This window comes from Amphiprion ocellaris, chromosome 4 (assembly GCF_022539595.1).
Source record: "Amphiprion ocellaris isolate individual 3 ecotype Okinawa chromosome 4, ASM2253959v1, whole genome shotgun sequence".
Taxonomy (NCBI): Eukaryota; Metazoa; Chordata; class Actinopteri; family Pomacentridae; genus Amphiprion; species Amphiprion ocellaris.
This window is the reverse complement of record NC_072769.1, coordinates 4,911,201-5,055,379: the sequence shown is the minus strand read 5'-3', so window position 1 is coordinate 5,055,379 and position 144,179 is coordinate 4,911,201. Positions and strand designations below refer to the sequence as shown.

General features: G+C 39.8%; 3 protein-coding genes across 9 annotated transcripts; all 3 read right to left on the bottom strand.

The window, feature by feature from the left end:
• Positions 1-15,637: 15,637 nt before the first annotated feature.
• On the bottom strand, positions 15,638-33,469 carry pex6 (peroxisomal biogenesis factor 6). Of its 3 annotated transcripts, none has more exons than XM_023287923.3 (18): positions 32,916-33,469; positions 30,991-31,617; positions 29,216-29,379; positions 28,962-29,045; positions 28,237-28,360; positions 26,955-27,088; positions 26,768-26,873; positions 26,355-26,557; positions 25,030-25,216; positions 23,885-23,961; positions 23,097-23,214; positions 22,249-22,454; positions 20,556-20,617; positions 19,144-19,252; positions 18,362-18,478; positions 17,353-17,430; positions 16,807-16,946; positions 15,638-16,023 (listed from the first exon to the last, which is right to left on the bottom strand). In XM_023287923.3, the coding sequence occupies exons 1-18, from the start codon at positions 33,441-33,443 to the stop codon at positions 15,887-15,889; spliced, it is 3,201 nt and encodes a 1,066-aa protein (XP_023143691.3). In that variant the 5' UTR covers positions 33,444-33,469; the 3' UTR covers positions 15,638-15,886. The 3 variants fall into 3 exon arrangements, with proteins under 3 accessions (XP_023143691.3, XP_023143692.3, XP_035812040.2); XM_023287924.3 differs by having other exon boundaries at positions 26,768-26,870; XM_035956147.2 differs by having other exon boundaries at positions 31,075-31,617.
• An 8,245-nt stretch (positions 33,470-41,714) lies between these two features.
• On the bottom strand, positions 41,715-108,339 carry ttbk1a (tau tubulin kinase 1a). 4 transcript variants are annotated; one of them, XM_055009763.1, is made up of 17 exons: positions 98,333-98,838; positions 94,259-94,339; positions 90,767-90,925; positions 87,272-87,419; positions 82,969-83,042; positions 80,760-80,900; positions 77,531-77,635; positions 69,262-69,327; positions 68,556-68,648; positions 67,591-67,716; positions 66,892-67,046; positions 66,483-66,693; positions 64,506-64,678; positions 63,681-64,021; positions 61,569-61,750; positions 43,279-44,738; positions 41,715-43,166 (listed from the first exon to the last, which is right to left on the bottom strand). In XM_055009763.1, exons 2-17 carry the CDS (start codon positions 94,259-94,261, stop codon positions 42,755-42,757), a joined length of 3,849 nt encoding a protein of 1,282 aa, XP_054865738.1. In that variant the 5' UTR covers positions 94,262-94,339; positions 98,333-98,838; the 3' UTR covers positions 41,715-42,754. The 4 variants fall into 4 exon arrangements, with proteins under 4 accessions (XP_054865738.1, XP_054865740.1, XP_054865739.1 ...); XM_055009765.1 differs by lacking the exons at positions 94,259-94,339; positions 98,333-98,838 and adding an exon at positions 108,240-108,339; XM_055009764.1 differs by lacking the exon at positions 94,259-94,339.
• A 3,025-nt stretch (positions 108,340-111,364) lies between these two features.
• Positions 111,365-141,166, bottom strand: tpcn3 (two pore segment channel 3). 2 transcript variants are annotated; one of them, XM_055010342.1, is made up of 20 exons: positions 140,765-141,165; positions 138,035-138,172; positions 136,729-136,811; positions 136,086-136,200; positions 135,557-135,685; positions 132,998-133,114; positions 131,891-132,009; positions 130,301-130,402; positions 126,904-127,030; positions 125,983-126,190; positions 121,227-121,371; positions 120,902-121,087; positions 117,044-117,108; positions 116,002-116,089; positions 115,588-115,657; positions 114,808-115,024; positions 114,402-114,492; positions 113,142-113,255; positions 111,859-111,974; positions 111,365-111,735 (listed from the first exon to the last, which is right to left on the bottom strand). In XM_055010342.1, exons 5-20 carry the CDS (start codon positions 135,677-135,679, stop codon positions 111,602-111,604), a joined length of 2,022 nt encoding a protein of 673 aa, XP_054866317.1. In that variant the 5' UTR covers positions 135,680-135,685; positions 136,086-136,200; positions 136,729-136,811; positions 138,035-138,172; positions 140,765-141,165; the 3' UTR covers positions 111,365-111,601. The 2 variants fall into 2 exon arrangements, with proteins under 2 accessions (XP_054866317.1, XP_054866316.1); XM_055010341.1 differs by lacking the exon at positions 138,035-138,172 and having other exon boundaries at positions 140,765-141,166.
• Between the last annotated feature and the right edge of the window lie 3,013 nt (positions 141,167-144,179).

Here is a 144,179-nt window from a genome sequence, read left to right as displayed (position 1 = left end):
ACAGGAAAACTGACATCTCAAGTTCATTATCTCAGTGGAGGGAAGTGACTGGAAACCAGTGGAAGAAACAGCTTCCAGACAGACTGCAGAATGTAGCAGAGATGTAGTGTATGTTTAGTGAAAGTTTCAAACAGGATGTTCGTGTGTTAAACATGTGCGTTGGGTGCACGAGGTGATAGAGTTTTGTCTGCAGGCTCTTCCTTCACTCTCCAACCCCCCCCCCCCCCCCCCCCACCACCACCCCAAGACTTTTTATACTGATCAGTGCCAGGCGTCATGGCAACAGGTTAAGCCAGCTCTCTGATTGGCTGTTTGTCCTGGGATCACCCGTTGCCGTTTGCAGACAGAAGTGCTGAGTGGACCCTCCTTTTTTAAAGGCCCTGGCCCCGCCTTCCCCCCCCCCACCCCACCCGGCCGGTTCATGGCCTCCTATTATTTAGCAGATTTGTTTTTGCATCCTGGCTGAACCTTCTAGTGTGCGAGGAAAAAACTGCAGTGGGGATCATATATGTACCACTGCAGGGACGCTGGGGGCATAACCTAACAAATGTGTGGGGTCAATTGGTAAGGACTGCTTTCTGTTGTGTTCCTTGTGCAGAGGTAGGGAGTACTGCTAAGTTGTGTGCTGAAGTGAGGAGTGGAGGTGATGGAGAGCATGGATGTGGATAACATCGACAAGGACTCCATGTTCCATTATGAAACTGCTAACTTTTACACTCGATGCATTTCAGAGCCTCACAGTGAGGACTTGGACTCCTGATGAATTTGAGGCAAGTGTTTGGTTTGTCGGTGCCGTAAAGTTGTAGATCTGCTTTTAACAGTTTTATCAACTTAGTAGTACCTCTATTCTCTGATATGTGTGAGTGTTTGTGAAAATAAACTTCTCACTTGGATTACTAAGTTTTGGGGTGAATGGTTCTTTTCATGCTGGAACAGACAGAAGGGAGTGTTTGTGACGTTGCTCGTGATGATCTGCCAGCTTGTTTGTTAGGTGACTCAGATATTAAGAGTGAGCTCCTCTTGCTAGCTGCTACAGGCTGGACGGACGAGGAGAATGTCAAAGTTACCTGGTTCTTCTGACTCTAAGGACGTCGGCAACCGGTCAGTAACAGATAACAACTGCTATGGAGGAGGAGGAAGAGGTGGTAGGCTTGGTAGGGAAAAAAACTTGGATACCTTAACAAACGACAGGGGGGAAGAATACTGCTGCAAAAGCAGGATGTGTAATTCAGAGCAGGGAGTCTTGAACTGAAGAGCTGCAAGAAGGTAAGGATCCGAACCTGCTTTAATTAGATGGACTGGCAGAGGACCTACCAAGGAAAAAGAAATCAACAAAAATCCAGGACCAGGACAAGGCAAGAATCTACAAGGAAACACAGAACAAAAGAAGAAAACGGGACAAGAGAAGAGAAGACTGAAATGTGTGACAGGTGAAGACAAGGTCAGCTAGAGATCAAAGACACAATCTTGGATTCTGAACTTCAATCGAAGGATTTGAAGATGGCATCTGATCCTGACATTGGAGGAGAAGAAAACAACTCAGTTAAAAGTAAAGACACAGCTTCCTTCTGCCTTTGAAACCTTCAGGAGCTCTTGAAGAGAGCAAGAAGCTAAACCGAAGCTAATCACACGAGGATAATGAAAGAGATGAAGGCTAAAGAGAGGGGGGAGGCGGGAGCAGGGTCAGCTACACAAACAATGTTTCACTCGGTACATTTAACATCGAGCCCCGCAGGCAACAACAATGGGATCAGCAAGGCCCTTCCACGTCTGAACGTTGCTAGATTTCTCTCTGGCTGGTTTCAGTGTGCTCGAACAGCACAAAGTCCAAACAATTGAGAGGTTTTTATGTTTTCCATTGAGCTCAGCAGGTCACAACTCGTATAAAGACACAAAGGTGGCAGCTGCCGTGGCGTTGAACACTGCTGCCATTAAAAAGCTGCTGCATGTTTGTCAAGAATGTGAGGCTGGCGTCTAAAGGAGGCTAAAACGTTTGCTATGATGGTGCTTCGGTGAGGAGTGTTACTGGTTGAGGTACTGTCCTGCTTTCTAATCCAGGCTTTATTAAGCTGGTGTACCAGCAGTTGAGAGGAGTGGAGAGATTTCCACATGAGGTTCTCATTCGCGTTTGAAGTTAAAGGGACAAGAATGTGATTGGTCGATAGGTGATCATTTAGGTTATTTTTCAATGTATAAAAATTTATGTAAGATTAGCAAACCGTATAGTTTACCAGAGAAAGCTTGAGTATGTTCCTATATGAGAGGGTTACAATCAGAGTGGTCTAAGCCACAAAATTCCAAACTGAGTTTTATAATATTTCTGTATTATTTTATGGTCTAGATTTTAGTGGCAAACCTAAATATAGCGTTACAGTCACGCTTTGAATGTTAGACTTTACTTGAAAACACAAAACTTTGAAACCATTTTTCTCAAAATCTACAGAAAGAGTGTTTGACCACTCTGCTTCCAAACCCTTCATATATAGTGCGTCAAATGCAGTATGTCAAAAATACCAGGATATGCTACTACGTCGGATCTCATTTTGCAGAATGTAAGCCAGCTTTTCTGGCCCGTCTGACCCACAATCCTCTGCACAGCAAAGGTATGTGGCATACATATGTCATGGCATCTCCCTTGAGGTACAAGCCTGACCAGCTGATAGGGTGCAGACTATGATAGATATACAAGCAAGACAATCAAAGCCTAAGGTGCAATGTTATGATGAAGTGATCTGTTTCCATTGTGTACATACTGCATACAACAGTATGTACTTTGTAAGGCAAGTTGTAGCATAAACACCAGCTTAGACACACTTTTAAACCCGTGTATATCATTGTAGTCTTGAGTTTCCATTGATTCCTTTTACTGTGAATTTTATTTGATGGAATCACTGCAACAAATGAGTATTTTCACACACAAAAAAATACAGGCATGCATTTTGATTCTTTCATAGTTTTATTATAGGTCTTCAGGAAATATGACAAACTCTGCTTGGGTTTAAGTCAGGACTTTGGGGAGGCCAGTCTAATACGTTAATTCTAGCCTGGTTTAGTCTTTTCTTTACAACATTAGATGTGCATTTTGGGTCATTGTCTTGGTGCAACACCCAACTACCTCAGAGATACAACCTATTGGATCCCTTCTAGATCTTAGGATTGACTGAATAATGTGGAGGTAATCTTCCTTCTTCATTATTCCATTTACTTTGTGTAAAGCACCACTTCTGCTGGCAACAAAACAGCCCCAGAACATAATACTACCACCCCCATGTTTGACAGTAGGTTTGATGTTCTTAGGGTTAAAGATTTCACCTTCCAAAACAGCTCAAGTTTTGTTTCATCTGACCTCAGAACTTTTCTTCAGGAGGTCTTTGTTCATGTCATCAGCAGCAAACCTCAGTCGAACCTTAAGGAGCTGTTAGAGGAAGAACTTCCTTTTGGCAAGGCAGCTTCTCAGCTCATGATGTAAAACACTGTGGACACTGACACCTGTGTTCCACCAGCTTCTAATTCTTTGCAGACCTGCTTTTTGGTGATTTTTGGTTGACTCTTGACCATCTTGACCAATTGTCTCTCAGCATCTGGTGACAGTTTGTGTTTTTTTTCCTGACTGTGGCAGTAACACAACTGTACTATTCACTTTATACTTAAAATAATTAGCTTGCATGAATGATTTTGGGACTTTCTGACTTGTCGAAGTCAAAGATTTGCTTTTTCAGATCTTTGCTAAACCCCTCAGACTTACCCACTGTTCCGTTTGTGGTTGTGTCTGAAGACACAATTTAAATCTCTGTAGTTAATTGTAATCATTCACGAGAAAATTAAGAGGCCAGATGTGACTTTGGACAGCTTTCTGCATCACCACAACTGATGTTTTGATGATTATGTATATTTTTGACCCAGCAGATTTTGTCATGTTTCCAGAAAACCTAAAATGCATGATTGTGGGTTTTGTGTGTGTGTATTTGTGACAAAGCATGGGTTTTGATGATTCCATCACAGAAAATTCTGAGTTATAGGAGACGTGAAACTCAAAGCTTCCATGGTATACATGGTATTAGGTGTATGTAAACTTTTGTTTGCAACTCTACTTAAAGGGAACAGAAAAACTATTTAATTTAGAAAGCAGTAAACATATGGTGGCTTTAGCGGGTGCTGTGCTGACGGTAAATGACTCTTCCGAATTCTTGGCTAATCCAAAAATAAGCAAAGAGGTGTATAATGAGCAGAGCTGAGATGGGCCGTTTGGCTGTTTCTGGGCCATGAACTCACAGGAAACCGCTGCATTTGACGGCTTGTTTAGAAACGAATGGAGTGATATCTGTTTAAATAACCAACAGCGGGAAAAAAACGAGTAGTCTGGACACCAATTTTCTCATCCAGGTTGCCTCTGAAAAGGTCTGCCTACACAGAGATAGCACGACTGCAAGGGACGCTAAATGGAAGCTTCAGTTGAATTTAAATTCTTGCGTTCTAATAAAATTACCTCTCTATCCAGTTGTCATGAGGACATAAGCTATTGAGACCCACGCTGGTTTGTTGTTTTGTTAATTTCTGCTGTATACTTGCACATTTTAACATGGACGTCTGCTGGGATTAACTCACTTTATTCATTCAAGGAACTTTCTGACTCTTAAAGGTTGGCTTTATTTTTCAGACCCAGAGGTTGCAGCTTGGGTCTGTGTTTGTGAAGTCCTTGTGATTAAATGATAATTCAGGTTTATTACCACTTGGGCCTTCTGTTTGGAGGTGTTGTCATGGTTGTTTACACCATAATTTTACTGCTCACCTTCATTTGCTCTTTATCCAAGCTGAAAGTCTGGTTCCAACCTGTTCAAGCGTTTCTGCTTCTTGCACAGAAAGAGCTGATGTCAATGAACAAATTTATGAATATAAAACACAGCATCGTATGTGTGATAGGAATCTGTTTCTATGGTTATGTCCATGACCCAGTCAACTGTATAAACAATGATTTATTTCTTGTATTGTTCACAATATGCTGACTACTTTTTTCTTTTTGTCCTTTTCTCCACTGGCATTTCAGCTTTTCCCACGCATTATCAAGAACTGTGTTGTCAAAAAGAACCTCCAATTAATACGATAGTGTTTTTATATTATCTGCATGGATGTAAAGTGTCTGGACTAAAGTTTAAATATTACCATGTCCACTATCTCTATTTTGTTTAGTTTGTTTTACATTTTCGCATTCTTTGTACTAGACTGGGAGGTCTAGGAAAGCGTTTTACCATCTTGGTAGTTTTACACACTATTATGAAGCAGTAAATGAGTATAAGCACACAGTGTTAAAATTAGCAGCTTCGTGAATGTCATCATGGCTGTAACTGACTGCTGTTCCTGCAGGTTTCCCAAGGGGACGCTACTGAGAAGCTGGCTCACCAAGTCGCGGCCCAGGTTGCTGCTGCTGATCGCAGGGTTGAAGAGGCCTCAGGTGACCCTCATGAGGAGGAAAAGGATGAAGCGCACAAAAGTAGCAAAGGCCACGTAAGCGGTAAATATGGCTTATGTTGCATGGAGGAATGCTGAACCCCACATTAGAGAAAATACAAGAACTGGTTAGACAAGAGGGTTAGAGCTGTGAGTCAGGTGACAACATTCTTATTTTAAATCACAAAATGTCCCTTTGAACCAAAAACAGCACAAAAGATACTGGAGGAGAAATTCAAGCAGTCATCCCAGGCTGATGTAGTTCAGAGTCTTCAGGCGACGACACTAAGCATCAACACCTGGGGTCCGTTTCACGAAGCAGGTTTAGTGAAAACTCTGAGTTTGTTAACCCTGAAATGAGGGAAACTCAGAGTTTTCCGTTTCACAAAGGGAGGTAACTCAAACCAGAGACAGAGGGGTAACTCTAGCCTGTTTCACAAAGAGGGGTAACTTAAACTCTCGGTCAGTTACCATAGTAACAGACTCTCTGACTCTAACCTGGTCGGGACCAGGTTTTTCTCAGTAAACCTCGAGTTTCTCTCAGTCTCCGCCCTCTTTCAGCCACACGTTATTAGATTTCCTCATTCATTCAGTCAACTGGCGAGTTTTGGCGAAGTCTAGTTCTGCCGTCTGTAAATGTCATGTCTTTTTATGAACGATCCAGTGGATGAAGGAGCAGCATTACTGCGCAGAGAATTAAATATTCGTCAGGAGATTGTTATCAGACCACGCATAGATTCTCTCGCACTTCTGGACAGTTACCTTTTTGAGCGGTACCGTTTCACATCACAGTCCATAATGTACATCCACAACTTCATCCGTCCTTACATTTACAACATTACCAACCACAGTCATGCTCTCACATCCCAGCAGATATTGTGTGTTGCGGTGCGGTTCTTTGCAAATGGAAGTTTTTTATATAATGTAGGAGATGCAGAGCACTTCAGTAAGACAACTGTATGCAGGAAGGTCAGAAAAGTGTGTCTGGATCTGAAACGACTTTTACCATCTTTGTCGTTTTCCCTGGACATAAACCTGTCAGAGCCATCAAGGCTCTGTGTGTGTGTGTGTGTGTGTGTGTGTGTGTGTGTGTGTGTGTGTGTGTGTGTGTGTGTGTGTGTGTGTGTGTGTGTGTGTGTGTGTGTGTGTGTGTGTGTGTGTGTGTGTATACATATATAGTTGGCTGAGTAGAAGTCTGTCAGTTTAAATAGGCTTAATTATTTAACAGAACATGATATGGATGCAGACATTTAGGCTGTGTGTGGGATAAAACCACTGCACAGTCAAACAGCCACCTAATATTTAGGCTACTTTACAATGTAAAACATGATCAAAATGAGGTAGCTCCATGAGATTATGCCGACTTCTTACCTGTTTTAAAAATGTTTTTATATTTCATCTTAAACTCCTGCCACATGCGCTTCTCCCCCGCAGGATTGCACCTAAATGAAATAACTTAATAGGCTACTATTCAAACAGTTTTCCTGTAATATTATTGTGATTTAAACTTACGCATTGACCCGGGCAGCAATGTTCTACCACACCGTCTCCCTCTCTTTTGCAGCTGCAGGTGTTGCACTTCTTTCTAAAAACGTGCTCAAACTCGCTATATAAGCGCATTAAGATTTCCAATTCAAACGGTGTAGTCCTCCGCTTCCCCGTTGCCATGGTGACTCGTCGAATCGGCGCTCCATTGATACTGGCTTTTCAGAGTTGTGGTGCACGCGCTTAACTGCGGGTGAAACTACTCCGAGTTGATTAAACCAACTCAAATCAGCCGTTGTGAAACCAGAAACTCAGAGTTTTCTATCTCAGAGTAGATCAACTCAGAGTTCAGGGTTAAACTCAGAGTTTGTTGAACCTGCTTCGTGAAACGGACCCCAGGATTAGTAATCTGCCAGGGTAACACTGCAAACCGGTTGTGTTGTTTTGTTGTGGCCAGACTACGGCAATATTGTAGTTTTTATTTCTCATTAATCACACTGATTCCATGGTCAAAATGAATGTGATGTTTTCCTTTTGTGAATGATGTTCATTGAGATTGGATTTAACTCCTGTCTGCAGCAGTTATTTTGGACCTATTGCTCCCTTATTTTCCAAATTTCTGTTTTATTCTTAATAGGTCATCATGTAAATATCACGTCATTTTGGTTCAATGGCAAATTGATAAAGGCATTTGCATCACTGAATTTGTAGTGTATATATATATATATATATATATATATATATATATATATGCTGGAAGAGCTTTCTAGAGTTAATCTGTAGAGCTGTAGAGGAATGCAAACTGCATTTGAGGGATACAGACTATAGGTTTGGTTAAAGAAGCACCTTGTCCACATGTAAACAAAGTGTAGACACCAGCATCCACACACCGGGTGACTGTGCGGAAATAACCACCACAATATAAGATACAGAAAGATATAAAAAAATCCCAATAAACATTGTATATATCTCATTATTACCTCCTTTAATATCCATTTCTATCAACATTAGTAGTGTAGCGGTGTTCAATGGGATCATGGTTCAATGGGGATAATTCACTCATTTTTCATTAAAAAAATGCATGATAACTTTTTATTAATGTGCATTGGAAAGACCTACATATAAACTAAAATAATTTTACATGACATTAGATTTTTTAAAATTTTATTTTGTATTTTGAAATTTTTTCTTTTCATGGAGTTGATAAATTCACACAAGACACCTCTTCTGTTCAGAGTGGGTTTGCAAATATGTAAAACGAACCTTTTTCATTTCATATGTTTATTACACTTGTTAAGCCAACCAGGAGAAGTTCCATCCTGAAAAAGTACTTTTAACTATTTTTGGGGGGATTTTTTTTTTTTTAACTTTAAAATGGGTCAACTTGCCCTGCAGCATAACAGGAGGGTTAAGGCAAAATATCACAGCAAAAACATGTATTTTTTGCATGCACTGGTGATTTTGTGCTGTTTCCCAACATGTCTTCTTTCAGACAGGTAAAAAGAAAATATCAAAAAACACATTTTGATGTTTTCTTATTTCCACTTTGCCTATTGGACATTTATTAAAATGACTGCATGTTTAATTAGATAATATTGAATTTGCATAATTAAACATAAAATCTAAAAGTCTGAAAAACACAAAAAATTCTTTCCTTAATATAAAAAATCAATTGGGGAATTATTATAGTGATATCTATTACTTTACATTTTTACCCCATAAATAGTGATTTTAAATAAAAATGGACAATACATATCTATAAAGGCCATTTTCTCCAAACAATTTTTTGCCCACACGCTGAACCAGAAATCTGTCCTTCTGTAAGTAGTTTTACTCCTGTTCAAGTTTGTTCATACTCCTGTCACAGCCTGATTTATAGAATCATTTATTCATAAAAACATGCTGAGAATGCATTTTTTCTGGCTATTGACGGCATTTTGTGGAAAAAAAAAATGGCTCTAAAATATCAACCAAAAACAAAAATAAATAATAAAGTATAAAAGTTGCATATAATTGCAATAAACTGATTATATTATATATGTACTAAAAAAGACATGAAATGAAAGTAGTTATGAGGTAACAGCTTTATATAAGAAAGGGGAAAACATAAAACAGGTGTCTGGAGTTAAATGGTCATGTTCCAGTCTGTCCTTGCACAGCTGTTGTTGTCCAGTAAGATCCCTCCCTCTTTTCACTGTTGACTCTCATCACTTATTACAATTTGTCTTTTACTTTTGCCAGCCTGGGTGTCGTTACATTCTCTCTTAGATGTTATTAACTGTGATGTTATTTGCACATATTGTTCACAGGAGAGGTACAGTGTCACCTAAATATCAACCGATTCAAAATGTAATTACCTTTCAACAGTAGCATCACTTTAAAGTAGAACAGTAAAGGCTCTGCTCTTGAGTAAAATTATAAACTAACAGTTTAGATTAGCAAAGTTTCAGGCAAGAATGTTTTTCTTTGACTCCATCCACGGAGTTTGATGTTGTGGTCGCCTAACTTCATAGCTTAAAAACTAATTCCTACATTAAGAGTCATGGTTCCATTTTTACGATGCACCTTTGTTCTTTCATTGGTGTTAATGGGGTTTTGTGTTCAGTGTGTGGTTTTTCTATTAGAAAAATGTCCAGTTCTGTAACATTTCCCAGAGGAATACGTCTGTTTCTGTTTGACCTTCTTTGTCAGTCTGGTTGGATTTTCTTGATGCTTTTCTCTAACCAGTTAAAATGAACCCACAAAACTGTCCAAATGAAAAGACCAACTTTGATGTGGTCCATCAAATGTTCCATCTCTTCTTCCAGAACCTGCAGCCGAATGCCCCACTTCACCTGAGTTCTTCACGGACAGGATCTGCTTGTTAGATATGGAACACAGAGAGAAGGAAGACCTATGTGTTGGATCTTTGCCCCAGCAACGAACTAAAATCCAAGAACCACAAAACAGAATGAAGTCAGAGGATGAACCACAGATATTGAGACCTCCAGATTAATCCGGATCACAACCAGACCTGGACTACCAGCTTCACCCTTTCTTTAAATACCCATCTGTTTTGGCTCATTAGACTGTAACGACTGTGGCTTGTAGATTATTACTATCCAAAGACAAACTGTTGATAGAACAATCCCTGCTGTCCTCGTGTTTATAGTTCCGACTCTTTCAGGTTTGAGTCTCAGAGGAGTTCAAACCAGCTGCTGATTAAACTCTCTGACGGGATGAAAACTCCTGCCTCTCACGTTCTTCTGTCCCACCAAAACCTTTAAAGCAGCTCACTTTCACACATGACATACATCAAGAAAATGTGATCTTTAGCGCATTGAAGCCTAGATGATAGGGCCATTTGTAATGTCAAGGTTCAGACACGTGAACTAAAATTAAAGGTTGCTCGTCACGGCAATGTTTGCAACTGAATGGAGTTTGATTGTCTGTGCTTTCATTGCAGGTTATGTATTTAAAGGACTACATTAGTCATGTTTGCAGAATGGATATTATGGGTTTTAGTTTTTTGAAACTTTTTGAACAGAAACACTTTTCCATTGTGTTTGTACATAATCGTAGTCTCTCCAACGGCTCAAGCGACAACGTATGAGAGAAACTTGCTTCTTGTCGGATGACTGCACCTCGCTCAGTCACAAAATTAAGTTTCCAGTGTTTGTTACAACAGCAGCTACACTACACAGCACAATTTAAGCAAATTAAAATAGCATCTATTGAAAAATGTCCTTTTATTAGTAACTAATTTAGAGTTTTGTTGTTTGAGGCGGTCCCAGAAATATTACATCAAATAGTGGAAAGTCAGAGATTAGAGTAATAACTCACGGAACTGTAAAGCACCGATGTGCTGACAGGCTAGTTTGATTTATTTGAAGCATTATATGACGGAAAGAAATTGTTAAATAAAATGAAAGCATTTTTTTCTTGTAATAAAATGGAGTTCCATTTTTTTCTTTTTTTTTTCATGTATGCAACATTCAACACTGCAGATTGACTGGCAATTTTATTTGAAAGCCCATATAAGAATCACTGTTGTTTTGCAAGTTTTCAACCTGTAACAGCTTTTTTGTCGTTCATAGAGCCAGAGAAGACCAATTTTCTTGCAAACTACTGACATTTTCTCTTAGTTTGAGGTGAAAGTGTGGTTATGTCTACAATAGTTTAGTCATAGTATGGCAGTCACATTTTGCTGTGATGGATTAACTTCAATACAAATAAAAAAAACAAAACAGATCCCACTTGTTGACATTTGAATCTAACATAATACCACTTTATATTAAGTTAATTTCATTTATTATATGTTTAAAAAAAGGAATGGATATAGAGATACCGGGTCTATTTCGGGACATTTCGTACATTTTTATAGTGACGTCTATCAAAGAAACGTACAGTATGTCAAAGAAGAAAGAAAATCACTGTGCATTATTACTTCAATCCCAAAAAAGATATAAAATCGTATTACCTGGCACTAATTGCATAACTTCCAAGTTGAACAGTAAGGTATTTGCAAAATATTCTACTGTAAACATAAAAACTAACAGTTCAGATTTACAATATTTGCTGGAGTTGTGTTCCTCTACCTTTTTCTTTGAAATATCCCAAAGATGTTCCATTGGATTTAAGCCAGGAAACATGATTTGCCAGGTCAAACTTTTCACTTTGGAAACTGTTGTGTGATTTTGTCAGTGTGCGATGGATCACTATCGTGCTGAAATATTGCTTTTTTTCTAGCTTCTACAGCCTGGGAGTCATCTTGTCACTCAGGTTTGGCTGACAGGTATTCATGGTGCTATCAGTAATTGTCTTCTCAGCCCACATCATCACACTCCCACCTCTGTGCTTCACTGTTAGGACTGTGCATTCACTGTGGTAGTCCTGGCTGGGTTCAGAAGAAACCTGTCAGACCCCATCTAAACCAAACGAACAAAAAAACAAAAAAAAAAACAATTTTACATCCTTTGCAAGGGGCTGCACAGTGGCGTAGTGGTTAGCACTTTCGCCTTGCAGCAAGAAGGTCCCTGGTTCGCGTCCGGCTTTCCCGGGATCTTTCTGCATGGAGTTTGCATGTTCTCCCTGTGCATGCGTGGGTTTTCTCCGGGTACTCCGGCTTCCTCCCACAGTCCAAAAATATGCTGAGGTTGATTGATTATTCTAAATTGCCCGTAGGTGTGAATGTGTGAGTGCTTGTTTGTCTTTGTATGTAGCCCTGTGACAGACTGGCGACCTGTCTAGGGTGTCCCCTGCCTTCACCTGAGTCAGCTGGGATAGGCTCCAGCTCCCCCCCATGACCCTAGTGAGGATTAAGCGGTGTATAGATAATGGATGGATGGACATCCTTTGCAATAACTGAAATGCAGTCTGAAGTTTTTCTATCACCTGACATAGACGATTGTATCATCCGCATGTGTCTTTACCTAAATCCTTCTTAAAAATAGAAAATAAGATAAGAGCCAGAATGAAACCTTGGGACACAACTTTACTTAACTCAAGAAAGTCTCATTTGTAGCCCTCTGTTTGGACACACTGAGTTCTACCTGTTGTTTTTTTTTAAAAACCATTGAAGAGCCTTGGAACCAAAGCCAGCTTCTTTGAGTTTGTCTAGAAGTAGTTCATGATCCACTGAATCAAACGTTTTTGAAAGAACTACAAATAAGGCGGCACAATGCTGTTTCCTGTCCAGGGCACCAGTGAGATCATTTGCCACAGGCATGGCAGCAGATGTACATGCATGGACAAAATTGTTGGTACCCCTCAGTTAATGAAAGAAAAACCCACAATGGTCACAGAAATAATTTGAATCTGACAAAAGTAATAATAAATAAAAAATATATGAAAATTAAACATTGAAAATCAGACATTGATTTTGAACCATGGTTCAACAGAATTATTTTAAAAAATAAACTCATGAAACAGGCCTGAACGAAAATGATGGTACCCCTAGAAAAGACTGAAAATAAAGTGACCATAGGGACATGTTCAATCAAGGTGTGTCCTCTAATTAGCATCACAGGTGTCTACAAACTTGTAATCAGTCAGTCGGCCTATTTATAGGGTTACAGTAGTCACTGTGCTGTTTGGTGACATGGTGTGTACCACACTAAACATGGACCAGAGGAAGCCAAGGAGAGAGTTGTCTCAGGAGATTAGAAAGAAAATTATAGACCAGCATGTTAAAGGTAAAGGCTATAAGAGCATCTCCAAGCAGCTTGATGTTCCTGTGACTACAGTTACACATATTATTCAGAAATTTAAGATCCATGGGACTGTAGCCAACCTCCCTGGATGTGGCCACAGGAGGAAAACTGATGACAAATGGAAGAGATGGATAATACAAGTGGTAACAAAAGAGCCCAGAACAAGCTCTAAAGACATTAAAGGTGAACTCCAAGGTCAAGGTACATCAGTGTCAGATCACACCATCCGTCATTGTTTGAGCCAAAGTGAACTTCATGGGAGACGACCAAGGAGGACACCATTGTTGAAAACAAATCATAAAAAAGCCAGACTGGAATTTGCCAAACTGCATGTTGACAAGCCACAAAGCTTCTGTCCTTTGGACAGACGAGACAAAACTGGAACTTTTTGGCACATCAGCTCTATGTTCACAGACTCAAAAATGAAGCATATGAAGAAAAGAACACTGTCCCTACTGTGGAACATGGAGGAGGTTCTGTTATGTTCTGGGGCTGCTTTGCTGCATCTGGTACAGGGTGTCTGGAATCTGTGCAGGTACAATGAAATCTCATGACTATCAAGGTATTTTAGAGAGAAATGTGCTGCCCAGTGTCAGAAAGCTTGGTCTCAGTCGCAGGTCATGGGTCTTGCAACAGGATAATGAGCCAAAACACACAGCTAAAAACATCCAAGAATGGCTAAGAGGAAAACATTGGACTATTCTGAAGTGTCCTTCTATGAGCCCTGATCTAAATCCTATTGAACATCTGTGGAAGCAGCTGAAACATGGCGTCTGGAGAAGGAACCCTTCAAACCTGAGACAACTGGAGCAGTCTGCTGATGAGGAGTGGACCAGAATACCTGCTGAGAGGTGCAGAAGTCTCACTGACAGTTACACAAATGGTTTGATTGCAGTGATTGCCTCTAAAGGTTGTGCAACAAAATATTAAGTTAAGAGTACTATCATTTTTGTCCAGGCCTGTTTCATGAGTTAATTTTTTAAAATAATTCTGTTGAACCACGGTTCAAAAGCAATGTCTGATTTTCATTGGTCAATTTTTATATAATTTTTATTTATTATTACTTTTGTCAGATTCAAGTTATTTCTGTGACCATTGTGGGTTTTTCTTTCATTAACCGAGGGGTACCAACAATTTTGTCCACGTGTGTAGTACTGTGACCACTACTGTGACATTAATACACAGGGCTTAAAGTGAAAAATAATCCTGAGCCTGAACTTTCTTCTTTTTGGGTGGGGGTAAGGGTACAATCTAGCTAACTAATAAGAAATTAAGATGTCTGCCTTCACAAACTCAGACTACAGATTATAATAATACAGTAAAGGTCAGTAGGTCGTGGTAGGCACCCCATCTAACTACATGGTGCAAATATATTGTTTAACAACCAATCAGTAAATGACATGGAAAAGGACATTGATGCACCTTTTAACAATATGTGCACCATTTGCACTGTTTATTCTGAAATACGTATGTATTGAATGTACATACGGAATATGTAAACAATTACAGTGCAAAAAAAAACAACTAACTAAATAAAAATAACAGCAAACTATAGTTCAATTCAAATAACAAAAAAACCATTAAAGTGGTCTAAGAACTGGTAACTTAAATAATCAGAAATAAATAAGAAAATTGAAAATTAAAAAATACAGTTTACTACAGACAAATACAGTTCAATTAAAAACACATTTATGGTGCTACAAGAACTGGTAAGCTAAATCCCTTCTTCTTTCTTTCTGACATCTTTAACTTGTTTCATAGTGTTGAGGCAATGTTCACTTTTGTGTTTGCCAGATGTTGAACAGTTACTCTGGCCGCATCATCACTTTGAACTTTGTCCATGCTCTGGCTAGTGGCTTCATATTGAATGAAAACATATTTTGAGCTTTTCAGAAAGACTTTTCTTAAATGCTGGTGCTATGTCATGTATTCATGGAACCAGGATGCTGATTTGACACGGACAGTTTTGACAAGGCATTTTTATCTTCAGCCAACTTTTTACACAGATTAATCAGTGGCTGAAGCCGCGTGTCCACTAGATGCAATTTTCCCGCATGCCAACCAGCGCGTTGCTGTGCGGGAAACTCGCATCTAATGGACACACACCTTTAGTGTTGGTGTTGGTTGCGAGCAAAAGCTGCGAACTCGACTAGCAACGTAGTTCTATTTTTTTTTTCAAGCCAAATGCCGGCATGGTGCCGGAATACTTTAAGCTATGAATACATCATGTGCATTTAAGTATATTTAAATCTGAGTAATGTAACCAAAGTTATTGTATAAATGTATTTAAGTAGAAAGTACAATATTTCTCTCTTTCTCTACAGTGACAGACATGGGAAGCACTCCAGAATACATTTGATCAGTTCCATTCCACCACTAAATGCATCCTCTTTAAAATGACCTGTCATTGTGTGTAATTGTGTTGTTGTGTTTTAAGGCAGAGGATCTGGGCAGTTATATAACAGTAATCCAGCTGTTGGTGGTCTGCTGTTGTGAAAAAAGACTGAAATCCCACATTGACTTTCATTATTCTACTCATTTTTGTTTTTATTAATTACATTTACAATTTTATAAATTAACATCTTTACATCATTTACATTTTATTGCTTTGTGGTAGATTACAGCAGATATTTTGTGTAGATGGTTAGAACTGAATTATTTTTAAACTCCATAGATGTTCAAGGGAGGCCTCTTAAAACATCTGGTTAGTTGTTGGGGGGTGAACAGATGCTACTTCCTGGTGACGAACAGCTGATTCTGTGTTACTACTTTGCAGTGAGCGCCTGTTGAATGTTTCTGTATCGCTGGAGTTCCTGGTCAGACACAGACGGATGGAAGTTGTCCAACGCGGAACAGAAATCGTCGACAGTGAGGAGGACAGGAGAGTCCTCTGAATCCAGACCTTTAGAGGACAGAGGGAGATAAAATGTCAAAGGAGAAGCTGCTCATCAGAACTTGCTTCTCAGAGCTTTGTTTAGATTTTCTTTTTTATCGTCACTGTGAAAAACAGTAGCTATTTAAATCCTCTGATCCCGAACGCTGTTTAAAGGGTGATTTCACCACCTTTGCTTTGAAGCTCTTATTATGGCCATTATAAAAATGATCTTGTTATTTTCAGAACAGTCTGAGCTATCCAGGTCTTCCATAAATTGATGTTATAGGTGAATATTTATATCAAATTAAAAACAATCACATTTGCAAAATATAAAATGTGAGACTGTATTTACCAACGCACCAAAATCCATTCCTACACTATAATTTTCCTGTTCCACAAGTGTTAGATACTAAAAATCACATATCATCATCATTGTTCACAAAATAAAGGCCGACGGAACACAACTGACAGAAGAAAAACCGAACACAATCAGACCAGAACTGCTATGATCAATATGATTTGTGGAAACTGTTATTTAAAAAAAAAACTAAAAAATTTAAACACCAATGTTGTTTCTCCATTTCACATACAGAAGCTACATTCATTTGTCAAAATATGAATATATTGCAATATTTGACAGCAGAAATCATGGCTAGAAGATGAACTAGGAATCAAATGGAGGTAAAACAGGGACCTTTACAGGGACTATAATATATCCCAAAACACTGATGCTCAAACTTGGTTTGAAAAAAAAGTGCTAAACAAAAACAAGATTTTTGCTTTAGTCATTTTTATGTATTTGTTTCTTACCGCTGTTGATGTGAGAGATCTTCCTCTTGATGGCAGCTGTCATGGCGTCTGAACACAGAGCGTACAGATCAGCACCAGTCATGTTGGCAGGGCAGCGATCCACCACCTCCTGCAGGTTCACAGCAGGGTCCAACCTGAACCTGGAGTCAAAGGTCCATTCATATTTTACAGTTCATCTCAGACAAAGACACACTAAGTTGTCTGTTCACACGCATACAGGAGTACGGGGTAATTAAGGTCTTCTGGAGTGACCTGGTTTCTGCCCCGTCACTTTCACACTGCCTAAAAAAGCAAAGTTGCTAATTAGGACTCATTATTTCCATTTTTCTTTTCAATTTTATGCAACAAATGATGTGTCTCAATATTACTTCAATCACAGTTTCACTACAGGAAGCCGACGTTTCTGTTCATGCATGTGATTGTACGATAAATCAGAAGTCTGAACCAACACTGTCCAAAGGTTTATGGATCCGACTTTCACTGCAGAGGCTCCAGCGTAGACTAACTGTAAACGTAGCATGATCCAGTAGCGGAGGCTGTTCTTACTTTCTGAGAATGGCCTGGAGAACCTGCAGCTGGGAGACTCGATCCTCATTGATTCCAACGTAAACCAGCTTGTCAAACCTGAGGAAAGACAGTCCAGGAGAGAGATCAGGACACAGTTGAACATTTTACCGTCACAGATCAGAGAGAAGTCTGTCAAAAAGCATCCACTAAACTTTACTTTTTCATCATATTACATATTTTCACTGTGGTTCTTACATAAATGAGGGGGTAAAGTGTGTGTTAACCTGCAACAGTAGGCATTTTGGCCCCTTGGAAGCAGTAAAACAAAGATTAAACTCCATACTGACACTTAAGGCAAGTTTATTTGTATCGCACAATTCATACACAAGGCAATCCAAGGTGCTTTACAATGGCAAAGAAATACATTCCTAAAAATTAAACTTAAGCCCTTATTATACTCCCTTGTGGACACAGACTCCACGGATGTGTAGTTGTTGTTATTATGCTATTTTCTAGTCCACTTGGACTCTAGCAGATAAGGGCAGGAACACTGGCCTCAAAATGACTTTGCCTGTTGATGAAAACAGATTCTGTCGAAAATGGTGACGCTGAATCAGACAAATATCTGTTGTTAAAACCAAAACTAGGAGCAAAATGGGCTAAAAAGCTCCAAATACAGTAGATAGTTGATAATGATTCTGTATATGCTCATCATTGCGCTACCTTTCACACTTCACACAGTCAGGGTATTTTTAAGTAAAAATGTTGGCTGAAGCTGCTTTAAAAACCCTATTTTCTCTTCTGAAGTAAAAATAAGAGTCTGTGTGCTCTGCATGGAATCACAATGTGATTGTAGGATGTGTGTGCGTGAAACTGTGTCTGACTTTCCTCTTTGGACAAAAAGGAAATCCATAGGAGGAAAGTCATTATAGACTTCGTATAGGCTAAGTTGTAGTTAGGGTATGTCTCTAAGAACTAATGTCAGTCAGCGTGATGTCCTCTCAAGTGGTGGAATCATGACTATGCGTGCATGTTTGAGATGTCTGACCTGCCAGGCCTCAGCAGAGATTGGTCCAGCAGGTCTGGGCGGTTTGTGGCTCCGATCACAAAAACTCCAACAGACGAGTGCAGAGCATCGAGCTCGGCCAGCAGCTGAGACACTACTCTGTAGAGAGATTCAATCAAACTTTACTGATGCTGCTGCAGATGCACACTGTACCATGTGTCTAGAACAGGTGTTACTGAGTGTTTCAAAATAAAAGCTCAGAGAAAGAGATATACACTACCGTTCAAAAGTTTGTGGTCATCTAGACAATTCCATGTTTTCCATGAAAACTCCCACTTTTCTCCATGTGCTAACATTACTGCACAAGGGTTTTCTAATCATCAATGAGCCTTTCAACACCATTAGCTAACACAATGTAGCATTAGAACACAGGAGTGATGGTTGCTGGAAATGTTCCTCTGTACCCCTATGGAGATATTCCATTAAAAATCAGCCATTTACCACATTAACAATGTCTACACTGGATTTATCATTCATTTATTGTTAAAAAATCAAAACAAAAAAAACAGTTTTTCTTTCAAAAATAAGGACATTTCTAAGTGACCCCAAACTTTTTGATGGTAGTGTACCTATAATACTACTATATAATAGTAAAGACAAAGAAGAGGTTATATGCAATACAAGAAAATAACATGAAACTAGAAGTGTAACAGATTGACGTTACCATAGTTCACACAACTGACAGCAGCTCAGCATCCAGACAGTTCCTGTTCAATCCACAGTCCCTAACAACTGACAGGTAATTGGTGCAGGTAAACACTCACCTATCCATCACTCCTCCTGAGTCTCCGCTGCGCCCCCTGCTGGGAGCCAGAGAGTCCAGCTCATCAAAGAAGACGACACAGGGAGCTGCTGAACGTGCTCTGCAGAATACTGAACACAACATCCAGATCAGTCTACACATGCAGAGGTAGAATCTTCTTTTTATTGGAATTACAGTGTAACTGATTTCAGCTGATGTAGCTCCTGATACGACGCTGCATCAGTAAGAGGTGAATTAAGTTTGAGCAGCACGTGGCTCCATGTAGAGTGAAGCAACTTCAGAAGCACAAAAAGCTGACTTTTGACAAAATATGAAAACTACGTGTTGCTTTATGTTTTTAGTGAATGAAACTCGCAAGACTCTCCTTTCGAGCTGATATTCATCTGTTGACCTTGATTAAGTTTTTTTTTTAGTGACATTTATCAAACTGTTTCTCCACTGAGGCACAAGAGAAACTGTAAGTTGAGCATTTGTAGCCACGACTCCACATAAATATCAAGCAAATCTGAAATAAACTTTGAAATAATTTAAAAAGAAAGTCTGAGTTAGGCTTGACTGCATTAACAACTCTGGAGGAAATAAACTGGGCAGTGTAGCATCGTCAGGAGTTGGTGGTATCAGCTACGTTACACATGACAATGAAAAAAATAGAGAGCAGTCTTCAGGAACTGTTTTCAGTCAGGAAAGTTGTAATTATTCCTTTATGTCCTTTGGTATTAGACATGGTTCATGCAAACACGAAACCGAAGACAACAAAAAACAACAAGTCATCTGAATTGAATGTACACTACAGCAGAACTATTTAAAAAAGAAAGTGCTTCTGTAACTGAATATGCACATTAAGTCTTTTAAAAAAAAAACCAAAACATTATGGAACCACTGCCAGGGCATCATTGTAAATGAGAAACTGTTCTCAACTGAGCTTACCTGGTAAAATAGAGAATATAAAAAACAAACAAAAAAAAACTGCTGACAGGTAGCTGTGTATATTTATTTATTTTATACTGCGTTAACATAAATAGTTTGATTGCCAAGTTGGGATTTGCTATTTGTATGCATTTCATGACCACTAGCCTCTGTGTGCTTACAACCCTTCTAGAGTGTAAGAGGCAAAATAACATTACGACAAAACTGCACCAGTTGCACAGACAGGGGACCTCCTTATGAAAGAGCTACTCAAAAAAAAAACCACAGCAGAACACCAGTACTGAGAATGCTGCAGTAGTCATTAAAGGAAACAGTTTAAAATGTGTATCCCCAGTCAATTTATTTTCAACCTGTGATAGTCTCACTGCTCATGTTTCCACTTTTTGCTGAAGTCTTTTATTCTAACTTGACTTTTAAAGAAAGGAAGGGCAACACAACCCTAATGATTCAAGCCAAAACCAGCAAAAAATTAAAAGTGACACAAACCTTCTCTGATGTTCTCTTCACTCTGACCGACATACATGTTGATGAGCTCTGGGCCTTTAACACTAACACACAGAGAGCAGAAGGGAGAAAATCCATGAATGTGTGTAACATTTTAGCTAGCTACATTTCAATACAACAAAAAGTTACAGAACTGGTGAATCTTGAAACTGTGCTTTGCTCTGCACTGCCCCCTGTTGGCAACTACATTATTTAACAGTCGCCAGAAAGCTGCTCACACATGCATCAACTTTGACGAACTTCAAGACGTGACAGCATATTTTTATCATAAGCCTTCTTTACAAACTTATTTACTATGTGTATTGGGTTTTTCCTTTGTAAAGCATTTTCACCATTCAGTAAAATGTGGAGACTGACCGTTCTGTTAGCTGCCGAGCTAAAAGGTTTGCTAACTCACTGTTAGGAAAGTGAGATTGTTTGGGGTCTTTTTTCTTCCTTCACATGTTTTAGTGATCAGACCTTCCCTACAATGATCATCATCAGTTACACAGACTTAATCCTCTCCGCCATGCTCGCTATCAGAGTTGCAAGAAACAGGATTTAGATCAGATTTTTCTCAGTGCCACACTTTTGATCAAACAATTTCCTTCGGGATTAACAAAGTTTTATATTATCTTCTACTCTGGGCAGCTGTGGCTCAGGTGGTAGAGCAGGTTCTCCAGTGATTGCAGCTCTGTTACAGTTTGGTGTGTGAATGGGTGAATGAGAAACACTGTAAAACACTTTGAGTACCACTAAGGTAGAAAGGTGCACTACTGATAGGTGCAGGCCATTTACCATTTACTCTTTTACTGAGATGCTCCAGTTGAGTTTTTTGCATCTGATCTGAACTGAGTCATTTAATACTATTTAATACCATTTTTCTAGATAATAAAAACCTTAAGTATGGTAGATTAGCTGTAGAACCTGGTTGGTACTGAACACTTAATGACCTTCGATCGCCCTGAAACCAAGTCATGATTACTTAGGACACATTTCTTACGCCCTAGTAGCCTATAAGACAACTGTCTTTACAGCCAGTATCATATATGTGAGGCTTGATACAGCAAGATCAGTGCAGGACTACTTTCTAGTGCACTCAGTTTATACTATCCATCCATCCATCATCTATATACAGCTTAATCCTCATTAGGGTCACCGGGCGGCTGAAGTTTATCCCAGCTGACTTAGGATGAAGACACCCTGGACAGGTCACCAGTCTATCACAGGGCTACATAGAGTGACAAACACCAGACAGAAAGATCAAATTGTGATTTCGATAATTGGTTAATCAGAATTAAGGTCAGAGTGATATTGTGAATTGCACTTAGGTTTCCAGCTTCAGCGGTTCACAAACTACCTCAGAAATATTCATCAAGTCACCAAGATTCAAAGAATTTGTAAAGAAATGCTGATGAATTTCAGAGTGAATGACACATTTTCTCAGAAATCTACATTTAACTCTTGAATATAAACCCTGCTGGGAGCACTCCATTGCATACATCCATAGTAGTTTGTATCTAGGTACCGTGTGTCTACAAACTATTGCCAGGCATGGCACTATTGAACTTGTATTGCAGACACACATTTTGGGCTGAAAGTGAACATCTGTGCCTTGTCTGCATGGAGCATTGTGTACTGGGTGGCTCAGAAGTTTCAACACTGACCTTACTGCTGTACAGTGAAGACCACCCACCTGAGGAAGGTCATGGAGCACTCAGTGGCCACAGCTTTGGCCAGCAGAGTCTTTCCTGTTCCTGGGGGTCCGTACAGCAGGACTCCGGTCCGGTTCAGACCCAGAGACAGCAGCTCAGGGCGTTGCAGAGGAAGCTGAACTGTGTCCAGAATATCTTTCTTCACGTGCTGCAGGCCTCCAACATCTTCCCAGCGCACATTAGGGATCTGCTCATGCACAGAGTTTAACCAGCTGCTGGGTTACAGCTACAAAGACCACAGGACTTCAATAACACAACTACGGCAGCTTCTTTTTGATTTATTCAGCTGTTTTTAATGCTGCCACTCTGCCAAATAATATGAGCATCTCTTTTAGAAAACAATAAAACTATTTTGTAACAAAATAGTTTTATTTTAATGAAATAAATAACTTTTTTGGCCATGTAGCAAATTACTGCATTTTTGTGCCTGAGGGATTCCAGAGAGCATAATGTTATTTACCACGTATCATGGTTACACATGTACAGACTGCTACTTTAGGTGGACTTTGACTACTAAAATCTGAAATCTGTCATTACAGTTTGCTTTAACAGCACAAATGTACAGCAGCTGTTTGACTCGAAGTGGCAGCTAATACTCTGGACTTTTGTTCACTCATTTTAAAGACTAAAAATGGTTACGATGAAAAAAGTGTCTCAACGTCATGAGAAAAAAAAGTCTTGTGAGCAGTGGTGACAGGTGCTTGGGAGGAGTAATCTCTTTCAGCTCTAGTTTGCTCTCTTTAGCTACTAAATGTTACAACTTGACTGTAAATCTAACTGTTAAACTAAAATCTTTAGAGGCTTGTTGCGCTGAGTCGTGTGTTGCCACCTTTGGGGCTCCGATGGCCTTGGACTGAGCATCCTGCAGGGTCTCCAAGGCAGACATGAAGTCCTGGTTCAGGATGGTCACACCGCTGGAGCACAGGTCCTCCTGCTGCCGACCCCCACTGCACAAACAACAGGATTTCACTGTGTTTGAATGATTTGTTTTACACACTATGATAACGTCCTTCAGTCTGGCAAACAGTAAGCAATATTCAGGGCTTTCTACATAAACTGAAAATTAATCTACCAACAAACTGGGAGACAAAAGCATGTGGACACTATACAATGCAGTAATTAAGACTATCGTATTATAGGACATACAAAAATGTGGACATAAATCCATCATTTCTGGTCATGCCATGAATATGATTTAACATGTTTGAAAAGTAGAAAAAATGGATGGATGGATTAAACAATTAAAACAATTACTTAAGTTCACTCAGATTTTTACTAAAATCCTCCCTTGAGTTTCTGAGCTACTGTAAAACTGGTAGTGACTGTTTGTTGATGTCAATTAAAAGACCTCATTAAGTACCAAAAAGCATCCACAATCTACAATCCAACTTTTACATTAGAGATTACAATGTCTCTTGACAGATCACATTTCACAGCAGAGACTTAAGAGCTTTTAATACTTTCAACTGCCTTTTTTGTTGTTTTAAAGGAAACCAAATTCAGTGTTTTCTGTCAATACATTGCTATTAAAGTGTGAAAATAATAAAATAATACAAGACTGTCTATGTACCTGTGACCTTTAAAAAAAAAAGTGTTAATATCAGTACATAGTCTCACCAGGTGTGGATCAGCCTCCTGCATGCAGCTCTACCAGCCTCGACCAGCAGAGCACTCAGATCCCCCAACACAAAACCCTGCAGAGTAGAAGAGGTGACAATAAAGCTGTGGAGGAATCAACTGGCTGTAAGCTTTTCATATTCACAGTGAAATTAAGCTGTTCAGTTTTGTAGAAAAGTACCTCTTCTACACTTCTCCTTCACTGCTGTTTCTGACCGCTAAGATTTGATTGTATTTCAGTTACTTGAACTATTAAAAATATATTAACTGCTAATTCAGAAGATGAGGGAACGCAGTTTAAGTGTCAGAAAATGCACTGCAGCTTTGTTGTTAGTGTTGGTATCCGCTAACAACACTAACAACAATAGTGACAGATTCTGTGTTACTTGATCTGTTCTTCAAATCTCCTATGTCCTCTGATAATGCAGCAAAAAGGGTTCTTATGTGGAAAAATCTGCATTCGATTCATTTTTAACAACTAATTAACTATTAATTGATAATACGGCCAAATGTACATTGATAAAATCTGTACATCTGCCTCCCTAGTTTGGTCTCAGTTTGCTGAGGGTTTGTTGTTGTACCACTTGAGAAGAAGTGGATGAGTCTGTCATGAAAAGTGTCGAAGCAGATTGAGCTAAAATTTTGACCAACCCTTCATTAAACCACTTGAACCCCCTGCCTTGCAGCTGTTAAAGGGTTTCTAATCAGAACCTCTAGATTTGTCCAAAGGTTTGTGTGTCACTAGGATTACACTTTAAATTCTGGTTAATTGCTGTCTTGCCTTGTCATTATTCTAGTATAGGAGAAAAAAGCTCTACAGATGTTTTTGTATTTCTGTAAATCAATCAGGTGAAGCTAAGCAAAGGAGGTGCTTTTGGTATTCCCTTAAAATAGAGATGGGTGAATTGTTTTTTGAAGGAACATTTGCACGCCAGGGAGGCAAGAACTCTGATTAAAGTTGTAAATTTCTGTAGTGAAGGAATTTAGAAAACAGTAATGTGTAGATAAAGGGGGAAGAGAGCCGTGTGAACAGCAGACTTATATCTGCACTCTAAATTCAGTGAGCTGACCAGATTAACTGCCGTCATTTTGTCCTGATGATCTTGCTAAAGGAAAAGTCCGGAGTTAATAAAACGATTACGTACTGCGGTAAGTTTGGCCAATCTCTCCAGGCTGACATCTCTCCCCAGGTGAAGGTCTCGGCTCAGGCTGGCCAGCATGGAGCGCCGCTGCTCTTCAGTGGGGCTCTCTAAGGCCACCTGGTGGACAAATGCTGCCACTACACCTGCAGACAGATCCCGAGGTCTGCAGACTGTTGCAACCACCACTACGCTGAAACACAAACGTGTTACATTTCCTCTAAACTTACTCAGGTCTAACAGGCTGCTGGTTTCATTACAAACGCAAACGCTCAGTGAGCAAGGACACAGACATCTGCTGGCTTTTACAGCTGTAACATCAAACTGAACATGGGTGGCTGACAGACCTCTATTAGGACAGAAATAAACTTTGATTGGTAGTCACTATCCACCATCAATCCAGCTGTGTGGCTGTTCATGTGGCAGAGCTGGACAGTTTTGTGTTTTTAGTCACTGGGCGAGAATGATAACACTTGACATGATAAAAGTAAGAGATATATTTGGCTGTGAAGTTCAGACTAAAACACATGACATTGTGTTTTCATCAGGATTTTTAATTGCTTTGGCAGTTCAGCAAGTCTTTCCTCCAAGAGACACAACACAGTTATCATATTCTAAGCCCCGAAAATAAAAGTAAAACATTGATCATCTTGTTATTGTGCAATGATCTGCTGAAAAACCTTGAGTTGTGGCTTTCGCGTGGATGTTACTTTGATATGGACCATCCACCTAGACACCGTTCTAGACCAAACACACGCCTCATAGCAACAGCACTCCCACATGGCAGCGGCTTCCCCCAGCAGACAAAACACCCCCAACATTACCAAAACCACTCAACAACAGTTTAAGCAACACAGCTAGCAGCCCAAGGCATTTACACAGCCTCCAAAACTCCCCACATCCCAATCTGATCCAGCACTTCCAGGATGCGCCAGAACAAGTTTAATCCATGGAAGTACCACCCTGCAACCCACAGGACCCAAAGGATCCACTGCCAAAGTCCTACAGGACCCTTCCAGTATCCCAGTATCCATGTACTAGTGGACCAGAGTTGTTCCGTGGCCTGAGGGGAGCCGACACAATAATAGGAAGCTGGTTTTATGTTGTGGCTGACTGGTGTATGTGCTGTTCTGTTCATTTATATTCATTTTGCATCCAAAAAAATATATAACTAATATGTAAAATACTGCAAAGTTGGACTAGTTGTATATGTCACTAGCTTTCAAATGGTAGAAACTTCTAGACACGTTCTTCCAAATGAAAGCAGCTCAGAGTCAGTCTTTACCAAGACCCACATTGTTTTTGCATAAGGCAGCCAGGCTGATACTCACCTGGTGGGGACACTTCTGAGCAGCTGGCAAAGTGCCACCTGGATCCTGCCGTCATCCTCAGCTGCACCTCGAGGTCGGATCAGGAGCTGCAGGTTCCTGAGCAGCAGGATGCAGGGCTGCAGGGAGTCGGCCCGCTGAAACACTGACGTCAGCTTCACCTCAGCGGCTGCAGGCGTGTCGGCGCACACGCTCACACAGTCCACCTACACACAGAAAACAACAAGAAACACACAATAACAGCAGCCGAACACACAAACAGACAATTGAGGAACATGTCAATAGCATCAGCAGGATGTATTTGAGCTGCAGAGTAAGAACATTCTACAACCAGAGGGAATGAAGATTGACATTATTCATGCATATTTAATTGTACACATAATAATATGGTTATACATGTTCAACAGCTGTCATACCTTCAGCAGGTGAAGGTTCAGTCTGCGACTCACTGCTCTGACCACCGTCATTTTTCCACTTCCTGCATGACCATGGAGGAGGATGGTGCAACCAGACAAAGAGCTGCTACAACCAGACACAACACTCATCGCTCATTACATGTCCCATCATGCCAGGACATGACAGGAAAGTCAGAAAGTGAGTTACCTGTGCTGCAGGTGAGGCTGGATGATGCTGCTGATGAAGTTGCCTGTTTTCTTGAGGCCCGGAGGAGACAGACTGTTCCACAGCGATGCTCCCTCCACAGGGCAGCAGGGGACGGAGCTGTTTACTGGCCCTCCCTGAGCAGATAGAAACAAACATCCACTGCTTCTGCTGTCAGAGCCTCAACAATGACTGACCAACTGACACTCGTCTTTTCCCCACATCACCCCAGTCCCATCCTGTCTTCACTGGCTCCCCATCAAATCCTGTGTTCATTTTAAAATACTGGTGCTAACTCAGTCTTTGTGTAGTCAAACACCCGGTATACTGCCGAGCTCCTTCACCCGTACGCCTCAAATAGGTTTAGATCACGGCAACAAAAATGACAAAAAAACCCCCATTTTTATTCAGACAGGATGTTGGTTGGCCTGTAGTTGCGCTATTTTATTTATTGTTTTTGTTGATGTTTGTTTTGCTGCACTATACTTTAGCTGTTACTCCTCTAGTTGTAACATTTTATTGTCTTTATTATTATTATTTTTGTTTTATTATGGTTGTAAAGCACTTTGTGATTTTGCATCTGTGAAAGGCACTATATATATACATTATATTTACTTGTTAACCCTTACTAAGGTGGCACATTACTTACAATAAGATTATATCTTGATTCAGTCCTAAAATCTCATGCGAGCTATCTTTGTTTTAGTGGGCAAAACACTTGCATCAAAACAAATGTTTCTAATTTCTTTGTGACCTGCATCAACAGTCATATTCAGTCACAACCCACAAAGAACCACAAAATGACCATCAAGAGACTAAAAACAAACACAAAATGATGCAATAAAAGAAAACGCAAAAAATGACCCAAAGAGTTATAAATGAACACAGATGTAAAACACAGACAGAAGAAAACCCCTACAAAAATAATCAAGAACCAAAAAGAAACACTCAATGTCACAAAAGTAAAATGACTACAAGACACCAAATATTCTTACAAAGAGATGCCAAACAAGCAGATGATGGACGGAACCAATTACAAAATAAACAATTCACTCGATAATTTAAGGTTTTGCTCAAACCAACACTATTATGAGACAGTAAACCTCTGAGCTACTGTCTCCAATGGCCAAAAGTTGTGAGTAATGTTACTAAGACTTCTGTCAATACATTTTTGGACTTTTCAGGGCCTTTCTAGACTTTTCAAGACTTACAGATACCCGTTTTTCATGAGCTACCTTTACCTGAGTCATACTGCAAACATTCTGAGGTCAGAGTCAACGTTTACCATGTAGAGTGAGGTGTGCAGTCTGTCAGCCAAAACAGCTCCTCCCCCTCTTCCTCCTCCTCCTTCTTCTTCTCTCTTTGAAGAATGGCTCACCTTCTGCACTTTGAAGAAAAGCACTGGACACCTGACAGAGGTCAAAGGTCACAGAGTCTCGTCACTGAGCAGTATCAACACTAACAGACAAACAGATAGATTCATTTACTGAATAACACGCATGCACAGGGAGAACATGCAAACTCCATGTAGAAAGTACTGTGGATCTTCCAGTTGTGAGGCGACAGAGCTAACCATCAGGCCACTGTGCAGCCCAGAATTATATCTATTTATGAAATCATTTTCAAGGCGTCTTGACTTTACTTTTAATGTGTAATGCTCTGGCTTCACCGAACATGCAAAATGTGGCAGATTGTTTGTGTAGCAGATGTGCTGTGGATTAATCTGGACTTTTTATTGTCCACACCTCTGTAGGATTGTAGTAACACAGCCGCTGACACCTCACTTTAAAAATATAAAATGAAGACTGGCCCATTTTTAGATTGGCAGTGAGGATCAGCACCACTTGCCTGCTACACACAAACCCGGTGTAGTCGCTTTCACTGAGTAAAAAGGAAGCGTGGTGTTGCGGCATCCTACGCCAGCAGTCCACATACAATAAGCATTCGGTGTAGCCATGGAGTAAGACTTGTGTGGACAGCATTGTACTTCTGCTGACTGATGTCTGGTACCTGTGGATTCCCTCAGAGTTGTTTTCAAGCAGGTCTGGATGGTTTTCAGCCGGAACTGTCAGGACATCTCCCTGTGAAACCAGTCTGCAGGACGTCAGAACAAACTGGTTACACTTTTTTCTGAATTCACAAGTACATTTGTAAGACAGTTTTACAGAAAAGGTCTGAAGCTGACCACCAACATGCAGACAAGAGACCAAAGTGGTGGACTGAGAGACCTGAGACCACCTGGGACTCAGAGGGCATCAGCTGACCTGGGTGTGCTGAAGTGTTCAGCCAACAGGTTGTCGTAGAAGCTGAGGTTGCTGTATAGTGGAGAAACAACCAGTTGGATGTGAAGCTCGCTGGCAAACGATGGAGAAGCTAAGCGACTGTCAGAGCGACAATCACTGGGTTCTGGAGGAGACGGTTTCCACCTCTGAGACAAAACAACAAGGGGCAGCTCAGCAAAGCAATGATGGACGAACGCAATCAAAAAACATTACGTCTCTTCTTGTGGTATCCTCCTGTGCGGACTGCTTCTGTTTATTTGTAGGATTTGTGACACGTCTCTAAGACTGTCATTTTGGATGCTCACAGCAATAAAAAATATATACATCTAAATTATTTAGCAGCAGCCTTTTTGCCCACAGGCAGCTTCCAAGTTCCTCTGGAAAATCCACTGAACACACTGAAGACTGTATCTAAGAGACTATTTCTACACTACAAAGCAGTTCTTGAAAACCAGCTGCAGTGATGAGATCATAACAGACATTGTAACCTTAAGTCTACAAAAAAACAAATAAAATTACAAATTGGAATATTTTATAGGACAGAAGAGGGTCTGTACTTAGTAACCAGCTACATTCTCCTCCAGCATAGCATGGAATGTTGGATAAAGATGGAAATGTGATATAGTGTGTAGCTCAGACATTAAATGAGCTAAATATAAGTTGATTAGTCGACTTGCTGACAAGTTAACAATTCTATGAATAAAAAAAAAAATGCCACAAACTTGCTGGTAGCAGCTTCTTAAAAGTGGCCATCATATTCTGGTCTCTGACTTGTACTCTTGTAAATTAAATGTCTCGGGATTTCAAATTGTTGGAACAAGAACATCTGGATCGCTGAGAAATTGGAATGGTTATTCTTCAACAACGGTATAATTTTCAATGTGTAAAATTCTTAGTTGTTCAAATGATGAAGAGAATAGTTATTGGCTGAGTCGCTAAATGTTATTATAACTGACAGGAGTGACAGTCTCAAAAAACAAGACAACTTTGATTACAATCAAAGTATGTTTCTTTAAACAAAAAGCAGTCGTATGGTTACGAGCCTCCCTCTGCAACTCAACATTGAAGCACTTTGCAGGGAAACACAGAGAGGGAATTTCATACCAGAAATACTGCAGTGCTAGAAGATATTTGCCTGATTTCTCATGCTACATATTCAAATGAACTTCTGAATAGACGTTTACTCAAAAGAAATGGTCTGTTTCCATCGTCATTTCTATTGGAACCATGAAAGATGTCGCTCGTGCATATCTATTTGTTCATGTGATGGCATCAGCTCTGACTTGTGTCATGTTGAATGAAACACGAAAATGTCGCTAGTTAGACAGCTGCCATGACTATGGAAAAGTGATGCTTATTTAGACATGAAGCCAACCGACTATATTATTAGAAAGGAGTGCATGTGTGAAGGGGGCTTGATTATACAGATCTTGTTGATTTTTTGCATCACTTTGCACGTTTTGATTGTGATGATGATTGTTTTGCATCCCCCTTGTCCTGTAGATTACTTTGTGATCTATTGTGTCTACTTGTGGTCATTTGGTGTCTCTATTTGGGACATCTTGCAGGTAAAGCCCAGGACCTCCAAGTAGGCCCATCCAGTAATCCATTCATGCCTGTAATACTAACAATGGGCCTTAAAATCCAGCATCACTTGATTTCTAATTTAAAGGACCATAAAGCGTTGTGCTGTAACTAGACTGTGAAAGGTGACTGTTGAACTGCAGCTACAGTGTGAATTCAGTGTGTTGAAGAACCTTTATCCTTAGCGTGCAGCTGTTTGCAGGGATCACTTCTCCCTCGGTCATGTTAAACCACAGAGTCGCTGATATAAAACCCACATCATGGTGAATCAGTAGGTCTGGACTCTGAGTCAGATCCACCACCACCACAGAGACCAGCCGCTCTCTGCAGAAGCCTCCCCTGTAATCAGACTCTCCTGTGGGTGGTCTGAATGACCCTGCAGGCCTCGACAGCCTCACCCACTCCTGGTTGAACAGCCCCAGTCTGAGAAGCAGCAGCTTGCTCACAAACACACAGTTGTCTAGGTCCACTGCTGTTCCCTGTTCACCTCTGATCCCAAGCCATCGTCGAGTGTCAACAATTCTGATGTCCAGCCTGCACTCCAGTGCCTGCAGGACACCTGACAACCCTGAGCCCAGCAGCCTTCTGTTGTCAAGAAGAGATCGTCCACTGCAAAGGCTTTCAGCGTAGTGAGCGAAGTCCGACACGCACAGTGGGAGCGGTCTGCAGGACGAAGGGGCACCTGGAGGGTCCAGCGAATCCGAGAAGTCTGTCAGAACCAAAGAGGTGTCGGCCGTGATTCTTCCCTGTGTGACGGGACTACACTCCAAAACCAGCAGCTCCGACAGCTGAAGCTGCACCTGACCACAGATAAGGAAAACACTTGACACAGAAGCAGACATGATGTGTTCTGTTGTCAGGATGAACTACGTGAGGACACACATGTATAATTAACCGGCAAGCATTTTAATGATCCATCTGAGAAAATAATGTGCAAAAATTGTTGAATGCCTGGACGAAACACAAAAATACATTTTAAAACACTACTATGGATTCTGTAAAATTCTGTTGGATGAATAAAAAATAAAAGAAATAATAACTAGAAGATTAACTGACAAAAGAATAAAGAAAATTAGTTGCAGCCCTGTTTAAGAAGCAGGAAAAAACTACTTCTGGTTGTAGAAGTTGACAACTGATGTCATTATTAATTGTTAAATAATGAATTAAACCAAGACTGATTTAACACATTTTACATTAACCATTATATAAAGAGATTTAGTTTCACTTATTGAACCTAACTGTCAGTGTGGATCCTAATTGGTTGTTTTCTTTGTAAACAACTAATACAAATAGGGTTCTTAATAGAAAAAAAATATTAAAATAATGATATGAGTGTGTACACTGGGAACCGCACAGTAGAGCATTATATGTCATACATATTGTTACACTTCTCTCAGTACGAAATACAGACATTCTGTGAATGATGACGATTCTGGACTCTTAAAATACCTTGTGCAATATTAATATTTCTTATACGTACCTAGAACATGTGTTACAAAGGTATTTTTCTACTTTATATAAAAATCTGTGCAATATAGATAAATTGTGCAACACTAATACTGATGCCAATATTTTCATTTATGTAAGAATTTGTCATTTCTATTTAGTGCTTGTGTAAATCTTGTACTTCATTTCCTTAATGTTTGCTCTGTCTTTGCTGCTGGAACACAGTAAATTTCCCCATTGTGGGATTAATAAAGCTCATCTTACATTATATATCATAATTAATTTGACATTGAGAGCATACTGATCCTTGAAAAACTTCACGCAAAAACCATAATTAATTTCTTCTTCTAACCTCTTTCTAGTTTGTAAAGTAAATTTAAATCTATGATGAAACTGCTTTTACACTCTAATATCAATATGTTTACATTTACAAGAAACTAGGTTACCGTGTGTGGATATTTAATCATTTTAACGAGAAATACTAGTCCAGCGTTCTTGGCAGTTATACTTTGGATGGTTTTAGGGTTTCACCTTATAGAATGGACATTTGTCAGTGTTATTAAGAATGACTGGAGCAATATTCAGCAACATGCAGCTGAGAACACTGACCCTGGTTATCAAGAAAAAGGCGTATTCAGTTGGTGACCCTCACCTGTCCCGGGTCCTCTCCCAGCAGCGGGTGTCGGGGCAGCAGCAGCGGGTCTCCTTGCCGGGCCAGCAGCCACTGTCCCGGGCGGCAGAGCTCCAGCAGCCCGCCGGTGAACTGCTCCGCTCCGGCCCAGCGGAGGCTTTGCCTGCTGCGGGCTCCCAGTACTACTCTGTTTAGGCTTACCGGCACCAAAACCCGGACGGTACCGGTGCTGCCCAGCCGCTGGAGACCATAGTGCCGATGGAAGAAGCGGCTAGTGAACAGTCGGAGCCGCTGTCCGGACACGGTGTCGGCTCTGAGGCTGCTTCCTCCTCCGCAGTCCGCTGAATCCTCCTCGGTGGCCGGGTGAACGAGCAGTAAAATGTCCGTCCGCCCGGAGCCCTGAAGCCGCTGTGGGGTGAAGAGGACGGTCGGCGGGTCCGAGTCATTCTGGAAAAGGGAATCCCAGTAAGATCTTGGTACCAAAACATCCAGAGGACTCAGGTGTGAAGGAAAACTGTCCGAACTACTCAACTCCACCTGAACCGCCATCTTGCATCTTCTTCGCCGCTGCAGTTGCTGGATGTTTTCCTTCATCGTCGCCCCCTAGTGGACGATTAGAAGAACTACATAACAGACGTCCTTCATCTGGTCACAGCTTTACTGGAGATGTTTGCTGTAACATTTTGGCTGTCGACATACATTTATTCGACTAACAAAGTCAAAAAGGTAGGAAGTGGCTTAAGGTCTGATGAAAAAATAGCACACCTTTTGTTAGAGATACCTTCTAGTGTCACATGTCAGCTCCTTCATTCCATTCCCCGTGGCCATTCACAATTCTTCTTTTGTTACTGTCTGTCAGACCTCCCTCTTACCTTTTGCTGTCACACCTGTGCTCTTTGCAGCTGTTTGCCAGACCTCTCATCTCTTACCTTTTGCTGTCCACCAGACTTCTTGATTCAATGATCTTTCATTCTTTGTTCTATTACCCTCTGTCACTGATTAGCAACCATATGCAAATTAACCACTTTTCACCCATGTCTTTACATACAGCTCCCTCCCTACTCTCTGATCATCCCTATAAATTTGGTACTCTGCAAATGTTCTGGGTGGGCTTCCCTTCACAGACTCATGCTCTGTGTTGGTAAGCCCACCGTATGCCGGAATACTAATAAACACCCCACTACAGCAAACTTCGAAGAACTAAAAGTGAAATTTCTTCAACGGGTCCCAAAGTCTTAAGTCACTTACTACTGTGTAAACCTACATTTTCTTCACAAAAAGCTGGTTTGTAGATAAAGTCTCCTTTGAAGTGGGTTTCTCATGCTTGTATGTATAGGTAGATCAGCAGTGGCTAACTATATATAAAAAAAGAGGTCAAAGGTCACTTTTACAAAAATGCTGTATTTCTTCAAAAGGGTGGAAGGTAGGTTGTGACAAAGTGGGTGAGAACTCTCATTTCACCTCACCACTTGTCCCTTAATACTTTGATCTTATACATTACACAATACAAACCATCCTTCTGTGTATTTGGCTTTAATTTAACCATGTTAGTGTAACATTGTAGCACTTACTATCCCGGGTTTGTTTGTGTTAATTTGTTGCAGTTTACATCCATGGGTTAGAGGAAAACACACAGCCATAATTAGTTTCAGTTTCCTTTATTAAGTTACAGGTTAAATGTTGTTGAATTGTTTGTTCCTTTGTTCATACTTACCTTTCTTTGTTCCTTTGTTCTGGTTCACCGTGCAGGAGTAGTGTTTGGGAGGAGGCCGGCCCAGCACCTCCTGAATTTATGGTGTTGCTGATGTCAGCGTGACATCACTGGACCAGACCAAGTGGAGGGTTTTTTTTTTCTGTGAATTATTGTTTCTTTTGTATTAAAAGCATTAAGCAGTAATGCTTTTACATATACACTTGCAGGAAGACCTTTATAAATTCCGATGGGTTTGTAGTGTGTATGGTTATGCTGTTCACTGAGTTGTTTGCGTCTAGGTTAAACAGTAGATCACTGTGCTGCATCATGGTAGAACTCGAGTGAATAGGTGTGAATTGAAAGCCCTATATAAGGAGCTAAGATTTGGCTGCCTCAGGGAGAGAGGTGAGGCTGTGCTGCCACAATGTGAGTTTTTTTTTTTTGTTGAAGTAGCTACAAGATTATTTTGAAATTATTTTTCTTTGTAAAGTTTTTGTATTGTTTTGTAACTTTAATTTTTGCATTAATGGAGAAGCACTGTAAAATAAAATCTGCACCTCTTTGGCACTCAAGAAGTCTGCTGAGTCTGTCTGCCTACCACCTTCCTTGACTATTCTGACCAGGCTACATTACAAATGGTGGCAGTGGTGGCTCCAGGCCAGTAGGAGACAACAATGCAGAAATCCGTGAGATCAAAGAAGCAGCAAGTGACAATGGACAGTGCAAGAGAACAAGCACCAGAGGATCTAGAACCTCAAGGGGCAGCTGGTGAGCAATCTACTGAGCCACATGACCTAAATGAGCTTTCAAACCTATTAAAAGGCCTGATGCAACAACAAGCTGAACGAGACACAAAATGGGAGCAGGACAGACAACGCCAGGAAGACCGCTGGAGAAGAGTCCAGCACCAATTCACCCAGCTCCAGATGGAGGTACAATCGGAACGCCAGGAATCCCAGAGGTTGATGGAAGGTGCAGCAGCTGGACCTGGAAGTTTTCAGTCTAGTGCAGAGCAGCCTGCAGACCAGCCTGTTCGGGAGGGACGAGACCCCTTGGAAACATCTTCAACAGGCCATTCTTTTAATCCAGTGCGGGCCCTGGGGTGGAAAGGTCCGAAAATGCAGCCATATCATGAGGAAGAAGACATTGAGCATTATCTCACAACTTTTGAAAGAATTGCCACAGCATGCCAATGGCCAAGAGTGGAGTGGGCATTACATCTGGCTCCGCTACTCAATGGTAAGGCACGTGCTGCATATGTAGCTATGGACATTGATGAGACTATGGACTATGTAAAGGTGAAAAATGCCATCCTTGAAAAATTTGAAATAAGCACAGAGACTTACAGATTAAGGTTCCGTTGTACTACAAGAGAGGAGGAAGAAACCCCCAAAGAGTTACAAACACGCCTGAAAGACAAGTGTAGGACAAGTGGATGGTGCCAAGAGAAAAAACAAAGGAGCAAGTTGGAGATGCTATTGTGATGGAGCAGTTCTTGAGAGTCTTGAATCCAGATCTTCGCACCTGGGTTAAAGAGCGTAATCCAAATTCTTCAAGACAAGCAGCAGAGATGGCTGAAGCATTCCTTGCAGCCCGGCGCCCACTAAAGAGTCAACACTCCTCGAACAACCCCAGTCCCTTCGTTAGTGAGTAAGACTGTGGGAGGGAATGGGCAAAGATTCAGAAACTTAAAACAAGGTTCCCCAAGTACAACTAGCAGTCGAGTTAGGGAATTTAAGCAGAGAGGTCCCCTATTGTGTCATTCCTGTGGTCAATCAGGCCACTTTAAGGCAGACTGTCCAGGGCAATCAACCAGTAAAACATATTTGTGCTGCTCAGCAGAGTTTGTGAATAATCAGGGAAATGGAGAGGAGATTCTAGCATCCCCTAGGGATCATGAGCGCACTACTTGTGTTTTTATTGGAGAAAAGCCTTGTGTTGCTCTGTTGGATTCAGGTAGTAGCCGTCCCCTTGTCAGGCAGGATTGTCTCCCTAGAGATTTCACATATAGTGGTAAAGTGAAGGTTTGGTGTGTTCACGGTGATAATGTAGACTACCCCTTAGCTAATCTGAATATTACAGTTGAGGGTCAACAGTATTTACTGTCAGTGGGAGTAATGAGCAAACTTCCTTACCAGGTTGTGTTAGGCTGGGATCTTCCCATCCTTCGAGAGCTGATATCAAAGGGGGAGGAAAAGGATATCTGTGTTCCATGTGAGGATATGATGGCAGTTACCAGGTCTAGACACAGGAAGCACCAATCAGAGACAGGTCTAGGCTGGAATGAGTTACCGTTTGCAGGGTGTGATGTTCCTGAGGTTAAGGGAGCCCGTCAGTTTTGTGCAAAGAAGAGCAGAGTACAGAGGAGACAGGATAAAGTGAGGGGGACAAGGATTACTGAATCAGTTCCAGAACCAGACAGTGTTGACCTAATGGTTGTTCCTAGCGATATAGTTCAGCTTCAAAGGCAGGACCCATCGTTAACACCCCTATTTGCAAAGTGTGTCCCTAGTTCAACTGAGGTCACTGAGAATGTCAGGGAGATATTTCTCCTAAAAGATGAGCAATTGTATCATCGCAGTAAGGTGGGAGATCAGTTGGTTGTACCTGAAAGCTTAAGGCCTGTTGTCTTGCAGCTAGCACACTCTGTACCTTGGTCAGGTCATTTAGGACAACTTAAGACCTTTTCCAGGATGTTAACTCGTTTTTACTGGCCACAACAATTTGCTGACACAGTTCAGTTTTGTAAATCATGTCCACAATGCCAGTTAACAGCTCCAGGAAAGAAAAGTGACAGGGCTCCACTTATTACCATGCCAGTTATAGACACCCCCTTTTCTCGCATCGCCATGGATATTGTAGGCCCACTGGAGAGAAGTAGTGCAGGCCACAGGTATATTTTAGTAGTGTGTGACTATGCTACAAGATATCCTGAAGCATTTCCCCTAAGAAAGGTCAAGGCCCGTCAGATTGCAAACTGCCTTATACAAGTGTTCTCGAGGGTGGGGATTCCCAAAGAAATCATCACTGATCAGGGTTCTAATTTCACATCTAATCTCCTGACGGAAGTCTACAAACTGCTGGGGATCAGAGGGGTCAAGACCAGTCCCTACCACCCACAGACAGACGGCCTTGTTGAACGTTTCAACAAAACCCTGAAATCCATGCTGAGGAAGTTTGTGGAAGACTCAGGGGCCGACTGGGACCAATGGCTTCCTTTTCTCCTTTTTGCATACAGAGAGGTGCCACAAGCATCAACTGGTTTCTCTCCATTTCAGCTTCTGTATGGTCATACAGTACGGGGTCCACTGGATGTGCTGAAAGAGGCCTGGGAGGGACCAAAACCAGAAAAAAAGTGTAATGTTCTCTCGTATGTATTAAAGATGAGAGACAAGCTTGAGCAGTACCAAGAGTTGGCCAATAGACATTTGATCAGTGCTCAGCAGCGTCAAAAGCAGAACTACGACAGAGTGGGTCGCCAGAGGATTTTCCAGGAAGGACAGAAAGTTCTACTTCTTCTCCCAACATCAGAGAGCAGTCTCCTAGCTAAGTGGCAGGGGCCCTATGTGATCAACAGGAAAGTAGGTCCAGTTACCTATGAACTCAGCATCCCAGATCATCGCAAGAAGCATCAGGTTTTCCATGTGAATTTGTTGAAGGAATGGCTGGATAAACCTACATCAGCAACGCAGTTGTGGGCTCGCACTGTGGTTGAGGACGAGGAACCACAGGAGCAGTTCTTTCCTGCTGCAGTTGAAGGACATGTAGTCCCTGACCTGAGTCATTTGTCTCCAGACCAGCAGGAGGACCTAGATGCCATCATGCCTGTTGAGCTCTTTAGCACCAGGCCTGGTTGCACAAACCTCATTCAACATGAGATACGTCTCCATTGTCCCAACCAGCAGCCTATCAGGGATACCACTGCCAGAGTTCCAGCTAAGCTGATGCCTGCACTGAAGCAGGAGGTGGAGGACATGCTTGCCATGGGTGTGATTGAGCCATCCAGAAGTGAGTGGTGCAGTCCAGTAGTGTTGGTTCCCAAGAAAGATGACATAAGACAGAGATTTTGTGTCAATTTCTCTAAACTGAATGTTGTTTCCGCTTTTGATGCCTACCCTATGCCAAGAGTAGAGGATTTGATTGAGCGCTTAGGAAAAGCTAAATATCTGACAACACTTGACCTTTGTAAAGGGTATTGGCAGGTGCCTCTGACAGAGTCTTCTAAGGACTTGACAACATTTAGGGTCCCAAGTGGACTTTATCGTTTCAGAACAATGCCTTTCGGACTGCATGGAGCTCCAGCTACATTTCAGCGGCTGGTGGATGAAGTTTTGAGAGGAGCTGATGGCTACGCTGCAGCCTACATTGATGACATTGTGGTGTTTAGTGAGACCTGGGAGGATCACATTCAACACCTCGGGGACGTCCTTCAACGGATCCTTAAAGCTGGACTTGTCATCAATGCACGCAAATGTCACATTGCCAAGACAGAGGTGGAGTACCTAGGTTATATCATTGGGGGTGGGGTCATCCGCCCGCAGGTGAGTAAGATCGAAGCCTTAGCTGCATATCCTCCTCCAACTACAAAGAAGAAAGTAAAATCATTCTTGGGTTTGGCCGGTTGGTACCGTCGGTTCATTCCCAATTTCTCTGCCAGGTCAGCAGTACTCAGTGACCTGACCCGAAAATCCAGTCCCACCAAGATAAAATGGTCCCCACAGTGTGATGCTGCTTTTGCTGACTTGAAAAACTGTTTGTGTAATGAGCCTGTGTTGCAGTGTCCAGATTTCACCCATCCATTTACAGTGCAGACAGATGCTTCGGGAGTGGGACTCGGAGCTGTTTTGCTGCAGGGTGAGGGAGAAGACCAAAGGCCAGTCCAGTACATAAGTCGCAAGCTTTTCCCGAGGGAAATGAGGTATTCTACTATTGAGAAAGAGGCCTTGGCAGTAAAATGGGCTTTGGACACATTGAAGTACTACCTAATGGGTGATGAATTTGTGTTGGAGACTGACCATCGGGCATTGCAGTGGATGAACAGAATGAGAGATTCCAATGCAAGGATCACGAGGTGGTATTTGTCCCTGCAGCCATTTCGTTTCAGGATTCAGTACAGACCAGGACATAAGAATGTGGTGGCTGACTTCCTGTCCCGTTCCTTTGAGGAGTGACTATCTTAAGGTGGGGGGAGTGTGACAAAGTGGGTGAGAACTCTCATTTCACCTCACCACTTGTCCCTTAATACTTTGATCTTATACATTACACAATACAAACCATCCTTCTGTGTATTTGGCTTTAATTTAACCATGTTAGTGTAACATTGTAGCACTTACTATCCCGGGTTTGTTTGTGTTAATTTGTTGCAGTTTACATCCATGGGTTAGAGGAAAACACACAGCCATAATTAGTTTCAGTTTCCTTTATTAAGTTACAGGTTAAATGTTGTTGAATTGTTTGTTCCTTTGTTCATACTTACCTTTCTTTGTTCCTTTGTTCTGGTTCACCGTGCAGGAGTAGTGTTTGGGAGGAGGCCGGCCCAGCACCTCCTGAATTTATGGTGTTGCTGATGTCAGCGTGACATCACTGGACCAGACCAAGTGGAGGGTTTTTTTTTTCGGTGAATTATTGTTTCTTTTGTATTAAAAGCATTAAGCAGTAATGCTTTTACATATACACTTGCAGGAAGACCTTTATAAATTCCGATGGGTTTGTAGTGTGTATGGTTATGCTGTTCACTGAGTTGTTTGCGTCTAGGTTAAACAGTAGATCACTGTGCTGCATCATGGTAGAACTCGAGTGAATAGGTGTGAATTGAAAGCCCTATATAAGGAGCTAAGATTTGGCTGCCTCAGGGAGAGAGGTGAGGCTGTGCTGCCACAATGTGAGTTTTTTTTTTTGTTGAAGTAGCTACAAGATTATTTTTAAATTATTTTTCTTTGTAAAGTTTTTGTATTGTTTTGTAACTTTAATTTTTGCATTAATGGAGAAGCACTGTAAAATAAAATCTGCACCTCTTTGGCACTCAAGAAGTCTGCTGAGTCTGTCTGCCTACCACCTTCCTTGACTATTCTGGCCAGGCTACATTACATAGGTTCATAGTATTTGGTGCAGATAAGCAACCATATTGGAGCTTTACACTGGGGATGCTAATTTTGACCTTGAATGCCTTGAGCCCTTCAAGGGCTCTAAACTGTCCAAGTGGCCACCAGACAAATCAGAGAGGTCACAAGATGATTATTGGTAGAGAATAAACAACAAAATTCTAATACATGCGATTTTCCAATCTTTGATTTGGCGAGAAATATCAAATGGCGAGACACAGCTAGATTTGTTTTTTCCAAGGGGTTAGCAAACTTAAAAAGTTGGGAAACTTTTTAAGTTTGTGCTCAAAACTAGATTCAAAATCTCTGATTGACTAAACAAGTTGATAACCAGCTTTATGTCACTGCAGCTGTTAGGTTCATGGAAGCCACATCACTAAAAGATACCATTGTTGAATTCTGATACACAGAACACTGAAAATTTTTAACTTTTGCAGTGGATTTTTTTTTGAAAAACCAGACTTTGTGAGCCAACAAACAGGTTCACAGAATGTGAAGTTGCTTGGCTATGTAGAAATTAAATTTGTGTAAACGTACATTATATACAAATACAGACACCAAACAAAGCTATGTGGAAATAAGGCGTCACTCATGTCAATAAATCAGCACGCTTGAAGATGCAGTGTGATTAGGTCAACTGGCAAGTATCCAAAGACTGGGAATCCCTAAGGCAGTTAGCAAGATGGTCATTTCAGATGGTTCATTTCTGTGTTATTTCATCTTTGTCATCCAGATAAATATTGCTTGTATGGTTTCTGGTAAATCCAAGATGGAGAGTATGAAGTTAGCATTGACCCACTGAACCACAATAGCCATATTAATAGAGAATATATATAAAAATCAGAGCTATTGTTAAAGTAAAGGACTTAAATGTACAAACTGCTCTTTGTTGAGGGTTGATTACAAATACAGTATATGTCAAAATTTGGATTCGTGTGGTAGGTCATGATGAACTTAGACCTGGTGGACCTAAATCAGCTTGGCTCTTTACTGATAAAAACTTCAGAAAGGAATGACAAGAGGCCCTTCCACATGACCAAGACTTTACTTCACAGCTCAGTGCCCAGAGACCCCGTACAAACACAACATGGGCTCCAACAACCAGCACACCTTTGCACTGTCAGCATAATCCAAGCAGGTATAACTTCCTCTCATGGTTAACCCTGTTTTTCTCATGCGTAAAAAACAGGCAAAGTGCCAACACATTGGAACAGAAGGTTAAAGACTTAATTTACACTATGCTTGCCAAGATAAAAAATAAAGATGTCTTTATGGGAAATGATTCTATTATGTACAATTCAGAGCATAAACAAAATAAAAACACCCAGAAAATAGAATGATTAAAGCATGCCCATCGTTACACCATGAGGAGGAGGCGAGCGGCCGAGCAATTTATTTTGTGTTCACATCTAACTCTTCTCTTTTTCCAAGGCCATAATGAGTACAGGTCATTGTTAGGAAGTTTTTTTTTTGTTTTTGTTTTTTTAAATCACATTAACATAGTTCGGGCATTCAAACCAATCTAATTTCATCTTCTTTTTTTTTGCTTTTTGGCCAATAGGAAGGGGAGAATTATACCAAATAATTTAAAGGTACAGATTTTTGTACATGTTTTCCCTCTACAGATTCAATGTATTTGTGATATACTTTACCATGCAATGTGAACCAAGCAGGTATTGTCTATAGAAGAGTAGTATAGCTGTGGAAAGCTGGGAGTACTGTGTTAGGTGAAAGTATCTGAAACTGGACTTGTTGGAGGCCATGATTCTTAGCTCCAGACACCAGTTAAATGTTAAATCAGGGACTGACCAGGGAGCAGCAGGTGTATCCATAGCACCGTGGCAGCAACGCTCCTGTACAACAGTCAGTTAAGATTACTGGAAGCCCATGAAGACAGTTCAGTTAGCTGTCCTTGGAAAAAACAAGATGTCTGTATACATTAAATGAACTGAAGGAGGTCATTGTAACATCACAGCCTATAATGGAATCAGGTGAAAACCTTTGAGGCGTAGCGTGTCCGAAGACTGATTATACACAAACATGTCTCAGAGATGAGTCTCTTTGTATTATCTAGCGGGCACCGCCTTCTCCCTGGCATTCGGTTTCCCTTTAGCTGTACCAGCTGGCTTTGGCCTGGTCCTGGCGGGTGTGGTGGCAGAGGAGGACTGAGCAGTGGCTTCCTGTGAGGCGCTGCGCCGCATGGTTGTTGTAGTCCTAGGTGGTAGCATGGGGACAGTTGGGGCTCGAACTGAGAGGGGCTGTCTGGATGGGCATACTCTCTGAGGGGAGGGGCTGTCAGTCCTGCAGTGGGTGGAGCTAAGGCTGCGTCGGGTTCCAAACAGGACTCGTAGGGGCATTCGAGGGCTTCCAGACGGTGCAGGGACAGTCGAGGGACGGGGACATGAAGATGAGGCTCTGCATGAGACAGGCTTGGATTTCCGTTGGGTGCCGAGAGTGCTTAAACCAATTTTCTGGTTCCTGTGGACAGAAGAGTAAAGCAAAGGTGTTATTTCTTCAAGCAAAATCATTTTAATCAAACAGCTTCAAAATTAAATTCTTTGTGCTCCCAAAGGGAGAAACTAGGTCATACCCATTATTAAAGGATGATGCTCCTTTGGTAGTGCTAGAGTCTGGCAAGGAGAGAGGAGAAGGAACTGCAGTAGCAAACCCCCCTGAGGGCCTCTTTATAGGGGTGACGGGTCTGGGGATCTTGCTCCTGCTCTCCTTGGAGCCTTGCTCATCAGTCGGTTTAAGACGGGAGCTCCTCCTGGACTCATCTGAGGTATGTGTATCCTCCTCTGAGCCAGTGGTGGACAGAGTTTCAGAAGCCCTGCGGCGCTCATCGTCACCAGAAGACAATGATGATGATGTCCCAGACTGCATCCTCCTCCTCATCCAACGACCCTGTTGCTTCTGGACCAGCAGACGGGCCAAGTCCAGCTGCCTGGCTCGCTGCTGAAGCCGAGCCCGAGCTGAGAGGGAGGACGACTGCTCCGAACCTGAGTCCTCTTCAGAGATGAGCACTGGGATACGGCTTCGGACTCTGGGCCTAATGGCAGCCTGAAGTTCTGATCTGGCCGTCTGAAGCTTGGCAGCTTCTTCACTGGATGATGGCTGTTTCTTAGGTTCTGGTGACAGATCTTTATGTTCATGAAGTAGCGACACTGCTTCTGGGACAGGCTCCAAAGACTGGGCCAGGACAGTTGACGGACCATTCTCAGTTTTGGGATGTTTTTCAACTGGTATATTTTGGTCTGGTACAGGCTCCTGTGGAGACTCCTCTGCCACTGGTAGTTCTTCCTGTTCATGGGTATCAACCTCTATAGCTGATTCCTTCATGATGGCAGACACTTCCCGGTCACTCTCCTTGGCAGAGTGACCATTGGAAGACATGACATTGAGGTGTGATGTCTCTGCAATATGGATGAAAGTGCGCTCAACTTTGGTGAAGGGAGGTGATGCAGGAGCGATGGGAGTAGAAGGTCTTAGGTCTGACCTGAGAGCTGGGGACAAACGACCCGTCTCAGGGGGTTCAGTCTGAATCACCTCCGCACCCAATAGGCGGTCATTACGGAAAGTCAGAGCAGATGGTGTGGCTAACTCCCCCTCTAAACCATGATCAGCACCAGAGGGAGACTTACGAGTATCTCCAGGTGAGAACAGGACAAGAGTTTTTGATGCGTCCTCCAGGTCAGGGTCTGCATCAGCAGCTGAGGCGTGCTCCCTCTGCCCCCTCTGGTCCTCAGCCATGAGAGTGGAAGGTGCAGCATCCTGGCTACGTTCAGTGCTTTTTTGACTGGCCTCACTGTTGGACTCACTCTTTGTAACATCATCATCCTTTGGCCCTAGAGGTTCGGGGACTTCTTCCTCTGGTGTCGCAAAGCTCCGGCGCTGAGGCAAGGTACCGGTCAGCATGACAGTGAGGAAGTCGGCCCTCTTGGCCTGCAGCTGTGGAAGGATGTGAAAATGCTCCTTCTCATCATCCTGGCCCTTTGTCCGATAGTCTGGAGAGGACGGTGATGGGGTAAACTGCTCCGTGGGCGACAACACCTGGAAACAATGCAAAAAAAACTTTAAAAATGGAGTCAACTAAAAACAAGACTGCATGCAACTCTGTATAAAAACATGATGGAAAGGGTTTACTAATAAAGCCTCTTGACCTTAGACATATTATAATGCATTACCACAAAGCTGAGCACCCATTCGCAACTTGTAGATTAGAAATATATACAACCGATGAAACCATATGAGTGGTGGATCTGAAAAACCATGGGATACAGATGGCACAATCATATACACAATGTCATGGCACAACTTCAATTCCAGTTTTTTTGTGGCTCAATAATAATAAACAGCTTTTTAAATTTAATGATAAAATCTCTTGTAGTGTCCACCCAGCTTGCTGATGTTGAAGAACTTTAAAGCTGAGCTTTAAAACAGCAAGATGGGAGGAAATCAGTTTAACTGTAATATAGTTCTAATAATAGTCCCATTGCAGAATGCACTAAAAGTAAAAAAAAAACACAACATAACTTGTATTCGTCCATTAACATGCTGTATTTTAGTATACAACATTCTGTGGATGTCAGAAACCATATACACATTAAAAAGGCTTGCTAGCTTAACGCTGAGATGTAATTGATTATTTGACTTTTATTACTTAGCTACTTCATGCACGATCAACATTTTTTGAATGCAATAGCGATTTCAATCATGTTGAGACAACAAAATTGCCATTCCCGGTAAGAAAGAGTGCAGAAAGTGATTTTGCCCCCAAAACCATTTTAATATCATTTTGGTTGTACACAAGCTTTTCAAGATTGTCTAGATTACATACATTGATATAAAAGGCACAAAAAATGCATTGCAGAGTTTATCCTTTGACAGCACGCAGTCTGATATCAGGTGATTTTCAAGTGTTTCCCTTCATAAAGATCTAACATACACCCTGTACATACATACTAAACCCCGCTAATTATCATGCTATTAGAGATTAACTGCAAACCTAATTACTTTCTACATTTCTGTATATATGTACACCGTTATCATCTGGATTTACAAAAAGTTTAAAATACATGCTTTACCTGTAAATTATACAAGCAGTACTGTACAATCATATAGTGATAGAAAAAAATGCTTACATATATTATACATGTGAAAGACACTCACGGATCATCACACTGAACAAACACTGTGAGCTCTTAAGTTCTTTTTACCTCGACGACAAAAACTCTGCTTTTATTGCAAAAACTTTGAAGGAACATTCAGATGTTTTGTGAAATTCTTTTGTTTTTCACTGTACCCAGAGTAAGATGAAAACGTGTTTGTAGTCTAGCTTAGCACAAAGACTGTAGTATGGGGTGAACTGAACAAATCTCCAACTAATCCAACAAATCCAAAGCTATTTGATTTACATGTTATAATTTTTTTTAAAGAACAGATAAAGAGAAGGAAAAAAATGTTCAAATGTTCGTAAATGCAAATCAACTGGACGTATTTTTTTTGGTTCTTGAAGATGTTGCACCTTTCACAAAAGAGGCTTCTTCAGTTCTAACTGACTGATGACGAGTCCACCCCAAAATTACATAAACCATTAATGACCCAAGATACACATGCTTTGAATGGTTGTCAAACAAACTGCAGAGAGGGATGACTCACACCGTTTATGGTGGTCAAACTGCCTGGAGAGGGATCTCAGGACTTTGTCAAAAGTACTTGATGAGCAGTTTGTGTAACCCCTCTGAAAATTAGAGATGGCTGTTCCAGTTTAACCTACTAATAGATGGTTTTCTGACCTCCACTGACAAACTATCTGTCATGTGTGAGCATTGCTGCCCTCCTCATTGGATTTCTGTATTAGAATCCCCCACCATTCAGGTCAGAACTGAGGAAGTCTCTTAGATGAGAGGCAAAACATCTTCAAGAACCGAAAAAGAAGTCCAGTTCTACTAATATACTTGGGATTAGCATGACCTGGATGACTGAGAATCTACACAGACAGATGTTAATACCAACTTCATATCTGTCAGCCCACTATAGAAATACATTAAGAACTAGCTTAGCAGAGCTTTCTAAATTAAAACATTATGACCAAAACTTCCATTCACAACTCCAAGTTGGATTTAAACATTAATGTTAAAAGTTGTGCTTAAACAGGTGTAGAAACAGAAATGTAAAAATGAGGCATGGAACAGTAGGAAAGGGCAAGGTAAAGTTTCAGAGCTATTTGATAACCAACAAGTGTTTGCAGTTTTGCTACAATTCTGAACTCATAGTGTGACAGTTGGTTCGAGTGTCCTAACTGTACTTGTGAGTTGAGCTAATTCCACTTTGCTTCTAGTCTGTGTGCCAAACTACACATCTTTATGTCCAGCATATTTTTAAGAGATGTTGCTGATGTTTATCCTTTATTGGAAAAACAACTGTTTTCAGAGTTGACAGGATTTCTTTTAAAAAATCTGAATGTTCCTCTGAGAATGAATTTAACTGATGAGGTCCATACCGATCTGATAAACAAATGTGTGAATGTGGCTTACAGTCGAAACAAAACTTACATGGACACGAGCGTTCACTTCTAAAAACACAATACAGGTTTGTTGTCTTTACTTACACATCATCTGTACAATATCACCCTGTTTTTCCATAAGACCAACACAAACATTTCAAATATGCAATAGAATCAATGTCTGGTTGGAGTAAAATACTTTTTTTTTTTTAAACAATTACATTTCTTTAATTCTTGTGTGTGATTCATGAAGTGTGAATGTTCTGTGGCAGATTAAACAGTTTCTGCTGAATCCTCCAATGGCTTCCAATTTTCTCTAATCTGATGTGATGAAAGGCATTTTTCTTGCCATTAATAACGTCCTTCAAAATGTTGATTTTTCAGTAGCTTTGAAAAGTAGCCAAATTTTGAGTTTGACCTCTGGTAAGTACTATTGTTAACTACTAACATCTATTGTATTTCTCCATATCAAGAATTTCTAAGATTTCTGGAAATGAACATATACATCTTGCAGTTTAAATAAAATGAGTAGCAGCATTTTGACTAACACAACACTCAAAACAAAACTAAATTTTATGCGTTCTTAAAACCAAACAGGCCTGTTAAGAAATAAAAACATTCTATATTTTCACAGGATGGCAAATACGGTCGTTTGTTGTAATTTTTAACCAGATTAAATGAATAGTTGGGGTCATTATACAAGCACCATATTGAGGAGCTGCTTAGAAGTCTTTAAAATATAATTTTGTTTGGAGTGCAGTGTAAGCCGTACATGCATATTCTATTGCACTATGCATGTAAAAGTTTGATGGACAGCTGCAGCCTTTTCATATTATGGTCTTAATTTTATTATTTTGGCCATAGTTCCTATCAACCACGGTAAATGAATTGACTTAAAGTGGATTTGAAATGGTCCATAGACCGCGTTCACACAGCTTTCAGCCCAATAGAAACCTGGAAAAACTCTTCAAAGTTTGCAAAATGTTTACACTGAATGGTCTGAGTTGAAATATATACTAGTAAATATATATTTAAAAAAAGAAAAGATTTTATGGTCAGTGTACCTCTGCAATAAAGCTGTGAAACCAAATCCTTTCATGACTGATAAGAATCCAAGATCCACCTGACCTTGACATTTAAACATGACTTCCTCCATTGCAGAATAAAGGATGTGATATAAAATTACATTTTTTTAAACTACCCAGATTAAAAAAAAAAACCCTGCCACTTATTAATCAACTGAGCGTCTGTCAGCTCTGATCCGTGAGTATCTCCTCTAGTAACGGTGTGAGTTATTTACAAAAAATCACAGACTTCTTTCAGTCAGAGGTGTATATTCATTGTGTTTTTGTTGTAATTACAGTACAGTGCTGTTTTTAGTCATTTTACAGTCGGAAGTGCATGTCGTACAAACAGCAGATCTCATGCAAAGAGTGGCGACAGTCGGTAAACAGTCATTTGGTACGACATACCGTCAGTAATGCTGCGGATCGCTTTTTTAAACTCAGAGTAGAACAAGCCACTGAGAGCTTTCTACCGCCTGTTTGTAAGTGATGTGGTACTGCCTCCATGGCAACACTGGACAAAACATTGACATGTTTCAGTGACAATCTTGTACGGTAAGTGAATCATTTTGCTGTCGTGCAAAATTAAGTTCAGAGTTAGCAGCTAGTCCACTTTATACATTCTCTAAGTGGTTATACTGTAACACTATGCTAAATACAAAATGGGCAGGGCGTCCTGAACTCAGCATGAAGCAGCATGAAAACAAACTCAGGCCGTGTCCTCATCAGACTGGAGCTTTAATGAGCTTCAGCACAAAGAGAATGCCTCAAACACAAGCTCAATGAAACAGCAAGTGGTGCATATTTAGTTAATGTAGCCCTTTAACACATTGAGAAAGCAACAGTTTGGCTTTCATTGCACAAAATGGCTGTCCTAGCTCGTCTCGTGTAGCCAGATTTTGGATTTTTGTTCAGGAGACACAGCTTGAACTCCAAAGAAAGTCGTTTGAATGACATTCACAGCAGCATACCATATACCGCTGCTTTGGTACGATGTTAGCAGCAGCCAGATGTTAAACTAAATTTTACCACTCAACACCAAACCGTTATAATGGCTCACTGTTCTTACAGTAACGTGGTGGTGACTACCAGTGAAAACACACTTCAAAAATGTTGATAGATTTTAAAATCTCGATCTCTCTGGATGGAACAAGAACACTTGCACATTTTGTAGAGATCTTTTGCTGCTGTATGACCAGACAGCCTAAAGGTGACAAATCTTCTTAAACTTGCTGATTAAAAACACTCACTGTTATTTGTTTACGCCACACTCTTTTTTTGTTGTTTTTGTTGTAAGACATTTGTTTCCAAGTCCACAGACACTATAGATACTCTGGAGACTGCAATCATAGCCAACAACAGCTTAACTTTCAAAAAATGATTTGTGATAGTGAATTTAGTGTAGAACTGAAACATCAAATAAGATGAAGTCATCTCCCAAGGGCAAATAATTCGGTCAGTTAACGTCGACAGACATCGGTGTTGAATGCTTCAAGTTTCTATAAGCATATCCTCATAGGAACTGAAAGAGACGTCCTGGAAGAAAATCAATCTAAAAACTGATGGTATCATTTGAATATGTTGAAAAACCACACAAACCACCAGAATATTAATTTTGCAGTCTCTCTTTTTTTCTGCTATAATATCCCACATTGCACTTATTGCATCTGTGTTTTGCATGACCTTCGTGTTTAGCGAGACCCTCGATCTGGCCTGACCCCCCTCCCTGGCCCACCTAGTAATAAAGTGCAACAGTGAATTCCAGCGATTGGAAAATAGTGATGGAAAAAGGATGCACAATGGAAATATGGTGATCCAAACACATGACATGATGTCAGAACTACTAAAATCCCATCAAAGACCCCAGCAAAATGGATTTCAATGAACAATGAAGCACTCACTGCCATTTACAAAACTGAAAAAGTTTGTTTCTTTACAATAGCTGGCTCAATCAGAGAGAGACAGTGAACAACAAAAAAAACCACAAAACCTTAACCAACATGATGACCAAAACTTCTAATGTGATGAATCTTAAAGTCAAAAATCTTCAGCAGTTATCATACAGGGTGTAAAACAAAACTTCTTGATTGTATCTTTAGCTAATAATGAAACAGGACTGACTGCTTCGTCTGGAAGACCCGGATTCAACTCAAACACGACAGCCAAACGTTGGTCTCACAAATAGACTTTAAATCCCCACATCAGCTTTCGGTAGCTTTGAGACTTTTTTGAGCTTGTTATCTTGAACCTATGACTTATTTTATCTCATCATCTTGATACAATAAAGTGTCACAATGTGTGGCCACCTCTGTTTCTCCCGTCAGTTGTGTTCAAGGTGAGGCTGAAGATGATAAGAATGTCATTAGTTCTGCGGACAATAAACCAAAGTAGTGAATTTTTAATCTGAGGATGATGCTGGATCAAAAGTCAGAGGACCACCAAACTTATTAGGAACACACCCCACACACACTGGATACCAAAGGTTAATCCACTCAGCAGCACAGATATTTCACTCAAAACCACAAATGTCATTCTTCACGGTAGAACACTAAAGTCGCCATCCTCTGGGGAAATCCTCTACATGACTCCATGACAATCCAGTCCATGTTTACATATTTCAGGCTGGACCAAAGTGTTGGGCCTATGGACCAACACTGCTACTTTGTGTAAGGCGCAAAACGCTCCACACATGTACACAAAAACAAACAAACGCCGAGACTGTCTGATGCTAATTCACAACCCTCGTGAGACACGGTCTCATGTATTTGTGGAAGTGACACATGCTAGTTAAAGCTAATCAGAGTCCCAGCACTGCTCCCAAACAAAAGATGCAACACTCAACTGACAAACTGACATGCAAACCAGAAAAAAAGGGTTACATTTGTGCAACTACACTACTCCACTACTCATCAACAGCGAATAAATCTGTATGATGTCTCCTTTTCTATAATGCTATATAATGTTTAACAGCTTCCAGCATCTTACAATATCTATTTGCAGTCCTTTCCCAATGATTAAAATTCAATGTAAATTGTCGCAAATAGTTATTTCAAATAAACTGCCTTTAAAAAGGCTTGGACTGAGTTAAAAGAGTGAATGTCAAGTCTTTATTCTTCATTTGTCTTCTGTCTAGTCAAAGTGTTTTTTGATTTTTATTTTTTGTTAAAAATTAATGTAAAACTATTATTGCAATGATATTTAATTTGTAAATAAATTTTGAAGTTGTTCATATATTTTGTGAAATGCTTCTATTTTTATTTTTGTTGTATGAAATGCCAGTGTGTTTGCACTTTCTCTAATTTGTCTTCCGAATGTTGCTGTGTTTTCATTTTGTTTGCTTTTTGTGAAATATTTGTACTTTAGTGCTGCCGTACTTCCAAACCAAGCACAGTAACAGTTTTTGCCCTAAAAGGTGTGATAAGAGATCGATGTTGAATCATTTCTCACACCTTCAGAAACATTGTCTTCATAGACGACACTCAATGAAGCTAGAATCAGAGCGAGACGTTTGGATCACTGGTTTTGTGCAGCTGTAGATGTACGGTGAAGCGGTGGCGGTATATTGCTCGGTGGACGGGATGATCGGACTTCAAAGTCTTGGTGCAAAAACTTGATCGCCGGGACGACCTGCATTCCTCGACAATCACTCCCTTTTTTTTTTTAGCAGGAAAAACAGAATGAAATAAAAATAAATAATGCACAAATACTGTAAAGCTTAACAGTCTATTAGCAGCCCCACTCTGTTTCACGCTCCTCGTCTTCACAGAAACAAGAAGAAAGTATTCAGCTTCACATTATTTCCACCGGTCTGCCAGGTCTGTGGCGTGTGCAACATCAGGTTTGCAGAGAGGCTTTTTAGAGTTTATTGCATGGAAAATCATTTCCGTCTTCAGCACTTTTCTCCTTCTCCTCTGATCCTCTTCTCGAAAACTAGTTGGTAGAGCTACGTGAATGCAAATGTGTGTGTTGTCAAACAATGTGTGTACCAGCAGAGCAGTGCTGCTGCGTGCCAGTAATATGGCTTGTTGTTAAAATAATGTGTGGTTATGATCTGGCTCTCAGCGTTCATTATGTCTGTTTCAATCATGTGTTTTTCTATATGCAGAGCTGGCCAGAAGTATTGAATCACTTCTTTGTTTAGTTTTTGTTTTTTTCTTATGGTATTTAAGCTGTAGTCTTGAGCTTGACACAGTCCCAACAAATCCCAGCTCACTGATGATGCTTTGGAACTAAAGACAATTAACAAATGATTTGATGTTACTGAGAATAAATCTTATAAATTTCAGAAAGATTTATATTATTATTATTTGTATGACTGTTCATAAATACAGTTTAGGTTTTATAGAGTCGAGTTGATTTGGTGAATGTCGGAGTGGAATGGAAGGAAGTGGAAGCCAAATCTGCCCCGGGCCCCAAAAAGTGTGTGACCAGCCCTGCATATGTGTGTGTGTGATGTTTGTCAGTGTACATGTGTGTTATGTATTGTATGTTAGTTGTTGTAAGTTGCTGTATGTGTGTGATCTGAGTCCATCTCTGAGTCCTCTCAGCTGCTGTTCTTGTTCATAAGCTTAGCTAACATCTGCTGCAGCTGTGTTTTCGACGCATTCAGGACCGAGTGTCTGCTCCGAGGGCTGCCGGGTGTCGGCAGGGTGCCGGCGTGCCGTCGCCGGGCAGAGGCGGCGATGACGTGGGCGGGGCTGCTTTCGGCTGAGCGGCTTCTCTGGATGAAGCTGCCTCCTTGGTGGGGATACTGCTCTGTCTCCAGGGTGGAGGAGGAGAAGACATAGGAGGCCAGCCTCCTCAGCTGATTGGGCCGTGGTTGATGCCTGTCCTCCTCCAACTGTAAACAGACCAATCAGAAAGAGGAAGGGAGGGGAGGTTAACAAGCAGAAACAGACTCTTCAAAAAAACAAATGATACGTTTTCCTATGGCTATATCCCAGCACTCTGTTTTGACTTCCTGCCCTTGTCTCCTTCCCCTCCCTGAACAGGCGTTAGACAGGAGAGAGCTGATTGGTGCTCTCACACATCTAAAGCCTTCAGATTATTGGTCAAAGGTTGTGAGAGGAGGAGTCTGTGGAGAGAAGATGAGGAAGTGTTGATGTAAACCTGGCACTCTGTCTACAGTTACAGCTATCAGTTACTGGTAAGAAGCTATTAAAAACTTATCAGGACAGTTCAGCCAATAGACTTCTTAGCTGTGTGGGTTGCCAGATTGGTCAGACTAGCATCCCTCTAGCTGAAAAAATGGTGATGAGAATATTTTCCCCCAAAAAGGAACACTTTAAAAGAACACAAAGTCACCAGCACGAGCACTGCACATACTGTATCTCACTATTCTACAACAGTCTGAGCCTGGACAGATTTTGATTTCTGAAGAAAAGATAACCATTGGAGATGCAGAACAAAAAGGGAACACAAAAGAGAGATGGAGTCATCAAGCACACTAAACACAGACACACGACGGAGGGAAAAAGGGAGGAAATATGTCTAAACAGAAGGAAAAGGAAGAGGAAGAACAGAAACTGAGTGAGAGAACAGAGGTAAAGGACTATTCCTAAACTGTGCTTACCCCGAAACATCACTTTATTTCTTCTTGTGTTGTCCCAATGGCACCCTCGCTCTTTTCTCTGTCTCCTCAGGTGAGTCAAACTTGACATACTGTGTACTTTTAAAGCGATAGGTTGGGGGCAAAGGCATCAGTAGTTATGTGGAGGGGGGAAAGAATTGGACAGGAGTAAAAAAGAGAGTGGCAGTCCTCGATGGTTGGCGGCAGACGGGCTCGCTCTGAGTCTAGCGGTGACAATTGGCGCGAAAATAAAAAAGAAATCGAAGCAGAGCTCGATAAAATATCACTAAAAACGGTTTTGTGCATACGTTTTCGCACTGGCAAGGCCTTAAATGATAAGGTGTTACACTGCAGATAAAGTGAAATATTAATAATCATGTCCATCCTGGAAACAGCAGCCACCAATTATGGAGGACCAAACCTGACCTATTAGTAAATAAACCAATGAGTGCATGAATAAATCAAATGGTCACATAAATGTATAATTCAACTAAAAGTCAAAAATGGATAAAGAAAAAATAAATAGTCACACCCATGAAGAAAATCCTGCTGAGGGAAAGTAAAATAGAAATTCTGAGGTGAAAATACAGTGTAAAATCAATGTGAAATTTAAAGATTCCACATTCATTTTCCACAGAACCAGCTGCTTATATTCAGACTCCCCAGAGGTTAGAACTTATTCATTCTGGCGACTGCCTTTACTTTCCTCTAGCGCCACCACCAGGACAATGTTTCCATATGAAATGTGACAAGAAATACACAAGTACACACACAAAAACTCTTTATCTAATGCTCTGAATGAACCCACTAAATGATCCCATGACCCGTCCTCTGAAGTAAATTATCTAATGTTCAATTTCATTTTTAATCAGCTGATTGTTTTCTCACCCTTCATTAGTCAGATTTGGTCCTCCATAACAAAGTATTGAGGCTTCAGTTTTTTATTTTTTAACCTGGTCTGTTTGATAAATATAATTTAAAAAATGACAATCTTTAAAGTTTTTTCAACTTAGCCTAAAAAAAAAAAGTTTTAACATTACATATTTTATTACTTTTGTCTTTAGTTCTTGCGTGTATTTTATCTTTAAAAAAATATACGTTATCTCTCTGGATTACAGGGCAGCGTATCCATTTGACATCACTCTAATGGAAGGCATATTTAACTAAAAGACACATGTCATATTTTCAACGGCATTGTGTTGTCACTCTTGATTGTGTCCATGTGAACTGTGTTGAAATGTTTCTTGTGTAGATGTTGTGTTGTTGCAGCTCATTGTAAACGCTCATTTCTTTCATGAAAATGCGACTGCAGCCCAAATGAAAACTTTTCTTTGACTTTCAGTTGGACTTCAGGCATTTCATTTTAGGATGTTTTTTGTTTTTTAACTGTAGCTGACACAAACATAAACACACACCACAGTCAAATATTTTCATATATTTGTCAGTAAAGGCCATAAATAAATGTTTTGGTCAGACATATTTGACTGACCCACTGATGCTTCATATTCTCTATAATAGACATTCAACCATCAAGAGTATTAACTGTAATCTAGCAAACAATTGTCTGTCTACAGCTCATACAATCATCTCGATAAACCTCTGTGTGTATTTCACATCCACATACAAAACACTGAACAATGTTTAACTGTCTTATTTGTCTTCAAAGCCCAAACTGTCGTCTAATTTCATAGGTGATGTTGGGAATAGCATGAGAAGTGACCGAACGTAAAGACGCAATTACAAAAAAATCATGAGTTAAACCACCCGTTACTTAAATTAATCTCAGTCCCACAGAAATGAGTAAAACATGAATTAAGTAGGCTTAATGTAAATGTGAGAAATAACTGATATACGCAGCTATGGCTTTTCCAAAGAGTGTATTCAGCTGGAGACAATTCAGCAGTTAAGATCAACACTGAGAGAAATTCTAGTCAAAATTAGCAAAAATAAACCCTGACTGAAGCAAACTGAGCATAAAATCTGCCAAAGCAACTCTCTACGTCTGAGTCAACACAAACTGACAATAAACATCCCTACTGAAGGACCGGCATACTAAGAATCACAGAACAGGTTGCAAAGGAGATACATATTAAGATAGGAATACATGAATTATCCTGGAAAACAAAGGCCTCTTCCTTTTAAGTTACTGCATAATCAAAGTTTCAAGGAAGAGTACAATGTCTTCCTTCCCCTGGCTGTAGTGTTGTCAGTACTGCTGCTGCAGACTGAAAGGCAAAGGAAGAAATTTAGTTTCATCTCTAATTCTATATGATTTATTTGTATTGGTTTTAAAAGCTCCAGATATTATTATTTTTTTTAATATCAACATATTACTGAGCTCTCTTTGATTTACAGAAGCAGTCGGGTAATGCTGTCCTTAACAGAGAATGAAGTCACACTGGTGTAATCTGAGCTTCTCCGTTTTATTTTTTGGTTGTTAGTTCACATTAGTGCATCCCCAGAAACAAGGGAGTGTTACGAATCATTACGCCCCTCCAGTGTATTTAAAATGCTAGTGGCTGTGTGGGGGATTGTTTTTCGTTGGCCCTCATGAACACAAATTTTGCTTGCAGAGTTTGTTTTGGACGGAGATGCTTCTGCTATAGTGTGACATCCAGTAGTTCTGACCGTTGCACCTTTAAAGGTCCCTTCTGAGTTTTTTGACCACCAGGAACAGTTGATTTTTCTTTTGTGATTAAGTTCATGATTTGTTGAGGACAAATGTTCCTTCTACAACGACAGAGACGACTTCACTGGGCACCTCGGGTCACTGGTGAACTGAATAGGGAGTAGGAACTCAGTTTCCTGGTATATTTCAAACAATTAACTTTTTTCAAAATATGTCAAAATAGCAAAAACAATAAATGCGGCGTTTATAAAGAAAAAAGTTTTTACGCACTGTACTTTTTCAATAAACCACCACAAACTGTTCCTGCCTGTCTCATCTTGATCTTCCCTTTGGTCCTGCTTTCTTGACTCCCAACCATAACTAAAAATTCCCAATACAACGCTGGAAACACCTCACCTGAGCGTTCAGACAACAGTGGAGTGGTGCTCACCTTGCACAGTAACTATGACTGTGATTAGTGATTCCTGTACTGGCTGATTTAGTTTGCTATGCTTTATTCTCTTGATAGGTTACAGCAAACTATGTACAAGATAAAACAGCAGAAACATGAAATATATCATGTACTATAAATATTGATTTAGATGATTACAAAATTTCATAAAAGGCAAAAACATATGTTTGTTACTAGGCTCTGAAAAATATTACAGGCAATATAAATGTAATACGTGAATCAATCTGACTTTAAGGGGCTTGATTGTGACTTTAGGTCTATAAAATTGTCCAAAAATTCTTCTTATTTTGCTTCTCTTATTTACCCTTCATTTTGACCACCAACAAAATCATTAGAAGAAAACTATTTATCACTAAGGGAGTAACTTTGGAACTTTTTGTAAATGGTTTGAACTCTTGAGTGACGGAAACACACTGCAGTCTGTCACAACTGATGCAGGACTGTAATATGTACAGTAGTGTGACTGTCCTGAATCACAGTGGACGGTTGGACGGTGTCAGAAGGAGTTCCTGTTGCTTCATCTAAATGTTCTACTTTTCTAAGTTCACAGAATTTTGAGAAATTTGGATAGGTTGTATTTTTTTTCGACAACACACAAAAAAGATTTTGCCAGGCACTTCAGTAAAATGCAACCAAAACAAACCACTTTAACTCCAGCACATTCATTCATTCACAAATCTATTAAAATACACCATGAGGGACACACAGGAAGGATGCTATTTTTTCCACAATCTTTTCACTAGAAATAACGCCAATATTGGATGATTCTGCAAAATTCTGCATTATGATTTTGCTCAAACACCAGAGTTCTCAACTTCATCCTTAGAGATTAGAGAAAGATCATGGATATGGAAAAGGAAGTGTGGTTGTTTTAAGGATTAGGCCACTAAAACACTAAGGAAATGGCTTAGGGTAAGATTGTATTTATGATGAAAGGCCACTAACAACCTCATCCACCCCATCCGCTACACCTTTATTTCCTCCCACAGCTAACACTGGCACTGGACGTAATTCAAGAAGTGCTGATTCATCCAATATGGACGTTAATCCCTGGCATACTGGGATCCTTTGTGTTGCAGTAAGTTTCTGTTCATCTACCATTCCCAGTCACAGAATCACCAAAACCTTGTGTTTGTATTTATCTGCGCGTGTATACATGCATGTGTGTGAATGTATGTGTGTGCTTGTTTAGTGTGAAACCTAGGCAGTGTCAAAGAACATAAAAAACACAGCAGCACAACAGAGGATGAAAACATCATCAACATCCCGACATGTAAACATCATCGCTGCTGAATCATACCAAACTTGTTCTCATCGGCCATTTCCCCATTCATTCCTTCAGAATAAAAATGGTCCAAAACAAAAGTCATGGCAAAAACCAAAGAAATGGGAAAGACTTTAATGGTAATCCAATGACAAGGAAAAGACGGCAGCATCATTCCCACAGCTGTGCAGTCAGAACAGTTTTTATGCGTGTCACAGGCAGTCGTGGAAGAAACAAACCATCAGCGACATTCAGGGTCAAAATGAAACTGAAGGCGACAATAGTAACAAGATATCTAACAAACTGAGTCAGTTAGACACAGTGGGCTGTCACTTAATCTCAGTCTGGCAGTAAAAACGCATGAGCATTCAGAACATGTCTGTACCTAAAAGTTCACTAAAAGAGTAGTGACTGTCTAACATGTACTGTATCTCCACAGAAAGGCCTACATATATTGTTTTTGCTTAGGTCCCGTGACCGTTCCATGCTAGCTTCTGCACCAGCAGACCCATTTTAACCCATTCATGCACATCGTGGGTCAAGAGATAACCATTTTCCATTGAAGTTGGGTCACTTTTGATTCATGTTGTGCATCAAAGGGTTAAGAGAAGTGAAGGTCTACTACAGATCCTGTCAGGCTTTGAGATGATGTCAGTGGCTAAGACCTTGGCCTCATTCAGTTAGGTAAATCTGTAAACTCGTCTTTTCCTCTCCATTCTTTCCCTTAGTCCAAGTAAAAAAACAGCATTTTACTCCCCTAAAAATGGGGCTTTTCCAAAACCAGCGCCAGAGTGTAGACATCACCGACTACAATCATGTTTCTTTCTGTTGTAAAGTTTTTATGTGGGGATCTCTGGGGATCGACTGGCTTTTGGAGCCAAGTGGACATTCAAGGTACTACAGTTTCTGTCACTCCTTAGCCCCAAAGGGTGCTTGGAACTGGGAGAATGGAGCTTTGCAAGAACACTGTCATATCTGTGACAAAAATGGTGACAGTACGGTAGCTTTCTATTGTTTTCTTGAAGAGGGAGTAGAAGAAACACAACAATGACAAGAATGACTCCTTGATGATTTTCAGTTGTCACTGTTAGAAACCCAAATTCAAGTTCTCTCTCATTTAAGTTTTTGGAATCTTTTTGCTATAAACAATGCATGCAAAATGGCAGGATGTCACTGTTGAAACAGAAATAGCATATTGTTTATTTTTTCCTCTTGCTAGGTTTCTGCAGCTAGCTTGCTCACGTGTGATGTTAGTTAATCAGTCCGGGGTTTCAGTGTGGAGAAACAAGCTAAATGCTGTTTTTGTATTAAAACTGCATCATAAAACAACACAACTTAATGTTACTCAGCAGATGTTAGGGCCAAAATCCGTACATCTTTAAGAAATGTTTGGTTCTAATAACTTGGTGAGATTAGGTCCTTTTCCACATTTTAGGGCAAACCAAACCTAAAACATGGAAAACACCTTTGTGCATGCTCTGACTGTGAAAATTGCCCCTGCAGAGCCTCCTTCAGGACAGTTTTTAGGGGACAAAAAACTACCTGCTCTGGGATTTCTAAGCAGTCCTGATACACTACTGTGCAGGACTCAACACTAATCGGTTAAACTAGGAGAGAATAACAAGCACCGTTTCTCTGCCCTCTCTATGTCCTTGTTGAGTAGCAGTCTTCTCCTCTTTCACATCAGCATCTTGTAAACAAAATTCTCCATATAATTTCACATGACAACCTCCACTGCTGTATTTCTTGTGTGCTCATAGAACTGGAGATACTTCCACTAACTACTACGTGTTGCTGTTTTGGTGCCCTCTGAGTCGACGGCGTGTTCGAAGCTGTCGGATCTGACACCGCTTTGGAAATAAAAAAGCTGAAAAAGCTGATTACGAGGCTGTTCCTGTAAACCTCGTACCTGCCACAACTTCCTGTACTGGACTGCTCCCTATAGTGACAACACACAGGGCTAATTAATATTGCTTGTAAGCTAACAGCTAATCTACTAGCAAGCCGGGTTCAGAACGACTGCATGTGACCAATGTTCAGCTGCAGGACGGTGCTGCTGGAAAGCTGCAGACAAACTCCTGCAGGAATCTGTCTGCCGCTCATCACTGTGATCTTTTAAAGGACAATTTCAGCATGAATTCAGATGTTGTGCTCATTTACTTCAAGGACTAACTGGACTGGATGGTCCTACACTGTGCATATCAAGTAACTTGCACTTTTGCATGTGATTGTGTATAGACAGTGTATATTGTATGCTCTTGTCTATTTACCTGCTTGCTGCAGTTAAGTACATTGAAAGCAAGAGTGGAATTCATTTTAAGCATGAATGTAGCTAATTCCAACTGAACTCTGTAGCAAGTAATTAAAAGTGGAGCGAGGGCATCCAGGTACACCTACTGTACCTGCCTACCACCCCATCAGGAGCATGCAGAGGATAAGCATATGTCAGTAATAGAAAGATGGCTTTTATTATTCTTTGATTAGATATTTCCTATTTTTACATTCTATTGTACTTAGGAGACATTAGGGAATATTGAACATTTTTATTATAAGGTTTAGTTTACTTAAGTCAATGAAAATTTATTCTCAGCAGAATAAGGCTTTGTGCCTTAAAGACCTAAATTATTGATACACAAACTGGGAGATACCATGTAGAAAAGGCAACCCCTTCATTGCTGGGCAAATGAAACACTAGTATTAGTTACCTGGATGTAACTCCAGTTCTGTGAGTGTGCACAGCCCTCAGGGTGCCACAACAAAGCCCTGATGGAGTAAACTGAATCTTAGTAAGGTTTGTGGCCACAGTGTGAGGACAGCTTCAGCAATCTCTGAAGCTGAGATTGACCAAAGCTGACTCATCATCCCATCTCAGGTACTGCAGTAAAAATGTACTTCTAATCATTGTCCATTTAACAGTTTCATTTTAAAATTACTTTTTACTTTATTTGTTCAATAAAGGTTTGTCTTCTTTCCGAGCACAATCATACTGTCCTTGTTCAAAGGCACCTCACCAGTTGTACTGAAGTAGGTAAAAATATTGCCTTTCCTTCCTGTACTTGATTTATCCCGCAGGACTGTAACTTATTACTGCCACCATTTTAAATTTACTTAAAGTGAAATATAAACTTACAAAATATTTGCCGCTGACAGAACTAAAGAGAGAAAATCTTGACATTAGCAACACATCACATCATGCTGGACTTGTCCTTTAATCTGCATGTTGGCAGGCCGGTCAACGAGGTGGAGCGGCTGCTGTGCCTCACTGTGACAGCGTCTGGTAAAACCAAACAGTCACCAGACAGTGAATGCACACAGCAGTCATCCACTCCACTCATCCGTCCACCGACATGCCATCAGAGAGCCGAGCTCTCCTCTGAGCGGCTGGCTGGGTCTCTTACCGGTCTTTGAGGTCCAGTGGGCTCCGACTCTCTCCGGCGGGGGCGTCCGGACGGCAGCGAGTGACAGGGTGACTGAGCGGGACTCCCACCACTCCTCCTCGACGCCTCCTCCTCCGTTAGCGTTAGCATCCCCCGGCTGCTGTCACGAGTATGAGTCTTTGGACGAACCACCAGCTCCCCACCTGAAGGAAAAGCGAATGTCAATATATAATAAATATATATATATATATATATATATATATATATATATATATATATATATATATATATATATATATATATATATATATATATATATATATATATATATATATACACACACACACATATATATATATATATATATATATATATATATATATATATATATATATGAATGAGGGGATTAGAAGCAGAGTGGTCTAACCCACAAAAAAATCAAACTGAGTTTCAGATCATTTCTGCACCATTTTATGGTATAGATTTTAGTGGCAAAGTGGTCTAACCCACAATGAAATATAGCGTAACAGTGGTGCTTCCAATGTTAGACCATTCTTGAAAACACAAAACTTTGAACCCACTTTTCTCAAAAACTACAGAAAGTGGGTTAGACTGCTCTGCTTTCAAACCCTTCTTAGAGTTTTTCTCAGTTGTTACGTCAGTGCTTATTGTTTATTTCTCAGTGGATTGTAGATGTGTTTTTATTAGAAGTATCTGTTTTTATTATGAACCACTAATGTCAGACAACATTACTGACAGACAAGACACACAATGTTACTGAATATGCGGAGAATGCTGTGAAATTTCATAGAAATTTTTCTGTAAATATTTGTATTTTTCTTCTAGAAGGAGAAAATATCTATATCTATGCACTGTGTGCTGCTCTCTTTTTAATTCAAACTGTTCCTCTATTTGTTGCTGTTACACTGTAAATTTCCCCACAATAAAGGTTTATCTATCTATCTATCTATCTATCTATCTATCTATCTATCTATCTATCTATCTATCTATCTATCTATCTATCTATCTATCTATCTATCTATCTATCTATCTATCTATCTATCTATCATCTATCTATCTATCTATCTATCTATCTATCTATCTATCTATCTATCTATCTATCTATCTATCTAATACAAGACTGCAGAAGAAATTGTTTGACTAATGAAAGCTGCAATGTGTTTTCCACATTTGCTGCAGTTCACTCAAAAATATTTAGTTCATTTCTTTATTCTTTCATCTTTCATGCTGACTTAAGTTTTCTCTTACTGAAAAAAAGGTAATACATTTCAATTTTCTGCATAGAAAACTTGTTTTGTTACTATTTTGATGATAAAATGAATGCTGGTTGTAATCCCATAGAGCTGATGTGATGCTATAATGGGTCAACATCAACATCAACAACACGTTTTTTTGACTCCACTTCATTATAATGCACGTCTCTCTTTAGCATCACTTGTAATGTTGGATTGTGCCATCATTGGTTTTTGTCTCCAATCACTGATCAGCTACAGTCATTGCTATAGTTTTCGACAACAGACGTGACGGCAAAGTCCAACTTGGTTCAGTTTGAAAGTCTTCCAGAGTATAGAGCACTAATTATAACAGAACAAAAATGTGGTTTCTACACTGAGTTTGCACTTAAAAGCTCAGCAGCACAGCACAATGCATGAAGAGGAACACACAGCTGCTGAGACTTTCCATCTGTTTGCCTTTCTTCTGCTCTCAGTGCTCACACATACGGTTTTTCTACAGCCCAGTTCCCAGTAAAGCTGTTCTCATTTACATATTTTTGTCTCTACTGTCCAACAAGAGAACAATCATGAAACAGTGACGCTAATTAAGAACCAGCAGTCACTTCCAAGCTGCTACTCTGCACCGATTTTAGAACCAAGACTTTGTTTGACAAATTCATCAGACACAGAGGTCCAAGATGGTTGCTGTGCTGTGAATTCAGTGATATTTATGTAAAATTCATGCTACTAAAGTCACATAGCAACCACACAAATAGGAGAAAATTAGTATATTTGGCAGCTCCACGAATATCTCTTTAGCGCTTTAATCTGAATTCTGCCACCTTTACCCTTAAAAACATTTGTTTCTTTTGTTTCAGGTCTAAACAGAAGCTCCTACCTCCAGCTCGCAGCCTCCTCCTCTCCTCCTGTTCCTCCAGAGGGCGGAGCTCCTCAGGCTCCTCGTCGGTGGTTCCTGACGTGGTCGGAAGGAAGTCTCTCAGTTCTGCCTCTTTGTCGATGATCACCCACTCTTTGCTGTCAAAGTCCTCCTCCTCGGCCAGCGGGACGGAGCGGATGAAGGCGTTGCTGTGTGCTTCCTGATCGACAGACGCCACCGACACTTCCTGACGGCCGCTGACCTGACGATCTCCACGGCAACCGGGGTCAACAGACAGCATTTGAGCCGGCTGAGAGGAGTAGACATGACGTGAAGGGGAGCCGAGGATGTCCATCCTAGACCTGGAGGACAAACAGACAGGTGTGGACACATGGGGATGTCACTCAATTGCAACTACCATAGACAGTCCAGTGAAGACACAAAAAAGTTGTATTTCAAGTTTTACAGGTGTTTGTTTAAATATATCACCCAACTCACGTGAAATAAGTCCTTGACAAACACTAACTTCATGATGGCAAAGCCTCGTCAAGTCTAAATCTAGTCACGTAGCAATTCAATCCAAATGCATCTTAATCTTTGGGTAAACACAATTTTGTATTTTGAGTTAATAGTTTGGGGTTTAGTTCAACATTAAAAACATGCCATGTTGAAAAAACATGGACTTTAGTTTATCTGGGTGTACAGCAGCATTAAATTTGTACCTTTAGAACATATGAACAACCTAAACTCACTCCATAGCTTATTCTTTTTACATTTATTCTTCTGATGTTAAAATGTGAATCTTCATTATTGAAGAACAAAAGAGAATGTTGACTCCTGCTTCACCTCTGTCCGTAGGCATCGGCTCGGCCCTCAGCAGCAGACAAGCGGTCAGATTCAGGGCTGTTGACCCGACGGTATCGTAAAGACCGACCCTGACCCGTCGGAGACTCCGGGGCTCCACCTCGAACTGGCGACACCGGACACGCTCCCCGGCCTGCCTCCTCTTCCTGAGCCCCCTGAGGAACAACAAGAAGCGAGCAACCATTTAAATACACTGGATAGAAACTCTGTACCGTAAGTTTGTATTTTGTAGCCTAAATGTGTATTATATCTGCAGAAGAAACACAGTCTACAGTGTAATTGATACATAGACGTATGGATTCACATTCTGAAGCATAAAAAGGTGTATAAAAGGTGTTAATCCTGAAAACTGTAAAACTTTCACTCATTTCAAAGTAGTGCTTCTGACTGAGGCAAGAAAAGTGAGAGAAAAATTGTGAATATTAAGAGAAACAGTGTGTAGAAAGACTATACTGAAAATAAAGGCCTCATAGTAGAAACTCAAAGCAGCAAAGTGACACACCTAAAAAGAGTGATCAGTGTCATCAGCCTAGTTGCATTATCATTGTTATAAAATGAGCTGTGAACACCAGAACTTTCTGAGTTTTGGACCAGTAGACTGTGTTTATCTGCATGTTTGCATCATGGCTCCACATGGAAAAGAATTACCAGAGGATCTGAAACATCTGATTATGAGACTTCAAACAAACAGAAAAGGATAGAGAAAGCACAGTGACCAACAAAAAAGGTCCAGGATATTTGGTGTGAATCTGGTCATGACTATCACAGTGAATGCAAAGCCCTGACAGGGAAGTCTGCAGGTGGCATTTTGATGATAGGGGGCTGCATGAGTGCAAAAGGTGTCAGGAGATGACATTTATATATGCCCTGTGAATATCTGTGGATAAAACTAAATTCTGGTCGACAAGATGAGGAAGATGAATAATCTTTTATTTATTTTAGATGTATATATTAGTACTGTTTTATTGCTGTTTATTTTATTGTTTTATTGTATATTTTACAGGCTGCACAGTGGTGTGGTGGATAGCACTTCTCGCCTTGCAGCTAGAAGATCCCTTGTTCGTGTCCGTTCCTTCCCGGGGTCTTTCTGTATGGAGTTTGCATGTTCTTCCTGTGCATGTGTGGGTTTCCTCCGAGTACTCCGGTTTCGTGCCACAGTCCAAAAATATGCTGAGGATAATTGATTATTCTAAATTTGCCCGTAGGTGTGAGTGTGATTGTTTGTCCTGCTTTAAGTTACTGTATTGTTTTTAAGTTATTTTCTTGTTTTTCACTGTGAAGCACTTTGGTCACCCTTTGGGGTTATAGAAATAAACTTTGATTGATTGCTTTGATTGAATCCAGCATAATAACAGTGCAAAGCACAAAATCACACAAGAGTTTTTCAAGAAGTATAAAATGAAAACTATGGCCTGGTCAAACACGTCTGTAGAAAGTTGGTATCTTCCATGCCTAAAATTGTCTGTCATTAAAATTAAAGTTGTGCATATGAAATATTGAAAAAATATCAAAGATATGATTCTCAGGTATCATTCTTTTTGTTATTAGTCATCTATGAAATGCCAAATGTTTGCATTTTTCCAAATGTTTTCCAAATAGCTGCATTTGAATGTAGTCCTGATGACACATGCTAAATGTGTGTTAGAACAGCTTTACATCGACTCATACATGAAATATCATGATGGGTTTGGAAGCAGACTGGTCTAACCCACTTTCTTAGTTTTTGAGAAAAATGGGTCCAAGGGTTTTTATTTTGTTTTCAAGAATGGCTTAACATTCCAAGCGCCACTGTAACTATATATGGGTTGTGGGTTACACCACTTTGCCACTAAAATTTAGACCATGAAATGTTACAGAAATTATATAAAACTCAGTTTGGATTTTTTTGTGGGTTGGACCACTCTGCTTCTAACCCCCTCTCATGTATCCATCAGTTAACGCTGTTCTGTCAGTTTGGACCTTGTTCAGGCTGATCCTGAGTCTGTTGCGGTTGAAGTCGGTGTCCTCCCAGGCCTCTCCCGTCTCTCCAGTGTGCTGGACTCCCGTCTCCCCGGGGGGTCGGCTCGGCGGGGCTGGAGGGGCGTTCTCCTGATCGCTGAGGTGTTCGTCCTGCAAAACGTCGTCTGTGTTCTCCCTCTGAAGGTCTCCAGGAACCGGTGTCACAATGGCTCTGTGGACGCAGAACATGGTGCTGCTTTTCACAAACACTTTCAAACCAGCTCATACAAATGTTTTTTTTTTTTCTAATTCTTTTGTATGAACACAATACCAGCAGAAAAAATAACACCAGAATAAACTGTAAATAAGAATGAGCCTCGTTTCCGGCTCAGTTCTGATAAATGAGGTATAACGTGACTCTCGTTCTTACCCCACCATGGCGGCAGTGGGTCGGGTGTTGTGCTGTGGTTGGGTGGAGGCACTGGTCGACAGCGTGACATCACTTCCTCCCTTCTCCCAATCGAAAGGCTCATTCTCGGTGATGATTCGCTCCTTCATGCTGTTCTCAAACACCGACATCAGCAGCTGCACAAGAAACAAGACAGACTCATGAATCTGAACTATAGTGGTGGTACTGGCCCCGAAGGAGAGACTTTTAGAAAATATTTTATCAGACACCTCTCATGCACTGCACCTTGAATATATTTTACTAAACTCAGGAAGAAGGTACAGGGTCCCACTATGTAAACACAACCGATACAAACATTCATTCATCCCTCTGTCAGTGAAGCTCATCAATGAGCAGATCATCTGAGACAAACAGGACAGGAAGCCAGTCAGGTCATCCAGATAACTGTATGTAACAAAGTAAGGGGGGGTATCTGTAGTATTTTTATACACATAATGCTGAGTTTACACATTGTACTTTTGTTTGTTTTTAACCAATGTGATAATGTATTGTGCTTTTATTTTACTTATTTATTTCTTATTCTGGATGTTTATTTTACCCAGATGTTTATTTTATTGTATGAGTGGTATGTGTTGTCTGTGCAGCAGACCCCTCTGTCTAAGACAAATTTCTCCCAAGGGAGACCAATAAAGACACCTTGACCTTTCTGACAGCGTGTACCTGGTAATCTGGTTTGGTGTAGTAGTCCAGGGCCAGGACATGGTCCAGGAAGATATTAAAATCTGCAGGCATGTGTTTGAGCAGCATCCGATGGTCATAGCGCTCTTTAATCTGACCAACTTGTTCCTTGGATAAACAAAAAAACAACAAAAAAGAGCAATCATTTTCAGCTGCTAGGGAATCACAAGAATTTATATAAACACAAAACAGATGATGGTCCACAGGCAACCAGCAAGTCAAAACCAATGCGACAAAACAAACTAAAAGTGGTTCATGAGGGGTCAAAAAGACAACATTTCTTCAAACATTCAAAAGGATCATGTTGTAAAATTTAGTGTAAAAGTTGGTTTGGTTTTGTTGAGCTTTTAAGCGCTTAAGGCAAACACGTACAAAACAAAATGTCTTACAAGGTAGTTGCAGCTAACATAGCAAACAGCTTCCTTCTACATCCCGCTGTCACAGAGCATCCCATTAGAGTGTTGTATGCTTCCACCTGATAAATCTATATCCATTATTCTCTCCACCTCCTGAGAAAATATCGGGCTCTGGCTTTTCCACTCTCTGCACTGGCTGATCTCTGAAAGTGTCAGTTTTGGTTGAGCAACTAAACCTGTATATTCCGTGATAATTCTTAGCTAGTTTATGCTGACCCTTTACACTGCACATAGTCATTCCATGCAGCTAATAGGGTTTAGATGTGCCTATATTTAATGTACAGGAACAGGTTTCTAGATTACAGTGTCTTTAAATAGGTGTACAAATCTTATTTAAGTACATATTTAAAATTACCACACGGTTGAGTGTATTTGATATTCCAGCTAGAAGGCTGTAGTGTAGCCGAGGCACAGCAGTTCATGTTGCTGTCATGATTCTATGGCAGTCAGCAGTACAGTAGTGGTAACTGAGGAGGTAGTACATCTAAGTATATATTTATTTATAGTTAGGATCAGGTGAAGCTGTCTGACCTTATCTTTGATCTTCCGCCACGGTAGCTGTCCGACAGCAAACTCCACCAACATGTAAAACAATGACCAAAGGTCGTCATGGCGACCCATTTCCTGGAGAAGCACAACAAAAGTACAACGTTAAAATATCACTCTTAGATTCACAGCATCTAACATAAGTCAGGTTAGTAACAATTTTAGCCAGAGAAATGACAGCAAAATATGGGATAAAATGAGCAAAATAAAGTGTGAATTATTCAGAAACAGACAGTTGGTGGCGCTAATTCTCCAGTTAGTACCAGTAAACCACTGCAGAGGACACAATGAGACAATGTTGTTTACAGAGCTTCAGTGAAACCTCAAAGACAGAAAACCAAGTAGATTGTTTCATGTTTTAATCTGATGATCGTCCCAAGCAGATCTGATATTTTCATTTATTTTTCTATCTGTCTAGCTGAGCAGAAGCTTCTTTAATGCCACATGCTCCATACACGTCGTCATTCATTCCACTCCACTGCATGTCGTTGCATTTTTCTTTTATTGATGAGTCAAACCCAAACACTCTTTGGTCATGTTTCACGATTTTGCCATTTCTAGATTAAATGTTGCTCATAAAAACACACATACTGTTTGACTGAAAGCAAAACGTATCTCTAACATTTGTTAAAATAAATTATAGATTTTTTTCACCTCATTCATTCCTTTAAAGACAACAAATAGTACTGACCTTGTTTTTATGAGCGTTGACTGAAGCGTAGCGAACCGTCCCTCTGAAACCTGCCACAGTCCTCGGCTGAACACAGGATGAAGCAAAGTTAGCTGGCTGTTACATCAACAAGCTTCCCAAAGTAAACTCACTACTCCATTTTGTATTCCTAAATACCACACTGCATCAGACAAAAAGACTCTGGCAGCACCTAGAAAAACCCAGAGAGAGTTGCTAAGGTCTTCTTAACTACAGTCTTCTGATTTTGTGCTTCAAGCCTGACCAGCACTCATCAGTCTGGTGCAGCTCCCACTTCAGTGAGAAACACTAACAATGATGTACAAACAGCATCATGAGATAAGTACAGACTTGAAAAAGGTATTTTGTGCTTGTTGCCAATGGAAAAGGTTTTGTAAAGACTGCCAACACCAACACTGGTTACTGCTTTGCTGCCACTGGTTCTCTATAGGGAGAACATCCAGTCAAAACAAAACAAACTGAAACTGATCTCACTGGATCATCCTGTATATATAAAGGCTGGATGAATGAATGAATGAACACATACAGAGAACACACACAAACACAATAACACCAGATTCAAATCTTACAGACAAATGCAGATATCAATACATCGAGATATATATTGAAAGGCTGCATGCCAGAAAACCTCTGATATTGTGATTCAGTCACTACAAACCATTAGCTACACTACAGGCCAAAAGTTTGGAAGCAAGATCAAATTTTTACAAAAAAAGATCATAGTTTCATTGGTATACAAAATAAACATGATTATTATATAAAGAGTAACTCATCAGAATACATTTTCATTACAAATATCAGGTATTTGTATCTGTACTCGTTTCTTAACTCAGCGTTTTCTTCCCAGACATTTCTGTGGTAGTTACAGAGATATGGACACAGTTAGTTGAGATTTATTAGGATTTTTTGTCTGTAATCTCTCAAAAGCTGAAGGTCCAAAGTGAATACTGCAAACTGTTATTTGTTTTTTTTTTAACTTTTGCACTGAAGTTGTGACTCTTTTCTTTCGTCAACATTTATTCAAGAATTGTCTGGTAGCATCAATGTATGCCTAAAGGTAAACTGAGGAAAATGGTGCAAATCAATGAAAGCAAAGTCTGATCATGCAGTAAATACATCCCAACACCTATAGAATTCATACTGGGTTTTATTATTTTTACCTTTTTAAGAAAGACATTGTGAAGTTGAAGTTGCTTTCAATCTTTTGGCCTGTAGAGTATATTCTTAACACTGCTGTTGCATATGTATTATTTTGTTTGCTTATTTTGTGCTCTTCTTTCTAGTAAACTGAATTCTAGCGCCCAGTCGGCTCAAAGCAGTAATCAGTGCTGGTCAGGTTTCATAAAATCAAATGCAGAGCATGTACTGCTAAAGCGAATCATTCTGATATTTTTATGACAATGTGAAAACAGAGATAATTACATTAGTAGCTTCAAATGTTGTGTTTTCAGCCCAGTCACAAACATCATCATAACATTGTCTTGGGCTACAGAAAATGCAACATCCTACTTAAAGTAGGATTCTGATTCTGGATTCTGATGGAAAGGGAGAAAATTATAAGCAAACAGAACCAAATAATGACACAAACAGACAGAAACATCAGCAGGGGGTCACGCTGCATCTACACAGCCTCCATCCAGAGCAGACGATGAGCAAACACACAGCGTCCATTAACATGTTTCTCTGGTGACACAATTTATATTTGTGTATTTGTATGGTGAGCAGGTTTTAGGACATTTATTTATGTCTTAACAGGTCAGTGTGATTCTTTATCATCACTTGACTGAGGAGTTCAGTCATTGGACTAATCTTTAGTCTTTTGCTTTTCCATTTGTTTCATTGACAGAAGAATTGATAGGAAAGACTTAATTAAAACAGTACAAATAAATTAAAAGACAAACAATGAAATACATAACAAAATACACCTTGGTAGACTAAAAGGAGTAAAAGGGGTTAATTAAATTAATGTTTTGAATTTATTTCTACCTTAACAAATATCAACTTTGATTTAGAATACTTCAGAATTTCTACATTTACTTATTTCTGTATTTTAACATTTCTTCATGCATTTCTGTGCTTCTTCAATCTGTCATTCATTTATAAATGTAGTTCTGCAGGCATTTATGCTCTATTAATGCATTTCTACAGTTTTACACACACACACACGTCATGCATATTTCATTATTTATTTATGAAATTATTTTGTAAATGTCTTTTTTTATACTAAATGAAATGCAGAGGCAATATATTTAATTACTCTTAAGGCAATACCAAATATGAGTAACAAAAATGGAATTAAATTGGGCAACTGTGGTGCCAGTGCACATTATTTACTGCACTAAGAGACAGATAAACCTTGCTTGTTTTGCACATTTTTTCCTAAATTTATTTGTGAAAAAAGAAGCAAGACAAACAAGAGGCAAAAAACGGTATTTGCATACATGACATATGATTGATATATAGCTGAACTTGAAATGTTGCTAAGACTGTAAGATTGTTTCACTGTATGTTCCCCTGAAACCAACTCCTTCCATCTTAATGATTCACCGTAATTTTCATAAATCACCTGTTTTAACATGTATTATCTCAGTTGTGACAGACGTGCAAAAAATAAAATGTTTAGTTTGTTAGTAGCGAGTTTCTTTCAACAAAAAATGGTTCAACAATGAGTGACGACATCCTTTGTTTACAAAAGCTGTAAAATGTGTTCATGAAGTTGTACTGACACACTGCCTGCATGTTGTCTTTTTCATTCAAGTTTCAATTTGGTGGTCGGCTGGCAATGTGACCGTGACCCCTCTGTCGCTATAGAAACCACTCACATCCCAGGGTAACCATGGAGATGATGGAGAAACGGGAGGCATGCACGTCAAAATCATAAGTCCAAAGGAACTGTAAGAAAAACAAAAACAAGACTGAAACGTAAAAAGACAAAAATAAAACTGTCAACAGGTAAAAAAAACAAACAAAACAAAACAAAAAAACCATCACAGAACGTAGATCATTGACAAAAGAACTGATGGCTGGTGAACAACACAGACTACAGTGGAAGTTCTGCATTACTCCAGCTACGGTTCAGCATTCCATAGTTTTTCATTCAATTATTTGAATTCCAAATATATGCTTATCAAGAACAGCCGATGATTATTTTCCTTGTTAATTGATCGCCTGATTATTTTCTTAATTGAATAACTGTTTAGTCTCCATGGGTTGGTTGTTTGTTCCAGAGAATCCACATTGTCTTCAAAACTTTGACAAAGCAAGAATCCACAACCCAAAGACATTTCATTGACTGTCAGACAAGGAAAAATAGAAAATTCTCACAGCTGAGGAGCTAAAAGCAGCAGATTTTCACATTGTTGCTTAAAACAATCAATTCACTGATCAATCATTGCACACTATTAAAAACAACATGATATAGGAGGTTCTGAGATGGTTCTAAACAGTGTTACGAGAAAAGCCATTTTTTTGAAAAACAGTTTTTATGTTTGCAATAAAACAATTGAGATAAGAAGTTCTGAAAGCATTCTGTAGTTTCTGTAGTGATAAAACATCTAAAAAGTCTGAATGGACAAAGAGAGTTGAGAAACACCTTTGTGATTCCTGTTAACTCTAACCGAGGGTTTAGTTTTTGTCGAGCCAAATTACACAAAGAAAGTCCGGATTTGTTGAACCTGCTTCGTAGTTCAGCCTCTGGAAGATAGATCAATCATTTCGATACAGTGTGTTGAAACCCCTCAGTGTTTGAGTTCAAACATCAGAGACAGAAGAGCTATTTATTCCATCCAGATGATTTATTCACTAGCAGAGTCCTTCAGAGGGACCAGACACTCACAGCAGAGGGAGCTGATCCTGGAGCAGCCAGATAAGACGTTCCAGGCAAGAACAGGCAGTAACCAGCCAGGGGAAGAAGCCTGAACGCTCCATATCTGGTAGCCTCTAGCACACACTAATGCCCTATTCCACCATATATCTTAATTATTGCATATTTTAATTAGTTTGCCTTCCTAATTGTAAATGTAAAGTGAATTGCTGTAAAAGAGAATTAGGTCTCCTGTGTGTTTGAGCTCTCACAGTCTGTAAATAGATATTCATTTGTAAAAGCACACCTTTTCATGACTGAAGTTTTATAAATAGATCTTATATATGATATTTTATTTATTTATCAACACCTTTACTGTAACATTTATTAAGAACTGTTTTCCAAGAATCATAAAAGCACTCTTATTCAAAGGTTATTTTAATGGGTTTGTTTTTCTCCTGTCTTATCCAGCTTATCTGTTATGTATAAGAGACACTTATGCCCAAAACAAATGACTCACTTTACTTAAATCATGAGAATTTACTGTCAACTCAATTTCTAGTCACCTTCTGTTCTAAAAAAACAAAAAAAAAAACAAAAAAAAAACATTTCAAGTAGGCTAAACAAAAATGTTTAATTCATCTGCTCATTTTTTGTTGACACTGATTAGCATTTAGACAGATAGAAGGTACAAAATCGCTGCTCTCTTTCCCCCCATCTCCCATCCTTGTGCCCCCTGTTGTTTGAAGAGCATGAATGTGTAAAAGCTTGCACAGGAAACATTAGAATACAGGCGTGTAGATCAGTCAAAGCCACTTTGTTTGCTCCCATTTGTAGAATCAGGGGTGAGAACAAAAAGACGGCTCACAGACCACAAGGAGATATTCATTCGATTTCAGATTTCAAATGACTGTATAATAGTCCAATTAAGCAAACTGGACTAGGACAGTTGAACCAGGTGAACACAGTAGAACTAACCTGGACTGTATGAGTGTAAGTAACCCAGATTTTAACAGTAACAATAAACTGGACATCAACAGCGTAGATAGCCAGATATAAACTGGACTAAAGCATTATGATTAACCAGATGAAAACCAGATTATAACAGTGTAAGTAACCAGTGTTAACTTTGACTAGACACTCAGGTGAGTTGTATTCTGACATCATATTGTCGCTGTGGTTCCCTGGTGGAGGAACAGGTTATCAAAGTCTGTTCCCTCTCAGTCTTTAAGAAAAGACTTACAAGTCAGCTCTTTAATGAACACCTTTGCACTTGACAGACTGCCAAAAGAAAAAAAAAAACATAAAAAAAACAAAATTCCTAACACCTCCCACACTGCCTGTAGACACCACGGTCCTATTATCACACTTCAACTTGTTTTATGGCTCTTATCCAGGTTGCTTTCTCCTGACTGGATCCTTGTTTGTGTTGTATCTACTCTCACATGTACGCTGCTTTGGATAAAAGGTAAATGAAATCGTAGGACTGTAGACATATTAACAATACAAAAAACTCAAACACCTTCTGACCATTCACTTCGACTGTTAACAGATAATAGAGACATAAAGAACTGATCTAATCAGAAGTGGACATCATTTTGCCAGACTGCTGCAGAATAAAGTCTCTCATTTTTTTCCAGCATTGTCGCCTCACAGCTAGAAGATCCTGCTTCATATCCCGGCCTTACTAGGATCTTTCTGCATGGAGTTTGCATGTTCTCCCTGTGCATGTGTGAGTTTTCTCCGCTTCTTGCCACAGTCCAAAAACATGCTAAGGTTAATTGGTAACTCTGCATTGTCCGTGGGTGTGAATATGAGGGCAATTGTGTGTCCCTAATGAGGATTAAGTGGTGTATCGATAATGGATGGATTTTTTTCCTGCTCCCTCCGTCCTCCACACTGTACTTTTATGCCGTGAGTTTCTAAAACTGATCAGAGCTAAAGGTGACAGGAAGCAGCAGTTGTCCATCGACACATCTGCAACAAATTCCTTACTGGTGCAGACGGGAGGTTAAAAGACAAACAGCAGAGCACTTCCTTGTTGCAGAAAGACGTGAGATCAATAAAGAGATGTCAGCAGATGTTCCTGATGAAGCTGGGAGGAGCTCCTGTTTGATCGGACCGAATGTCCCTCTGTGTGAGAGGCGATGGAGGGATGAGAGAGCAAGAGAGGAAGGACGGGAAGCAGAGAGGCAGCAGGGTAGAAAGTAGGGGGAGGGGAGGAACGAGAGAGAGGCAATCCTCTCAGATCATTGGACTGAAGCTGATTCAGCTGTAGAGAAGGAGGGGGGGGGGCGGGTGAGGTGGGAGTGGAGGGATAGGTGGGAGAGAGGGAGAGGAGGGAGAGGAGTTGAGAGGGAGAGAGGGAGAGGAGGAGAGAGGAGAGAGGAGGGATAGGAGGGAGAGAGGGAGAGGAGGGAGAGGAGGAGAGAGGAGGGAGGGAGAGGAGGGATAGAGAGAGAGGAGGGAGGGAGGGAGAGAGGGAGAGAGGGAGAGGAGGGAGGGAGGGAGAGAGGGAGAGGAGGGAGAGGAGGAGAGAGGAGGGAGGGAGAGGAGGGAGGGAGGGAGAGAGGGAGAGGAGGAGAGAGGAGGGAGGGAGAGGAGGGAGGGAGGGAGAGAGGGAGAGGAGGGAGAGAGGGAGAGGAGGGATAGGAGGGAGAGAGGGAGAGGAGGGAGGAGGAGAGAGGAGGGAGGGAGAGGAGGGAGGGAGGGAGTGGGAGACAATAGATGATGGGTAGAGGGAAGTGAAGAGAGAGAGGATGGAAGCCTGAGGTCTCTCACCAGTGACGCATGTTAAAGCATCAAATATTCATCTCACTGCTGCAACAGAAGCAGCACAACACTGCAGGGAGGAGAGGAGAGGAGAGGAGGGGAGGGGAAAGGAGAGGAGGCGAGGGGAAGAGGAGGTGAGGGGAGGGGAAGAGGAGGTGAGGACGAGGAGAAAGAGGAGCAGGAAGAGGAGTGGAAATTAGAAGAGGAGGAAGAGGAGGTTGACGGTATATGGAGGCAGCTCACGTACTCACTGATCTAAAAATAGCTCACAGTTCAGTCTGACAGAGAGACAGAATAAAGGAGAGACGAGAAAGAAAGCGAGTCGAACGTTTTGAACAGAGTGAAACTACAAAGACCAGCAGACCTGATCACTGACTGATAACCAACATCTGTTCACAACGAAAGCCTTCAAATCTCATGAATTCATTCTCAGGATCGTCCGACATGTACGGCTTCTGTCAGGTTATAAAAAATATCAATCAATCCCTAAGATTTGTTACTGATGACAGTGAAACACACCGTACAGGACACCAGGCCTCGAACAAGGTCACAGTAAGAGTTGAAATCATGTGCTGCAGTGCAGTAAACACACCCATCTGTCTGCCTGTGTGCTTTTTCTTTGGAGTGTTTCTTTATTCTGTTTAGTTTTTAATGCAGCATAAAGTAAAAAACTGTAAAACACACCAGAAGAAAACGTGTTGGGTACGGAAGACACACCAGAAACCACATTAAAATCCTTACAAAGACAAAACAATAATTAAAAAAGGATAGTAAAGCAAATTAAAGAGTAAATACATAATAGTATTCATGTGATTCATGACAATAGAATATTACACTAGATTTTATTGAGATTAGGATCTAAAATTCTGTTTGTCTCAATAAATATCAATGAAATATTATTCAATGCTTGATATAATGTCAAAGTTTTTATTTTAATTTAAAAGAAATAACTATTAATTACAAACAACTAAATATTTAACTAAAATATATAAGATAGCACTAAATAATTTATCTACATTAAATTGTCAGTGTACTATGTTAATACTGTGGCTTAATCTGATTTACTTACATATCAAATTTTTGATATCTTTAAAATCTTTGTCCTTTTGTATAAATGTAGATGGACATATTTGTGTATATTTATTATAAAGCAAGTTCATTGTTATTATTGTTATTATTATAATTGTTTTAAAAATGGTAGCATTTTGAAGAAGCAGGAAGATTTGATTTACAATCATTTGTGTAAGTAGAAGAGGTGGGATTAGATAAGTTTCAACTTCTTTCCATTCCTTTTTGAGCAAGTTATTCATTGTCTTTTGTTGTTTTCTTTTTGCTTTTGTTGAAATGTTCAAAATAAACAAAAAATCTAAAATTAAATAGTTTATTACTGTCAAATAAAATATCTAAATCATACTATCACGCTATAATGATAGCGTCTCACTTTTATGATTTACCAAGTCCCTTTTTTAAATACTGGTATGCAAAATTATCATACTATTATCAAAAAATATCAAAGTCATCTTTAGAAGGATTTATATCAGATGAGTTAACTATCCAATGTATTCTTCCGATGGCAAAATTGTTCTTCATACGAGCGAAATTGGACACATTTTGTCTATTTCCTGTGAAATCAGTTTCCAGTGTTGTTTTTCGGGCTCTAGAGTGAAAGTTACTGACCGGTCGGACCTCTCCGGTGGTGTTGGTGTACTGTCGTGCCAGACCAAAGTCCAGCATGTAGCACTTCCTGTAGGTGGAGGGAAGCCGACCCATCGCAAAGTTCGACTGCAAAACAACAAAAAACACATCCAGTCACTGCATACAGCACATTCCATGCTACATTATAATTCTACTTCACTACAGTTTACCTTAATTACATTTATCTAACATCACACGTGAAGAACCCACCAAATATAATGTATAAGGGATGAAACTATCCAAGGGTTTGGAAGCAGAGTGGTCTAACTCACTTTCTGTAACTTTTGAGAAAAATGGGTTCAAAGTTTTGTGTTTTCAAGAATGGTCTACCATTGGAAGCACCACTGTAACTCTATATTTGGGTTGTGGGTTAGACCATTGTTTCTAACCCAATCAAGTAGAGCTGAAATAATAGTAAATTAACTACAATGTGTTTTTAAATGAAAAAAGAGCAATCTATTTACATAAAAATGCTAACAATTGCACAGGTTCAGCTTCTTTCCTCCAAAACTTTGTGAAATTGTACTTTAAATGCTCTGGTCTATTACTAAAGCTTCAGACAGTTTGTACCAACTGATAGCGATACTAAGAAGATTTTTTTGATAGAAAAAATTCTGATCTTAATTTATAGCTACTGTTAGTATTTTCTGACCATTAATAATAATATTTTCCTACTTTGTGTTTAAGTTTTAGGCATTCACACTTTATATTCAATTTAACATAAACTCCACCATCTCAATTTTTTGTGTAATGGACAGTTAATCACAATCTAATGTATTTATAAAGTTTAAATACTTAAACTGGGTTGAAAAAGTTGGAAATTTTCTTGAATTAAAACAGAATTTTGCTTGATGATGCTGTTTGGTAGGTCAGAGAAATCACACAATGAAGAGAATGCAGTACAGATGATGAAAATGTTTCAGCAAGGAAAATAAAGTCTATTGCATTTATTCTTGTTGCTTGTTTGAACCCTAAGAAATGTACAAAAACAAAACAAAAAACAAACAAACAAAGAAAAAAACTAATTCAACTGCACTGAAACAACTATTCTTAGTGATCATGTATGATTCAGTATATTTCTGAGAATATCTATCGCTGCACTGCGGTCATCAAGGACATATTCTTTCAGCTTTTTGCCGTTTTAGCATTTAACATTTTTAGGCCAAAGGTGACAGACAGACTTCTGGTTTTCAGTCACAATAGAATGCAAACAGTTTGTGAGCAGTTTGCTGTTGATAAGATTTCTACTACAGGCCCTCATCCAGACTGATGAGCTTCAGGAACTAACTGTGATGCCAGTGCAGCAGACAGTCTGCAGGTTTTCTCCTGCTCACTATCACCTTCCTGATTCTTCACACTAATCAGTGTTTGTCCTCTAGCTTTTGTTCCAGCTCTGCTTGTTAATATGCAAATCTATTCAGCACCATGCCCCAAAATCCTCTAAACATCCTCTTCTGCTACGTGCTGTTATCATCGCCTCGTTTTACTGTTTAGAACGCAGAGAACGTCTAAAGTCCTGAAGTGTGGAAATTCACTTGAGACCAGGAGAATGTGTCAAGTTCTTCTGCAGACATGAACAAACAGCAGGAAAATCTTTAAAAACGCAGCCGAGGAAAACTTTCCAACCAGTTTAATCAAGTTATAACTCAGCTGCTTTCCACCATCTCTAAACCCACACAAGTTGTTTTCCTTGTTTTGATTCCCAAGTTAAAAAAAAAAGAAAAAAAAAAGAAAAAAGTAAAATTCTTGTTTTATTGATTTGACATGTCAAAGTCTAAAGTTTATACTGAATATCTTTTTTAATTACTCCATAAAACTAGATATTCCATCAAGAGGCAGAAAAAAATACAGATTTTTGTTGTGTTTTCAGAAATAAAACGTTTATACATCAGGTTATGAATGATTTATGTGTCAAAGTTTCACAGTATAGATAGCACTAAACTGCAAAGTTTGGTGAATGTAAGTGCTGCTGAAGTGACAAATGGAAATTTCTGGTTTGAAATAGGAGAAAAAACATTCCACACAATTTTATTTGTAACCACTACTTACAGTATACATTACTTCTTAATAGATAACACTATGGCACTTGCCCACTTTATTGCTTAGATTTGTCTAAAAAACATTCAAAGGAAGCAAAAAAGTCAAAAATCTCAAAATTGACCAGTAAAAAAAAAAAAAAAAAAAAGTTTTTTTGCCTGGAAAATATATATATATATATATATATATATATATATATATATATATATATATATATATATATATATATATATATATATATATATATATATATATATATGTATGTATATATATATATATATATATATATATATATATATATATATATATATATATATATATATATATACACATATATATATATATATATATATATATATATATATATACATATATATATATATATATATATATATATATATATATATACATATATATATATATACATATATATATATATATATACATATATATATATATATATATATACATACATATATATATATATATATATATATATATATATATATATATATATATATATATATATATATAGTATACTCTGTACTTAAAAAAACAAACAATGGACCACATCTGCCTTCATACGATATCATGGATCTGTTTCTGGGATATTTTTATTTGACATTTCTGTTTATATCAGACTGAAACCTTTATGTTCTGTATTTTGGTTTGTCTTACAAATGTCATGTTACTGCCTGAACATGTTTGCCTTAAGTTTCTTGGCATCTCTGCTGGAAAAGCAACACTTTGAGTCACAGTCCTCTCATGCCAAAGCCTACGGACTGTCAGTTATGACTTCATTTGCTATCTTTAATGCTTTGCATCAGTTTAATACTGGTTTATATACATGCACCAGAAAATGACAAACAAACGTTGTTGAATGTGATGGCTCAGCTGAAAACCACTGTGCGATTAAAGTATATACACAAATATATAAATGCATACTCACATACAACCATATATATGGACATACTATAACTTACAATTTATTTTTTTATGTTATAATCTACTAAATATGACTGACTGATAAACTGACTAAACACTATACATTGTTCTCTTATCTAGATTTTGATTGTTAGTATTCTGTCATTACACACAGTGAACTAACCACAGATGTGACTGTCTCACTGTTAAGGACAAGGAACTAAGCACAGACTCTCAACTGTCATCGTACCGGTTTGATGTCGCGGTGCAGGAAGCCCACTGAGTGAATGGCTTCGATGGACTCCAGGATCTGCTTCCCAAGTCGCAGGGTGGTGCTCATGGTGAAGGTCCCTCTGGGCTGACTCCTGCGCAGGTCGGCCAAGTTACGACCCTGCAAAAAATAGCAAGTTTTCTGGTCAATTTTGAGATTTTGGACTATTTTGCTTCCTTTGAATGTTCTTTTAGACGAGTGAAAAGAAAACATTAGGTGTTACTTTGTAGCACAGGGTCACGTCATTAAGTCACGACATAAAGAAAAACTGTAAACTAATCCAAGTTGTAGATGGAAGCAATCACGTCTTTCATATCTTCTGAACCGCAAATACTAAACCCTACGGGTAATTTTGGTTCATTTCAACTTTGCATATTTCCCATTAACCTTCAGAACTCTAAAACCAACCAGTCAGTTTGAAAAGCAGTTTGTTTTATAAACCACCAAAATTACACCATTTATCAGAGCCAGAAACTGTGAAACAGGAAGAATGGTCAGATTTCCAGCTTCTCGGGAGCCCTAATTAACGGCCCTAACTAATCATGCGTATTATGCTGCTCTGTTGGGAAAATTGAGTAAATCTGAGCTTAAAGTTGTGATTTCATCAAAAGCCCTTTATCCTACATGTGTCATTTAAAATTTGATCCTGTTGAAAACCAAAAAAATCTCCCAGTACAAATAAGAAGTTATTTCAGACTCCGCTATGAACAACAGTCACGTGACAAAAAACATAGAGGGACTTTTTTTTTTTTTTTTTTTTTCTGAACTGCAGGCAGTGTCCACACAGAGCAGAGAGGAGACATGCCTTACCTGTGCCTCTGCACTCACAACATAGGGAAACAATTTATATTTGAGGAAGAACTGTTTAGCAAGGTTTGATCCAAACTTGCAGACACAAATAATTGCATGTTGTTCACTACAATCTCTCCAGTCCAAACAGAGAGTTATTTACAGCCCCACACACTTAAAAAGAACTTGCATTTGCCCGAATATATGTAGAGATCAGATCAAATGTCGGGTATAATCTTTCCATTAACTGGACATTTCATGCAGCTTTCTCCTCCCCTTCCACCATCTGCATGTTATCATTTTCACAACACCTTTCACTACAGAAAACAACAAAAACTTAAATCCAGAGCAGCAACCTGCCACACTGAAAGTCAGGTTTTGCCGAGGAGATTGATCGTGCAGCAAAGCAGCCCTGCCAGTTTGATTTCTTCTTTAATGATGGTGTGCAAATGTTCCACCACAGTAATTCCCCCATAACTACTTTGCAGGGACACCGTCACCACATCCTTCACATAATTCGACTATGACTGGTTTAAAGAACTACATTTAAAGCAAAATTGTGCTGAGGTGCAGTAGACCATTCTGCAGCTCTGACACGGCTGTGGAGAATGGTCTGGCTATGCAAGACTGAATTACAAGTATCCCTGATATAGGGGTGTAGTGCTATTTGTTTAAGAGTGCATCTTTGATGCATGCATGCCTGCACAGTTAAGCTATGGCTCATTTATAATTATAGTTACGTAACCACATCAGTTAATTATAACTGACAAACAATGTTATGTCACACTTACATTTTGAATAAATTGTACAGTCATCCTGCTGCAACTCATTAATGTACAAAAAGAATTGTTAATGTTGTCTCAGTATCTTCTTATAAGTGAAATTGGAGGCCATTTTTGTAAATAGAATTTGTTATTCCTGTGCCATAGGTGCACTGCCAAAATTCCATCAGAGCTGAAACTAAAGACGTAATGCTAAGGAAACCCATCCATCATCTATACATCGCTTAATCCTCATTAGGGTTGTAGGGTGCTGAAGTCTATCCCAGCTGACTGAGGGTGAAGGCAGGGGACACCTGGACAGGTAACAGTCTATCACAGGGCTACACAGAGACAAACAATCACACTCACATTCACACCTACAGACAATTTCGAGTATCAATTAGCCTGAGCATGTTTTTGGACTGTGGGAGAAAGCCGGAAGCTTGCACAGGGAGAAAATACAAACTCCACACAGAAAGCTCCCAGGCCCAGGCTGGGACACGAACCGGGGATCTTGTGGCTGTGCTCAGGAAATGATAAGGAAATGATCTGCCTTTATTGTGTGTATCTACATGCATCTACATTAGTATCCTTCACAATAAAAGCATCCATCTGTAGCCAGTTACATTTGGACTCACCTGAAGCTGCATGACCACGTAGTTGAATTTGTCGTTCCTCCCGCAGCCAATAAACTTACAGACGTGGTTTTTACCTGGAAAAGAAAAAGTCAGAACAGGAGTTTAAATTACACTCCGATAAAGTATCACAACTTCTGACACAGTGAAAAATGTCCTCATAAATTCACGATTTTTTTAAAAATAATTAAGCCAAAGTAAACAGTGCAAATTTGTGTTCAAGATTCTAATTATCGTCTCAGAACAGATATCATATTAGCCTGATTAACAAACAGCTTATTAGCATACTACTGGGGATATTTGGATTTAATCATGTCAGAAATTCATTTCTTTCCAAATTTGAATAAAGCTACATGACTGACACTTGCTGGATGTTTCCATGTTTGTCTCAGATGTGTCATTTTCAGATAAAAAAAAAAAACAAGCAAAAAAACCCAACTGTTCCTTTAGAAGCCATGTAAGCCACATCACTCCAGATGTTACTGGTCTGCATGTGGTGGAACAACCTGAATCCTCTTCATTACTGAAACACTTAATGTGACAAAAACGTGTCAACTTGATTTGATGATGAAAGTTTCAAACTAATTTATTTGAGTAAACTAATTAAAGGTTTATTAGGCTTTAACGACTAAACAGCTGCTGAATGAGCTAAATCAGAATGTATCGAAAAGTTCTTGACTGAAGGTTCTCTTGGTGGATTTCTTGTGGAGATCTTGGCCAAATTTCAAATTCTGAACCACTACAACATCATTCACACCAGCCTCTGCAAAGCTACTTATGCATCAGAGCAGCAGCAGTGCGGAAAGGCTGCAGATGTCAGCTGTTTTCAGAAAAAATGCTCTGAAAAGCTAATTTATACCAAACAGGAGACAGATGCAGAGAAACTAGTTAAATGGCATGTATCATTTAGCGGCTAAATAGCCAGCTACTAATCTGGTAGCGACCAAAAAGAGGGCCAGCATTGGATAATGTTCCTCAGATGGACACAAACATGACTGAAAATGTCTGAAAATTATGTTTCAATTTGTCAGTTAATTTGGTATAGTATATATTATTGCAGTTAAACCTGTACATTTGTAACATTATCTTATTTCTCCACTAGAAAGTGCTTTAGCTCATCATCTGTTGTTTTACATGCATATAAAGAAAAATTACTATATAACTGCTGGGTGTGCAAATAAGCAACGCAATTTCAACATATTGATTTGGATTATAAATGTTTTTTTTCTGTTAACCAACCAACCAACCAATTATCCCCCACTAAAAACAGTTTGTGCAGGTTTAATGGGAATAGATTACACTATATTACAATAATACACATATTTACACTGAAGTTTTAACACTGAGAGGGAAACACAACTTAACAATGCTGGCCTCATCGCTCAGGAGAAATTTGTTGTCAGTTATCACAAACCGCGGCAGAAACGGAAGCAGCTCAGCTTTGAGCAGTACATGTTGCTGAAGTTATTTTTCCTTTCACTCTGAGGCTGCTGGATCCTATTTATAAACCTGCTCTGGGGTTCAGTACTAGAAAAAAACAACATTAATCACTACATTCTGTGTAACAAAGCTGGTCAGCCTTGAATGATTGACAGCAAATGGAGGAAAATACTGGAATGGAAGGGTTTGCAATGCTACCTAAAATTAACATTCAGTAATCCTAATAATCAGTCAAGTCATCGATTTTTCAAATATCAGAAAGTTAATCTGCAAACAGACGATGAATCAATTATATATGTAACATGTAGCACAGAAACTGAATTGCCATGTACAAACGAAAGGTTTGGAAGCAGAGTGGTCTAACCCACTTTCTGTAGTTTTTGAGAAAAAAGTGTTCAAAATTTTGTGTTTTCTAGAATGGTCTAACATTTGAAGCGCCACTGTAACGCTGTATTTGGGCTGTGGGTTAGACCATTTTGCCACTAAATGCTAGACCATAAAGTAATTACAGAAATTATATAAAACTCAGTTCAGATTATTTTGTGGGTCAGACCACTCTGCTTCTAACCCCTTCAAATAATTGTAAAAATTGGGCACTGTGAATAAACTAAAATGAGGATACCTTTGTGGAGCTCCTATTTCAATTAATTGTCTGAGATACTTGATACACAAAAGTTGATACACAAAAACTTATTCCTTGTTTTTTAGTAAATTCAATATATTTCAGGCTGAACTGTTAAATATTTGATAACATGAAATATTTTTTTTCTGTTTTCTAATATTTTAAACCCAGTCATTACGGTAATTAATTGCGAACACAACTGTCTTCATTGTTATTCTATTCTTTTATCATTCTACTAAACCATACTAAACTCCAGCAACTGAGACTGTTGCTGTGAAAGAGCAGGTATGCTGAGAAAAACTACCACAAAATGTAATCATTAAATAAAATAAAATGCTGCCATTGTGATTTATTTCTTGTTTTAAACGAATGTTGGGGCAGAACATCACACAGTCTATCTAACAACTATTTCACATGAACAATCAGAAGGAATTCAGAATAAGTCTGCATTTGCCACCATGGCACCAGCGACAAGCATGATGGAATAGTGCAGTTATTTTTTTTAAAAAGAGCTTTGAGAGATTTGGCTTTGAATATTTCAGTCTGTGTGAGACATCAGATGTACTAAGGCTGCAAGACGAAACCTTTTCAGTGTGAAACCATGTGGAGGAGATGAAGGAGTGACTGCTGGCCCGTAAGCCCTCGATCAGTCAGCTGATGTCGGTCATCAGCTGGAAAGCAGAGATGCTGTGACTCAGCGGAAGGCGCTCTGATCACGATTAGAGCGACCAATCACACGCTGCGCTGACACACGTACACGTGATGCAGTCGCTGCTTCAGTTCAGCTGTGAGATAATGCTGTTACGCAATCTTCATGATAATTTATCTTTAGCATGAAATTCAATATGTGGAAGAGCTGGATGTTTGTTTCTGAGTCCTCGTGCAACATCTGAACAGATCATATCAGTTCATTTGGTGCTTGTTTTAAAAACGGCTATTTACAGGTTCAACAAAATGAGTGTTGAACCAAGTTGAAATCCATTTGCCTTCTACTGAAACTCTCTCTTGTTATGACCTGATGACGGAGAGTCTACACAGATATAAGATGAGCATTTCTTATGTTTGATGGCTCCACTAGTTCTCCTAACAGAGCAACAAAACAGAGACAGAACTTTAACTCCAGCATCCAGAAATGCTAAAGACTGTCTGGAAATGTCTGTGAAAATTGATACTGAAGAGTTGAATTACAAAGATAGAAACAACTTTGGAGCGTGAACCAATCTGTGTCAGAACCGTTGCATTAAAACACTTTCAAATGTTGGTCAGAGACACAAGAAAGACGGCAGATTACATTGTTTACCTACGCATGCGTTTAGCCTCTTATTGCAAATGTATATTTCAAATCTAAAGAGCAAGCCAGTTCTGGATATTATGTAGATGCAGACAGGTGATGGTATGTAGAATGTTTTTATTCACAAACCTTTTCCATTGCTTTTCTTTTTGAAGGTCAAGGCCTGCTGATAATGTCATCACTTCTGGTTCTGCTATTTTCTGGTTATCAGTTTCAAACTGCTTCATTTCTGGTGGAAATCCGCAGCACGGCGCTAAATTAGGTTCTAAGTCTGGTTATATTTCCCATTTTGCAGTAAGATTTCCTTTGAAGATGCAGCATTAATGCATGACGACTCTTCAGTCAGGGAACATGACGGTTGCTTTCCCTGTTCTTCCCATCGTGCTGACATAGTGGGGATGCTCTATTAGCTGGAATGTCTTTGCCTTAAGGGAAATAGTGTGTCTTAAGGGCAGCTAAACAACATAAATACTAAATAATAATAGATTAGATTTTTGCCAAAAGAGAAAGACACTGTACCAATGTGTTCATGTCAATGAAATTCCAAAAGAGCAGCACTTCTGAGTTGGTTTCAGCTCTTTATGGTAACGTCATTATTAGCATGTTAACATGATGTGGGTGTCTGCTTTAGTTAGTGATTACTGGTGATGACTGAAGCTATGGCGCCAAAAGATCCAGGGATTGTTCAGAGTAATTTCTCTCCCTTTACTCTAAGCTCTTTCTTTGTGTTTTTTTAAGGTCTAGCTATGCATGTTGCATTTTGCTTTTTGACAACCAGATCTTCCATCAGTCAGCATGAGGATGAGTTTTAGTCTTTAAATCAAGGGGAAAAGATGCAGTATGAAGTTTTTGATGTTTGTTTACATGTCTCTCACCATAATTCTCACCATATTTTTTAAATGTTTAAGTGGAAATGTTGGACTGTTAAATGTTGACGGTGTAACAACTCTCACCCTGCAGCTTCTTCAGCACCGCCACCTCCATCTTCAGCACCTGTTTGGGCTGTTGGGCCGACTCCACCTTCAGCGCCACGTTCTCCCGTGTCAGCAGGTCCAAGGCCTCGTAGATCTCCCCGAACCCACCGCCGCCAATCTTCTTCAGCTGGACACGAGGAGCAGGACAGACAGATATGAGTTATCATCTCTATCTTATCTTAGAGCTATGAAACACAACAACAACACACAGAAACCTCAAAAAATAAGTGTTGTTAAAAATATCTTACATACACTCACCGGCCACTTTATTAGGTACACCTGTTCAATTGCTTGTTAACACAAATAGTTAATCAGCCAATCACATGATCGCAACTCGATGCATTTAGGCATGTAGACGTGGTCAAGACAGCTTGCTGAAGTTCAAACCGAGCATCAGAATGTGGAAAAAGGGGGATTTAAGTGACTTTGAATGTGGCATGGTTAGTCTGAGTATTTCAGAAACTGCTGATCTACTGGGATTTTCACGCACAACCATCTCTAGGGTTTACAGAGAATGGTCAGAAAAAGAGAAAATATCCAGTGAGCTGTGTGGTCCAAAATGCCTTGTTGATGTGAGAGGTTAGAGGAAAATGGGCAGACTGGTTGGAGATGATAGAAAGGAAACAGTAACTCAAATAACCACTGGTTACAACCAAAGAATGCAGAATACCATCTCTGAACGCACAACACGTCCAATCTTGAAGAAGATGGGCTACAACAGCAGAAGACCACACCAGGTGCTGTTCCTGTCAGGTAAGAAAAGGAAACTGAGGCTACAATTCACACAGGCTCACCAACACTGGACAATAGAAGACTGGAAACTGTTGCTTGGTCTGATGAGTCTCCATTTCAGCTTCAACATTCAGAAGGTCAGAATTTGGCGTAAACAACATAAAGCATGGATCCATCCTGCCTTGTATCAATAGTCTAGGCTGCAGCTGGTGGTGTATATTCAGATCTCAAAATAAATATCCAGATATCACCGTCACAACTATTAAACACCACAGCCTACCTGAGTATTGTTGCAATCCATGTCTATCCCTTTATGACCACAGCGGACCATCTTCAGATGACTACTTCCAGACGGATAATGCACCATGTCACAAAACTCAAATCATCTCAAACTGGTTCTTTGAACATGGCAATGAGTTCATTGGACTCCAATGACCACCACAGTCACCAGATCTCAATCCAATAGAACCTTTGGGATGTGGTGGAACGGGAGATTTGCATCATGGATGTGCAGCCGACAAATCTCCAACTATCATGTCAACATGGACTAAAACCTCTGTTTCCAACGCCTTCTTCAAAGTATGCCACAAAGAATTAAGACAGTTTTGAAGGCAAAATGGGGTCCAACCTTGTACTAGCAAGGAGGACCTAATAAAGTGGCCAGTGAGTGTATGGTATAGGTGTAAAAATCTAAGACTCTAAGGATGCATCAATACTTGTTTCCATCTTCATTTTACTAATTTTAGTTTTCTTCACTTTTTTCCTTCCTCTTAATTTCTTGTACACTTCTTTTGTCCTTTCTCCTTCTAGATAGTGCCTTTTCTTTATGGCCTTTTCATTTCCCTTTCTGCTCGTTTTTCTTCCACTTCCAGTCACAGAATTCATACCATCATTTAAAAAACAAAGGATTAAACAGCCTATAAAGTAACAGAGGCTTCACTTGTCATTCTTCCTGCATCCGTGTATCTTCTTTTCTTTTTTGATCACTCTTTTGTCCCTTACTCTTAAACACTACAAGTTTTCTCCTCTTTCCTTTTGTCACTTTTCCATTTCCCCCTTTTCTCCTTCATTTCATCTCATCTCTTTCTTTTTGTCTTTACTTGATGGCCCGTTGGACCACGGTGTTTTAGTGGAGACAGTAAATTGATGAGTGAAGTGCAAACAGCCTGCAGGCTCCACACTGCGTACTGACTGGCTGAGGCAGGAGCTGCATTATGTAACTTCTTATTCCAGAGAGCAGAGAAAGTCACAGCAGCAGTGTATATGTGTCTAGATGCGCTTATGACATGTTTTGTGAAATAGAATAGAAATACTTGAGTAAATTTTTGACATGACTGTTTTCTGCCTTCAGTTTTTCAATTAATTTAAAGCTGCAGTAGACAGAAATCAGGAAAAGGAAGAAAACAATTCATAATTTGAAAAAAAAAACATATACACTAAATTTGAATATTTATTCCTAAAAATGCATACACTCTTCATTCTGCAGCTCCTCTCTCTGTTTTAAGTCCCATCAAACATGCAAAGATCTGCCTGAAGCCTTCAAACTGAGCCAGGAGGAGGTGCAGAAGACTAGTTTCCTCTCAGACTACTTGAATTACAATATGATGCAAAATGATACTCATTGTTGGAGATTTGAGAGTCTAATTCTTTTTATTTTGTCTATGAGGGATTTGTGTTTGTCTTCTGGATTTCACTTTCCTTAAAAACACAAAGCAGTTCGTGAATTCAATATTTTAAGCAGCCAGTTATGTTGCAGTGTTCTAAAATGTACGATCATTAAGAGATTTAAGATTTTGAGATGCAGCTGGACATTTTAATAGAAAATTTGGATTCGTCTGCCAGGACAGTTAGATAGTGGAGTCTTAACTTACTTTGTTTAGGTCTCAAAACATAAAACATGCTTACGAAAGCCTTCAACCTTTATTGTTGTTATCACCATCATTATTACTATAATTATTGTTATTACTATTATTGTTGACCTACATGTATCTCTGGCATTGTGGATATTATGAACATGGCTTTCTGGGGCTTTTTCCTCTTCATGATAATTATTTCCATTTTTATGAAAATCATGTGCAAAGAACAGGATTTAAAAATATTAATAAAAAACACACAATTCTAAAGTTATTATTATTATTATTATAACAATGATAACTTTAGAATGGTGTGTTTATAATAACATTAATAATAATAATAATAATAATAATAATAATAATAATAATAATAATAATAATAATAATAATAATAATAATAATAATAATAATGTATTTAATGCTGTATAATTATTTATGTCAATAATCATATTTTGCAATGTAAAAATTCTAATAAAAACAACTGGAAGAATAGAAGGAAAACAAATAGTTGAAATAATTATAGCAAAATAAAATTTAATACTACATATTTGAAAAAGTTTTTAAAAATTCTTGATTGAAGGGTTTGGAAGCAGAGTGGTCTATCCCACTTTCTGTAGTTTTTGAGAAAAGTGGGTTCAAAGTTTTGTGTTTTCAAGAAATGGTCTAACATTCAAAGCATCACTGTAACGCTACATTTGGGTTGTGGGTTAGACCACTTTACCATTAAAATCTAGACCATAAAACATTACAGAAATTATATAAAACTCAGTTTCGTCTGCTTCTACATCCCTGAAATGTTTTGGGGGGAAACGTCATAGTCAAAGCTTTTAAAAGCTGCACCACAGAATGTGTAAACTGAACTGAGGGATGGGGAGGTTTCCTGACTCACCACTTTCCATCGGTCTTTAACCATGCAGTTTGACGGCAGGATGTCGGCCTGCTCGGACGTCCCGTTCATGTTGGCGTTGTCCTGGAGGCCGGGGACTAGGCACTGCATCTGCCAGTTAGACAGAACACGAGCAGCTCCCAGCTTAAAAGAGCCATTTATCTGTGAGGAGGGGGGAGGAGATAAGGAAAGGAAGTAAGAAAGGAAGGGAGTAAAAGCAAGACAGAGGAGTCAGCGCATTAAAAAGATTCTGCTGGTACTCCCAGTCTCACACAGCACAGCCCTGTGCTGGGACAGTCACAGCAGTCCAGTAAACAACAGGCATTAGAGATGGCTGGCTGCCATTAGAAGCCATTCTTCAGCTGGATCAGGCTACAGGCCGGTGGGGGAGGGGGGTTGCAGTTGGGATTGAGGTGGGGGAGAGTGATGGTATTTGCAGTAACTGGAGCAAATATCATATCTGCAGAGGAAGCAGCCGGACGCTGTGCTCTCATCCTGACGGCTACTGCAGGTTTGTTGCTGCAACGGCTCGGCAGCCATCAGATCGAGCAAATCACCAGAGATCAGAACAGGCTGGATTTTAATCGACCATCTGAAGTAACAACCATGAACATGGCAAAGGAACACATCCCAACATAACTCAAGCACAACTAGAAGTGGAAGTAGTCCACAAACTGTGCTTAAAATTTGCAACTTTTTATGGATTTTCTGAGGAATTTGCCTCTTCTCTTTCTTGCTGCGAGTCAGATATTCTCAAGTCCAGGCCTTTAGCTTAGCTTGATTGCTTGATTACTGCTCCCAGCTAGCAAACAGTCCATCATAAACTTTTTTGTAAAATCATTTTTTTTTACAGTTTCCCCTGTTCCCAGTCTTAAAGTTATGATAACTAACTACTGGCTGCAGCTTCACATTTACTCTACAGACATGAGAGTGGCATCAGTCTGAAAACCTGACTCTCAGCAGGAGGATTTCTCAAAATATTGAACTTACTGAATACTGAAAGTCAACAGGAAATGCACAAATAAATAATTACTGATATTGATAAGGGCTGGGCATTCAACCTCAACAATAGACTGAAATATATCCTACCAAAGACTGTGCCACACTGAAAGCTGGTGTCAAACTTCAGAATATTTTCCTAATATTTACTAAGGTGGGGTTTTGCTAAAAAGGAAAAAGAGAACTGTTTTGATATTGGTTCAACACAAGATCCCCAGCCCTTCCAGTGGAAGCACAGGTCAGCCGTAAAGGTTCTTCCCGATGGGGGCACCAGAATCATTTTGACATGCTGTGACAAATAACTTGATTTGTTATTTGGGTCCAAAGGCGTGTTTTAGCAAAGAAACCAGCCATAAAGTTAAACTCAGGATCTTGAACTCTGCCTGGCAGGTGGCGTATGTACACTCCCAAGTTGAGAGCAGCTCCCAACAACCTCTGTGAATCAAGCAGTTAGATCGAGGTATCCGACGATGAGCTGGATGAGTCTGGGTTAGAAACAGTTTTATGAGATCTGCGTTAGAGGAGCTTGTTGGGGGACAAACAGCCTGGGAGTGGACTCTGCCTGAGAAAAGCAGAAACAAAGTCTTACAGATCTCAACACATTTGGTCCTGCTAAACTTAAATTTGAAGAGCTTTTTTTTTCATTTTTGGGTCATTGTAAAGACTGGGCAAACTTGGATGCTCCTGCATATAATTGTTTGAAATTTGGTTAAAAGTTGCATCTGCAAAGTAGCAAAGCACTGGAGGAACTAGTTAGTCTAAACTACACAAGCATAAGCAGTGTTCATTAACTAGTTAGTGGAAGATCACCTGGTTCAACACTGAAACACTAACATCAGCAGGTCTGAGCATCACTCTCACAGCTACATTCATCACTAAGCACCTGTTACCGTAGTGCTCTGTGGTCAGTCAGCCTGAGCTGGTTTTACTCTGCCGTATCTGCCATGAATGGTTATCAGCTTTCAGTGGATTCATGGGGAAAATCTTACGTTCTAAGTGATGCATGTCAGTCCCCAAACCATGCTGTTCTGCATGCAATGCCACGGGCCGTCATCAGTGCATGCAGAGCTCGGGCGGACTGCAGATAATAATGGAGAGTGTCCGCTGTGTTTCCAGTCAGACCAGCTCTGATGGAGGACTGGACGGACTGGGAAGGAGGGGAGGAGGCTTCCCTGCACCTGCAGTGTTACAGTTCTGTTAAACAGCATCATCATCATCACCACCATCATCATCATCATCATCATCATCAGCTGCACAGCGGTCAACAGCTGGGAGTCCCTGTAACACTGGAGATGTAGTGAAGCCTGCTGCAGGCCCCAACGCACTGCTGAGCCGCCAATCACTGCAGTAGGCGGGACCACACGGTTCCTCGAATACACCACAACAGTCTTACACAACAGCAAGCACAGAGGAGCCGTTCAGACCTACAGGAATGTAACACAATAAAATAATACAGGGGCATATGTTGCTGTATAGAGTAGTTTGCAGAGAACACATTGGTAGAATTGAATACAGTACTTTTTTAATGTAGTGCCAAAAGCAATAAATAAACTAGTGCCATGTGTGTAGCTTGATATTGTAATGTAGCATGAACATTAAGAATTTTATAGTACAGTTAGTACATTGTGCAATTACAATTATAGTGTTGTTAGTACAATTAAGTACCTATTAAGTACTATTTTGTAGTATGGTATTTGTATCGAGAAAAATATAAAAAATATGTACATTTAGTATGACATGCAACGTGTAGTTTGTTGTAGTCTAGTTAGTTAATAGTTAGTTCTAGTACTATAGTAGTAATGTGATGTATTATTAAATAGCGGAGTGTGACATGTGGTGTTGTATACTACTGTTTAGTATCATTTACTGTATGATAAAGTGTTTTAAACTGTACATGTTGCAGGGCGTCACACGACATACATATCAGCAGTCTAGTGTAAATTATAGTTTAGTGTCATAAAATGATTCATGTAGGTAGTATCAGAGCCTACAGTAATGCTTCGTATTGTAATCTATCATATGCTGTTTTACAGTTTGGTACAGTTATGTTTTGGTAAGGGTTAGTATCGTGTAGTTCTGTATTATAATAAACTACATCATACTGTATCAAATGTTAATGTGCAGTATATTGTACCATTTAGCATCATATTATTGCACAGTATTGTATTACACTTTATTATAGCTTGTTGTGTTGTTGTATTTCATGCTGTGATATTATAAGGTAACATTTGTATTGATAATCTGCAGTGTAGTGTAAAATTAGTGTATAAGACAGGAACTCTGGTCCAGCAGCTGTGGTGAAGCGTCTCAGCAGCAGATCAGAGAGAAACATCCTAACAGACACTTTCACTAGAGTCAAACCTCCGTCTCGTCTTCTTCTTCTCTTCTTCACCTACAAATCGACTAATCTGTTTCTGGGCGGGAGGGGGTAGGGGTGCTCGGCCAGAAGCTGGGTTTGCATCATTCCAGTTTTGATCTCATGAAGTCAGAGCTCACCATAGTTCTGAGCTCCCGGAAAACCTGACGGCTTACAACAAATCCTGAGCGGGACAAAACCCTTCCTGTTCCTGTGTTAGCCTACAAAGCCAGAACAGAGGGCACAGTTAACCAAGGAGTGGAGGAGGAGGAGGACAACGACCACCGACTGCTGCAGCCGTCCGACCCCACATCACAGACGAGGTGGAGCAGTTAGGCCTTCGTACACCGCGTTAACACCTTTGTATCCTCAGACAGCAAATACAGTCATCTTCACTAGGCAAACCTGTGGCGTCAGATTCACCAAAACACTGTCAGCTCTGGCACAACAATGCTGCTTTTTGCTTCAGATGAACACACCGTGGCAAAAACTGAGACTAAAATTCACAGACTGTGTTCCACATCTATTGATTGTTGGTTGTGTTCTGATTGTTTGTTCTTGTTAAAGAGCTGGTACTGTGGCAGTTTGTTCCCCAAAAGCTGTTTAGATTTCTGTAAATCCTTTTTTCCTTACAGCCAGGACTATATTCATAACTTTTGTATTATTCATGACCACCCATTCTGATTGGCTGGAGGTGAGGAGACAGCTTCACCTCCAGCCAGTCAAAATTCTACCTAATGAATAATGCTAATGCTCTTATGCTGTCTTCCAGCCAAACTACATACGGTGGTGCATGAGACAGAGTCTAAGGCTGCTGATTCAGCAAGATACTTCACGATTTAAGATTGTGTCTGTAAAAGTGATTTTTCCAATGTAGCCAGAGGTGGTTAGCTTAGCTTTAATTCCTGACATACACTACCATTCAAAAGTTTGGGGTCATTTAGAAATGTCCTTATTTTTGAAAGAAAAGCAGTTTCCTTCAATGAAAATAACATTAAATGAATCAGAAATCCAGTCTAGACATTGTTAATGTGGTAAATGACTATTCTAGCTGGAAACAGCTGATTTTTAATGGAATATCTCCATAGGGGTACAGAGGAACATTTCCAGCAACCATCACTCCTGTGTTCTAATGCTACATTGTGTTAGCTAATGGTGTTGAAAGGCTAATTAATTATTAGAAAACCCTTGTGCAGTTATGTTAACACATGAATAAAAGTGTGAGTTTTCATGGAAAACATGGAATTGTCTGGATGACCCCAAATTTTCAAATGGTAGTGTAAATATTCACCCTCTAAAGATTCTGTAGCTGAGCGACCAATAGTAACATACTTCCAATGACTGATTGTCATCTTGATGGGCTGAAATACAAACTTCTACTACAGATGGTACATGTGCACTTACTAGCTAAGTCTGACCATTCGTAATTAAAATTCCAACTATTAACAGCGTCATTGTGACGAGCTATAGTTACACAGGGACTGATTGGAATTTTATAGGATATACGGAACTGGAAAGGATTTTAAGATAACTTGAACTACAATCATGACTAGTTAGAATCAAAATGCAGATATCCAAACATCACCTCGATCCATTATGAAGCTTATTTTTAAGTCTAGCACTTTAATGACTTAACATTCACCCCCTTATCTATTGAAAAAATATATAAAAGTTTGGAAACATGTTGTTCACTGGGCTCTTACGATGAAAACAGCGTGCTGTGGTGTCAGTATCTTAAAACTGTGTGCTTTTAAACATGCAGTTTGTCATATTTGATTCATAACGGCCCAATGAAACTAGCTGATGACCCAACGTAGCTGGCACCGTGCTAATGCTAATCGGCCACAACATCTGCAGCAGGCTTCAAGCCGCCATGTTGTTTTCAAAGTAGTTCACCACTTCACTCAATAAGAAGAAAAAAAATGCAAATGTGCTCGCTAACTGACAGTTAACAGTCTAGTTTTTAATGGTTTATTTAAAAGTATCACTGTGGATCAGTGTAAACTCCAACAGAAAACTGTAGGGTGACACACAGCCAATAACCCATGAGAGCTTCCTCCATTTGTCCTTCCAATATCCTAAAAGGTTGAGAGTATTCAACAAATTCATGTTATGGTTCACCAAAGTTGAAAAAAAAAAGGATTATTCAGATGGTTCTCATGACTTCTATTTCCATGAAGCTAGCAATCAAATGATATATCACTCTGAGGAGGAGGCAAACACTCTGGACAAATGAATCTTTTTTAAACTGAGCTAGAAGTGTTTTGGTGAATCACTCATCAGGCGGAAAAGGAGAATAACGACCACAGCACAGTTTCAAATCCGTCATCTGAGCATAGATGCTGAGGTCAGACAGCAGCTCAGTGTTTCTGCTGCTGCAGAAGCACGAGCCAAATGGCGTCTCTTGAAAATATAATAAACAAGATCTAAAGTTACACATTTGAATGCAAAATTTGTCAAACTGTGCAAACATATCAGTTTGGGAACACATCATAAGTTGGTTTGTTTTACGAGTTAATCTTAAAATTCTTCTGTATTTTACATTTTGTGTGTGCAAAAAAGAATGTAATGAATTATTTTAAAAATATAAAATTGCATTCCTTCAAAGACCACATGGCAACAAATCCCAACAGCTTAAGTCACCAAATGAAGAAACAAGTGTAAAAACAAAACAAACAGAAAACAATTAACACACAAGTGACATCAAATGAAGATGAAAGTTCAGTGATAACGTCTGAAAAATGTGCAAAAAATGACTTGGTTTGTTGTTTGAAGGTTGACGAAGATGAAGTCATTCAAACTGGATTTTGGCACAAATGGAATTCCGTACTTACTACACCCCGTACACTCACTGGGCACTTTGCTAGAGAAATTTAATGCCAACCAGCACAGCACTGCCATAGATTCTACTTTTCTGAAGATTTCATTCAGTGTTTGCGATGAAGGTCATGGTTAGTGGTGGTGGACTAAACTGCCTTCCTAATACTTTGTCCTCATCATGTATGTTCACAGGATGGACACTCACACTATTCGTTTACATAGCATTTCCTTGTCTGTGTTTGTTGATGGCAATTGATTTCTCAAAAATAAGTTGTTTTAATAATGAATAAAAGCTTCCATATTAAAAATTCCAAAATTTGAGAAAATAAATCATTAAGGCTAAATGATTTGGAGAAATAGCTAAGTATAATATATCATTTTTGGTATACGATATATCACACTCAGTCACAGTTTGGTTCAGTATTCACTTCAGTTTTATGTTAAATGTGCTGTTAAATGTACAAAGTGTGGCTACGAAATATTGAGACTCATTGAAACCACGTAGTATACACTGATCACTGGCTGTAAACAGTCCCAATAAGTGTCAGTCTGCTAAAATGTTAAATCAACAAATAAAGAAATTATTGAATTACAGCAATAATCTCACTATTTAATTCTAGTTAATTTTATTCCCTGCAAGCATTTTATATCAAGTGAACATAAAAGTTTAAATAAGCTCTTCATTTGTTGATTTTGTAAAAAGCTGACTTAAATAACATTGTTTGACGACGCTCACTTTGATTCGATTATTTTTTATTTTATGTTTTTATTTTTTTAGTTTTTCTTTACTGAAAATGGGATTTTTCTCAGTTTTTTTATGACTGAATTTTGGCACGACCGTTATTCTCAAATATCTTCATGCTTTTTTAAAAAACGTATTTTTTTTGCCTGTTCTGTTCTGATAATGACATTTGACAAATCAAAAATAGCATGTTTCGATTGTGTGCAGTGTTCAGAATAGAAAACACTGGCAACAAAATGAAGCTCAGTTGATACTGTACGGGATTTATTTCTAACAGGATGAATGTTGATGTTAAAACAAACTGAGGTAAATATAGAGATGAATGAACACTTCCCCCTCCCTCTCTGCCTCCCTCTGCATCACTCAGACTCAATCTCCTCTCTGCAGTGCACAGTCATGGGTCCTACGTGCGCATGCGCACCATCACATCCTGCTGATCAATAAATCTGGCCCGGACTGACCCAGGCTATGAATTAAAGATCATTACAGTGACACAATCCGCATCGGTGCCGGTCTAAAAGATCATCAGGCCTGTTTCTAATCAAACCTCTCTGATGCGGATCAGTAAGTTGATTTAACGCATTGCTGCGGGACTCACACCCACTGAATGATGTGTGCGGTCCGGACCAGCTTTGGCCCGGATCAGGCCTACCTGGCGCACCGTCCGCTCCTTTTCCGCTTTTTGGGAATCTTCATCTGGGATTTTATGTCGGCACAAAACGTCCTGGTCCAGAAAACCCACCGTTCCTCTGAAGGGGGGCCGGGCTTTGGGCCTCACGCTCCCGCAGGACTAAACCACCATTTATTTCTCCTCTAGCGGTCCCCGATGTCAAAGCAGAGCAGCTCCGGCTCAGTCCGGCAGTAAAAACAGGTGAATGTCCCTCAGAGTCTGAGCGCTCACTGCTGTCCGGGTCCCGGTCCTCCCCCGGTCCTCCTCCGGTTCTTCGCCGCTGCAGCTGAACGGGAGGACGCGGACTGAACCTCCCTCCGTCCTGCGGCACCGGGAGCTCAGACCCCGGACAAAAGCGGATGCAGAAGCCCGGCTGAGGCGGACCTGCTCGGCTGTGAGAGGCGGCCAGTGGGTGTCAGGTTCTCCGGCTCCAGCCTGTTTGTCCGCACTGCAGCGCCACAGCGTCAAACCCGCGTCAAGCTGCCGTCACTGAGCACCACCACTACATCCGGTCTGCGCTTCACAATAAAAGTCTCCTCAGCCACGCTTTTATCGCCTTCATAAGCACAGTCCATGTTTATTTTTATGTTTATGCTGTATTTCCCTAAAGTTTTTATTTTATTCTATTTTCAGTGCGTTTTGTTTTTATTTACCTCATCTTTTTACCTATCCTTGCTGCTATGTTGGATGAATGGTGCAACACTTTTTGTCTTTTGTCTTGTTTGTCACTCGAGCAAGTACCTGTCTGTCCAGTTCAACATCTGATTTGTAATAGAACGCCAAATGAAGTCATTTTTCTGTAAAACAAATCTACCCACGGGTATAAATAAAATAACCTTACCTTTGCTGCATTTTCAACTTTGCACCTCTAAACTGACTTTGTCAAGTATTTCTTAAATACCTGCTTTCTTATTCTGTTGATAACAGTAGTGTCTTTTGCATTCTGTGTCATTAATCGAAGAACTTTAGCTGCAGCTCCACTGGCTGTGCTTGCTGTAATCCATCTCCAACCCTGGAGGAGCATCACTTACGTTCAAGTGCCAGTGCCTAAAATGTAAGCTGACTGTAGCAGATTAATATGAACAAACCTCCTCTCACTGAACTTGTCATACCATAAATCATTGATTTTATTATGTTTTTTTTATCTCCACATCTGTGCATCTCCTTGATCAAAACAAGGAGCTGTTGAGCACCATAACCTGCCAATTATATTCTCTTCTTAGGACACATATTTGATTTGAATCGAGAAAACCATATAGAGAACGAGTTGTATTCGTCCTGCAGATGCTTTAAATCAATTTACAGAAAAGATAAATGAAGTCATGAGTACAGAGAATTTCACCTTTAAAGTGTAAGAATTTTAGGTTTAGTTTTCTACATATAAACTACTTGTTAAAAATAATAGTGCAGCCTCAACACTGGCACTGTTAGTCAACATGTTTTACACACTCCAGTGATTTGCTGCTTGTTTAGATGTTTGTTCCACAGTTTCATTTTGCAATCTTTTACTCTGTTTAGTTTCATTGATATAGTGCCAATTCACAACATACGCTATATTACCAAAAGTATTCGCTCACCTGCCTTGACTCGCATATGAACATAAGTGACATCCCATTCCTAATCCACAGGGTTCAATATGACGTTGGTCCACCCTTTGCAGCTAGAACAGCTTCAGCTCTTCTGGGAAGGCTGTCCACAAGGTTTAGGAGTGTGTTTATGGGAATTTTTGACCATTCTTCCAGAAGTGCATTTGTGAGGTCACACACTGATGTTGGACCAGAAGGTCTGGCTCTCAGTCTCTGCTCTAATTCATCCCACAGGTGTTCTATGGGGTTGAGGTCAGGACTCTGTGCAGGCCAGTCAAGTTCATCCACACCAGACTCTGTCATCCATGTCTTTATGGACCTTGCTTTGTGCACTGGTGCACAGTCATGTTGGAAGAGGAAGGACCAGCTCCAAACTGTTCCCACAAAGTTGGGAGCATGGAATTGTCCAAAATGTCTTGGTATGCTGAAGCATTCAGAGTTCCTTTCACTGGAACTAAGGGGCCAAGCCCAGCTCCTGAAAAACAAGCCCACACCATAATCCCCCCTCCACCAAACTTTACACTTGGCACAATGCAGTCCGACAAGTATGGTTCTCCTGGCAACCTCCAAACCCAGACTGGTCCATCAGATTGCCAGATGGAGAAGCGTGATTGGTCACTCCAGAGAAGGTGTCTACACTGCTCTAGAGTCCAGTGGTGGCTGCTTTACACCACTGCATCCCACGCTTTGCATTGCACTTGGTGATGTATGGCTTGGATGCAGCTGCTGGGCCATGGAAACCCATTCCATGAAGCTCTCTGCTGAAGCACTGTTCTTGAGCTAATCTGAAGGCCACATGAAGTTTGAAGGTCTGTAGTGATTGATTCTGCAGAAAGTTGGTGACCTCTTGGCACTATGCTCCTCAGCATCCACTGACCCCGCTCCATCAGTTTACGTGTCCTACCACTTGGTGGCAGAGTTGCTGTCGTTCCCACACACTTCCACTTTCTTATAATACAGCTGACAGTTGACTGTGGAATATTTAGGAGCGAGGAAATGTCACGAGTCACAACTGGATTTGTTGCACAGGTGGCATCCTATCACAGTTCCATGCTGGAATTCACTGAGCTCCTGAGAGCGACACATTCTTTCACAAATGTTTGTAAAAGCAGTCTGCATGCCGAGGTGCTTGATTTTATACACCTGTGGCCATGGAAGTGATTGGAACACCTGATTCTGATTATTTGGATGGGTGAGCAAATACTTTTGGCAATATAGTGTAAGTCATCCCAGCTTAATTCACACACTGAAGTCAAGGCCCTAAAATATTGTAGGAAGAAAAGGAGACTGGTTGGTGCTTCATCAGAGCATTAAATATTCTGCTTTGATCAAATTATTGCCACATTATATTCATTTCAGGTTAATAAAACCATTTTTATTTTCGTAAGAAGCATTGTAATTTGTAATGACAAACACAAGCTTTTTTAAAATTTTTTTTAACTTTACAATATTGAGATCTTTTTCCTGGGTCTGTTTTCTGATCACAGGTTGTGAGAAAATGGTTTAAATGGCTTGCACCTCTTTAACGATCGGAAGTCTCTTCATTTCAGCCTAACGTCACAGCGGAAAAAACAACTTCTAGGTTAATCAAACGCTTTCCTCAGTTTTAGTCTGCTGCCTTGACTCAAAGCCAGAGAAGATGAGTTATGCATTTTAGAGCAGCTGAGAGGTTTATTAAAGAAAGCATTCAATGAATTCTGCATTAAACGTAGCAGCACTGGGGGCAGCAACGACTTTGCATCAAGTTAACACCAACACAATTCTACAATTTCATTTAGCACACGCTTTAATCCAAAGCGACGTACATCTGAGAGTAGATACAACACCACTTTGAAACCTCCAGGTCTCGTGCAGCAATGCTGGCCTGAGCTGCAGCCAAAATCACTTGGGTTAAAAATCTAAAAAACGCAAACAATTCTGTACAACAAGCCAATCATAGACAGCTCCCGACCTACCAACCAAACATCCACCTCATTAAACGTCACTTCCTCTTTCTCATTTCACTGCTGCTGGTCGGCAGGACAATGAACACTCAAACAAAAACAAAGCTGAACTTGGTCTCGTTCTCCACAGCAGCAGTTTTCATTCCAAGTTTTCTTTGTGTTCGGGTTGGTCTGACTCATCGGATGCAGGCTGCAGGTATTGGCCACGTTCCACTGTCTGCATGCTACCATTTTCAAAATCCATTTTACTATGGGAGAAAACAAAAACAACCTTTAAACAAGCAACTTATCACACTAAAAACTTCAAGTTTTGCTTCTCAAGATTTGCATTATGCAGTACAGCAGCATTGCTAGCTTTTGCAGTGGATTATTTATTTTAATGACAGTGCTGGTCTCCCTTGTTGCAAATATCCCACCACAACAATTTCATTTGTTCTTTGCGAGAACAGTAGAATCTTTGGCTTAGCTTCACCAACAATGATTGATTTAAAGAAATACAAACTCTCCCAAACCTCCCTGTGGAACATACACCGATCAGCAACAACATTAAAACCACTGACAGGTGAAGTGAATAAAATTAATCATATTGTTACTATGTGGTGTTCTGCTGGAAAACCTTGGATTTTGGCCTCCATGTTGATGAGACTTAGACACCCAAATAAACATTGTTCCAGAACAAACACACTCTTCATGTAAAAGGAAAACCCAAATGTCACTGACCTACCCCCGCAGGAAGTTGCATCCCACCATATCGCAAAAACATCAATCAGAAACATCTTGAGGAACACGACAGTCGTCCAAGACGTTGATTTCACCTCCAAACTTCCTAGATCATATTCTGATCAAACATCAGGATACAGTGGAACCAGTTTGATTCCCAGACTCTCCATTGCACAACCCAGAGCACCCAAAGGATCCACTGCCAGCGTCCTGGTCCAGACCCCACAGGACACCCTGAGAGGTCCTCTGGTCCAGGACCAATGGTTCAGAGCATTTTCGACGACATAAAGGGGACCAACACAATATTAGGCAGGTGGTCATAATGTATACTAACTGAACTAAACCCCAAATACCACACTATGAATGATGTTTGGGATTTAATTCTGTTTTTTAACCTCAAAACAAAAGCATTTTCCCAATAGGCCACCATTAAAACAAGGGCTGCCACCTCAGACTCATAGAGTGGAATCATCAACACCACTATCAGTCGATTCCTCCAGTGAAAACGTATCACTGACAACATGTATTCTTTGCATAATGCCTGAATGCATTGAGTAAGCATCTTTAATACTAGCTATGCAGCTGGACATAATAACAACTGGCACCAAGCTTCAAACTTAATCGATTTTTACTGTTATGAATTTTTAATATAAGGAGAGCTCATGTTTGTAAAATTTTTTGATAACTTTGAAAAGTGAGTTTGATTTGTGATGTTTTCCCAATGTGAAATCTGTAGGCTGAGCTAGGATGTGTGGGTGGAGCCGCCAGAAAAATCTCTAATGTAAACATACAGTGGGCTGTGAAATGTGGAAACAAGCCCAGAAGCAAGAAAACATTTTGACTCATACACCAAGCGAGAATGTTTGTCAAGTGTGCAGGTGAGATCTTTCAGTCTGGCATCCAGTGTATGAAGAGACAACAAGAAGTGAGCAGCTCAACTGGTGAAGGTCACTAATGTGCATCCTCGACGGGCCCAAAAACATGGAAACTTGTTCATGTTTTTAATGCTTTTGCACCAGTGAGCAACTTCTACATAAAATAAGTCTAGTGACATCTTTGGATGAGTTGTTCAATTCCCCTGATTACATCTTGTCTGCATCCAACACAGCATTTGCCTGCACGTCACAGCCAGCTTCATATCAGATGTCAATAAATGTGGACGTTGTTTGTATTCTAATGAATAAATAAGAAGCTCCTAAACCTACAGCAAACAACAGAAGTGCACCTCTGTGCAGTATCATTTCAGTACCAAATGATTCTAAATTGAAACCCCCTCAAAAATGTCAGTATTTCTAACTTGAACAGCAGAATATTTAAAAAAGTAGAAACTCAATGCTACAAAAGTGAATACACTTCCCATAGCTGACACACAAGTCATAAAACCTGTGATCACCAAAAGTTAATGGAGTACATGTGTCTAAACGATTTTAGGAAATGATCTGTGAACACCAGAACTGTCAGTTTTGGACCTATGAACTGTGTCTATCTGCACGTCTGCATTATGTCTCCACATGGAAAAGAATTGACAGAAGAACTGAAAAATCTGACAAAGATGGAGAAGGACACACGAAGATTAATGACCAACACAGTCGCAACAGTAATCAGAGGGATAAAATGAGCCTTTGTACCACTCATCTGAGCTGCTAGTCATCCTCCTAAAATGATGCCATTGACAGGACACAACTTTCACAATTTAGTTCTAAAAAACAAACAGGCCATCAATAGAAAACCAGAGTTTCTGTGACAGTTTTGACATGACAAGAAGCCTGATAAATGTTGGTAGCATATTCTTTGGTCAGGATAGACTACCACAGTGAACGCATAGTCCTTACAATAACGCACCATGGTGGGAGTGAGATGATACTGGACTGTTGATAAACCAAAATAGTGACTGATAAGATGACTCCTATTCTGCAGAAATTTGGCAGAAGAAGAATATTCCACTAGATAACAGTACAAAACACACTGTCAAAATCACACAAGAGTTTCCAAAGAAGAAAAAGACAAAAACTATGACCTTGAATTCAGTGGAACACCTTTGGGGTATTTTGAAGACAAAGGTGGAGCGACACAACCTCTACAACAAAGCATAGCTGAAAATTACAGCCTCTGAAGAATGACAGAGCATTTTGCAAGAAATTTGTGTGACAGTGGTATCCTCCACGCTGACGAAGACTGAATCCTTCTTAAAAAATACAAGTTTGCATATGAATTATTGAAAAAATGAAATATCTGAATCTTGGTAATGAAAAGTGTTCTGATCTTTTTTGTATTGAGGTTCTACTGTGAGGCCTTCATTTTTAATATAGAGACTCTAAACTTAGTTTTTTTTCTATTTCACACAAGAGTAAATACAACGCTGCTCTACTTAGAAGTCATGCAATTATTGTGAGGTGATATAATTTAAAATCATTGGATGTGGTGTACTCACTTCAGATGCTTACTCTAGAAATCTGGCCTAACGCATGAAGGGTTTGGAAGCAGAATGGTCTAACCTACTTTCTGAAGTTTTTGATAAAATGGGTTTAAATTTTAGTGTTTTCAAGAATGGTTTAACATTTGAAGCACCACTGTAACGCTATATTTTGGTTGTGGGTTACACCACTCTGCTTCTAACTCCCTCAACATACCAGTTGTGTCAAACTGCGTCAACATTGCAGAAAATTCTGCATTTTTAATGACATTCGCTGCTAAAGTTTAGTCCTCGGTACCATCACAGTACACTTTAGTGGTACACATAATCACTTCTATTGAAGCCTGTGATCTGTAGGAGCTCTGGCAGACTCACAGGTCCGTTTTACAGGCTGGATATAATCTACTATAGAAGCTCTGTGGCACTGTTTGAAAATAGAGAGGTTGTTATTGAAGCAGGTTTCTCATTTTTAATAGACTACCATTAAAGACACGCTGTAGCATCACTCTCATTGATCACTCCAATACTTTATCAGCAGAAAATTCATCTGTAAAAAATGTTAGTAAACAAGTAATCATTTAAGATATTTTGAAATCATAATAATGATTTTCTTCATCATACAAAACACAAAATGAAAAGTCCTGGAATTTAGGCCTGCTGATCAGATAAATCGTGCTATCTGAAGACATCAATGTGGGCTTTATGGAATTAAACGGTTAAACTTTTTTTCACTATTTACTGACAACTGTCCTCTTAGTACCTCTGGCAGAGGTCGTTGTTGTCTTTTCCAGGGTCCCAGCTGACAACCGAAGGAGTCTGGTCAGCTGAGTCAGTGGCGTCTGCCTACTGAAGATATACTTTTAATAGAGAGCCTTTCCCAGTTTTACCAATTTCCTTTAACCCGTGTCGTCCTGTGGGTCAAAATTGACCCGTTTTAAACTTTGAAAATGTGGGAAAAAATATATTTTCACAGTGAAACTTCTGATGTCCACATTTTCAACATCTTTGGGAAATCTTTGAAAATTTTTTGGTGGAAAAAAAGAAATGTTAAAAATGTTTCTTAAGAACATTCACAAAAAAATCAACCAAAATCCAGCGAAATTCGCTGGATTTTGGTTCTTAAGAAAATATCTGAAGTTTTACTGATATATATGGCATCAGTTCAGATATTTTTAGGACTGTTTTGGAAGATTTTTACTTATTTTTTGAAAATATTTACTAGAATTTTCTTGCCAAATTTGGGGGATTTTTAAAAAACTTTTAAGGGAAACTTTTATGGAATTATGGGAATTTTCTTCCTGAAGGTTTCGCAAATTTTCAGAAATTTGGGGAATTTTTTTTACTGAAGTTTTGGATTTTTTTCAGACAAGGAAACAATATTTTTTGGTGCCCGTAAATGAGGACAACAGGAGGGTTAAACTGTTAATTTCTGGTAAAATGTTTTCATCTTTTCCAAACACTGTATTAGTTTTGGTACACTGATGTATTTTTACTTTACTAACACATTGTAACTTAAGGTTTAATATTAAAGGTTATTGTTGTATTAGTCTCACTTTGCCAGCCCATTCTGGTGAACATAATGATCTGGCTGCACCACTCTCATGACTTTGGTGTTTCCTCAAAATAGTGACGAGTGAAACTGTCTTGATGGAACATTTACATGCAGGGGATAAGCAATGCCATTACAATGGATGATCCACCAGAAAAAAAGCAGTAGGGCTAACTTACTGCTCGAACGTTGTTGTACAGTAACACACAAATGGTGGAGGACAGGACAGAAGCAGTTAAAATGAGCAGCGGTTAATACCTTCACACTATACTACCAGTCAGAAGTTTTAGAACAGCAGAATTTTTTTCAGTTTTTTAATTTAAATTCAAGCAGTTCAAGTCCAATGAACAGCTTGAAATGGTACAATGGTAAGTGGCAGGGGATACGCTAAAAAACCTGAAAACACACGAGTGTTCAGCTGTTATATCTGTCAAAGGTGCTACATTTTGGGTTCTAAATTGATTCCATGATTTTTATTATTATTATTTTTTTTTGTTCTATGCTTTCATTTCAGAGTACAATACGACATTAAACTGCAAAATTTTCAGTAAAAAACTGTTACAATTGGGGTGTTCTAAAACTTTTTTAGACACAATAACAAATTGACTCATCCAGAAAGGGCCCAAAAAGGAATATAATTATTAGCTTAATTCTTATTTACACTGTTAATAATTTGTGATCACTCTGATTATCTCTTATTTATTTCTAATAATTTTCTGGTCTTGCAATTGTCTTTTTGTTGCCCTACAATTACCTTTTCACCTAAAATGCTACTGCTCCTAATGCTGTCCTAAAAAAAGCACCAGTAAACATAATTTGGTGAAGTAAAATCCTGTATACAGTAAAGAATATGGATATGCGATATAACCCAGTCTGCCCTCGACTAAACTAAGAAATTGTTGTGAAGTGTTGGCATCAACTGACATGTATCTATTTACCTGATTTAAAAAAAAAAAAGATAGACAGACAGACAGACAGAAGCTAAATGTATCAGTGGAATATTTTTCCATAACTTTTACTTACATTTTGGTAGGATTTCAAATATTCCACCACTGACAGAAACCTAAAAATAAGCAAATAAATCCACCAAAAATCCTGATTCCTTCATTGTTTAACTGTTTATTTTTTTAAGACTTCTATATTATGTCTATATTGAAACCACAGAAAGGAGGCTGTAACCTGTACACGCTGATGGGTTTCCAACTTGACAGACTCCTTTATTTATTACCAAACAGTAGCAGCTGAGGGAGGCAGGCGGCGCTGTTCAGTCCCACCCTCTCAGCAGCACCTGAACGTCTCATCCCTCCCTTCCGTTACCGTGAGGCCTTATTCTAACGTTTCTCTGGTGTTGTCACAACGTTTCGCACCGACATCTATTGGCTTTAATTTTCAATAAAACACAACAAATGTGATCCATTGTATTCTGAGCTTTTGTTGTACTGATCCGACATCCTGCCTGTGGCCTCACACACATATATACACACGTATACACACATGTACACACACACACACACGCGCGCGCGCGCGCGCGCGCGCGCACACACACACACACACACACACACACACACACACACAGTGAAGCATCGCGTCGCTTCGGTTTCGTGCTCGATGTTCCTTCGACCTGTTCGCTGCTTTGTAAAGTATCCGATACGACCTGCTCTTTTGTTTGCTTTCTTACCTGAATGTTGCTTTCCGTCCGGACGACAGAGAGCCGAGCAGGATCCACTCCCTCTGCTCCATCTCTACAGCATCAGCACCACACGCAAACACACTTCCTCAGGGTCTCCGTGTTTCAGCTGCAGCTCCACAGCGCCGCCTGCTGACGAGGAGTCCGTCCAACACGAGGATCCTCAGCTTCATGTGCAGTACATATACTGTACCAGTCAAAAGTTTGGACACACATTCTCATCCAGTGCTTTTTATTTAATTGTATTATTTTCTGCGTTGTAGATTAATACTGAAGATTTACATTGACTTTGTTTACAACATAACTGCATATGTATTCTTTTATAGTTTTGATGTCTCCAGTACCAATCTACAATCCAGAAAATAATTAAATAAAAACCAATGAATGAGAAGGAGTGTCCAAACTTTTGACTGGTAGTGTACATCCTGTTATATCACTAATACACTAATCAGGCATAACAGTATGACCACATGGCTAATAGAGTGTTGGTCTCTATTTCTGCTGCTAAAACAGCCCTGAGGCCTGGACTCTACGAGACCCCTGAAGGTGTGCTGTGGTTTCTGGCACCAAGATGTTAGCAGCAGATTCCTCAAGTCTTGGAAGGTTGAGAACTCCATAGATCAGACTTGTTTTTCCACCATATCCCACAGATGCTCGATTGGATTGAGATCTGGGGAATTTGCAGACCAAGTCAATACCTCAGACCTTTCCTGAACCATTGTTGCTTTGTGGCACGGTGCATTATCCTGCTGAAAGAGGCCACAGCCATCAGGGAATACTGTTTCCATGGAAGGATATACATGGTCTGCAACAATGCTTAGGTAGGTGGTAAAAAGTAAGTAGCATCCACATGGATGGCAGGTTTCCCAGATGAACGTTGCCCAAAGCATGACACTGCCTCCTTCTTCCCATAGTGCGTCCTGGTGCCCTGTGTTTCCCAGGTAAGTGATGCACCGTCCACGTGATGTAAAAGAAAACGTGTTTCACCAGACCAGGCCACCTTCTTCCATTGCTCTGTGGTCCAGTTCTAATGCCCTTTGTACGCGCTTTCGGTGGTGCACAGGGGTCAGCATGGGCACCCTGACTGGTCTATACGCAAAAAACTGTGATGCTCCGTGTATTCTGACACCTTTCTATCAGAACAAGCATTAACTTCTTCAGTAATTTGAGCAACAGTAGCTCGTCTGTTGGATCGGACCACACGGGTCAGCCTTCCTCCCCACATGCATCAAAGAGACTTGGCCATTCATGACCCTGTCTCTGGTTCACCACTGCTCCTTCCTTGGACCACGTTTGATAGATCCTGGCCACTGCAGACCAGGAACACCCCACAAGAGCTGCAGATGTGGAGATGCTCTGATCCAGTCCTCTGACCATCACAATTTTGCCCTTGTCAAACTCACTCAAATCCCATGTTTTGCGAGGAATTTCAAACTGAATTCATGGTTTTATACCCAAATTTGAGCCAGCACACTGGAATTCTCTGAGAAGTCAAGAAAAATAACTGTAATTTGGCATCTCAATCAGACAAAATAATGTGCTTTACTATTTTTAAATTTCTACACTTTCTAGCCACAGTCCTCTCATTTCGGAGCACCACAATGTTTGGGACACAGCAATGTTTTGTGAATATTAGTCATTTTTAATACTGAACATCTTCGTTTGATGTTCTGCCAGGCTTCTACTGCAGCCATCTCCAGGTCCTGCTTGTGTCAGGGTTTTGTCATCTTCAGTTTTCTTTTTGGCAGATGGATGCAGTATGCTTTGGATGTTGGGCCGTTCCTTTATGCCTACACACTTTGCTTTTGCCATCGCTCTGATACAGGTACGTACATCTCCATCTCTTTTTCCAGAAACCCCCTGACAGCGATCATTTCTGCACATCTCTGGCTCCAGACAGGTTTCCGATCTGCAGTTATTGGCCTTATCCCAATCTCCCTTTATAGTTATGTTATTGTGTTTTATACCTGCTATCCTGTTCTCTCTGTCCTTTAGCCCCCTAAGCCTGGCTCTGCTGTTTTTGTTTTCTTGTTAAAAGACTTTTTGTTCCTTTCCATTGTTGCTAATGAACTCTTCAAAAGGAAGTCTTGGTTTTCTCTCTCCAATATAATATTGTATGGTCTTCATCTTACTCTGTTTGCACCAGATCTATATTGTAAATTTGGTGCTACTGAACTAAACTGAACAGAACCTGATTAATTTTTAAAATAAAAAAAAAAAATGATGACATTCTGACAAAACACATCAACCATATAAGAATCTATATTTTTGGTTTATGCTTGCTGAGCAGCTCAGTTGAGGGGGTTAGAAGTAGAGTGGTCTAACCCACAAAAAATCCGAATTGTTTTTTTTATAATTTCTGTAATATTTTATGGCCTAGATTTTAGCAGCAAAGTGGTCTAACCCACAACCACAATATAGCGTTACAGTAGCACTTTGAGTGCTAGACCATTCTGGAAAACACAAAACTTTCTCAGAAACTACAGAATGCTGGCTAGACCACTCTGCTTCCAGTCCTTTCAGTTTATATGAAATTAGTTTATAAATGATATTCAATCTGAAGGACACACCCTCCGATAGCTACAGTTACATGTGTCCTCCGGCAGGGGGTGACACTGACTATTTAATTACCCGAGAACACTGGATTATTGAGCGACAGTTTGTGTTGCTGGTGGCTCTTTATCTACTCTCATTTATCTTTCAAGCAATGAAGTGTATGTAATATTTTGAATTTTTGTCAAACTTTTCCTTTAAATTTATTCGTGATTATATTATTTTACTGATTTTAGCAAATATAATATTGAATGACCAATATAACAGTATCGAGTCACATTAAATACTGATTGATTTATTATGTTTACCGTTTTATAATAAAAATATAGTATTGTAAAGTTATTTAATGTGTCAGGCAATCTGCTTCTTAAATGTCCTCACCATTATTGTCAATGTTCTGAGAAATGAGCCGCATGAAGTCAGTGTACAGGAAAACTGAAACATTATATATGATATTTAAAGTGAGAATTTTGCTCTTTAAAAAAACATTTTCTATCTAAACATATTAAAATTTTTCTGAATGTTTCATTTTCTGCTGAACACTAAAAACCACACATTAAACATCAGTGTAAATATTCTTTATGTGAAAATACTGATTTCCTCTGTGTTTGTACACAGCGCTAAAGGACAAATATATAAAAATATAACACTGGATATGACTCTCAGATCATTCTGTTGATACATTGCACTGAATAGAGATCAGATTTAAAAATTTATGGCACTATGAGATGATGCTGAGTGTTAAACTATACATAAATGATAGAATCTGCTTCCCTTCATATATATTTGTACAGAAATGTTTATGCAGAGCTGAATGTTGGATTTGCAAAGTTCCCGTTGCCCTGAGCTTCAGGATCGTCATGCTCAGCGAAGTCTTCAGGGTCAAGATCGGCCTCAAACATCCGCTGCAGCAAGGCATCCACCGTCCGATATCCTGAAACAACAACAAACAGTTCTCCTTCGTCTTGCTTCTGAAGATTTTCTGGATCCTACAGACTCTATATCCTTTAAAACCATACTGCCTTCTTCTTGAATAACCTGTGGTAACCTGACTTACTTTTTGAAGCAATCTTAAACATCAGGGACGGTACGTTTGCTGCCGCCGACTGACTTGTTCCGAGGTCGTTGTCAATGGTTTCCATGGCATTTACCAAGTTGTCCTCTAACTTCTCCCTGGTTCACAAAGAAATGCGGATGATCATGAAACATATCTGTTTATGGAGTTTGATGAAAGTGGACAGAACGGTCTGAAACAGATGTAGAATACCCACAAAGTGATGCAAAATAACCACAACTACACAAAATACCAACAAGAACCACTGTATTGCTTGCAGTCGTTTTGTGTCTCTTTGCATTTGGGTTGGGTTTTTTTTTTTTATTTTTGTAGAGAGACAGTAAACCAGCACAAAATGACAAAAAATAACCACAAAATGCAAAAAATAAAGCAAAAATGACCAAAAGATACAAAATGACCATAAATGGATTCACACCAACCGCAAAGTAACAAAAAATAACAAAAAAAAAAAACATACTGTCATCTGGAGTCTGTTCACATTTCTTTGAATTTGTGTATCTGGTTTCTATGTAATGCACGAATGGGGGGCCAATAGCAGCTATCTACATTATTCATTTTCGAACAATTACCATATATAAGATGTTATTTTTTGTGCATTTGCAAAATATGTAATATGTAATTATTAATCATGTACAGGAGTTTAAATTTGAGCCATTTTTACTCATTTCCACATATCCCCTGTCTGTAGATCTATACACCAGTTTGGTGCCACGAGTCAAATGTTTCTGAACCCACCACTGGTTTGGACTCACTGGGGGACACAGTTTTACAATGAGGCTTCACTAGATAATACTCATTTTACCTTTCAAAATTCTAGCAATAAAACAGGGGAAAATATCACTGCTTACATTTGTCATAAAAGTCCAAAGGGGTTGGCAACAAAAATTTGCACCAACTTATTGTACTTGTGGCCATCATGCTCACAGACCATAAAAGTCAGCTGATTCTGAAAAACTTAGAGTCATGAGAGTCATTAGAGTTTTAAGAATGGCAGAATTACATGTCTTCTTATCTTAACAGCTTCTATATTATGCCTCCAGGTTTAAAGCACATCAAAACACAATAACAAAGGATTTTCGCCATGTGGAAGTTGTAAGTTGGAGGATCTGTATAGCTTTCCAGGTCATCCACTAATATTTAGATCATCCATCACAGTTTTTTTGGGGGGTCAAAAGTATTTTTGCCTATGAATGTCTGTATATACTGTTGGCTTATACTCGATGTGTATGTGTCATATCATGCCACGGGTTGTCACGGTAACATACTGTGCCACAGCCAGCTCCAGTTCTTCGATCTTCTTTTCCAGAGATGTCTGCAGGTCGCTTTTATCTACTGAGTACTCTACGAAGAACGCCTCCAGGACGAACGCCACAAAGATGCTGAAAGACAACAGGAAGGGATGCATCAGCAGCAGGGAGACATAATTAAAACAGGTCGACACGGGCATTTCTGTTTACATCTGACTGAGGCATGATTTATGGTGCAAATTCTGGGCCAAATCACTGGCTCAGACTGTGATATCCAGTCCCAGCCACCAGCATGCACCTGCCCCACTCACCTCATACATTTGTCTCACGTCCCAGTTTGAAAACCACATATTTAGTCCTCATCGCTGTAAATCTTTACATCGATGATATGCTCCTTTATTTTAGACTACTAGTATGAACAAAAATAGCATTTAAACCACAGAAAATTTACCTCAGGAACATCTAAAAATCTCCACCAGCATTGAAAATAAGTTCCCAACAATTTATTTTACCCCCAAGAAGTCCCTGCTTGGAGCTTAGTACTCTTTGAAACTTCAGAAACCTTAGAAGTGAGGCTTGTAGCAGTGAACATTTCACATTTCAGCCAGTCTGTTTCAGTTTTCTTATGGTAAATCCCCTCAGTAGCTTGTAAAATGTTGTTTCTCAAATAAGTGGCATTTCAAGTGTTTTAAATCTGTTTTGTAACTGCAGCTAGCCTCTTTCCCAGTAATGAATCTATGAGTCCATTTGCAAAACAGTAAAACACATCTAACAGAGCATCACTTAAACCTTCTCCATGCTGACTGTTGTTACAATGTCACCTCTCCCTTGCTTTTATGGCATCGTTGTTGTTGCATAGCATCGCTGCCACCTCGTGGACTGGAGTCGGATGGTTTGGATATTCATGCAGAAAAATTATATGTCAAAACATCCATTGTTAATTTATGTGAGTGGACTCATCTCTGTGGGCCTTTAAACCATGGTGGAAACACAGATAATGACAACAGTAAGATGGAACAGTTTCTTGACAAATAGTGCTGGGACTAAAGTTACATTTTACATCTGATTTACATCTTAAGTGAAGGAAAACAAGTGTCACATGCTCTAACAAGCACTTGGTACTACGTATTTTCTTTAAGTAGCGAGCAATGATTATGAGACATCAGCTGAGGAGAATCAGTAACTGTAATCATACATGATTATATCAGTCTCAGAATGTCAGACCAGCGTGCTATGTGGTGATTGATATTGAAGATGGACTGATCCTGCTAGCCTTACTTGATGATGACGATGACGACCATGATGTGGAATATTACGAAGAAGATTCTGGCAGACATGTGGGTGACGGTGGCAAAGCCGCTGCTGAGCAGTGGAGTCGCATTAAGGAATCACACAGTCCAGAACAAACAAACTGGAATCAATGTGTTGATTCTAATTCAGAGATATGATTCATAAACATTATAAGATGTTTAAGAAGGTAAAAGAGCAACGCAGAAGAGCATGTGTGAAAACAATTAACAGAAGATTTCAATTTTAGTGTTAAGCTTTGAAAGATACAGAAAAGACTGTGGAGTTCTTCAAGATTTAAAGACTTACGATTTAACAGAACAGCTAAACCTGTCATCAGTAAGGAATTATTAGCAAAGTTTGCTGTTTTCGGTGTAAGGTGTTCAAGTAAGGATATCATGCCACTGGTTGACCACAGTGAGCTCCACCAGCAGGATGAAGGAGGACACGACGTTGTTGAAGTTGTTCTTGCAGTAGTTGAGTTGTGCGAAGGCCGTTCCTTTGAGCAGAGGGTTTCCACAGTACGCCTTCGCTGGGTCACTGGTGTCCTCATAAAACTTCACCTTATTCTTAAAGAGCTCCATCCCCACCATGGCAAAGATGTAGTATACCACCTGAGGCGGAGGAGGAGGAGGAGGAGGAGGAGAAGGAGGAAGAAGAGGAGGGTCAACTTCTCTAACAGGATGCTAACTAAAGTTTTGGCCCCAGCAGTGTGGCTCTGTGGCAGTGACTTGGAGCAGCTTAAACTGAAATCTGTCATTGGATAGATTTCCTGGAAGCTTGTTAAAGACATCCATGATCCTCAGAATTATAATAAATTTGGTGACTCTCTTTTTTCATCCATTGCCATCATCTGGTCAGGCTTTAGTTTTGTTAATTACTTTGGTGTAACACCAAACACCTGCAGAACTAATGAATTTAGGAATTGTTACCATAGTTGCACACTACAGTAAGATAATGACAATGTAAACATCATATCTGCATGCTAGCATTGTTGGAGTGTTAGCATGCCAATACTAACCTTTGGCTAAAAGCTTTGCTGTGTACAATTTAGCCTCACAGAGTTGCTAGCATGGCTCTAAGCACAATGCTTATTCTAGGATTTTGTTGGGAAATTCAAACACTTTCAGATGCTGGACCATATGGTTTATCAGACTGTCTGCTATCAGCAACTTACAATGATGAGCTGTCCAAATGTGAGGATCGCTGGTCCAATCCTGATCAGGGTGTTGATGATTGTACGAAACCTAACAGGGAACATGGTTCTTATTGTTAGTGAAGCACTATGTTTGGTATAGAAACACAACTAGGAAGAATTACAGACCAGTCCAGACAGATCAGAAAGTAATGACACATCACAAGGTGTCCTGCTGTTTAAGAATAAACCATAAAGACAGAGGTAAAAACTGCATTTTCACCAGCTCGCATGATAATTTATATTTCAGATGTCTAATCATTACTATGGTAACCTGCAGGCTAATATAGATACCCTGAGGAATGATTTACACCTACAAACATGTTTGACACAAAAACCTTCCAGTCACACAGAAAATAATACTTTTTGATAGTATGAAAAAAAAAAAAATCAGACCTTTTGATGCTGTCCACCACCCGGATCAGTCTGAGGACTCGTAGGATGAAAACAATGTCCAGAATCTGCCGGCTGGTGTAACCCCCCGCTACAGCAGGACAGGAATAATTATTTAGAAAGACAGATTGTGCAGGAAGGGAAATTTGTTTGCACATTTGTTCTCTTGATAAAAAAAGAAACAAAAACACCAACACTGCGAGACATTTGAGCAGGTGGATTGATCAATAGATTTTTAAAAATGCTGTCAAATACAATGTGACTTAAGTCCCTTTCAGACATGCAATCCTTTTCATTAACCTGATAGCACCTGAGCGTGTCGGCTCCATGTCTGAATGAACACCCTGCTCAACGTTTAGCAGTCTTACTAAGTCAGACCTCGTGGCATTTATTTGTCACTTTCAACGAGGTACATGTCTGAACTGCATGAAGTCACACTATCAGATAGGCAGCCACAGGATTACGATGGTATTTTTATTTCACTGTTGGTAAACTAGTAGTTGGACTATCATCACATATGGACAGAATTTTCAATGTTTAGGAAATTATAAATAAACTAGGCTGTTATTTTAACAGTCTGACAAACTGCTATTAGCTTAGATTTAGTCTCTTGTTTATTAATGTGTTATTACGTGTTCACATGCTGTCCAGTTCTGCTTGAACGACAAATATCATACCATGACTCTAGTCCTGAATGAAGCCATAAGGAGCAGAAACTGACCAATGTCTTAAAGACAGAATACAATCACTTCAACAGACTGATGAAGCAGCAACATTATACATCACATGTCTGAAAAGGGCTTAACTAGTGACTAGAGGTAACTGTGATTATGTCTCATTTTTGTTCTGCTGTTTTGCCCTATCTACTGCTTAAAACCCAAAGACATTCAGACATCAGTTTACTCTCAATAAAGTAATTAAGTAAGTAAAAATGTTAATTAATAAACTAATTGTTTCAGAATCACTCAGTTGTTGCTACCGTTTCCTCTTCAGTTTTCTGCCTAAAGCTGAACCATGTGCTAGAAAGAACACAAACAGTCCTCACATGACTTCATGGCAGAGTTGACGATTGTGGCGACGAGAGCGGAGACGACGATGATGGTGTCAAACCTGGAGGAAGAAAACAGACATTACAAAATGGAAATGGAAATATGATGAAAAAGCTTTTTAACTGTGATGATGCTGAAAGCAAAACCATTGTTTTTACCCTGCTTGTGTTCACATGATGACAGCCTGACAACATGTGAACAACTGAAACATACCATGGAAGTATTAAGAGAACCGGATGCTGCATGTTTGTCCCAGTGGCTACTAAAGGTACTGCAACCAAAATCTCTTGCAGAAAAGAGAAGTAATTTTTTGTGTGTAAAATCTATGGAGGACATTAATGTTGAGGGGGCTGCACAATGTGGAACCCAGAGGCAAATAAGCTAACCCAGCTAATGTTTTGCATTAACTTTTTAGCTGGGCAAATGTGCTGGACAAATATTTTTATATTCAAGTGACTGGGTGTAGTGTCCAGTTCTAATAATTCATCCATGAAAGATACAAACACAACACAGCTGTCTGAAGTTACCGCAGCTGCACAGCTCTCCAGCAGAGGGCACACGACTGTATACAAAAGCAAAAAAAAAAAAACAGCAATGAAAACAAAGAAAAGTACGTCAACAGCTGCAGCAACAGAGTTTCAGAAGACTTAAATATTTCATAAACGCAGTGGCCACTTCAGGTGCACATGTACAATCTAATCCAACCCAATCCAAAAGGTGTACTATTATGACGCCTATAATGTTCAGTCTGGATTCAAACTGTTGTGACTTGCTATTAGATTCTTGATTGATCCTGTGTCCATGTTGTGCATAATTTATAATTCTAAGTAATTAAATTACTGGCATTGTTGTTCTGTTGTTCCATGTCTTGAATACGCATAACTCTCTTATTTCAAGTATGCTCACATGGACTCTGCTGCTGTCTGAGGCTGCAGATATTTGATAAACTGAAAGGAAAGACTCATACAAACAGCTGGAAGCAACAAACTGAACTGCAGCTTCTGTTTAAAAAATAAAAACATTGATTATATTCATTACTGTGGTATTGGAATATCACAGATCTGAGCATATAGTCCCCATCTTCATTACAGTAAAGTGGTATTTCTTTTAATCAAATTTAGGTTAGTCATTTTGCAAAGTAAAATTGTAGTGCAAAGTGCAGAAGAAAGGTGTTTTGTGATGTTGGCAGCAAACAGTGTTTTGCTCTCTGTGATGTTTTTTGACCACTAATCGTGCTGCAAAGTGAAAGAAAAATGAATCTGACACCACATAGTTGAGACTTGTACCCTGTTTAGAATGACACAGAAATGTTACAAGCTTCAAACCAGTGAGACTGCCGTCACAACTTCGACAGACAAGTGAGCAGGCTGCTTGTTCTGACATAAAGTGAACCCATTTAGCTGTTGTGAGATTAAAGGAACACAGTGAATGTCTGAAAGGGGAGTCACAGATGCCAGACATACTATAAGGTATACTGTGTGCCAGAGAAAGGCATCATGGCTGATGTAAAGGATTGCATTAAATGGCATAAGTGTACCAAAAAAGTGGCCACTACATATAAAAAGTCCAAAAGGAAAAACTACAACTGCGAACGAGAAAAATCTACAGGAACAGCAGTAAGAGGCCTGGCATCCCGAGTGGATAGAATTTTTGCAAAAAGTGGAGCAAACTGATGATTTAGTTATTAAATCACCTCAGATAAATCCAGAGAAAGAGACGTGAACGTTTACTCCTCTGGGCCAGGTTCCGTATTTTGTTTGTTAGTCATCTTTTTACATTTGGTTTACTTTGTCTTTCACTGTTTTAATGCCATTTTTTAAGGCTCTTTGTATTCGTCATTTTTTTAAATTTAGTTTTTCCTTTCAGACTTTTTGACCATAAACTTATCTCCCTCGTTCAAAAGCATCTTCATAACACGATGCTAAACAAATAAAATAAATAAATAAACCAATGCTGCCTGAAGCATCTCTGCACTGGTCTGAGCACTTACAGGCACATGACTGAAGATAAAAGAAGCAGCTGATAACATAAAAGAACGGGAACACGTGTCACCTACCTTGTACTTATAATCTGGGATGTAGATAAGCTGTGTGAAATGATGTGACACACCTCATTGATTTTTAGATTTGTAAAGTGTAGATGCTTTCATCATTAGTTCAATTAGCAGAGAAATAATTACTTAAGAACACTTAATTATACATATTTCACATGAAACAAGACACTGTATAAACATCGAAGCAGTGTAAAACATATCCACTATCGTTCAAAAGTTTGGGGTCAATTAGAAATGTCCTTATTTTTGAAAGAAAAGCAGCTTTTTCGATGAAGATGACATTTAATTAATCAGAAATCCAGTGTAGACATTGTTAATGTGGTAAATGACTATTGTAGCTGGAAACAGCTGATTTTTAATGGAATATCTCCATAGGAGTACAGAGGAACATTTCCAGCAACCATCACTCCTGTGTTCTAATGCTACATTGTGTTAGCTAATGGTGTTGAAAGGCTAATTGGTGATTAGAAAACCCTTGTGCAGTTATGTTAGCACATGGAGAAAAGTGTCACGGAAAACAAGAAATTGTCTGGATGACCCCAAACTTTTGAACGGTAGTGTTTAATGTGTGTATGTGTGTGTCTGCTTTTTATCCAGGAATGTTAAAAATGCTTTCTGAATCATTGCATGCTGTGTTGTGATTGGGTTGGTTTATAGTAATGGGTCACAACAACTGTCATATTTGTTACTTAATGTCTGATACTATCTGACACACGATGTATATTTGGCATCCAGAGGTCAAAAGTGGTCGCTGATGGATCACTGTGTGACTCTAGGATTAGCATTTTGGTCTGATGATCACACACTTGACCATGTTTCTTTAAAGACTTTTGTTTTCAAGTATAGCTTTGACATTTAACTGTAGCACACACAATCAAATCCAAAACCAACAGTGACAGGATTCTATCAGCAAGCATGCTGGTGCTGCTCTAAACTCTCACCAGCGCACTAAATAATGATTAATTCACTGCTGAAAATAAGCCCCGACAATGCTATATTTCCATCTGTTTGCTCAAATAATAACTGCAATGTTCAGTTGTCATAAGAAAAATACAGACTTTTTAAAAAAAAAAAAAGAAAAAAATACAGAAATTATATAGAAGGAAGCAACCGATGGGCTGTTTATACTGTCAATATCATGCTGTTGTTTTTGATTTGCAACTGCTACAGTGTCTAGCAATTTAGCTACATATTAACAGTTATGGTAATGGGGAAGACTTCTACTGTCAATTCTAATACCAATAATAAACTAAATCTCAGTGTAAGGTTTTTCTTCCATTTTTTCTTACCCACCAAGGGAAATAATCACCGTGAATTAATTGGCCGATGTGGATTATCTCAAAATGGAATTCAATCAAATGATTTATCAGTCTGCTGCTACCATGTATTGGTTAGATGTTTTCAAAGTTTCATTAGAACCAATAGCAATGTGCAGAGAAAAACAGACAGGGAAGGCTATCAAGTATAGGGACTCATTTTTGAAACCATCTGACTTGTTGAAAATAACTGAATCTATCGTACATTGAAGGTTTGGACCGCTGAATAAATACACAAAATGTCGGAAACCAATCAGAAAGCTATACTTGTGGCCCCACATCCTGCATAGATCCTGGATCTTGAGTCCTTCATTTCATCCACAGGACACCAGCTGAAATTTGAAGTTCCCTTCTAGTTGCCTGTGGACAATCAGCAGTGGGTCTCCACACTGCTGATTTTGATTATTTAGGACAAGAAAACAATGAAAGCCCATCCAGTGTATGGCATGAGGTAAACATAGTGACCACCTTCAGCTCATCCTCACCAATTCCAGAAGCTGTGTCTGGAGAAGAAAGCTCTGGGCTCAAACACGTAGAGCTTCAGCAAGATCTCCAGCATGTAGAGAGCCAGAAAAACCCACTCGGAATTCGCAATCATTGGATTCTCCTCATCCAGACCAATGAACACGGCGTTCACCAGGATGATCAGGTCATACACAATAACAAAGGCCCTAGAAACAAACACACACAGAATTCTGTGTTTATAACTGCTTTTGTCAAAACCAAGAGAAAGTCTCTTTTGTTACTCTCTTTAATATTTTCTAGTTACTACCAAACACATTCCTACATCTACATAATAATGAATCTCACCGATGTTGGACCATTCGGCAGAGGAGGCGGCTGGGGGCCGACTGGTAGAAGGCGGGGCATAAACTGTTGAGTGGGTGTGGTCTTGACTTGATAGTGATCACCTCAATGTTCAAGAGGTCCGCCAGCTGGACAAACGCCACCTTACCTATCAACCAATCATTCAAATTATACAATTAAAAACACTGTACAAAACATTAAAATAGAGTTATCACATACACCGATCAGGCAAAACATTATGACCACCTGCCTAATATTGTGTTGGTTCCACTTATGCCATCAAAAATGCTCTGAACCATTGGGTCTGGACCAGAGGACCTCTCAGGGTGTCCTATGGGGTCTGGACCAGGACGCTGGCAGTGGATATTTTGGGTATTCTGGGTTGTGCAGTGGGGCCTCTAGGAATCAAACTTGTTTCACTGCATCCTGTTGATGCTTGATCAGAATCGGGTCTAGGAATTTTGTAGGTCAAATCAACATCTTGCATGATCATCATGTTCCTCAAGATGTTCCTGATTGATGTTTTTATGATGTGGTGGGATGCATTTTCCTGCAGGGGTAGACCAGTGACATTTAGGACTGCCATGTGCATGAAGGAGTGTGCTTGTTCTGGGACAACCTTAATTTGGGTGTCTCAGCCGCATCATCATGGATGCCAAAATCCAAGGCATTCAAGCAGAACACCACAAAGTACCGATATTATTAATGATGTTCACTTCATGGTCGAGTACTGCTAATGGAAACCTGATACTGTCAGAAGGATTGGCAGGCCCAGCACAACATTAAGGAAGGTGCTAGAAGAAGACACTGGTCTGGAAGGCAAAGAACTTTTGACTGCAATGCTGGACAGAGGGAGCCAGAGGAAGAACTTTATTCATGTCACCGATACCGTCGGATGCACTTGACTGACTGACTCACTTCAGCAGTCAGTGGCTGATCAGTGCAAATTTGAAGGCACAGATTTGTAGAAACAACCTGTGTCTTTTAAGATGCTACCAACTGAAGGCAGCAAGTGTGAAATTTTTTTTTATCTCTTACGAGGGTTTGAAATACCCAGTTTTACCAATCATCATCCCCACTGAATGTCTCTGCTTGGTTAAAGGTGCTGTATGAGACATTCTGAACCAACGGACATCGCTAAAACACTAGCATCTCAGATCACAGTCATGTCGGTCACATCTACCCTTGTTTTCGGTTTCATTTACAACCACAAAGGTGGTGCACATGAGACCCAACAAAATTTGACTGGTCTGATGCCGTGTTCACTTAACCTACTTCACTCTGCTCGGTCTGTTCTACCTCATCTAGTCTGTGGTTGAACTAGAGCAGAGCAAAGGAGCAGCAGTGGAAAAGCGCAAAACCGCAGTAGAGTGTCTCACTGGGCTGAAATGAATTAAGTGCACCTAAATAACATGAATAAAATGCTTTGTATTTAAATTCTTTGGTTTCTGGGGTAACTTCACTGTCATTTTTGTATTGCAGTGTCGTATATCCATGTGTGTAAATGCTTCCATTTACTGTGAAGATGAACAATGTTTTTGTTTCCATCTGGTGTTACTTCATATCAGCTCTTCTGGTCAGTTGCATCGGGTTTTTCTCAGCTTTCACATAAACTCTATGATGAAGCATTTTGGCTTCCTCCATATGAAAGATGAGTCTGAAGATAATGACTCTGCAAAAGCATGAGAGCTGAATGTCTTAATGAACGCCTCACTCTGAAGATGAGACTCGGCTGACAACACTTCATTTGCTTTCTTGAGCAAAGCGAGATCATGGAGGCTGCGTCCACAGCATGTCCATAAGTAAATCCACAAAAATGCAGTTTGATGTGATGAAGAAATAGCACATCTTTTGCTATATACACCCTATAGTGTCACTCCTTCATTCCATTACCCACAGTTAGTCATAATTCTCTTACCTTTTGTTATTTGCTACTGTCTGCAGACCCCTCTCCTCTTACCTTCTGCTGTCTACCAACCCCTTCATTCAACCATCTTTTGTTCTTTGTATTCTTACTCTCGGTCACTGACTACCAACCATAGCAAACTAACCCCTATTCACCTTGGTATCTACATACAACCCTCTCACTACCCTCTGACCATCCCTATGAAATGTGTCCTCTGTGAATGTTCTGGGTCGGCTTACCTTCACAGACTCATGCTCTGTGTTGGTAAGCCCACTGCATACCAGAATACTAATAAACACCTCACTACACAAAACTTTGCATGAGGACTTTGGGTAAATTTCTGTAACAGATGTTGTCTGTCTGATGCTACGTACATCTCTGAGATGTTGACTATATTTTGTTATTCTGCTTTTGCTGGTATTCATGGTACAAAATGAATTTGTGTACCATATTCAGGCAGTAACAGATCTGAGTTAGTTCAATACCTCTGTACATGATGAAGAGCAACTTTGGCCATGAATTGTTTTACTAATTTAAAACATCCAAAATATAATAAGACAAATATATTTTTTAAAGGTAGAAGTCTACAGTGTAAAATGCCCCACCAAGGACTATAATGCCTTTTGTACCAAGCTGGCATTCCACGCTTTATCAGCTTTTTCAAAGCTGAAAAACAGCTCTAGTATTGTTTAGGGTGTCAGTTTGGTCAGTTGGGTTGTCTGTTATTAGACTGAATGGTAGCAGCAGATATGGGTAGAACTACATGATGCTCAGGTTCATGTCCAGCCTCTCTGGGCTTTCTTGACCAACTGGTCTCCAGTAAATTTCAGTAATATTCTGAATTTATATAGTTTGTTCATTCCCTCTTGAATCCCTAATTTTTCATAACTAGGCTCCAGGCTGGACTAAGGAGGGTCCAGCCTGGACCATATGAGTTGCAACTCAAGACAGATTTATTTCACCGAACTGACGAGCATATTTAAAAAAATAAACTAAAGACAACAAAATAAAAGAGGGACAACCACCATCTAATATTGTAGAGGCTGACGAGAGGCCTCTACCATGAAGCCAGTTCAACATACCAGGACACCTTTTTGTTATCTGGCTTCACTAAACCAAACAAGTGATCACATGAAGTTGGTTATCGACTTGGTAAGTTTAATCAGGGTTCCTAATTCTAGCTATGAGCATGAAACATGGACAAGTCTAGTGCTGCATATTTCTCACAAGAACAACAAACCATAATCCTAAACCAGTATGGGGAATGCTTTTATATGTGTTGGTCTGTTATCTTGAATATCACCTGAAGGTTGTACAATGAAGTAAGTTCAACATAGCTGCTCTTTCTTTGTGTAAGTCGGCCCCACAAAAACTAAAGCCTCAGTCACAATGAACATTTGTCACGACGTTGGTTTTCAACTTTCTTTGTCAACTCAGGCTTTCTGCTTCAAACTCTGTGTTCACAAAAAAAGTGTCCGTTTAATGTGTCATTTAATGCTTCTTCCACACAAAATAAAATGACTGTGTGCAGCTGCTTCAGTCACAAGGTTGTTTTAATGGAGAAAAATGAGGAATATAAAATATGTGATTGTAAAAAGCTGCTACTAGAAATGAGGCAAGACAGGAAAGCTGGTAGAAAACTGTTGAAAGTGTGGTAGTATATTTATTTTACTGATCAATGCAGCTGAATATTTCTGACAGCTGCGCGACACAGCTATTAAACTTCATATATTTAAACATGATATTGTCCAGTACTGAAGTGCATTTAGAGCTGACACTGTCCCATAATGCAGGAAATCACTTTCATTTGTGACCAAATCAAAATGAAATGAATGTTTTTAATTGAATATTCACTTTAACAAAACCACTGGAATAATCAAAGTTCTAATCAGTGTTCTATCATCTGCAGTGTCAGCATGTAAACGGACCAAACATTATAAACATATTTATATGGTTTTTACATCACCAACTAAATACATGTTGGGTTTCCAAGGCAACGTGACGTATACAGTGTGTGATACTGTAACTAAACAGCTTCATTCAGTGGTTTTATTAACATACAGTTTAACATGTTTGCAGATTAAACATTTTCCCTCAGCTGATAATTTGTGTTGCTCATAAATAATCGTCAGGAAACGCCTTGTTTAAACAGGAGATGCTTGTTACAGCCGATTAAATCAGAAACTCTGAACATAACCTGCTCCCGACCAGGTTAGCTCCACAGCATAAGTTACCATGTCAAGCAGGGTAAGAAGAGGGCCTCCTTCGTGATGCTGAAAACTCTGACTTTAGGCAACTAATCTCACAGCCCTCTGCTCTGGAGCAAGCTAGGTGATCAGTATAAGCTACCATGGAAAGAAGTGAACCAGTGTACACTTCTTGCCAGACAAAGTTCTCTCGCTATCCCCACATCCCGCTTTATAGCACAGGCCTGAGGGGTGCCGAGTCTCCACGATGGCCCCACTCTGCCCACCAGGCTCCTGCAGGGATACACCTGTCCAGCTGTCTCCAAAAAAGTTGTCCTAGTGTTGATTTTGTTCTGAGCTACAGCGACATGTCCCCAGAATGTGACACTCAACAACCATCACTCCTTATGAGTTTATGAAAACTCCACTGGGTGACAATCTTTACTTACAGCTCTGCACATCTCTGACATTTTCTACATAAGTTGGAAAACCTCTGAGCTGAATTTGAACTGTTAAATATCTTTCCTGCTCTGTCACTCACTTTTCAAAATCCTATCTCTGCCCCCCTCACATTTATAGTGTCAGGAGTGTTTTCCTATCAAAGTCTCTGTTAAGTCAGAGTTAGATAGAAGTGACACTGTTGTGTGTTGCTTTGTGTGCGACCCACCGATGGCCCCCTGGTTCTTGTCGTCACAGACGCTCCACAGCAGCTCTCTGTGGGCGTTACTGATGTCAGGTTGGACCAGATGGACCACCTGGTTCCAGCTGGCCTGGCTCACCACCGGCTCTCCACCCTCCTCCTTCTGCTCCTGCAGGACGGCGAACGCTCGCACCATCTTGTGCCTTTTGGCCCTAACCAGCTGCCGTACCTCCTCCTGTGGGACAGAGATGGTCAGTACTACACACACACACAGTATTACATATTGCACAATAAATGCTGTCAGCAGGTGAACATTAATTTAACACCTGAAAACATTTGATCTGAAGCTGACCCAAACATGAAACCACTGCATTCACCAAACACACAATTGAAACAACAACAACAACATTCAATTCCTAGATACAGATTTTCTTAAGGAAAGATTGTTACTGTGGTTACTTTAAAAAAAAAAAACAAACAACAACAATATGACACAACAAAACACATCCAACAACTGATAATAAAACAGATTTGAGAAATATTAACAAAAATTTGAAAATATCACGTTGCAATTTCTGCAAATTAAAAAAATACTGTATAAAAATCACTAAATTACAAATATTACTCTTTGTATTATAGGTAGTTCATTTTTGTGGTTTGTTAACATAAAAAAAAAAATTTGCCTAAAAATTTGATGAACACGTTTGAAAAGGTGTTTTTGCACAAAGCAGCCAAACCAGGCACTTGAAACCCCGACAAACTGTATTGAAACCTGACATTTGTTTCAATAATTTTTACTATATCAATTGATACTCTCTGAAAATGACGTATTAAACCAACTAGTACAGTCTATCCCAGGCGGGGCAGTATTTCAGTGTACTGGCTCCGGACAAATGGGTTGTTTCTGCACTCTGTAAGGAAGGTTTTCACTCCGTCACACAGCTGTACCTTCAGGTATTTTTTGTAGTTGTTGTAAACGACGGCCAAGAAGACAGACATGAAGATGTACGTGTTGATGAGGATGTACAAGATGAAGAAGATGGCGAAGACGAAGCTGGCATTGTACGCCGGCATCCTGCCAACGAGAATCAGAAATGTAAAATGTGCAGACCTGAGACTCAAAGACACACACACAAAAAAAGCCTGGTTAGAACCACTTCCTTTTTCTTTTCAGTGCAGCTCACATGCTTCCCTCCACAACCAGGAGCAGAAAAGTCAGTGTGGTTTGAACGCTACAAGGAAGAGTCTTATTTATGAATGTATCTCACACCCACGAAGGACAAAATGTTAACAAATGTGAAGGTCACACATTCAAAATTCATCATAAATTTGAATCAAAATGTCTGGTCCTAGTCTCAATTTACTCAAGACAGATGACACAGTTGATTTTTTTTCCTTTCTAGTTTGTTCTTGGTTCATTGAACTACAGTCTTAAATAATAATAAATAAATAATAAATCATTTTCACTGAAGATGGCTGATAAAATACAGAAAAATAATTAGCTTTATTTTGTTGAGACATTTCTAGCTGTGAAAAAGACATCTAGAGCATAATCATTTCCTCCTTTATATTATTAAATCAGTACAAAAAATTGAAAAAATAAAAGGAAACATATGATAGTTTCTTAATGATCTGTGTGGCTCACGCTTTACATTTGACTAAATTTTTGATCAATTAGCTTTAATATGTTCATGCATAATATCTTACGCATGAATAGTTTGTGCTGTTATCATATTGCTGATTCAGTGTCATGTATCTTTGCCATCTTTCAGCAAACATGAAGACAGCTGGTGCATATGGTCCCATAGCTGCTTGGTCGGGTTAGGAATCTACCAAGCAGGTTACTCTTAGGCACATACAGGGACATGACAGTTAGGGCCCTGAGAGCAGGTGGGGGCAGGAACGATGGGCTCTGTGGTGGGGCGGATGGCAGGGCTCTACGGCCTTGTCTCTTCCCCATCACCCTCTTGCTTGCCTCCCCTGCTCTCTAATTTCTTTTTAATGCACCACACACACTCACAGCTTGGGGGTAGGTCTGGGACGGCTCGGGGAACTTGGGCCAGGGTAGGCTGCAGAGTAGCCATCCTCTGTGGTCCTCTGGCCTGCCCCCTGGACGCCTCGCCCAGCCTCCCCACTTTTAATGCACCACATGACACTCAGGGTTACACTATCACGGTGCAGGGATAATGTCTCCAGTCTGGGATCGGGAGACATATTAATAGGGAGTAATGGGGGAGATTTCACTAATATGGCCTCGCTGGTGGGACCCGGCCCCCTTATGGCTATGGGGTGGCGGGGGTGGACCATCATCTGTGTTGCTGTGGCCGGGGGGTCCCCGGGACCTGGGGGCTGTGGTCGGGGGGGGTTCTCCTGCGTGCCCGACGGGTCCGGGCAGGTGCGATGGCTCTTGGTGGGCTGCGGGGGCTGGATTGGCCGTCCTGGTGGGCGCTGTGGCTGTACTGCGGGCTGGTGGCATGTGGTGGCTCTGTCCTGGTGGGTTGTCAGGGCGCATTGCGGGGGGTGGGGGCCCTGGGTGTACTGCGCTCACCTGGGGCCTGGTGCGGGGGGTATGCGGGGTGCCTCCCTGTCGGCGTCGCCGGGCCCCACCACACTGTCCATTTTTACCCTCTGGACTAGCATCGGGTCCCGGCTCCGATTTCCTCTGGCCGGCTCCCGGTGGTGGCCTGCCTTGTGATGGGCTGGTTGCCGCCCCTTCGGTGGGCCGTTCGGCCCCTGTGTCTGGCTTCCTGGCTGTGTGGGGCCGTTGGCCCCCTCGGGGGAGGGAGAGGGGGTGGGGTTGGGCGGGTCGGGTGGTGGGGTGGGGGGTTTGGTGGGGGCTGGGGCTGGGGTGGGCGGGGTTGGGGTTTGGGTGGCGGGTGGGTCCTCGTGCCCCGGGCCGCCTGGGTCGGTCTGGGCGCGCTGGGGGTGTCGGTAGCTGCTCCCTCTTGTTCTCCGGGTTCGCGTCGTTCACGGTGGCCCCGGTGGCTCTCTGGGGGTGCCGCCCTGTGGCTCCTACTGCCTGGGGGGAGGGGTGCCCTGTTGGCTTGGCCCTGCCTTGCTGTGATTGCTGTTCTGGGCTTCCGGGTCCTTCACACTTGCATGTTTGATCAGGTCTCGCCAGCTACTGCCGAGTCCCATTTCAGTGAATGATGGGACCCGCCAGAATGTGCTGAGAATCTCTCCAGACTCTCTACCCTAAACTCATTCTCTCTTTCACTAGTATCCTCTTCTGGCCTGTTCTATTCTATTCTACACTATCAAGACATCCACAATTATGGTGCTCAGTACCGTTTGTTTAATTATTTATTTATTCTATCTCTTTTTCTTTTCTGCTGGTTTGGATTTCTTTTCTTTTTTCAAAATTTTTTTTTATTTTTTTATTTTTTTTTAAATTGATTGACAGTTAGTAGTTGGGCATAACACACCACCTTACAATCTTTAATTGCAATAGCACCGCCTGTTAATTTCTATCCCTGTTCATCCTGTTCGTCCTGTTCATCCTGTCCAGTCTTTGTTTCCCCCACACATCACTGAGGTGTAGCACTGCCCTCCCTGGCTTATAATAGGGAATTCTAATAAAGAAGGTCTGCTTAGCTTTCAGGGAGGGCCGGTGATGGTCACACACATGCACTAAATATTAAAATATTTGGCTGCAAGACTAAAATATGCATCGATCTCATACAATGTTGACTCCCCTCTTGTGGAGTTAAACAATGAGAACAAATGCAGACAAAAAAAACAAAAAAACAAAAAAAAACAAAAAAAAAAGGAATCTACCAAGCAGACATGAATATAACCAATGCTGGACTTAGTGTACTTTCAAAAGAAGCTTGTTTCTCGAGAAGGGAAATATATTCAACTATTTATTCGAACTACAGGTTGCACAATGAGTCAGTGGTTAGTACTGTCGCCTCACAGCTAGAAGATCTCTGGTTCGTGTCCTAGCCTGGGCCTGGGATCTTTCTGCATGGAGTTTGCATGTTCTCCCTGTGCGTTTGTGGGTTTTCTCCGGGTTCTGTTGGCAAAATAATTCCCTCAGAGATGAATGAAGTAGATCTCATCTCCGGCTTCCTCCCACAGTCCAAAAACACGCTCAGGTTATTTGATCATTCTAAATTGTCTGCAGGTGTGAATGTGAGTGTGATTGTTTGTCTCCATATGTAGCTCTGTGATAGACTGGTGACCTGTCCAGGTGTCCACTACCTTCACCCTCAGTCAGCTGGGATAGACTCCAGCCCCCCATGATCCTAATGAGGATTAAGATGTATATAGATAATGGATGGATGGATTTGTTTGAAATCAAAGATACACACACAGTGAGTTTTACAATATAAGTTGGTCTTACATGACGTCGGGGCTGTTGGCTGTGGTGACGAGGACATACAGATCGAAGACTATCTCCAGGTAGCTGGTGAAGTATGGAGCTCCTTCTATGGTCGTCAGACCTCTGTAGAGAAAACAGAACATGCATTTCATCTACTAGTATAGTTTCGAAATACTACAATATTACTTCTCTCTATTACTTCTCTCTTTTGAGAGAAATAATTCTGAAGGAGTTATTCTCATGGTAAGTTTGGCAGTTTGCGTCCACAGTTTCAGACACGTTTCACAGCATTTAATCACCAGGATTTAAAAAGAATAAATACATTCTAATTGCACAAAGACTAGAGGATGATGTTTTTTTTGACAATTACAGCGTTCAGCAATCAGCACACTTTATTCAATGACGACCAAAGTTCCAGATCACATACTTCCTTTAATTATCTTTTTTTAAAATAAAACATATGTTCATGTAGTATACTTCAACAAAGTGCTATGGTTTCATGCAGTATGCATACAACTGGAACACTACTTCATCATAATATTTTGCTTTGAACTTTGACCGTTGCAGAATGTCGTGTGAAATGAGCCGTTATCCCACTGTGCGCTCTCAGTGGGTTAAACTTGTTGATGTTTATGCAGTGACATGCTGTGTGTGACGTAGGTGTGCAAAGGATTGTGATCAGAAAGATCAGAAAAGCATGCTAGCTTGCATATCGCAAAATCCAACCAAATGAAGCGGGACATCTGTCTATTTTTGGCATACTGCATTAGACATACTGTGTGTATTGGGTGATATTAAATCTTTTTCTGCCACTCTATAGTATAATGGTACGAACACTGCAAAATGCACCTCAAATTTCAGGTGCTGACTTGGACATTCAATCAAGAACGTATTAAGCTTGTGTTGCTCTCTGGAGACAGAATGTCGTGGCTACAGCATGAGCATATGGAAGAAAACATAATTCTTTATTGCCTATAATTAGGTACATCTAGCTTCAGCAATCTTTCTTTTCTTTTTCAAGAATTTCCACTGGGTTTAATGAAGTTCTGTCTTACCTAATCTTACTTTATCTCGTCTTTCAGGCTTCAGTGGTCTCGTTTTGAATTTACTTTCAATGGAGTGATGTCATGCATTGCTAAACTAATTTGGAAGTCCTTGCTTTGCTTTCCATGCATTGGAAACATGAAAAAAGTTTCAAACAGTAGTGCAGGCGTGAGTCAAGAAATGGCATTCATGCATTATGTGACTGCACAACAATGACACACCATAATTGTCAGTCATGCCCACCATTAAGCGTTAACTCAGCCTGGATGTGTAAGTTCTGCCTAGAACTAAAACAGTTCTTTTGGAGGGTGTAGTCTGTGGTGCTGTTGAACTATGCTGTCTTGAGGTCAGTTTCTTTGTCCACACTATAAGTGCACCGACTGCACACGTACCAGGAAAACAAATGGTGCAGAAAGCAAAGTTGTTATCAGGAGACACTGTATGAGAAGATCCTCTGTTATCCAGCCTTTAGTAATTCATCATTAAAAGAGCAGTGACTGAAGTACTCACTGCTGGACTGCAGCGGTGCTTTGATTTGCACATAATGTCCGAACTCAGCCATCTTACCGTTTGCCCAGCAGTTTGAGAGCCATGAGGGAGAACATGAGGACGCTGAACATGAAGAGCAGAAAGACGTAGAAGATCTGAGGCAGAGCGTTCCGGATGCTTCTGAACGCTCTGCGGAGCTGAACACAAACAAACGCACAAACACAAAGCGACAGAGTTTATGCTTATCCTCCACGGGGAACGCTCCGTCCTCATCCACACCAACACAAAACTAATGATGCGTTCAGGCGCCATCAGCTCATTAAGTCAAACATTTACATGTTTAGCAGCAGGAAGTTTTCCTAAAGCCCTCCTTGAAGTTTAAACAGCAAAGGTAAACTCAGAACCGTCTTCTGAATAAATATAGGGAGTTTTTAAAACAGTTTAGTAGTGTGACGTTGTTTTTACATAACCAGACTTTGTTTTTATTATTATTTAACATCACAGTGATCAGTATTGATTATGAGCCCTAAATAAGAAGAAGAAACACAAATAAAAAGACTGGAAAAAAGGACTTCCTACCTCCACCCCTCAGTTACTGTGTACAGGTAAATTCATATGCAGCCTTCTAGTCCAGTATAGTCTTTCCCAGTGTTATTACATCACTTAGATCTCAGGGTTTCTAACAGGCTGACATTTATCCACAAAGCTGCTGTATCCATTTTAAACTTGGCGTTAAGGACTCTCCATTGGAAAAACTCTAAAAATGTCCCTACACCACTATGTTGCAGTAGGTCTATTAAGAATTCAGATAAATACATGCATTTTCATCTAAAAGGAAAATTGTTAAACACCTCAGATGTTCTGAAGTCCATGTTTCCTTATTGTGCATAAAACAGAAACCACCTCCCAATTCAGGTTAATATTAGGTGTCAAAAAAGCAGGATCTATTTAAAATGATCTCCACTTTCACAATGATTTAGTATCAAATTATCACAGCTTTTTTCACATTTACAATTCACAAGTTTGCCATGAGAGTGGCAGTAAAGAAATGGTCATTAAAATCTCAAGGGAAGAGGGAAGACAGTTCCTGAGAGCCATAAAACTGGGCTCTGACGAAATCTTGTTGTTCATAAAGCAATGGCAGCTGTCTGCGGGTTCAGAGAGGTGAGACAGGTGAGGCCTTACCTGCCGTCCCTCTGTGACGTTGACTAATAAGAGGGGTCGCAAGACTCTGGACCAGCGAACACCATAACAGTTTGCAGCTTTCAGCGCTCCGTAGATGATCATATCAACCAGAGTGAGCTGGACAAAACACATTTTAAAAATTCAATGAAGCTCTGCGATTTAAAAAAATATAGTGTTGTACATTTTATTCATATACTTATTTTTTTAAATCATTTTGAGAGACGTTTTGTCTGTTCAGGCAGAACATCAGTATCTCCAGCACCTGCTGCCATAATTCATCAGAGTAAGCAAATAACCTCAAGTTAGTAAAATAATCTGGGAGAATCAAACAACAGATTATCATCTCTTTAATTCAAGTTTCAGAACTCCATTTTCCTGCCTGTCCATTAAAGTGACTCAGACTGTGAATCCATCTGAACTGAGGCTTTTGATATATGAACACAACCGTTCAAAAATTTGGGGTCACTTAGAAATGTCCTTATTTTTGAAAGAAAAGCATTTTTTTCAATGAAGATAGCATTAAATTAATCAGAAACACAGTCTAGACATTGTTAATGTAGTAAATGACTATTCTAGCTGGAAATAGCTAATTTTTAATGGAATATCCCCATAGAGGTACAATTCAATTCAATTCAATTCAATTTTATTTATATAGCGCCAATTACAGTCAAATTGTCTCGAGACGCTTTACAGAACCCATATGCCTGATCCCCAGAGCAGCCCTAAGGAGACAGTGGCAAGGAAAACACCCTTTTAACAGGGAAAAAAACCTCGAGCAGAACCCGGCTCTAATGTGGGGGAACCATCTGCTGCTGGCCGGGCGGGTTGAGAGGGACAGAAGAGGTAGAAAGGTAGAGATAGAGGGATAGAGGTAGAGGGGTAGAGATAGAGAGGTGGGGGGGTGGGACACAAGGACCATAAAACACAGCCACACATCTGAAGCATCCAGCATCCAGCTCTGGGACCAGGGACACTCGAGGAACATTTCCAGCAACCATCACTCCTGTGTTCTAATGCTACATTGTGTTAGCTAATGGTGTTGAAAGGCTTATTGATGATTAGAAAACCCTTGTGCAGTTATGTTAGCACATGAATAAAAGTGTGAGTTTTCATGGAAAACATGAAATTGTCTGGGTGACCCCAAACTTTTTAACGGTGGTAGAGCTAGATCATGATACCAGTAAATTTACTATTGCTAGTAACAGCAACCACAAAAGAAAATGAAATCCAAGAGCAATTCAGTAAAAATTAAAAAAAGGTTGATATTGTAAAACAAAACAGCGAACAGCTTCAAGGATGCACCACAGTCACCTGCACGAACCACGACCACATCAAATAAATTTAATTATGTCCCTAAACCAACACTAAAAACAGATTCCCAGAGAGAGTAATTCCAGCATTTAAGAGGTATAATAAAGAAATGTTCCTGTTAGCAAAGAGTTCAGCTGAACTTTTCATTTTGCTTGACATACTCATGAGAGCCTCAGAGTCACTGAATCACCGGGAAGCCTTCCTGCTTTAAAGGCGCTGACGAGGCAACAACTCCGGCTAAAGGTTATTTCACAACAACAGCCAGAAAGTCTTCTCAGCACATTCTGCTTCTGCAGCTCACAGACAGGAACTCCACTCAGCACACTGCGACTATTTCAGCTTTCACACCAAAAACCAGGAACTCTTCTGGGTCCCGTGTGTCCGACTCACCAACTGTTAGCAGGAGATAACCTCATCGTCAGAGTCCAAACATGCTTACAGTGATCGTCTCCTCTAGAGGTCTGCATGAAGACCACAAGAGAATTTTGGGAGAATCTACCCCAAATTCCAAAACATGCAAATCTGAACTAAAACAGTCAGGGAGCAGCTAGACACACAAAACCAAACTTGATTTGAGTCTTGAGTCCACAAGCTCAGCTTCAGATGTTCTGGCTTTGGTTTGGTTTTTGCCTTTGTGACCGAATGCCATTTTGTGTGATATTACTGAAAATTACGGAAAATGTATGATGATAGTGATAATGATAGTTTGTGAACGGCGTGTGTACAGATGTAACATTCAGTCGTGATTGAGATAAACTTTATGAGCTTGATTTCATCAGTTTGAGTATATTTGGTTTCCATCCATCCACTATCTATACACCGTTTAATCCTCATTAGGGTCGTGGGGGGCTGGAGTCTATGCCAGCTGATGTAGGGTGAAGGAACACCTGGACAGGTCACCAGTCTGTCACAGGGTTACACATAGAGACAAACAATCACACTCACATTCACACCTACGGACAATTTAGAATCACCATTTAACCTCTGCATGTTTTTAGACTGTGGGAGCTGTGCTGGAGAACCTGGTGAAAACCCACAAATGCACAGGGAGAACATGGAAACTCCATGCAGAAAGATCCCAAGTCTAGGACGGGACGTGAACCAGGGATCTTCTAGCTGTGGAGCGACAGTACTAACCACCAAGCAGCCCTATTTGATATTCAGTAATTGTTTACATTATTTAATTCTGTAAGACAGTGATCTTATTAAATACTATATGGAAAGAAAATGTAGATAAGCGCCTCCTACCAAGAGAATGACGATGATGCAGATATTTTTGGGGTCTTTCCAGAACTTGTCTCGAGGAATCACCTTAGCGTAGTGAATGAGTCGGAGGGTGAAGACGAGTAGACAGAGCAGCTCCACCAGCATGGTGACCTGAAAACAACCCATTACAACAAGATAAAGATGAAGATAAAGATAAAGAGACTTTATTGTCATTGTGCAGAAGTACAATGAAATTTGTCTGGAAGAACACGACAATTAGCAGCAGTGCAAATAAGAATAAAAACAGATAAAAATTCTCTTAAAAAATAAAAAGAATCAAAGTACTATATACAAAGTAAACAATGACACTGGTTTAAACCGGCTTCACTCATTTCTGTCTAATAACAATCAACCAGCAGGTGGAAATGAAAACTCCAATCTTAATTGCCCGAGCTGCCTTTGTTCCTGATGCACTCATGTGTCAGTTAGCATTTAGCATCGTTAGCGGTTTCACTGAATCCACATTACATCACTGTTATCACAGTTAGCAAAGTGTGAACAGCCATCTTACCCATGAAGGCAGAGGGACGACGGCCGGCTCCTCGAAGAGGGCCAGAGAGAGATCAACCAAGATGAAGAAGTAGAGGAGCACCTTAAGGACCCAGTGGTTGTAGAGCAGATATAGCCTGAAAACACACACACCTGTTTCTATCACTTCAGAGGATATTCTATTTACTCACATTCATTACCTGAAAACTTACCCAAACCACAACCCTTCTCCTAACCTTGAACCTCCTAAGTCTTCACCTTTAAGTTTCAAGATTTAAATTATGAAGCTTTTTGTCCCCCTAGAACTTACAATTTTTTTAATTTTTATTTTTTAATGAAACAGGGTGAAGGGTGTTTATCAGGGATTATTTTCAGAATTAATCCACAATTGGCAAAACAGATCCCTATAATAAAAGCCCTTTTCATTGTGCATGATGATTTTCAACATGTTGAAGCATTTATTGCATTAAAGGCAGAAATAGCGACAGTCAGAGCAAGTCACCGTGCAAACACAGCTAAAAGAAATTTTGATTTAGTGTGTAATGGTCAGACTGTTGGTGAAATAAAACAGAGGAAGAATCTGTCTTCCAGAACCGACAGAAAGTAAATCAATGATCAAGACAAGAAAATGATAGAATGTAAACATAAACACATGAAAGTCTCACCTGACAGCCTGTGGAGACGTGTCAAAGTAAATATTTCTGTTGTACTGAGCGTCCGACACATAGATGGCAGCCAGGTCAAAATCCTGAAACACACAGGCAGTTAATTGAAGGATGAAATTATTTATTAGGTCAAAAAAGCTGCCATAATAAAGTGGGCTTTTGCATTGGAGATAAATGTGATTCTGAAATTCTGAGAGAAAAGGTGAAAAATGATGCAGCAAATAGGTGGTAATAGTCCATTTGAAGAAATGATGCAGCCATTAAGAAAACATAGAGACGGTTTTAATAATTCTCTCCATGGACAAATGACTAAATTAACTCAGTACTTTGGTTGCAAATTTGCAATGACAACAAAAGAATCCAATTCTATTAAACAAAACACATTGATATAGTTTATGCTGATGATTAAGCTGATAAGGCTGGTGAATTTATCCTCATACTGCACATTGCTGTAGCAGAAGCGACACATGGTGATATGTGGTCCCTCACTATATCACGGTTCTCTTTTCAAGGTCTCACTGTATCCTGGATTTATAAATTGCATTTGGCATCGCAGATTCTTCACTATATCGTGGGATTTAGAAGTATATAGGTAATATTTGTTACTGTGGTAGGCTGTGTTGAAGGAAAACACTGGAGAATGGATATCTGCCGTTTATGCACTCTCCAACTAGCAGATGCTTTTATTTTGACACACACGGAGAACAGCACTATATAAAATGAGGCAGGAAGTCATCGAACACATCACATGCCACATTCACAGTCCTGACAACATAACACTTAACATAACTAACTAGGCTGACTAAACCACAAAAACACAATAAAATAGAAGCACTAATCACACTGTAACACTAACAAAAACCACAATAATGACATTTAAACCCCCAACACCCCAAACTCCCATGGTGCATTGCAGCAACAGTTCAGTCATAGCGACCGGCTCTGCGATCGCTACATTATTTTAACTATTTTTGTGGTAAAATACACATTTTCTAGCCTGAAAATTGAAAACGCTACAAAAAATATAAAAAATAATAATTAAAACATATTAAGAGAATATTTAAGCGAAATTAAATGCATAGCGTACAGCGCTGGGCTCTGATTGGTTCAGCGACCGTAGCATCAGTCTCCTGTGTGTAGCAGCATTCAGCATCTGGCCTTTTACACAGACGTCTGATCGCTGCTCATAGTGTTGCTCTACGGTGTTGTGTGGTGTATGGGGAGGGTTTAGACAGCCCTAAAACATATATTATATTTAAATAATAAAATAAATATGGTTGCTACTTCATGGATTTTCATCTCTTACAGAGGGGTGTGGAACATAACCCCAGTGATAGATGAGGGAACACTGTACTTCAGGCACGAGAGAAGCAGTTTTCTGTAGGACAGAATACTTCTCGTCAGCGTGGACTTTTGGCTTTACAGCTTTTCAGACCTTTTAAACCTGTAACACATAAAAGGAAAGAGGAAAACTCAAAAAGATGAATATGAGCTCTTTAAGCTTGTGTACTTTAACACTGACTTTAATTATGCTAAGGTGATGATATGTGTATAAATTTCTATTTTTTAAAAAAAACATATTGTTGCTATTTAGTCCTTTATACTCATTTTACTCTTTCCTTTTAATTTTTGAGGTCAAACAAGATATTTTGATTGCTCTCAAATATTTTTGTCTGGGGGAAATTTGCTCCACTTAAGTACAATATCTAGTCTGACCTCCTTCCTATGGTGTGTTATAGGCAGCACTACACACTGCTGGGACATACAAACCATAGAGGGAGCAGGACTAACTAATCGCTCAGTCAGAAAATATGTGTCAAAGAGCCGGTCTGATCACAGCTGTTAGAAGATTTTTGAAGCTGAAGTTTTTGACATTTTCTGAACCAACTCTTACGTAAGCTGTTTCTACCATAACACAGATTATTGCAGTAACTGAATAGTTCCACCAGTTAACTTTAGAAAAGGCTCACATGCTAGCTGGAACCTTTACAGCAGGCTCATCAAGCTGGTTTACATATTAACAGTAGCAGGTCTCATCAAGACGAACAGTGGCTTCCATAAGGAAATAAAACCATTAAACATGCTGGTTTGTTTGCAGTTTTTCATTGCCTTTTTGGTTTATTTTATGTCTTTCATAATTTCACATGTCGTATTTTACAGTTTTATTGCCACAGCCCTGGATCGCAGTTTGTTTGTTCTTGCCTTAGACAACAGTCAAATCTCAAAACTGCTCAGTGCAAAAACAGCACCAGAGAAATGTTTTTAAGCAGCTACTCTCTGATACAAATGAATCTGATGATAAGAAAAGGGATGTTTTCACTTATACGAAAGGAGGAAGCAGAAAACGAGTGAAATATGAGATCAAAATCCACAAAACTAGAAACACAACTTTGTATAAAGGGAACCGTTGAGGGGAGACGTTTAACATGATATTTATTTATTTAATTGTTTATTTATTAGGGACAATGCAATTAACATAGCTTCAATACAGTTCATGAATCCAGTGTGTTGTATGTAGAGTTTTAGCTACAGCTAATTCTCAACTCCTGTCTGTAGTTGGGCTTTTAAAACAACCAAAACATATAAGATCACAATCCTTTAAAAGTACAATATACAAAAAACCTAAACAAATACAACCATAACTTACAAAATTAAGTTAAAAATCCTCACAAATCTGTAAAACAAAAACAAGAAGGAAAAGAAAAATGTTACAAATCAATCCAAATTAACTATTTAAACTACAACACTTTAAAAATGAGTACAGCTCTGGTTTGCTTTAAGCCACGCCTTAACTTTTTTTGTGAAGGTTTTAATATTAGTTATTGATTTTATTTCAGTTGGTAATATGTTCCAAAGTCTGCAACCTTTGACTGAAAAAGCAGACTGTCCAAAAGTGGTTCAGCGGCATTGAATCCTGCAGTTTCCTTCCACCGTGCTTCTCGTTACTCTATTTCTTTCTGTTTCTTTCTTATTTCGTTCTGTCTTTGAATATATTGATGAAGAGGTTCAGGTGCAAGGTTATTGATACATTTGAATACTAATTTAAGAGAACACAAGTGTACAAAACTGTCAAAGCTCATAAGATTGTATTCTTTTTGTATATTGCAATGATGCCACCGGGTAGGTTTTTTATCCATTATTTTTAGAGCCTGGTTGTATAATGAAGAAATTGTCCTTACTGTAGAAGGTGAAGCTGGCCTGTATTTATTTACAACTGTAATGTCCCACATTTTATATACACTTTACTCTGACACGAAGTGAAAATACCAGGTTTATATCTAAAGATGTGTGGGGCAGAGCACCCAGTTTGTCTGACAACAGTGTAGAAAATGGCAGAAATAAAGAAAAATTCATCCGTTCTCCACTCACAAGATCATTTGTTGCTTTCTGTTCCATGTGCTCGTACTGAACTGGGTATAAAGACTTGTTTTTTGTTCCTCTGCACCTTATACAGGAATGTGTCGCAGAAAGACATGCACTTTTTTTCATAATTTGCTTGAAAATTTCATCATTTCTTTTTTTTTTTTTTTTGCAAGTGTTTTAACTGTGTCATTTTGTAACTGAGTTTTGTATTTGCTGCTGCCTATCTTGGCCAGGAGTGACTTGAAAAAGATGTTCTTAATGTCAGTGGGATTTCTCCTGATTTAAAAACGGTTAATAAATGAATCAAAATGGACAGATTAGTGGACATCGAAAACAATCTTTAGGAACAGTACACGGTGAAGGTGCACTTCACTGACCCTGACAGCTATTTCAAAGGGATATAAAGTACGTTAATCATTCACTTGTGTTACGGTGAATCATTTAGTCTATGATAAAATGTTGAAAAAATACACAACTAAAAGAAGCCAGCTGTTCCTGCTCAGTGCCCAAACTCAGACACTGGAGCAGCAGAGTGAGAAGCTTCATGAGGAGTTCTTCATTCTCTGTTCAACAGCTTTATGAGGCTGCAGATGTCATGTTGGAATAAACACCAATCTGCTGAATTAAAGCTGAACCCTGAGCACATCGAGGCATCACCCTAAACCTCTCTCACCTCTTTGCTCTTCGCAGGATTCCCTCCGTTTGGAATTTCTTTTCCTTTTCCTGCAGACTCATCAGGAATGTTTTCGCTCTTCTCTGGCTCCGACATCTCTCCGACACGACTCTTCCCAAAACTTTTTTTTTCTCCTTTTCAGCGCTTCGAAGAGTTCACAAACTTTGTCAAAAGTTTTGTTGGTCGAAGCAGCAAAAAAAAAAAAAAACAAAACAACAAAAAAAAAACAAGAAAAAGAAAAAAAAAGTCCAGACCAGTTTTTATTCCTGCTCCTAGTTGTAAACGTCAGCACAGAGCTTCCATCTCCAGAGACACACATCAGATGTTTTCCTCTCGGCTGCACACACCGACGATCAGTCCGACCTCCATCGCTGCTTCAGTCTCTCTGAACCCACCGAGCTGCTGTTTGTCCTACTTAATAAACCAGGACTGGTGCTGCGTTCAGGCAACCGCGGAAATGTGGTTGGAAAAGATGCAGTGACGTGGTATCAAGCGTGTGAACCTTAAGAACAAACAACTCAGGCACGTGAACAGAGATATAAACGAATTCATGAAGCACAGATGGGAGAAAATGAACTTTCAGACTCCATTTAAGTCCATTTTTACTTTATTTGAATTTCTTTTTAATGTGGTGTTGTTTTCTCTCATGCATTTTTGGCTATGTATTTCTCTGCAGGTGTTTCAGGTTGTGGAACTTGTAAAGGTGAAATCAACAATGATCTTTTAGATTATCGTTTATTATCTATGTGTCCTTTTTATGCACATGTGTCCTTGCTGTGGAACAATTTTTGTTAGTAGGAGAGACTTCTGGTGGCACAGATGTTGAAGAAGGGTCAAAAGGTCGGAGGCCAACAATAGAAGATCATTTTACACTCCCCAAAATAAATGTTTGGGACGAAGGTCTTTTGTTCTTCTGTGGTATGGATCTAATAATGAAGTAACGTACACTAACCACTGAAAAGCTGGATCTGACTGTTTGATTCACTATAAAAGCGTTTGCGGTTGTACTTCTCCTTTGAGAATCTCAACAAACTCTGTATTCTCCATATTGTATATTAACTGCCAACTATCCACTAGAGTGTTTTGTGTTTTCTGAGCTTAACGATACCTGAAATTTCCACAACAAGCTGCACTGGTCTGGTTTCCCCTCACCCTGACCAGTCCAGGCAGATGTCCTCCCCCCTGAGCCTGGTTCTGCTGGACGTCCTTCCTTCCCACTGTAGCCAATTTGCTACAGATACATACTTTGTAGGATTCTAACCTTAATTAAAGTTAGTCTGGTAATTAGTCTGGTTAGGGCCTATAATAATATAATATTATAGGGCCTAACCTAGTATTTGAACTAGTCAGATCTATTTAAAACATTTTTAAAAAATACAATCTTTACCTTACCAATTAATTTGGTCGGTCAAATTAGTATTTTTATGACATTATGGGGTTTTTTTGTTGTTTTTTTTAATGGGTTTTAACTGCAATACTTAACATTAGTAAGTGGATGCAGTTGAGTATATTACTCAGGAAAATTCACATAATAAATACTGTAGAGTTTAAAAACTCAACATCCAAACGTGATGTATATTTGTAACGTCTGCCTTATTTCTCTGTTGGAAACCCCTTTAGCTCAATTAGTGTGATTGACAGTGACTTTAATTGAATATTGGAGTTTTATTCTTTCAATTATTTTACTGTTTTTATTGGTATCAACATATTTAATTTCATAATTAGTTGTAATTTTATTTTAATTGCTGCTAAGTTGCTTTCTGAGTGTCGAGCTGTTGCATTCTCTGTCAAAATACTTTGTAAACCCTTCATTTAAAAAGTGCTGTAGTGTAAATAAGGTAATTATTACTATTATTGTTTTAGTAGCAGTGGTAGTATTACCAGTTTCGGGGGTTTGGAGTAACTGAGTTAGAAGACAGGTTCAAAATTTGTTTTTCGGACACTTCTCGGAGACAGTGAATGCAGCACAAGGCGTCATGTGACTCTCAGCGGCAGGATAACGGAAACGGATGGAGAGATTCAAAGACGCTGAGGACAAATCCAGGCAGGACACCGTGTTGTCGGTTCAGCCTCGTTATTTCTGCTCGTCTGCAGCAGAAATGGAAGAATAAACCTCCAAACAGCCTCTCAGCTTTCAAAAGTTCAAATCTGCACTGAGGGATTTTAGTTCTTATGAGCTCTCTGATGTGAAGTTTAATCAAACTGTCAAGTGCTGTAAGACTGCACAACTGATTATTTTCATCATTGTACAACATTGTGATTTATTTGGAATCCGTTTAACACGTTCAGGTCGCTCTTTACTCGAGACAGCTTTAATTTAGCTCAGTTTAAAGGCTGATTAAACGACTTCATCTGTGTCAGCATTTTGGAGTTGAGCTCCTGTGGATGTCGGAACACGTTCTGCAGGAGGTTCATGACAGTTTATAATGAATTATTCTTATTATTTAGTGATGTGTTATAGCTATTTCCTGACATTAATTGCAGTTTGATGTCTCCTCGCTGTTTAACTTAAACGATAAATGATGAGTCTTGACAAATATGTGTTTAATAATTTTTTTGTCAAACAGTTATGGTACTGCGTAGGACCCTATTGGAATGCAAGAAATTATGTTTCTCCCAAAAGAACTGCATTTTTGAAGACTTCAGCATGCTCATGAAAATTTGCACACCTGGTAAATAAATATGTATTTTATGGGACTTGTGCATGTGTGTAGCAAAATGATGCCATAGCGGCCCTTGCAAAATTGTAACATCTACTACGGGAAGGACGTTTTACCTACATCTATGAAATTTCTGTATCCAAATGTAACCTGTCAGGGGGCACAAAAAAGCCAATGGCAGCCATACTCTTGAATTAACTGTGAGATTTTTGGCCATTTTTGGATCATTTTCAAGAGCAAATGCCTCATAGGGGGTGATCTCAAATTTGGCCAGTGTATATAACAGGCCTTAATGGTTGATTTTTTTTCTGAATGTTTTTAAAAAACATTTTTAAACTTTTTTTCCCACCAAAAAACTGTTCAAAAATCTCCCAAAAATGTGTAAATTTTCACTGTGAATATATATATATATATATATATATATATATATATATATATATATATATATATATATATATATATATATATATATATATATATATATATATATATTTCACATTTTTTAATTTTAAAATGGGTCAGTTTGACCCGCAGGACAACACAGGCGTTAATGTAACAGAGTGCATGTGTGAAAGGGGTTTTAGACATGAAACAAGACACCATCGCATTCTGATCTGAGGTCCAGACGGACACAGAGAGGTTTAAATGTATGTTCACTGAGTGTTCTGTGTTCACTCTCAGGAGGCCAGAAGACCAAGAGATACTCTGATCATTGAGCCGAGAGGAGAAACTGTTCATCCTCTCTGTCGTCACTG

What these genes read in the sequence shown, in the direction of transcription:
- ttbk1a (XM_055009763.1), bottom strand. An exon ending in ACGTGGTCATGCAGCTTCAG is followed by an intron (nt 80,901 to 82,968) that starts GTGAGTCCAAAT and finishes TATTTTTTGCAG; the next exon opens with GGTCGTAACTTGGCCGACCT. An exon ending in GGCGGAAGATCAAAGATAAG is followed by an intron (nt 67,717 to 68,555) that starts GTCAGACAGCTT and finishes TGTTTATCCAAG; the next exon opens with GAACAAGTTGGTCAGATTAA.
- pex6 (XM_023287923.3), bottom strand. Translation starts at nt 33,443, where the DNA reads ATGGCGGTTCAGGTGGAGTTGAGTAGTTCGGACAGTTTTCCTTCACAC. An exon ending in GCTGCACGCTAAGGATAAAG is followed by an intron (nt 29,380 to 30,990) that starts GTTCTTCAACAC and finishes GTTTTGTCTCAG; the next exon opens with AGGTGGAAACCGTCTCCTCC. An exon ending in TGAAGAGAACATCAGAGAAG is followed by an intron (nt 19,253 to 20,555) that starts GTTTGTGTCACT and finishes TGTTGTGTTCAG; the next exon opens with TATTCTGCAGAGCACGTTCA.
- tpcn3 (XM_055010341.1), bottom strand. Translation starts at nt 140,860, where the DNA reads ATGTCGGAGCCAGAGAAGAGCGAAAACATTCCTGATGAGTCTGCAGGA. An exon ending in ACGTCACAGAGGGACGGCAG is followed by an intron (nt 132,010 to 132,997) that starts GTAAGGCCTCAC and finishes GTTTGTGTTCAG; the next exon opens with CTCCGCAGAGCGTTCAGAAG. An exon ending in CTGGAGCTGGCTGTGGCACA is followed by an intron (nt 111,975 to 113,141) that starts GTATGTTACCGT and finishes TTTGTGAACCAG; the next exon opens with GGAGAAGTTAGAGGACAACT.